The sequence below is a fragment of the Chlamydotis macqueenii genome, chromosome W (genome assembly GCF_036417535.1).
Source record: "Chlamydotis macqueenii isolate bChlMac1 chromosome W, bChlMac1.mat, whole genome shotgun sequence".
NCBI lineage: Eukaryota > Metazoa > Chordata > Aves > Otidiformes > Otididae > Chlamydotis > Chlamydotis macqueenii.
The window spans coordinates 49,903,951-50,048,129 of NC_141592.1; the positions used below are offsets into that span (position 1 = coordinate 49,903,951).

Below are 144,179 nucleotides of genomic sequence, written 5' to 3' on the forward strand. Positions count from 1 at the left end.
CTTTATTACAAATTGATGCTGTTTCTTAGAAGAAATGATAAATGAGATGACGTGGTATATGCTGATATGTTTTTCATTTTAAGAAATCATCTTGAGTGGCAAAAGGAATGCAGTATAGGTTTGGCCCCTCAGGATGCCCCTTGTTTTGGCATTAGAATCCACTGGGAATTGCCAAAAGATTTGAATTAATTATTAAAAATCAGGACCCAGACTGGAAAGATACAGACATAATATTAGGTGCAATGACCGAAACTGAGAAACAGTTAATTCTCAAAACTGCACGAACTTATGTCCAGGCTCAAATTACAGCCGGAACGTTGGCAGGAGGAGTTGATCAGTATGTTCCCCTGACTGACCCAAATTGGGATCCAAATGATAATGCAGACTATCGCATATTAAAGCAATATCAAGATTGGATAAAATTTGGACAGGAGAACGCGATCCCGAAAGCTGTAAATTGGTCAGGACTTTATGCTGTGAAGCAAGGGCAAACTGAAACCCCCATGGATTTCTTAGACAGACTGTGATTGGCAATGCATAAATATACCACTTTAGACCCCTCATCTGATGTAGGGCATCAACAATCGGTATCATTGTTTTTGGGCCAGTCATCAGACGATATTAGAAGAAAGCTCCAAAGACCAAAAGAGCCTGAAGTGTGGGATTTGGAGAAGTTAATTGAGGAAGCCTGGAGGGTGTATAGGAATAGGGAAAATAATGGTAGGAGAAAATTAAGTGGAACAATAGCCACGGCAATAATCGCAGCATTAGGACAAAATGTGGGACCCCAGAGACTCCCTGGAGGCAGAGGTAGAGGAAGGTCTCCTGTGAGAGCTCGAGGGGGTTTCCAAACAACATTGCAATCAAACCAGTGTGCTTACTGTGGAGAACAAGGGCATTGGAAAAGGGAATGCCCTAAACTAAGAAAAATAAAGCCTGAAGAGATTGCTGAAGTCCAGTGATGGGGACCTGGGGAACCTACCCTAACAGATCCACTGGTTAAATTAAAGCTATGGAACCAGAATGAGGAGGTAGAATTTTAAATAGATATGGGTGCCTCATATTCTGTATTAAATCAAGAACTAATATCCATAGGTCATGATTTCATAACTGTAATAGGAGCCACTGGCCACAGAAGGCGGCTTTCTTTCTACAGCCAATTAAATTCAAGATTTGAAAACAAATGGGGATACACAAATTCCTTTATTTACCAGGATCTCAGAAACCTTTACTTGGACGGGATTTATTAGAGCAATTGGAAGCACAAATAATTTTCAAAAAGGGTAAAATAGAATTCAAAGTAAAAGATGATCGATTAATGGAAGTCTTACGTTTGGCTATGATTCAAATTGAAAAACAAACTGAGGGTACTCCGAAAACTGGAGAAATCCTAGATCAAGTGTATCCAGGGGTATGGGCTTCTGGGATTCCTAGTAAAGCAAAAAATGCTGTACTGGTAAAGGTGGAATTAAAACCTGGCTCTAGTACAGTTAAAATAAAACAGTATCCTTTAAGACTGGAAGATCAAAGGGATATAAAAGAAATAACTAAAAAAAAAAATCTTTGACTTTGGGTTACTGTCGTAGTTCAGCCCCGATCAGGACCACACTACTGATCGAATGTGACTCAGAATATGATACCCCAATTTTACTGGTAAAGAAGCCAGATGGGAAATACAGAATAGTACAAGACCTAAGGGCAATAAACAGAATTGTGGAAGATCTATATCCAGTAGTAGCAAACCCATACACCTTATTAACTAGCCTGGAAGAAACATATGAATGGTTCACAGTATTGGACTTCAAAGGTGCATTCTTTTACCTCACCTTGGCCCCTGAGAGTCACAATCTATTTGCCTTTGAATGGGAAAACCCGATTCCGGATGTAAAACTCAGCTCACTTGGACAGTACTACCCCAAGGGTTTACAAAATCCCTGAGTCTATTCAGACAGGTGTTAGAACAAGTGCTAGAGGGATTTGGTTGAGCCCCAGGGACACAATTACTCCAGTACATAGACGATTTGTTAATCTTAGGGGTAAGAGAGAAGGACGTCTGGCAGACAACAATTAATTTGTTAAACTTTTTAGGAGGAAAAGGACTGGGAGTATCCCAGACTAAATTACAGCTTGTGGAGAAGGAGGTAAAATATTTGGGACATTTAATTAGTGAAAGGAAAAGGAAAATAAATCCAGAACAAATTTCTGGAATTGTTGCAGTATCACTTCCCAGGACAAAAAGAGAGATTAGGAAGTTTTTAGGCCTCCTTGGGTACTGCCAATTGTGGATTGAAAATTTTAGCCAGAATGTAAAGTTTTTATATGAGAAACTTCAAGGGGAAAGTGGGAAACCTGAATGGACTGAGGGGGAGCGGGAACAGTTTGTGAACCTAAGAAAATTATTAATTCAGGCACCAGTGTTGGCACTCCCGTCCTTGGAGAAACCTTTTCACCTCTATGTAAATGTGGAAGATGGAGTGGCCTATGGGGCATTGACTCAAATATGGGGAGGACAAAGACAGCCTGTGGCATACATCTCAAAAATGTTAGATCCAGTTTCTCGAGGATGGCTTACATGTGTACAGGCAGTAGCAGCCACAGCTCTTTTGGTGGAGGAAAGCAGAAAACTGACGTTTGGGGGAGCATTGATCGTGTTTACCCCACATGCAATTAGAACTATTTTGAGTCAAAAATCGGGAAGGTGGTTGACTGATTCCAAGATATTAAAATACAAAGCAATCCTGATGGAAAAAGATGATTTAGTGTTAACAGTTGATAAAAGTTTGAACGCCTCCCAGTTCCTGTATGGAAAAACTGAAGAGGGAGCTCCAGAACATAGTTGTTTGGATATTATTGAATATCAGACCAAAGTCCGAGAACCCCACTGTCTGAGGGGAAATGTCTTTTTATAGATGGATCCTCGAAATACATTAATGGAAAACGTCCTAGTGGTTACGCAGTAGTGGATGGTGAACAAAATAGCACAGTAGAAAGGGGAAGGCTACCTAGTAATTGGTTGGCCCAAACATGTGAACTATATGCCTTAAAGCGAGCTCTGGAGTTGCTCTAAAGAGAAGAAGGGGCTGTTTACACTGATTCCAAGTATGCTTTTGGGGTGGTACATACCTTTGGAAAGATTTGGAGAGAGCGGGGACTTATTTCCTCTCGAGGAAAGGAGTTAGTACATGAGCAATTGGTATTAGAAGTATTAGAGGCCCTGGGCCTACCAGAAGAGATTGCTGTAGTCCATATAGCAGGACACCAAAAGGGTGGGACTCTGGAGGCAAGGGGGAGTAGACTCGCTGATGAACAAGCCAAGGAAGCAGCCTTGGATAGGGGAACTAGAATGCTCGCCTTAGTGCCTGGAAATAAGGAAACTCCATTAAAGGTTCCGGTGTTTACCAAAGAGGAGGAAGAACTCCTACAAAGGATGGGATGTGAAAAGACTCAGGAAGGAAAATGGCTCCTACCTGATGGGGGACAAATGCTAAATAAAGCTATAGCTAGAGAAATATTAATCAGGTTACATCAAGAGACACACTGGGGAACCCAGGCCCTGTGGGATCAGTTTTTAAGGACTTATGGCTGGGTAGGAATATACACCATGGCTAAACAAGTAACTGAGCGGTATCTAATTTGTCAAAAGGTAAACAAAAGGGTAATGAGAAAGGTTCCAAGTGGAGGAAGAAATGTAGCCCTTTGACCTTTTCAAAGTATACAGATAGGCTATACTGAACTCCCTAGAATACAACGATGGAAATATTTACTAGTGATAATAGATCATCTCACCCACTGGGTGGAAGCCTTTCCTACTGCAACTGCCACAACCTCAAATGTAGCTAAGATTTTGTTGGAACAAATCATCCCTAGATATGGCATAATAGAAAGAATAGACTCTGACAGAGGAACTCACTTTACTTCAAGGATCTTACAAAGTGTGTGTCAGGCCTTGGGAGTACAATGGGACTTTCATACATCATGGCATCCTCAAAGTTCTGGGCGGGTTGAGAGAATGAATGCTACTCTTAAAATGCATATCACTAAATTAATTGTTGAAACTAGGTTACTATGGACCAAATGTTTACCTCTGGCACTGTTAAGAATTAGAACCACCCCCAGAAAAGACTTGGAAGTATCTCCTTATGAAATGTTTTTTGGCTTACCTTATTTGGGAAGAGAGGAGGGGTTACCAATCCCTGAGATAAATGATCTGTATCCTAAAAATTGTCTGTGTGCAGGAACTCTTTCTCTTATTGACCTAAGGAAAAAAGGGCTATTGTCTCAAACAGCACCCCTGAACTTCTCTATACACCAAGGAGATTGGGTACTGGTGAAGTCCTGCAGAGGTGATGCCTTGACCCTGACATGGGAAGGTGCTTTTCAGGTGTTCCTGACCACAGAAACGGCTGTCAGAACCAAAGAAAGGGGGTGGACACACATAGCCAGAGTCAAAGGACCAGTGGAAACACCTTCCAACAACTGGACTGTGATGCAGGGAACTGACCCTCTTAAGTTAACTTTTAAAAGGTAAAATCCAGAGAATTGTACATTTCACCCCGAGAATGACCGTGAGCCAATTTTATTGTGAAATGTAACGACAAGTAGAGGTTGTTCGGATTCTCTGCAGAAAAAGGGCAAAAACCACAATTCAATAATAGGTGATTTAAGTAAGGAAGGGATATTGAAGATACAAGGAAGATTGTGGGCCACAGTGTCTCTATGTAGTCAATGTAATCAATGTAATCCCATTATCGTGTCCCATTGTAAGGATTGTCGGAAAAATGGGAGACTAGATACACAGAAAGGACATTCCTGGTGTTGCCGGGGGTGTTGGCAGTGGAAGACAGTGGAAAATTTAGATACAGACTTCCACTACCTCCTGTGCGCAGGGCAAAGAATTCCGCAGGCATAAAAGAGGACAGATCAAGGGCAAGACTGGATTAGCCTCTCTATTTGCCACTAAGAAGACACCTATACCCTACTGTTGGCTGCAACCCAACAGGTATGGGAAGTGGAAATATATGCTATACCAGACCTTGGTCTAACATAATTTGGGTCCTTTGCGTATGCCTGAACCTCTCAACAGCCTTGCCCTTCTTTACAGAATGTTATCAAACGGTCCATTGGGGAAGAGGATCTGCTTATGGCTTTACATACCACACCCACATTCACTCAAAATGTTATGATGGCTCGCCTCAAGAGTGTAGTGAGTCAGGACAGACCTATTGGAAAGTTAAAAACAAAGGAACTACTTATGGGAGTCATGGCGGACAAATATGCCCTAAAGGAGAGCCATGGGTTTGTTTTAGTAAAATGGGACAATGGGGCATGTCAGATGGAAGGGGATACCAGCACAAGCCGTGGTTGAGCTAATTACCAATCAGACCGCTTCAGCATTGGAATTATTGGCCAAGGAACAAACCCAAATGAGGGGGGCAATTTATGAAAATCAACTGGCCCTAGATTACAGTGGGCATGCCGTGCTTGATATAGTGAACAACATCAGAAAACTGGCTCATGTTCCAGTGCAAAAATGGAAAACAATATTAGACCAAGATTGGTGGGAAGGATTAATGGGAATATAATGGTGGAAAAAGGTGGGATTCTTTTTGTTATGCATGCTGACTGGTTTAATATTTCACCCCTGTCTTACAAGACTTATTACCATGTAGTAGAAGGAATGCAGATAACCAATATGTTGACAAACCCAAAGATGACAACAGCTCAGAAAATCATGGTTCTGAAGAGAAGAGATTGGAAGCAGGAAGAACGAGACGAGAAGCTGCAATTAATTCTGCATAATTTAGAGCGAGAGTGTGGGCTTCAGCAAAAACAGAAAAGAAAAAGAAAGAGGGGGAACTGTGAGAAAAGGGCCTAAGGTTTTGCTTAAGCCATTTTGGACCCTTATCCCGAGCCATATAGATAACCAGACCCTTATCCTAAGCCATGTAGATAACCAGACTCTTATCCTGAGCCGTATAGATAACCGGGGCGGGGGGCAGTCCGGAAACACGGATGCGGTCAAATAGATTGTGAGCTCCAACAAAGAAAAGAAAAAAGTAAAAGGAGACAGACAAATAGGGTGATCAGGGGAAGGGTATAAATACTGTAACTCTGAACTAAGAGGGGTGCCTCTGCTCTAAGATGCACCTGACTCAGATGACTCGCAAATAAAAGATACTTTGCTCCTGTGACTTTGTCCTCTGCAAATTATTCATGGTGAGCGGTTGTTTCTCACAAATGCTTGTAACAAATGTGCTTACAACACACTATGTTCAAACCTGTCCTTATCTCAATCCTTTGGGCCTGACCAGGGGCTCGAACCTTGGATACTCAGATTAAAGTCTGATGACCTCTTGACTGATCTAGTGAGGCCCCTTTGTGCCCCATGTTGGGTGCCAAAAAGACTGTGGTGGTTTAGCCCGAGTCACCACGCTGTTTCTCGCTCACTCTCCCCTTCCCCAGTGGGATGGGGGAGAGAATTGGGAAGAAAGGAAAACTCGTGGGTTGAGATGAAGACAGTTTACTAAAATAACAAAGGAAAACTACAGTAATAACAATATAAGGATATTAAAATATACAAAATGAACAATGCATGATTTCTCACCATCTGATGTCCGAATGACCGATACAGCCCGTCCCAAGCAGCGATCATGGAAACGAAACCAAGCTGCAAGCAAAGGAGCGAGAGGGAGAGAACCAGAGAGAGCAAGTGATGCCCCCACCACGGGCAACCCCCCTGGTCTAGTGGAAAGTGTCCCTGCCCATAGCAGGCGGGTTGGAACTAGATGGTCTTTAAGGTCCCTTCCAACTCAAACCACTCTATGATTCTATGACTTCTTATGTGTAATTTATAATAGTGATGAAAATTACCCTGACATTTGCCTATTCATTTATTAAACCCTGTGAGACTATTACATTTTCTAGCCATTCAAACAGAAAGCCACGCCATTTCTCACACATTCCAAATGGAGCCAGAAGATGCTGGGAACACATCAACTACAAGCAAGCCTGCAAGCATATTTCCTCCAAAATGTGTTTTCCTTACATTAAGATGGTGTGAAGATTTCTAATTCTTGCAGAGAAACAAAAACAGTCTGTAAAAATCCAGCAACTCAGCAATATTTCAGCATTGTGATCTGAGTCAAAAAGAAAATACAAAAGGCCAGGCACCTTTGCATGGAAATGAGCGCACCAAGTGCGATGTGCAGGGATAGTACACAAGGATCTGAAGGAAGGAAGCTAAGGAATGGCAACAGCATCTGCTGTTTGAGGTATACAGATGTTATACAGTTGGAAGGAATAACCAAGTCCTGTCCCAAGTAATCATTTTCAAAGTAGACCACTGAGAAATTAAACAGAATTGCTGTATACACAAAAGGCACCAGTCTGGCATCAGCAATAAGACTGTAAAAAGGCAATAGGTGAATACTTACTTTTCAGTGAAACACAGGCAAATACAAAATATCAAAATACTATAATCAACTGGTGGGTGAGAGGGAAAGTTACAAAACATAGGAGAAGCCAGAAAACAAGGGCTTCACAACTAGCACACTGATAGGATATAAATCCAGAAATGTGTTTTGACTCTACTGTTACATGACATAAACGTTGAAAATTAAATATCAGTATGAGGTGATTCTTGCTAACTGTAGAACTGTAGTCACATAGGTTAAATCTTCATAAAATTTGTTTGTTCCTAAAGGGAGTGGGACCCTAGAGATATTATAATACGCATTTGTTAGAAGCTAGCCTAGCATATCTTTAATACAATGGTAAGTCCCAAACACCCCAAACACCACCTGTAAAAATAGGCCCTGAGCCATCATTTTGGAGCCAGGAAAACCAAGGAGCAACGTGACCTGTTCTCAAGACCATATATGGAGATTTTGAGGAAGAGTTCGATCAGTGAATTTGAGGAGAGGGCGCTCCAACGACCACCAAAAGACCCTTGACTCAAAAGACTGGGCATGCACAAGTGGGTGGGGAAATGATGTAATGATTTATCGGAAATTGATGTTTATGTATACTATTTCTTGGAAATTTAATGCATATGTATAATTAATGTGTATTTAACCTGTGCTGTTAATCGAACAGGTGCGCACGCTAGGTGGAGCGATCCCCTGTGCGCCCAGCGCTGCAATAAAGGAGTGCCTGCTTCTTAACTTCTCATTGCTGTTAAGGAGTTTTATTCCAGATTTTGGTAACACTACTGTGCGAGATAGCAAGGAATGTGCAAAAGATTTCTTCCAAGCATCACAGATACCTCAAGACTCTGTCAAAAGCTTGGAAGAAACTTTGCCTTTTATCAAAGATTTTTTTCTCTTCACTTTTCCTGCTCAACAATAAGTGCCAGTAAATAAGAGAAAGGGACAAGAATTAGTGGATACAGTATGTCCCTATCCATACAAGGAGACTAATACTGTTCGGCAATCTTGCTGGCAAAACAGCCAAAAATGGAACATGAAAAATAAAAGGTATCATCTTACTCTTAAATATGGCCGTTACACGTCTTGGCTAAAGCACTGGAGCAGGATACTGTGAAAGGTATGCCCTGTGTATTTCTGTACTGCATATTCATTCCTGCCCTTCGTTTTACTACTTATTGGAGACTGGTTTTCTTAGGGTCTTATTGAAGATGTAGCTGGATAGATATCCCACTGAAAAGAAGAATTATCAATGGCTTTTGCCTGCCTGCACCCAAGCTTTCCTTCTTCTTTTGGGTTTGGCTGGAAAGGATCTTGTAGCTTAAGAAGCCACTCTTAAGGTCACATGCAAAGGCCACTTGCACAGAGGGACAGAAACAGTCATAAGCAGAGTTTAAAGCACTTTTCCTACTGGAGGGCTCAGGAGTCTTCAGGTCAGCTGGAACACCAGCACAAGTTTGACCCCGGGAAAGGTGTATTTGAGTGCTAGGACTTGTCTGCATTACCAGCAGTGGTAAGATGATGCTCTTAGCAGGAAATAATAGCACCAAATAATAATAATTTGGAATATGCGTTCTCCAGAAACCCACAATGCTCAGGAACGCTTGCGTTTCCTTTTTGTCAGTCGGTGCAGCCATAGCTGTTATTTTGTTGACCACATCCATTGGAATGTGACAACGTCCATCTTGCCATTTTACTCTTAAAAACTGGATCTCTCATGCAGGTCCTTTAAGCTTACTTCATTTTTATGGCAAACCCAGCTTTCAGGAGGATTTTAATTATTTTCTCCCCTTTTTGAAAAGCTTCTGCTGCTGTATTGCCCCACACAATGATGTAATCAATGTACTGCAAGTGTCCTGGAGCTCCACCCTTTTCTAATACAGTCTGGATCAGTCCATGGCAAATGGTGGGGCTGTGTTTCCACCCCTGGGCAGTCGATTCCAGGTGTACTGGATGCCCCTCCAAGTGAAAGCAAACTGTGCCCTGCATTCTGCTGCCAACAGGATTGAGAAAAACGCGTTGGCAATATCAGTGGTGGCATACCACTTGGCTGCCTTGGATTCCAGTTCATATTGAAGTTCTAACATGTCCGGCACAGCAGCACAGTGGTGGTGTAACCACATTCAGGCCACAAAAGTCCACTGTTAATCTCCACTCTCCACTTGACTTTCTCACTGGCCATATGGGACTGCTGAAAGGTGAGCGGGACTTGCTGATCACTCCCTGGCTCTCCAGTTGTTCTGGTTTTGTTAGTGAGGGGGGGCCTAAGGTGGTTGCTTCTGTAGGAAACTGCTAGAAGTTGCTCCCCTTTGTTCAGTGGACTCGGCTGGGCCTAGGGTGGACCTGCTGCTGGCCAAGGCCAAGCCAATTGGTGGCAGAATGTCCCGTGATAACACCTCTGCGATAACGTATTTAAGTAGGGGAAAACAGGAAAAGAGGAGGAGGAAGATGTGAAGCAGCTGAGCCGGGGGCAGAGAGGGGGAGGCGCGAGCCTTGTGGGCCTTGCAGGCCTCACCCTCTGGCCTCCTGCTGGGCAGCCGACTGGGCCCAACTCGGCCCAGCCTGGCTGCAAGAAGTGGAGAGGAGATGAGAAGTGAATAAGATGCAAAAAGAATCCTGAGAGGCGTCTGCCAGCCTGTTGTGAGGAACGGCTGCAGACGCCAAGGTCAGTGAAGAAGGAGGGGGAGGAGTAATGCGGCTCCTGGCCAAGATTCCCCTGCAGCCTGTGGTGACGACCATGGTGGAGCAGGTTGTCCCCCTGCAGCCCATGGAGGTCCACGGAGGGGCAGAGATCCACCTGCAGCCCGTGGAGGACCCCACGCTGGAGCAGAGGAGGAATGCGAGGAGTTCTTCCCCCGACGATGACACAGCGGCATAAAACATCGCATGATGAACTGACCGTGACCCCCATTCCCTCCCCCCCCCCCCGCCGTGCCGCTCGGGAGGGGAGGTAGTAGAGATAATGTTAAGCCCAGGAAGAGGGAGGGGTGGGGGGAGGTTATCTTGTTCCCTGTCTCATTCTCCTGCTAATTTTAGAAATAAATGAGTGTTTTTCCCCAAGTCGAGTCTATTTTGCCCATAACGGTAACTTTAATGATTTCTCCCTGTCCTTATCTCAAACCGTGAGCCGTTTTACTTATATCATATCCTCCTATTCTCTCGGAGGGTTGGGGGAGTGAGAGAGAGACTGCATAGTCTGGTCCCGATCGGGGCTGAACTACGACACCAGTCAATGTCTCAGCTTCTGAATGGGGATCAGGGAGTCTTGGTTGGTGCAATATTGCTGCCAGTGCACAGTTGTAGTAGCAATTGGCACCTGTTGTTCTTCAACCTTCAACAGCCCAACAACAGAAGGATCCTCTGACAGACCAGGCAAGGTGGACAACTGTACATTTTCCTCCATCTTCAAAGCACCTACGCCAAAAGCCCACCGGTATCCTTTCGGGTCCTTGAAATACCCCCTTCTGAGGTAATCTATACCAAGAATGCATGGAGCATCTGGGCCAGTCACTATGGGGTGCTCTTGTCACTCATTCCCTGTTAGACTCACTTCAGCCTCCAATACAGTCAGCTGTTGGGATCCTCCTGTCACTCCAGAAATACAAATGGGTTCTGCCCCTTTATAGCCTCATGGCATTAGGGTACACTGTGCACCAGTGTCTACTAGAGCTTTAAACTCTTGTGGGTCTGATGTACCAGGCCATCGGATCCACACAGTCCAATATAATCTGTTGTCCCTCTCCTCCACCTGGCTGGAGGCAGGGCCCTGTAATCCTGGCCACAGTATTCATTGTTCTTTTCTTTTAAATATGCACGAGAGGTCCCTTCAAGAGGGTCAGAACTAAAGCTATTCCTTCTACTCTGCCTATTGGTGACTGGTGCAGCAACTTTCCAGGGAGAACTTATTTGCAGTTTTTTTTCCACGCAACTCATGTACCTATGCCTCTAGGGCAGAGGTAGGCTTCCCATCCCACTTATTCATGTCCTCTCCTTGGTCACGCAAGGTAAACCACAGGGTACCCCACTGCATGTACCGTCTCTCTTGAGCAGGGAAACGTTTACTCCTAATAGCTGAAATATTGGATCATACCAGTGGGGAATGGGACATATCCTCTTTGAATTGCTGGAACTCCTGGGACAGTTTCTCCACAGCCAAGACACAGGCCCATAGGGAGGAAGACAGGCTTTCCTCATACTGCCAGAGTCGGCCAGCCAGTTCATCCACTGTTTCTTCCTCTCCATCTTTCCAGGTCATAACTGCCAATGAGTTGGCCCATGAAAGTGATGCACTTTGAACAAACTTCCACCACATTGGTCACGTGCACTTGATCTCATCTGGATCCTTAGATAACTGCTCGTTGTCCAGGTCATCATAAGTCACCTCCAGCACAGCTAACTACCTCAGGTACTGGATGCCCCTCTCCATGGTGGCCCACTTGCCTGGGTGACATCTTACATCCTCCTTGAAAGGATACCTCTCCTTTACACCTGACAGGAGTCACCTCCAGAGGCTGAGGACTTGTGTCCCTTTTCCAACTGCTTTGTCAATGCCCCCTTCTCTAGAAAGGGATCCCAGCTGCCTAGCTTCTCTGCCCTCTAATTCCAGGCTACTGGCCCCATTATCCCAGCACCACAGCAGCCAGCTGACAATGTGGTCCCCAGGATGACAGCTAAAATCTTTTCACATGTCTCACAGCTCACTCGGGGATAGAGATCAGGTGCCTACTGTCTCATTTAGGAGTTCTTCCTCTGAGGAAGAGGAAGGGCCCGCCTGCCGAGTTCTTCTTTGGCATGAAGCAAATAAATCTTCCTCTTTTTCCTCCTGCTCCCTTCTAGAAGGGGCTTCTTCATCCCTCACTAAACGAGCTGACTTCCTCTTCCAAGCCTTCTTGTATGCAGGGGCAACTGATACCAGCACAGGTTCACCCTCTGATTCGGCTGCAATGCCTGTTGCTGGAGTTTGAGTACGTACATTGCAGGTCAGTTTGTTCTCCCTCATACCATGCAACATATTACTATCGTGCCTTAGGGCAAATCTTGGGAGGAGATTCCCAAAAAGTGTTTTTGCAACCCTAGACAAGACTTGGTACACATTCAAAACACATTACAACAACATCACAGTGGCTTGAATATCACCCACATATTCAGAGTTCAGTGAAAGAATTCAGGAAGTCATCCACATAAGAATACCAATTTATCTTATTGATATCACGAAGTTATAGATTGATATTGCGTAGTATAATAAAAGGGTAATTCTCATAGCCGGCTCTCTTGCCAGCAAACCAACCCAGGACGCACCGGAGCCCCGCCCCGGGGAAAGCAGGGCATCACATGGACACCGCCCAGCCAAGCCTTCAATTTAATGCTGCGCAATACAGGGTTAAATACCCGTACAGCCGCTACAAACGCGAACACACCCACCCCCTGCGCCCATGGACGTATCCGCGCTCTCCACGCACGGGAACGCACTTGCCCCTTGCACTCATGGACTTATACGCGCCTAGCACACGAATCGCCGCAGACCACCCCTCCTGCATACATGCAGCCCTGCTAACCTTACCCCACAATTCCCCCCCTCTATGCTAAATCATCCTGGTCTAATGGCTGGTACCCTGGGGCGGATGCCGCCATAACATAGTTGATCATGGATAGTCGCCTAGTGACCCCTTAATCATAGCATGCAAGAAAGGTAACAATAACAGAAACAAACAAAGCATTATCAAAGCAACTGCTAGGATCATCAAACCTATAGACACAATATTTCTTAGCCATCTAGGTAAACCGAACAGGTCTGAAAACTACCCCCAGTCCTTTAGGGCTTTGACGTTGAATACTAACTGGGTAGCATGCACACACGTCTTCTCCAAGGCCGAGGAGGCTTTCTTGCTGAAGTCCAAACAGCAGTAACCCTGGAGACCTAGGACTCCCTCTAGGTCGCTGCAACCGATGCCAGGCCTTGCAAGGGCATAATCTAATGCCAACTTCATTTGTGTCAGTCCTTCGTTGCGTGCTGCTAAGGCAGTCGCCAGTTCAGATATGGCGAGGGCTGTGCGGTTGGCATTCCCAAGAGCCCAACAGGCCACGCGCTATGCAAACCTGAGTAGAGTCGGCGCAGTTCATGAACTGCTCCCAGAAATTAGTCGTTATCACTGCCATTGGAAGACTCACAATCAGGATCAATCCCACTAGGGTGAGCTGGAGAGCGCCGCGCTGCTCGGTCACCCTGCTGATCCTCCAGCCACGGCTGTACCAACCGGGCCGGGATCCATCAGGTCCCCGCACCTGTGGAGATACAAGCATACCCTCATCCCCATGTTAGCAAATCAGTGGGACCTTCCCAACGTGGGTTTTCTGGCAGGTGGTACCAGACCTTTGGGAGTGCCTTGCCCCCAAACAGCGGCTGATGCGAGGAAAAATGGTTTTGGATAGGGGAAATGGATTGGGGGTCAGTGAAGGACATATGATTCAGTACTACAAGCGCTTTATCGACTAAGACCTCTGGCGAACCCCTCTCTCCCCCCTCTCGTAAGCACGTTAGCTCTGCCTTCGGGGTTCCATGCACATGTTCTACAATCGCCTGCCCGGTGCTGTTCAGAGGAATGCCAAACATATGGCGGACTCCCCACATCTGCAGGAAGTGACGAAACGCCTGTGATCGATAATTTGGCCCATTGTCAGTCTTTATCTCCCGAGGTACCCCTAGGTAGGCAAAAACCCAGTTCCTGTGTAGGATCGATTTCTGCGTTGTGGATGTCGTGAATGGACACGCGAAGAGAGCTCGGGAGCAAGTGTCAACCGCAACATGAACGTATTTGAGACGACCAAATGGCACATACTCTGTGATATCCACTCGTCATACCTGGTTCGGAGCATACCCCCGGGGTTAATGCCTGGGTAGTATAAGGGCTGGTTCGGCTTTGCTGCTTGGCATGCTGGACAGGCTGCCACTATAGTCCAAACTTGTGAGGTGGGCAGTCGGAACTGACGTCGTATGGCGTGCACACCCTGATGTAGTATTCTCTGTATCATTTTGCAGGCAGGTGACCAAGCACGGAATGTTCATGATTATACCTAGTATGATGCCTAGTATCACAATTCCGATTTTAACCAAGGACAGCAACCACCCAGTTATGCCACACACAAGCTTAGCCAATAAAATTACTGATCACACATTATACATATTCATGACTGCTAAGCAAAACTAAGTTTCACTACCTTCTAGTAATTTTCCACCACAGCATTCTTCTATTACAGACATAACAACTCCAGTAACTTTCTTATCTACAAGGCCAGTTACTAGTTTTTTGTTTGCAAATTTTTTTCCTTTCCCTTTTTTTTTTTTTTGGTAACTGTTCGTACAACAAAGAATTATTAATTTCCTTTAACATTGCACATTCAGTGCATTGTATTACATTGACCACATAGGCAGATTCAGAGACAATATTGAGGGATTAATCTTTCCACTTATACAAAGCTCGTACCACCACTGCAAGTTCTACAATTTGGGTTGAACCTTCTACCAATTGTACGTCATGATGCCACTTATCATTTTTCTTCCACACAATTACAGATTTGTGTGTTTTTCCTGATCCATCTGTAAATATTGTTAAGGCATTTTTTATGGGAGTGTAACTCATCTGAGTTGCTGGATACAACATTAATTCTCCTAAAAACTGCAACATTGGTTGCTTAGGCACATGTGGGGTAATGTTAGCAGGGCTGCATGTATGCAGGAGGAGCGGTCCGTGGTGATTCACGCGCTAGGCGCGGCTAAGTCCATGAATGCAGGTGGCAGGTGCATCCACGTACGTGGTGGGCACGGATAAGTCCATGAGCGCAGGGGTCGGGTGCGTAGAAAAACATTGAGTATAGTAGAGGGGTCGGCGCGGAAAGCGGAGTGTCGTGGTTTTGTTTAGTGAGGGGGGGCCTAAGGTGATAGGCTGAAAAGGGGATGGGTAGTGGATTAACGGATTGGACATTGATTGCTAAGAATTGCGTATTGGAAGGGGTATTTCTAGGGCCATCAGATGGAGATGGAGGTATAATGGTGTGCCCAGTGACACAGGGGCAGCAGGGTCGGAAGTGGAGCCCGTTGGATTACAAGTTATTCAGGGAATGGCAGAAGGCGGTGAAGGAGGAAGGTGTTAATGGGGTGGCGGCTCGAGCTTTCTTGGATGTGATCTGGGCAGCAAACCCGCTTCCTTTTGATTGTAGGCAGCTGGCTAGAGCGGTTTTTACAACCCCCCAAATGGTGCTGTGGGAGGCTGCGTTAAAGGAGGAAGCGGACAAGGTGGTTTTAGAAGCTTTAGATCCGAATCACCCCTTGCACGGGATTAGTGTGGAAAGGATTCTAGGGTCAGGTAACTTCACTGATCTGGCCGCACAGGCTAATATGCGGGGCAGGGATATCCACGCCGCTGCGCAGGTGGCGTTCGCAAAAATGGGTAAATATGTGGGCAAAAGGCAGCCGTACACTCAGGTGAGGCAGGGCGTAGGGGAGTCGTATACCTCTTTCTTGGAAAGGCTACAGAAGGCGATTGAGAATTCCGATTTGCCAGAGAATGTGAAACCTATAGTCGCGAAAGAGTTAGCTAAACAGAATGCAAATGAGGTAACTCAACAAGTTTTGGCACAATTGCCTGGGGATGCAGGTGTGGCGCAGATGATGAAGCGGGTTATGGAGGCAGAAGCCTTGCAGCAAGCAAAACCACTCATTGCAGCAGTTTCCGCTATGCGATCACCCCCCGCGGGCCCCACCTGCTTTGGTTGTGGGGGTGTAGGACATTTCAAGTGGCAGTGTCCTTCAGGGACTGATCAGGGGGTAGAACCTACAGGTGGCCAGAACAGGAGATGTTTTCGATGTGGGCGGGGCGGACATCTTGCCAAACAGTGTCTGCAGCCACTCTTGGCCAGAGGGCAGTCAGCTGAGCCAGGACCGCCGCCGCCGCCCGAGGCTCGGCGGTGGCTGCCCCTCAGGCGAGCCCGGTGTCAGGAGAAACGGCTGTGGGCGGGCTCGCCCGGTGACTCGGCGGATCCAGGTATATGCTTCCGAGATGTCCAGCAAGCTGAAAAGCCATCCTGCTGAAAATGGAGAGCATCCCAAGAGAAAAACGGAAAACGGAATGGACAGCATGGCTGCCTCAGCCCTTAGCACCTACACCCCAGAAGAAATGGTACAGCAGATGAAGGAGCTCATCACTGAGAGCAATGAGTTAAAAGAAGCCATGAAGTTGCATAACCAAGCTATGAAGGACCGGTACGAGGAACTTTCCATCTGTCGAGAGAAGCAGAAAGAAGAACGAGGATTTTATGAGTTAAAGTTTAAGGAAGTTAAGCAGTGCTTGCTAGACAAGTGCATGGAAAATGAAAAGCTACAACAACACCTTCAGAACTTAAAGGAAAGAGGAGGAGCTGAAATGGAGGGCTGCATGGCTCCTGAGAAGGAAATGAGGCAGCTGATATCCCAGGTGCACCGGCTCCAGGCTGAGAAGGCCAATATGCTAGGCATCATTTCAGAACTGCAGGTCAAGCTGAACATCTCAGCAGAGGATTCCTTTGTGGAGACTGGGATGAAGGAAGGAGAAATAAATAGAGCTGCAAAGGAACATCAAGAGAATAGTGGTGAATTGACCAGTAACATTGATATCTACGGCAGGAGCAAAACTGCCGACGAATGAAAGAATCTGCAGTCTGAGGAGCTAATTGTAAGCCAACTGCTCTACTGCCTTAGAAATGAAACTCAGAAGAGGGAAGAACTTGAGAAGGAGCTGCAGAATCACAAAGAGAGACTGTCAAAACTGGAGAAGAAAACCAGCAACTGCCTGAAGAGTGGGACACAAACTGAAGAGCAAGCAGAGGAGAGTTCAGAGGCTGTTGGCAGTGAAGTAGAAACTCTGAGTTTGGAAGCTTGTGCTCTGTTTAAAGAGCTTCAGGAAGCCCATGAGAAGGTAAAAGAAGCAGAATTGATTCAGAAGCAGCTTCAAGAAAAGTGCCAAGTACTGGAAAGAAAAAGCTCAGCTGCTGCATCAGAACTGGAGGAGAAGCAGCAGCTAATATACACCATCAAGAAGCTGGAACTTCAGGTGGAGAGCATGCAGGCAGAGGTCAAGCTGGAACAAGCCAAGGCACATGAAGAAAAGGCGAGATATAGTAGTTTGCAGGATACAAATAGCAAACTCCTTCCTGAACTCACCAAGGCAATGAAAACCATTGATGAAATGAAACTCAAAGAGCTGCACAGAGAGGATAAAGTTGTGGTGGAACAACTGAATGCAAAGGTGGAGTTGGCAGAACAAGTGCCTGCGGCAAAGCAGCTCCAGATAGATGAAATGAAGCAAATAACTGCTAATTATTTGTTATTGACTGTGCCTTTTGATTTGAAAAACATTTATTTTTTTCGATGATGCTTTTAATTTAATTACTTGGGAAACACACCCATCAGTTTACTCGGGAATACAGCATAAGACTTTTGGCTATGTACTTAATAGAACTATAGATGAGTGGTTTAAGAAAATTTCAAATTTCGTTTTGGAAATTTCAACTTTAGGCTAGAATGATTCAGCATAGAGGGGGGAGGTGGGGAGAGGTTGTCTTGTTCCCTTTCTCACTGTCCTGCTTTGGTTTTGGTAATAGATAGTTTTCCCCAGGTCGAGTCTGTTTTGCCTGTGACGGTGGCTTTAAGGATCTCTTGTCGCGGCCGCCGCCAGGCGCCTCCCCCACCCCGCATCCGGCGGGGCGGGGGCAGCTTACCCAAAACCTGCCCTGGTTACAGATACTCCCGTCTGAGTTGACCAGTTTCAAAAAAAAAAAAAATGTTGGAGTGAAAATAAGAATCTGGAAACAGGTAATTGGGAAGGACCATTCCCTCTTATGATGTGGGGGAAAGGATATGCTTGTGTCTCTACAGGAGCAGTGAACAAGTGGATCCCTGCACGATGGGTACGACCAGCGCTCCAAGCTGCCTTGCGTTCGTCGGATTGTTAACAAGCTGTGTGGCAGCTCCATGGACATCAGTCACGGAAAGAACAAACGTGTGGGTAACTATGGCTGGTGCCACAGGGTGGGGCGCCATTTGTCTGTCTGTGTCATCTTCAAATAAGCCTTTCAGAACATGTTTGGTCAGCCTGCCAGACAACGGTAGGATGGCAACTATGTGTAAAACAACAGCAGCCGCAAGTGCTGAGTGCTAAATTACAAAAGATGGAACTTTTGGGGTCACTAAGGATGGACTTCTGCCTACTATCTTTAACTATTCAGGAGCTAATGTTACTAGAGGGGTAATGATTGTAAATGCTTTAAGACCTATACATTGCAACATATAAAAATCCAGACAGCGTAGAAGACCTAAACGAAGTACACATAGCTTTGAATCTGATTGCCAAGATAATATAGAGTTTTGGAAACCAAGTGAAATTATTGCTGCTTCAGTCCTTGCACCTGGTGTGGCAAGTGCCCAGGCGTTAGCTACGCTAAATAAATTGGGCTGTTGGCTTGCTAAGCAAACGCATACAACTGCATTGGTACTATCAACGCTGTTAACTGATGTAGATTCTATACACTACACTACTTTACAAAACAGAACTGCTGTTAGCCTGCAGAGCACATATTTTACAGGCCTTGTTGTGTGCGCTGGCCACGTGTGCAGCAACGTCTAGTCAGTACTCTTTCACTGAATCTGCTGAGGGTATAAACAGGGGTGGCTCGGAGCGGGGGAAAGGGGAGGGACCCGGAGCACACTTTGTTAACAACAGGGGATGCCCTGAAGGTGCTGCGCCTGCCTCCTTTCTCTGCTCTGACCCAGCTGATCATCATCCTCTGCAGGCTTCTCTTGCCAGCTAACCTACCCCGCACGCACCGGAGCCCCGCTCCGGGGAAAGCAGGGCATCACACGGATACCGTCAAGCCAAGCCTTCAATTTAATGCTGCGCAACACAGGGTTAAATACCCGTACACCCGCTACGCACGCGAACGCACCCGCCCCCCTGCACCCATGGACCCATCCATGCCCGCCACGCACCTACCCCTACACTCCTGGACTTATCCGTGCCCACCACGTACATGGACACACCTAACCCCTGCACTGATGGATTCATCCGCGTTCAGTGCGTGAGTCGCCACGGACCGCCCCTCCAGCGTATGTGCATCCCTTCTAACGTTACCCCACAATTCCCCCCCTCTATGCTAAATCACTCTAGTCTAATGGCTGGTACCCTGAGGCGGATGCCGCTATAACATAGTTGATTACGAATAGTCGCCTAGTAACCCCTCAATCATAGCATGCAAGAAAGGTAACAATAACAGAAACAAACAAAGCCTTATCGAAACAACTACTAGGATCATCAAACCTATGGACACAATATTTCTTAGCCATCTAGGTAAACTGAGGAAGTCCGAAATCTACCCCCAGTCTTTTAGAGCCCTGACGTTGAATACTAACTGAGCAGCATGCGCACGTGTCTTCTCCGAGGCCAAGAAAGCATTTTTGCTGAAGTCCAAACAGCAGTAGCTTAGGAGACCTAGGACTCCCTCCAAGTCACTGCAACCGATGCCAGGCCTCGCAAGGGCATAATCTAATGCCAACTTCATTTGTATCAGTCCTTCGTCGCGTGCTGAGTAAAGTTGATGTAGTTCGTGAACCGCTCCCAGAAATTAGTCGTTATCACTTGCATTGGAAGACTCATAATCAGGATCAATCCCACTAAGATGAGCTGGAGAGTGCCACACTGCTCGGTTACCCTGCTGATCCTCCAGCCACAGCTGTACCAACCAGGCTGGGATCCATCAGGTCCCCGTACCTGTGGAGATACAAGCATACCCTCGTCCCCATGTTAGCAAATCAGCAGGACCTTCCCAACGTGGGTCTTCTGGCAGGCGGTCCCGGACCCCCGGGAGTGCCTTGCCCCCAAACAGCAGCTAACATGAGGAGAAATTATTTTGGATAGGGGAAACGGGCTAAGGGTCAGCAAAGGACATATGATTCAGTACCACAAGTACTTCACTGACCAAGACTCCTGGCGAACCCCTCTTTCCCCCCTCTCTGAAGCAGATTAGCTGTGCTTTCAGGGTCCTGTGTGCGCGTTCTACAATCACTTGCTTGGTGCTGTTCAGAGGAATGCCAAACATATGGCGGACTCCCCACATCTGCAGGAAGTGGTGAGATATCTGTGACGGCCCACGGTCAGTCTTTATTTTCCGAGATATCCTAGGCAAATAAAAGCCCAGCTCTGGTGCAGGATGGATTTTGTGTTATAGACGTCGTGAATGGACACACGAAGAGAGCTCGGGAGCAAGTGTCGATCGCAACATGAATGTATTTGAAACAGCCAAACAGCACATAGTCTGTGATATCTAGTTGTCATACCTGGTTCGGAGCATACCTCCGGGGTTAACGCCTGGGTAATATAAGGCCTGGTTCGGGTTAGGTGCTTGACATGCTGGACAGGCTGGCACTACAGCCCAACCGTGTGAGATGGGCAGTCGGAACTGACGTCGTATGGCGTGTGCGTTCTGATGTATTATTCTCTGTATCACTTTTAGAGACAGGTGACCAAGCACAGAATGTTAATGATTATACCTAGTATGATGCCTAGTATCACAATTTTGTAGCTAAGGATAGCAACCACCTAGCTATGCCCTACACAAGCTAATAAGATTACTAATGACACCTTATATATATATATATAAAAAAAAAACCCTAAATTTCACTATTTTCTACTAATTTTCTATTATGATATTCTCTATTACTACAAACATAATAACTTCAATAACTTTCTTATCTACAAAGCCAGTGACTAATTTTTGCAGGCCTCTGTTGAAACAAGCCATAAATTCCATTAACAATGTCTTGTATTTAAAGTTCCCTTCTCATTCCATGTCTTTCTCCCAACGACTATGATTGTATCCCCCTCCCAAGGTCAGTGTGTTTTCACTGACCTACATCTCCCCTTGTTTGTTTACGAGAAGAGGCTTGTTTCAATGCTTTATCTATTACAATCTGCACACATTTCATTACACATAAAATACAAATTAAAATACATATATAAAAGCATGAATGAGTAAAACATCTTACGTCTATTTGTAATAAGCTTCTATCAATGTAACTTTTTTTTTTTTCATATTCATGCAGCAAAACTCATCAAAATCTTGACAATCATGACTTTGTTATCTACTGTTACCAACCCTACTATGCTAATAACACCACCGCCAAGCAAGAGGATAATTATCAGCTGGGTCAGAGCAGAGAAAGGAGACAGATACAGCACCTTCAGGGCGTCCCCTGCTATTAATAAAGTGTGCTCCGGATCCTCTCCCCGTCCCCGCCCCGAGTCACCCCCGTTTTATCCTCAGCAGATTCAGTGAAAGAGTAGCCACTAGACGTTGCTGCACGCGTGGCCAACGCATACAACAAGGCCTGACCAGACATTGCTGCATGTGTGGCCAGCACATGCAACAAGGTCTGTCAAATATGTGCTCTGCAGGCTAACAGCGGCTCTGTTTTGTAAAATAGTATAGCGTATAGAACCTATATCAATTAACAGTGTTAATAGTACTGATATAATTGCATGTGTTTACTTAGCAAGCCAAAAGCCCAATTTATTTAGCATAGCTAATGCCTAGACACTTGCCACATCAAGTGCAAAGATTGAAGCAGCAATAATTTCACTTGGTTTCCAAAACTCTATATTATCTTGGCAATCAGATTTAAAGCTATGTGTACTTCGTTGAGGTTTTTATGCTGTCAGGATTTTGATATGCGGTCGCATGATTACACCATGCTGTGCCATTGCAATGTATAGGTCTTAAAAAGCATTTACAATCATTACCCCTCTAGTAACATTAGCTCCTGAATAGTTAAAGAAAATAGGCAGAAGTCCATCTTTACTGATCCCAAAAGTTCCATCTTCTGTTATTTAGCACTCAGTACTCACGGCTGCTGTTGTTTTACACAGAATTGTCGTCCTACCGCTATCTGATCTGGCAGATTGACCAAGCATGTTCGGAAAGGCTTATTTAAAGATGATATAGACAAACAAATCATGTCCTGTTCTGTGGCATTAACCATAATTACCCACACATTTGTTCTTTCTGTGACTGATGTCCATGGAGCTGCCACACAGGTTGTTAACAATCCGACGGACGCAAGGCAGCTTGGAGCACTGGTTGTAGCCATCGTGCAGGGATCCATTTGTTTACTGTCCCTGTGTTAGTGATTTGAAAGAGAAACTTAACACATATTTAATGGGATATTATCACGTGGGGAAGATTCACTCAGGCATCAAAACATGCATCTGAACCCTTTACTGCTGGACAAATCCATTTAGCAGGCACCCATCGAGGGCCACTCGCAGTTTGCACACATGCATAACCTCGGCCCACTTGCAGTAGTGGTACTGGCCCGTGCCATTCTAAAGTGACCGGGTCACGGAAGCACACTGGAGCTTCCGCTAAGCGGGAAGACAATGTAGTCGAAAAATGCTGGGAAACTGGGGATATCTCTGTTCCAGTCATTTGATTGATTACTACCAGAGCTCTTGTTAGGAACTCATAATGCCCCCCAGGGGACACTCTCTCCCCACCACTAACCCGATCAAGCTGACGCTTGATTGTTTGACGTGCCCGTTCCTCTATAGCTTGGCCACCACTATTGCCTGGGATGCCAGTACAGTGTTCCACTCCCCAGTTCTGTAAGAAATTGTTATACAAGCTGCTTTTATAGCAAGGCCCATTGTCTGTTTTTATCTGTTGAGGCACCCCCAATGTAGCAAATGCAGCACAACAATGTCGGATAGCAGCACGTGCATTAGTTTTGATTTCTGCGGTAGCATGGATGCAACCGCTACAAGTATCCACACTTACATGAAGATATTTAAACCGTCCGAAGGGGGGATATTCTGTAATATCTTGCTGCCAGATCTGGTTTGCTTGAAGGCCCCGCGGATTAACACCTATTGCTATGGAAGAGGTAGATTTGCAGCTAGGGCAAGCAGCGATAATTGCTCGCGCGTCCGCTAAGGACACTTTGAAAGTTTTGGCCAGAGCTCGAGCCCCTTGATGAAAGAACTGATGAGATAACTGAGCTTGTTTTAGAGCAGGAACCCCCACCGCTGCTATCTGTACCAGAGTACTTGCGGCCTCGTCTGCCTGATGATTACCCTCTGTAATAGCCCCTGGTAACGTGGTATGGCTATTAACATGCGCAAAAAAAAATAGGTGCAGTACGCTGTTCTAGTGCATTTTGAAGCAGTCGTGCTGGGGCTGTAGTTCCGGGCAAACTAAGTGTACAGCGGAGAGCTAATCGGTAGCAATACTCACTGTCAGTCACAATATTTATGGGGATATTGATCCATTTGTGTATGGCATGCGTTATTGCTTGTAATTCCAAGCCCTGAATAGAGCCCTCTGCCTTCCAAACTTGTGTGTGCCAAGTTCCTTGGTTATACCAAGCAATAGCTGCTTGCTGAGTCCGTCCGGAGGCATCTGTGAATACAGTAAGTCCCTGCACTGGGGTCATTACAATTGGGCTAACTGGCAGTACTGTGACTGACTCCAATGCCTTTAGCGCCATGCATGGCCGGGCTGGACGGATGTCACCAGAAAAGTGTGCTAGCGCCCCCTGAATGTTGGTATCCATCATCATTAAATTTTCTAATGTTGCCGCATTGTTGATTGTTGGAATCATCATGGCAAATCGCTTACTGTCATCAGGGTGCAATGGTATGGAGAAAAAGCAGTCCTTAATGTCTATGACCGCTACCGGCCAGCTGTCCGGTAACATGGACGGCCAAGGCATACCTGGCTGCAGTGGTCCCATGTCTTCCAGTACTGCATTCACTGCTCGCAAATCATGCAAAAATCGCCAAGTTCCAGACTTCTTTTTTATCAGAAACACTGGACAATTCCAGGGGCTTATTGAGTGTATCAAATGTCCTGCTGCTACTTCCCTATCTACTAGCAAATTTAATTGATTCAATTTTTCTTCAGTTAGCGGCCACTGATCCACCCATACCGGGTTGTCGGTTAACCATGTCATTCTAATGTAGGGTTTTTCTGGATCAGTGGCCTCCACTAAAAAGGCTTTTCTATGCTGAGCTGAACTTTAAGAGATTGCAAAACGTCCCGACCTAAAAGGGAAACAGGTAGATTATTCAATACGTACGGTCGTATAGTTGTCTCACCTTTTTCTCCTCTTATTGAGAGACGTGCTGGGTATTGGCTCCGTAATGCTCTCTGACTGCCGCCAACACCTTTCAATGGGGTGGCCACTGGGGCTAAAGGAAGCTCCTTTGGCCAATCTGTCAGAGAAATTACCGTAACGTCTGCTCCAGTGTCTAACATGGCTTCAAAGCAGTTTGGTGGCTGTTGGTCTGCTTCCGTGGAAGGGTACCTGTGTGGACGTAGCTCGCACACGACTACCGGGCGTGTTGAAAGATCAAGTAATAAACGGACAAAAGTCGACCCTTTGGGCAAATATACGGGCATCTCGGACACCGGAGTAACACACACTGTGTTTTCCCCGTTTTGTGTCTTCATTTCTGGCACCACCTCCACCCCCAACTGTTGTGCCCCTGCCCCTACTATTATTCCAGGTGGTATTTTTTCGTCAATGCGTACATAAGTAGGGGCTGTAATCCACAAACCTTCCGCACAAGTTAGTTGTACTCCTGAGTGGGACCCGACAGCAGGGCCCGCCCCTCTCTGTTTAGAAAGGTTAGTGGGGGCGTTTCTTTGCCTGGCGTATCCCTCCGCCCCCGTAAGAGACCGCGCCTCCCGTTTCCCTGCCCCTGTGTCACTGGGCACACCATTATACTCCCGTCTCCGTCTGGTGGCCCTAGAGAAACTCCTTCCAATACGCAATTTCTAGCAATCAGTGTCCAATCTGTAAATCCACGAGTCATCCCCTTTTCAGCTGCTGCCTCCGCCTTCCGCGCCGACCCCTCTACTTGATGTAATGTTTTTTCTACATCTGACGCCAACCGCGTGAACCTTCGGATTAAAGCGTGCACTACTCCCACTTCAGTGGCCCCCTCCCTTCCTTTTTCAGTCCATGAATCATTAGGGAGAGATGGTAAATTGGTCTCATCCTTCTGCAAATTTTCTAACGGTGGAGCTGATGGGGCAGAAGGAGAGACAGAGGGCATTTCTGTATCCTCGCATTTGGGGGGTTGTTTTTTCAATTCTGGCTCTTCCGGCAAGGAAGGCATGATACACGGGGGAGTACATCCAAATTCTACCATCCCTTTACTATCCTTGAAGGCTGCCGGCCGAACCGGGCAGACCACGGGAGCGCCACCCCCCTTCCCCTCTGTGCCGTCTCGAGCCCCTTCGTCCCCCTCCCCCTCTGCCTCCGGGGGCCGCTGTTCTCCCTTGATTGCAGCTAAAGTTGTAAGCCACAATTCACGCTCCTCACGAGCCTTAGTCAGCAATCTTTTTACTGAACCTAACGTCTGCAGCCGCGTCACCACACCCCTCGCTCCGACCTCCCCTTCTTTCTGTAACTCTTTTCCCGCCGCCTGTAACCGCGCCACGTCCATCACCTCTCCTGGCTTGTTAATCAAGCCCCTTTTCTGCATCCATAGGATGAACTCCGTCAACGGTGCCCTATGCACCGGACAATGTAAATCTTTACCCAACGCCTTTAATACCTTCACTGTATCAGAGATGGATGCCATCTTAACAGCAGGCAGGCACGACCGCCGCGCGGCCCCAGCTCAAAACCGTCCGGGCCTGTCACACGTCGGGGTCACCACTTGCAGGCTTCTCTTGCCAGCTAACCTACCCCGCACGCACCGGAGCCCCGCTCCGGGGAAAGCAGGGCATCACACGGATACCGTCAAGCCAAGCCTTCAATTTAATGCTGCCCAACACAGGGTTAAATACCCGTACACCCGCTACACACGCGAACGCACCTGCCCCCCTGCACCCATGGACCCATCCATGCCCGCCACGCACCTACCCCTACACTCATGGACTTATCCGTGCCTACCACGTACGTGGACGCACCTGCCCCCTGCACTCCTGGACTTATCCGTGCCCACCACGTACACGGACACACCTAACCCCTGCACTGATGGATTCATCCGCGTCCAGTGCGTGAGTCGCCACGGACCGCCCCTCCAGCGTACGTGCATCCCTTCTAATGTTACCCCACAATCCTCCTGCTCGGCGGTGTCTTTGGCGTAGTCGGGTTGGTAACAGAATAGATCAGTAATAGATTTTATTACCAGCATAAAATCATGGTTGTCAGGATTTTGATGGGCTTTGCTGCATGAATCTGTCTGATCATTCGGAATCTATTCACAAAGTATTCAAAACTTGCAAAAAGGAGTACAAAAAACTGCAACAAAGTAATGATTTTGATATATTCAGAAATCTTTTTGGTGGATTGATAAAAAGCTTATTAAAAATAGCTGTAGGATGCTTATTCATTCCTTTTAGATATGTATTTTGAGCTGTATTCTGTGTGTGTGTGTGTTGAAATATGTGCAGACTTTAATAGATAAAGCGTTGAAACAAGCCTCTTCTCATAAACAAAGAAGAGGGAGATGTGGGTATTTCTTGAGCCAGTACGGTGTCAGTGAAAGCAAACTGACCTTGGGAGAGGGATACAATCATGCTCGCTGGAAGAAAGCCATGGAATGAGAAGGGAAGCTTTAAGATACAAAACATTGTTAGTAGAATTTATGGCTTGTTTCAACAGAGGCTTGCAAAAAACTAGTCACTGGCCTTGTAGATAAGAAAGCTACTGGAGTTGTTATATCTGTAATAGGAGAAAAATGCCATAGTAGAAAATTACTAGAAGGTAGTGAAACTTAGTTTTGCTTAGCAGTCATGAATATGTATAACGTGTGATGAGTAACTTTATTGGCTAAGCTTGTGTGTGGCATAACTGGGTGGTTGCTATCCTTGGCTAAAATCGGAATTGTGATACTAGGCATCATACTAGGTATAATCATGAACATTCCGTGCTTGGTCACCTGCCTACAAAAGCGATACAGAGAATACTACATCAGGGCGTGCACGCCATACGACGTCAGTTCCGACTGCCCATCTCACAGGCTCAGGCTGTAGTGGCCGCCTGTCCAGCATGTCAGGCAGCAAAACCGAACCAGGCCTTATACTACCCAGGCATTAAGCCTGGGGGTATGCTCCGAACCAGGTATGACGAGTGGATGTCACAGAGTATGTGCCATTTGGCCGTCTCAAATACATTCATGTTGCGGTTGACACTTGCTCCTGAGCTCTCTTCGCGTGTCCATTCACGACATCCACAACGCAGAAATCCATCCTACACCGGAACTGGGCTTTTGCCTGCCTAGGGGTACCTCGGGAGATAAAGACTGACAATGGGCCGAATTATCAATCACGGGTATATCACCACTTCCTGCAGACGTGGGGAGTCCGCCATACGTTTGGCATTCCTCTGAACAGCACCGGGCAAGTGATTGTAGAACGCACACACAAAACCCTGAAAGCACAGCTAACGTGCTTACGAGAGGGGGGAGAGAGGGGTTTGCCGAGGGTCTTGGTCGGTGAAGCGCTTGTGGTACTGTGTCCTTCGCTGACCCCCAATCTGTTTCCTCTATCCAGAACCATTTTTCCTCGTGTCAGCCGCTGTTTGGGGGCAAGGCACTCCCAAAGGTCTGGTACCGCCTGCCAGAAAACCCACGTTGGGAAGGTCCCGCTGATTTGCTAACATGGGGATGAGGGTATGCTTGTATCTCCACAGGTGCGGGGACCTGATGGATCCCGGCCCGGTTGGTACAGCTGTGGCTGGAGGATCAGCAGGGTGACCGAGCAGCGCGGTGCTCTCCAGCTCACCCTAGTGGGATTGATCCTGATTGTGAGTCTTCCAATGGCAGTGATAACGACTAACTTCTGGGAGCGGTTCATGAACTGCGCCGACTCTACTCAGGTTTGCATAGCGCGTGGCCTGTTGGGCTCTTGGGAATGCCAACCACACAGCCCTCGCCATATCTGAACTGGCGACTGCTTTAGCAGCGCACGACGAAGGACTGACACAAATGAAGTTGGCATTAGATTATGCCCTTGCGAGGCCTGGCATCGGTTGCAGCGACCTAGAGGGAGTCCTAGGTCTCCAGGGTTACTGCTGTTTGGACTTCAGCAAGAAAGCCTCCTCGGCCTTGGAGAAGACGCGTGCGCATGCTACCCAGTCAGTATTCAATATCAAAGCCCTAAAGGACTGGGGGTAGTTTTCAGACCTCTTCGGTTTACCTAGATGGCTAAGAAATATTGTGTCTATAGGTTTGATGATCCTAGCAGTTGCTTTGATAATGCTTTGTTTGTTTCTGTTATTGTTACCTTTCTTGCATGCTATGATTAAGGGGTCACTAGGCAACTATCCATGATCAACTATGTTATGGCGGCATCCGCCCCAGAGTACCAGCCATTAGACCAGGATGATTTAGCATAGAGGGGGGGAATTGTGGGGTAACTTTAGCAGGGCTGCATGTATGCAGGTGGGGCGATCCGCAGTGATACGCGCGCTAGGCACGGATAAGTCCATGAGTGCAGGGGGCAGGTGCGGTCACGTGCGTGGCGGGCACGGATGGATCCATGGGCGCAGGGGGCGGGTGCGTTCGCGTGCTTAGTGGGTGTACGGGTATTTAACCCTGTGTTGCGCAGCATTAAATTGAAGGCTTGGCTTGGCGGTATCCGTGAGATGCCCTGCTTTCCCCAGAGCGGGGCTCCGGTGCGTGCGGGGTAGGTTAGCTGGCAAGAGAGCCGGCACTTAGACTACAGAAGACTAATGCTGACTAACAATAAAGGTCTCCGAGCACCATCCCTGGAGTCCGTGATTTACTGCCACACATATTTATTTGCCATGTTGGCATACTGGGAGCTTTTCTTCAAGCTCTAACTTTTAAAATCTTTAATTTACCTGAGAAATCAGCTTTTAGTATCAAAAAATACACTTTTATCCCTGTTCTGGTTTTGTTTAGTGAGGGGGGGTCCTAAGGTGGTAGCTTCTGTAGGAAACTGCTAGAAGTTGCTCCCCTTTGTTCAGTGGACTCGGCCGGGCGTAAGGTAGACCCACTGCTGGCCAAGGCCGAGCCAATTGGTAGCAGAATGTCCTGTGATAACGCCTCTGCGATAACATATTTAAGAAGGGGAAAACAGAAAACAAAAAAGAAGAGAAGTTTTGAAGACATTGAGCGGGGGCAGAGAAGGGGAGGCGCAAGCCTTGTGGGCCTTGCATCCCTCACCCTCTGGCCTCTTGTCGGACGGCTAACTGGGCCCAACTCAGCTCGGCTGCAAGAAGTGGAGAGGAGATGAGATGTGAATGAGATGTGAAGAGATCCTGAGAGGCGTCTGCCAGCCTGTTGTGAAGAATTTTTCTTGTGAGAGGAACAGCTGCAGACGCCAAGGTCAGTGAAGAAGGATGGGGAGGAGTAATGCTGCTCCTGGCAGAGATTCCCCTGCAGCCTGTGGTGATGACCATGGTGAAGCAGGTTGTCCCCCTGCAGCCCATGGAGGTCCATGGAGGAGCAGAGATCCACTTGCACCCCGTGGAGGACCCCATGCTGGGGCAGATGGATGCCTGAAGGAGGCTGTGGCCTGTGGAGGGCCCACTGGGGCAGCTGTTCTGGAGGGACTGCACCCCGTGGAAGAGATGACCCATGCCAGAGCAGGGGAGTAATGTGGGGAGTTCTTCCCCTGACCATGAAGCAGCAGCGTAAAACAACGTGTGATGAACTGACCACAACCCCTATTCCCTCTTCACCCCTGTGCCGCTCAGGGTGGGGAAGATAGTAGAATTAAGCCTGGGAATAGGGAGGGGTGGGGGGCTGTTATCTTGGTCTCTATCACATTATACTGCTTTGTTTTTAGTAATAAATGAATAGTTTTCCCCAAGTTTAGTCTGTTTTGCCTGTAACGGTAACTTTAAGGATCTCTCCCTGCCCTTATCTCAAACCTCGAGCCTTTTTTTCTTATATTATCTCTCCCTATTCTCTCGGAGGGTGGGGGGAGTGAGAGAGAGACTACGTAGTCTGGCCCCGACTGAGGCTAAGCTACGACAATCCTTGTTGATAAAAAGAACAACTCAACATATTTGAACTCTGAAGGTCCTGAAAATAGAAGGCAAATAGAAAATATCCAAAATTTATTTATAGTTTCATGATTTTTGAGCCAGTCTCATGACTTCTTAATATTTGGGACTGGCAATTTTGAATTCTACTGGCAGTGAAGAAGGTTACTCTTTCTATGCGTTCAAATCATTTTTTTACTGCATGTAACTTTGCATTGAAGTGGAAATGCCAATATCAGAGAAAAGAAACCAGGGAAAAAGTAGCATAACTTCACAGTTAATTGATCAGGTGAAAATGCAAGATGGGATGCAATTATCCTTTTTCAGTCTGTAAAGGCCAGAGAACTCAGGTGAAATACAATGGTGCAAGTGGGAAGTCAGCAGCTGTGAAGACTCAGTTCCTGCAGTAGTCTGACAATGCTAGATGTCCTTAGAATTCAGGGTACAGCTTGTTGTGATTTAACCTAGCAGGCAGCTAAATACCACAGCCGTTTGCTCACTCCTCCCCTGCAGTGGGATGGACAAGAGAATTGGAAAAAAGGTAAAACTCATTAGTTGAGATAAAGACAGTTTAATATGACAGAAAAGTAAGGGATAATAATGATGATGATAAATGAATATACAAAACAAGTTATGCACGATGCAATTGCTCATCACCTGCTGATCGATGCCCAGCCAGTCCCTGAGCAGTGGCCACCACCCCCCAGTCAACACCCCCAGTATATAAGTTTAGCATGACATCATATGGTATGGAATATCCCTTTGGCCAGTTTGGGTCAACTTTCCTGGCTGTGCTCCCTCCCAGCTTCTTGTACACCCCCAGCCTCCTCGCTGGCAGGGCAGTATGAAAAGCAGAAAAGTCCTTGACTTAGTGTAAGCACTGCTCAGCAATAACTAAAACAACAGTGTGTTACCAACATTGTTCTCATCCTAAATCCAAAACACAACACTATACCACAGATAGTGGAAAGCTTGGCGGATGAAGTTGCCAAGCCACTGGCTATCGTATTTGAGAAATCGTGGCGGTCTGGTGAGGTCCCCGATGACTGGAAGAGAGGAAACATAACCCCCATTTTTAAAAAGGGGAGTAAGGAAGACCCGGGCAACTACAGGCCGGTCAGCCTCACCTCCGTGCCTGGCAAGGTCATGGAGCAGATTCTCCTGGAAACCATGCTAAGGCACATGGAGAGCAAGGAGGTGGTTGGTGACAGCCAACATGGCTTCACCAAGGGCAGATCGTGCCTGACCAATTTGGTGGACTTCTATGACGGGGTAACAGCATCGGTGGACAAGGGACGGGCAACGGATATCATCTACCTGGACTTGTGCAAGGCATTTGACACTGTCCCGCATGACATCCTTCTCTCTAAACTAGAGAGGCATGGGTTCGATGGATGGACCACTCGGTGGATAAGGAGTTGGCTGGATGGCCGCACTCAGAGAGTGGTGGTCAACGGCTCAATGTCCATGTGGAGACCGGTCACCAGTGGCGTCCCTCAGGGGTCCGTGTTGGGCCCGGCCCTGTTCAACATCTTTGTCGGCGACATGGACAGTGGGATAGAGTGCACCCTCAGCAAGTTCGCCGATGACACCAAGCTGTGTGGTGCCGTCGACACGCTGGAAGGGAGGGATGCCATCCAGAGGGACCTGGACAGGCTGGAGAGGTGGGCCCGTGCCAACCTCATGAAGTTCAACCAGGCCAAGTGCAAGGTCCTGCACCTGGGTCGTGGCAATCCCAGGCACAAATACAGGCTGGGCGGGGATTGGATCGAGAGCAGCCCTGAGGAGAAAGACCTGGGAGTGTTGGTAGACGAGAGGTTCAACATGAGCCGGCAATGCGCCCTTGCGGCCCAGAAGGCCAACCGCATCCTGGGCTGCATCAAGAGGAGCGTGGCCAGCAGGTCGAGGGAGGTGATTCTGCCCCTCTACTCTGCCCTGGTGAGACCCCACCTGGAGTACTGCGTCCAGTTCTGGAGTCCCCAACACAAGAAGGACATGGACCAGTTGGAAAGGGTCCAGAGGAGGGCCACAAAGATGATCAGAGGGCTGGAGCACCTCTCGTATGAGGCCAGGCTGAGAGAGTTGGGGCTGTTCAGCCTGGAGAAGAGGAGGCTCCGGGGAGACCTGATAGCGGTCTTCCAATACCTAAAGGGGGCCTACAGGAAAGATGGGGCGAAGCTGTTCAGTAGGGCCTGTTGTGATAGAACAAGGGGTAATGGGTTTAAATTAGAAGGAGGTAGGTTTAGATTAGATATGAGAAAAAAATTTTTTACAATGAGAGTTGTAGAGCACTGGAACAGGTTGCCCAGAGAGGTGGTGGATGCCCCATCCCTGGAATCGTTCAAGGCCAGGCTGGATGGGGCTCTGAGCAACCTGATCTAGTCAGGGATGTCCCTGCTTCTTGCAGGGGGGTTGGACTAGATGACCGTTGAAGGTCCCTTCCAACTCTAACTATTCTATGATTCTATGATTCTATAGTAGGGAGAAAATTAACTCTATCCTAGCCGAAACCAGGACACAGCTCAGGGTGATCAGGAGTCCCTGTTGCTGCTAAATCTGCCTAGCCTGAAGAAAAGACAGAACGATTTAAAGCAAACCTCCTCTTTCTCCCACCAATGTGTTTCCTGCTTGGAGATGGTGACTGGAGTCGGCTATTAGATTTTTGTTAGCCAGCCTCACTCTTTGAAACTGAAGAAGAACAATTTAAAATGTAAAAAAGAAATTTTACTCTCAGTAGCTGATGTGTTTTGGATTTCCTATATGAAGAATGTTGATAAACACACTGATATTGCTAGTTGTTGCTAAAGAGACCAAGGTCACTGTTGGTGCATCGATGTTGGAGCATAGTCCAGTTGTTAGAACATAGTCTCAGACCCTACCACATGCTAGGCAGAGCGCCAGCTGTTGTTATCATTTCCGTGCTTTTATACCCATAGGTCCTCTAACCACCACCAGGTCTCCCTTATCTTTTTCCCACCACCAGGTGTCCTCGATCTTGCTTTCCTTATCTTAGAAAGTCCCTTATTTCTCAATCCCATGGCTTCTGATATTCGTCGCCCCCAACAGGTCACTGTCTGGCTTCCCAAGTTTCACTGATGTGCAGGTGCAGGAAGCCGGGAGGGATATAGCCAGAATAGTTGATCCGAACTGGCCAAACTGCCATAAACGTCATGCTCAGTACTTAAGTGGGGAGGTGAGCTGGTGAGCTCTCTCTTTTTTCCTCTCTCTATGTATTCTCAACCCAGGAGTTTTCTCTCTGGCCCAAGTTATCAATCAGTGCACCACAGTATGGCTGAATTTTGCTCTACCTGGCCCCTGGACTCAGAATTATCAAGCCATTTCTTAGTAAATGCAAACTGCTGCTTAATTCTCGCTTCAGAAAAAACATAAAAAATTATTCTACATCATGTATCTCTGTAACCGGTTCGTAGGATTCCTATGCACAAAGTTCACCCAGGATATGATATTTAAAAGCACAACAGTATTTATTGCTCTGTTATAGCCTTGCATAAGCAGTTACCAGCATAAGCAGTTACAGTTCCTAGCATAAGTAGTTACTAGCACATTGTTTTCCCTTTGTGAGAGTCTTACCAACCCAACTAAGCCAGAGACACTGCCGAGCAGGAGGATGATGATCAGCAGGGTCAGAGCAGAGAAGGGAGGTAGGTGCAGCACCCTCAGGGCGTCCCCTGTTGTTCATAGAGTGTGCTCTGGGTCCTTTCTCTCTCCCTCTGCTCTGAGCCGCCTCTGTTTATGCCCTCAGCAGATTCAGTGGAAGAGTACTGACCAGGTGTTGATGCACGCGTGGCCAGCGCATGCAACAAGGCCTGCCAAGTACATGCCCTGCTGGCTAACAGCGGTTCCCGGATAGCAGTAACATACTGCTCAATAACGACCCTCCTAGTTCCCCTCTCTGAGATACCAACCCTCCCAGCTCCCCTCCCCAAGGTCGCGTTCTCACAGCTGTGTGCAGCTTGTAATATCCCACAGTGGCCCTACATGGACCATCACTGAAATCCCTCACACATGCCACCGCGTGGTCCGTAGTTGGGACACTGTGGTATTCCACAACCCGTACTCTTAAGTGGTGTAAAGCTGTATCAACAATAGTCCACAACAATAACTGTTTTAACCAACCCCACCCCCATGTCCATCCAGCAAACAGGTTCCATCCAGTTGCTTCCATTAATTGCTGGTTCAATTGGCATATCTCTTGCAATTGTGCATGGATGGACTTCGAGTGGTCACTTAAGTCCACGCAACACAAACCATCTAAGTCCTCACATCCACGTCCATGAGCTAGGAGTAAAAAGTCAATAGCAGTGTGATTTTGAAGCGTAGCATGGCGTATACTATCTACATCAAGTAACAAATCAGAAAAAGCTATACTAGTAGCATTACTAGTAGATTTGAAATAGGTACAGTTGTCTGCGTCCAATGTTCCCAGGATTTGAAGTTCTTGTGGGGGTAATGTAGGTGATTTACCCAGATACGGCAGCCAGCTGTCCCACTGGTTTATAAGTTCAGGCAACCCCTGGTGTTTTTACGAGTTCGGGCAACTGTGTAACTGTGTCGGTGAACTCACTTGCGGTGAGGGGTACTCCTACCAAGCTCGTAGTAAATGGGTTCCGGGGAGTCACTGTGCTGAGACAAAGGGTATCTTGTTCCGTTACCTTTGCCAGTGTGTAAGGGTCGGTCAGAAAATCAGTATTGTCTCAACCTTGTCATCGAGGACTTCCAGGTGGACTATGGACTTGATCTGGCCTAAAAGTTAGGCTCACAACTTGACATGAGTTGCTGTGAGCAGCCTGCCTGGGATGCAGTTGTTTTTTTTTCCTCCCGGGAACAGAACGGAACTGTTATGGACAAGGCCGACTCCGGCCTAACAACAAAATGTACAACATCCTTGAAATGGCAGACAGAGTGGCGCAGAGGTGCCACGGCTCATCCCTGTTGTCAAAACTGGCAGAGATAACCCTGCAGCTGCTATCGAGGAGGATGAATCACAACTGCTGTCTCAAAAACAATGGTGAGAAAGTGCCCTTTAACGGAACTTTGCTAATTATAATGTACAAAAACCACACTTCTATCCTAAGGGCCGAGAGCAGGCGGAGATCCCCGGAGTAAGGAGGAGCAAGGTTTGCCACTTGGCATAAAAGGTCGACCCCTAACAACGAGACCCCCGAAGAGCTCTCCCCACCAAGGATCGACATCGACATCGATTGTGAGGACCGGCGGGACGCTGCCTGGACCTGGGACCATAGGGACGCCTTGGACCCACGGTGGTAGCTATTATCTTCTTTTTTCCCTTCCCTATCTTTACTTTTCCTTTTCACTCCCTTTCACCTATTGCACGCCGCTTTACGGGCAAAATAATAAAGTTTGTGCTGTTTGATTGAAACCAACCCCTTTGGCATGTTCGCCATAATTTTGCACTTCGAGATCGCATTAAAAGAACCGTCACGAGTCCCAAGTGGGCCGTGACACAGTGTCACCCATATGTTTTACTCACAGGGGAAATGTGTGTGCATAAACCTGTCAAAAGAAAAAAACAGACAAAACCAAGGTTAACATCCCCCCACTCCCCCCCCCCTTTTTTTTTTTTTTTCATTCTCTGCGTCATAATTGCTGCACAGGTACATGCAACCAGTTTGATTCACCAGTAAGGGCAATGGTGATGGCCTGTGAATCATCAGCAGTCACCACTTCAGCTGCAACTGGTCCTGGCTTCCCAGGGGGGTGATACCAAACACATGCACCTGCAAACATTTGTGATACAGGGTTGGGTTCAATGTGGAGTGGGGGCATCATCCAAAAATACACAGATGCCAAAAGGCCTGCAGGGATACTCCGACTTATTGGTGCAGTGCTGCCCAGGCCTAAGGAGATAGGCCGTCGATTGCTGCTGTGTACTGGATTTATTAGATTAAAACCGCTGACGATATGGTTTGGGTGTAATGTGAAAATGAAAAACACCGTCTGTTCTGCTTGTACAGATATTTTTACGTCCAGAGGGAACCACTGAACTTGTCCGCCAGCAACTGTTAATGTTTGTGCAGAATAAAGAGATAAGCATCCCCGCTCGGTGGTCAATGCAAATTGAGCGCCACTCTCGTATTGCACCAGAGTGAGTGGTACTTTTATTGGCCTGGCTTGGTAATTTTTCATCAATAGGAGGGGCATTTTATCTCCTGCCACTGCGTGGTTATTCAGCACACGCACAGTGGTGGGCAGATGATCTACCCATCGCAGGTATTTTGTACCTCCTAATCTACGCAGTTGCTGTTTCAATAGGCCATTAAGGCATTCCACCAATCCTGCACCCTGTGAGTGGTAAGGTAAATGCCACACCCACTGTCTCTCTCTTTCAGTGGCCCAATTTGCTACTTTATGGTTTCTAAAATGGGAACCGTTGTCTGATTGTATTTCGATTGGTGTTCCATAGTATGTCTCAATCGTATCCAGACAGCGAACAGTAGTATAAGCATTTGCGTATCTACTAGCCACGGCCACTATCACTCCAGAAAAGGTGTCTGCAGCCACACACACATGCCGCTGTCGCCTGTGTTCGGGCAGTGGGCTTATGTAATCAATTTGCCATACTTCCGCCGGACATAGGCCATGCTTTATGTGACCAGTTGGTTGTGTGAAAACCCGTTCCTTCAACTGAGAGCACACCTCACATTGGTGTATAACGCCTGTGACCACATCTTGCAGCAAATGAATGCCACGTCGTCGGGCCCACGCTAGTGTAGCATCCCGGCCCGCGTGCCCCGCTTTGTCATGAGCCCATTGCGCTAGCAGCCTCTGCTCGTCGCCGTTGTGCATAGCTGCTTTTACCATAGGTCGTGCTATCTGATCTACCTCAACATTCCACCGCGTGGTTTCTGATTGTTCTCTGACATGTGCATCCACATGGAAAACTCATACTTCCTGGGTTTGCAACAATTCCCAAATTTTTATCCAGTAATCTTTCCCCCATACTTCTTTGCTACCAATGTACCATCCATCTGCATGCTATTTGCCTAACCAATTTACCAATCCCTGGGCTACTGCCCAGGAATCTGTATATAAATAGCAAATGGTGTTCTCTGGAGTAGCATCTATGGCTTGCCACACAGCGACCAGTTCAGCTAGCTGACTACTGCCTTCACTCCCTTCCGTAACCAATTGAGTTTTAGAACTGGGCTGTAAGGCAACTGCACGCCACATGGGTTTGCCTTGTTTTGTTCCAGCACTACCGTCTGTGAACCAGGCATGCTTCTTTTGACTTTCAGTTAGCTGTTCATAGGGTACTCCCCAGCGTCCAATCTGATAATTGTATAGATCATGTTTTTTCTCTGCTTCTCCCATTAGGCTCTGACCTACTAATTCATGCAATTGGTGTACACCTCGCATCCCAGGTTTTGCTCGTTCTTGGATGTACCACTTCATCTTGACTATAGTAGACTCTTGGGCGTGTCCTATTTTGTGACTCGCCGTGGGTGCCAAGGCCCATGAAACTATAGGTCCTGCTGATCGCACTAATACCTCATGTCCCACTGTCCTGTCTTCTGTATCTAGCAAGGCCCAATAAACCGCTAACAATGCCTTTTCGAAGGCGATATACCTCTCTTCGGCTCCTGTAAGGCATCGTGACCAGAATCCTAGAGGCCGCCTTCGTCCCTCTTGTAACTGCCACAGGCTCGAGGGCCACGTTCTGCTCCAATGTTACTTGCAGTTCTACCGGACCCACCTGGATAGGGTGCAGTTCCATGTGATATTGGATAAGCTCACAAACTTGTTCAAAAGCCTGCTGGTGTATATCGGCCCACTCAAAGTGCGCCTTCTTTTGGGTGATTCTATACAATGGTTTTAACAATACTGCCAGCCCTGGAACATAGGAACGCCAATATCCTACTGCGCCCAGAAACCTTTGCACTCCTTTTTTGTCTTCAGGTCACGGCCAGTTCCTAATGGTATCCAGAGCTTTGTTGGGAATGCGCTGCATCCCGCGATTCCAGACAATGCCTAAATATTTGACTTGCACTGGGCCTTGTATCTTCTGAGGGTTGACAGCCCATCCTTTCTGATGCAACAATTTTAATATCGCATCTAGGTGTTGTTGTACTTGGTCAAAACCAGAGCTTTTATAGGTATGTAGGGGACAAAAGAAAGTCCAGGGAAAATGTAGGCCCCCTCCAGAAGGGAACTGGTGTCCTGGTTACCCAGGACATGGAGAAGGCTGAGGTTCTCAATGACTTTTTTGCCTCAGTCTTCACCGACAAGAGTTCCTGTCCCACCACCCAAGCTGTAGAAGGTGCAAGCAGGGACTGCGAGAATGAAGAACCGCCCACTGTACTGGAAGAGCAGGTTCGGGATCATCTGAGGAACCTAAAGGTGCACAAGAAGTCCATGGGACCTGATAAGATGCATCTGCGGGTCCTGAGGGAACTGGCGGATGAAGTTGCCAAGCCACTGGCTATCGTATTTGAGAAGTCATGGCGGTCTGGTGAGGTCCCCGATGACTGGGAGAGGGGGAACATAACCCCAATTTTTAAAAAGGGGAATAAGGAAGACCCGGGTAACTACAGGCCGGTCAGCCTAACCTCTGTGCCTGGCAAGGTCATGGAGCAGATTCTCCTGGAAACCATGCTAAGGCACATGGAGAGCAAGGAGGTGGTTGGTGACAGCCAACATGGCTTCACCAAGGGCAGATCGTGCCTGACCAATTTGGTGGACTTCTATGACGGGGTGACGGCATCGGTGGACAAGGGACGAGCAACTGACATCATCTACCTGGACTTGTGCAAAGCTTTTGACACTGTCCCGCATGACATCCTTCTCTCTAAACTAGAGAGACATGGGTTTGATGGACGGACCACTCGGTGGATACGGAGTTGGCTGGATGGCCGCACTCAGAGAGTGGTGGTCAACGGCTCAATGTCCATGTGGAGACCAGTCATGAGTGGTGTCCCTCAGGGGTCCGTGCTGGGCCCGGCCCTGTTCAACATCTTTCGGCAACATGGACAGTGGGATAGAGTGCACCCTCAGCAAGTTCGCCGACGACACCAAGTTGTGTGGTGCCGTCGACACGCTGGAAGGGAGGGATGCCATCCAGAGGGACCTGGACAGGCTGGAGAGGTGGGCCCGTGCCAACCTCATGAAGTTCAACCAGGCCAAGTGCAAGGTCCTGCACCTGGGTCATGGCAATCCCAGGCACAAATACAGGCTGGGTGGGGAATGGATTGAGAGCAGCCCTGAGGAGAAGGACTTGGGAGTGCTGGTGGATGAGAAGCTTAACATGAGCCGGCAATGCGCCCTTGTGGCCCAGAAGGCCAACCGCATCCTGGGCTGCATCAAGAGGAGCATGGCCAGCAGGTTGAGGGAGGTGATTCTTCCCCTTTACTCTGCCCTGGTGAGACCCCACCTGGAGTACTGTGTCCAGTTCTGGAGCCCCCAACATAAGAAGGACATGGACCAGTTGGAAAGGGTCCAGAGGAGGGCCATAAAGATGATCAGAGGGCTGGAGCACCTCTCCTATGAAGACAGGCTGAGAGAGTTGGGGCTGTTCAGCCTGGAGAAGAGGAGGCTCCGGGGAGACCTGATAGCAGTCTTCCAGTACCTCAAGGGGGCCTACAAGAAAGATGGGGAAAGGCTGTTTAGTAGGGCCTGTTGCGATAGGACGAGGGGTAATGGTTTTAAAATAGAGGGAAGTAGATTTAGATTAGAAATTAGGAAAAAGTTTTTTACGATGCGAGTTATAGAACACTGGAACAGGTTGCCCAGAGAGGTGGTGGAGGCCCCATCCCTGGAAACGTTCAAGGCCAGGCTGGATGAGGCTCTGAGCAACCTGATCTAGTCAGGGATGTCCCTGCTCCTTGCAGGGGGGTTGGACTCGATGACCTTTGAAGGTCCCTTCCAACCCTAACCATTCTATGATTCTATGAAAACTGCTACCTTGTATTAGTGCATCATCAATATACTGCAGAAGTTGTACACTAGCCTCCATGTGATGTTTTTCTAAAGTCTGGTGTATAGTCTGGTGACAAAAGGTCAGGCTGTGTTAATACCCCTGTGGCAGTCCAGTAAAAGTATACTGATTGCCACCCCATGTAAAAGCAAATTGTTCTTGGGTTTCGAGAGGGATGGGTATGGTAAAGAATGCGTTAGCCACATCTATTACTGCATGCCAGGTGCCCTCATGTGACTGGATCTGGTGTAGCAAAGTAGCTACCTCTGGCACTGCTGATGTTATGGGTGGAGTATGTTTATTGACCGCTCTGTAATCTACTGTCATTCGCCAACTACCATCAGGTTTCTTCACCGGCCAAATCGGGCTATTAAATGGCAAATGAGTATATCGAACAACTCCGGCTAAGAGTAAATCATTAATAGTATCCTGTATTTCTTTCATTCCTCCCGGTATCTTATATTGCTTTATATTTACTATTTGGGAAGCAATAGGAATTGCAGCAGAGGCCTGGATTTTTCCCACAGTAATCGCCCGGGCATGGAGCCACCGAGTTGACCCAAAGGCCCATAACGTCCCTTCTATCATCACGGTTGCCCCCTTCAACACATCCATCCCTATGATATATTCCCCAATCTCAGCTACTAATACCTGATACATATGGGGGTCCCAATCACCAATCTGCAACTTTAGTTTTGTCATTGTTCCCACCACTGGCTGGTCTCCTAGCCCCCATACGGGACTAGTAGTCCCTTGCATCTTGCGTGGATTTCCATGTATGATAGTGACCTCCGCCCCCATATCGACTAATGCTTTGACCCCTTGTGTGTTAGTGGACGACCACCAGATAATACAGCAGGTAAAGGGTCGAGTGTCATAGCGCAATACACGGCAATCCAATGTGGGGGCTTGGTCTAATCCCTAATCCTCTTTAAGGTGCCGCTGCACCTTCCTAACATCGGTCCATGGATACATTGAATTCTCAAACTCTGGGAGGGGGGGAGGGGGTGCAGATGGTTGTGTGCACCCGAATGATGGAATGTCTGGTTGTCCCAAGGACAACTCCTGGGTTTGATGTGTAAGGGGTGCTATGGAACTCATATCTTGCTCATCACAGGCAATCTTTCGTATCCGTTTCTGGTGGATTTCTTGTGCCATGCGCTGCAGCACCTGGAGTGGCTTGCGATCTATCTCCCTCCAATCAATGCCCCCGTCTAAAAGCAAGCGAAACAATTTATTACGCTCCCCTGGCTCCCTCTCTTCTGTCTGGGATCGTGTATTCCACTTATCTCCTTCTAAGTCCCCCGTAGAGGACTCCAAACCAGGCAAATCTCCCAGTTGGCTTATTTTTTCAATAATTTGTTCAATGGGATTCCCTTGCTCTGCTAACAAAATGGGGATTAGATATGGTTTCCAGCCCTTTGGGCAGCCCTCTAGGAGCGTGTTTCGTATTCCCTGGATTAGTGGTTGGCTCAAGTAGAGTTCGGGAGATCCCATCATTACTGCCAGCTTCATGCCTTCTGTTTTTAATAGAGTACAGGCTTGTCATAGGGTTACCCACTCCTGGGGGCCAACTGGCCAGGCCCCATCATTAGTATACCGGTCCGACAAGCCTTCTGCCACCACCGCAACCATATTTATCGTGTTGTCACCTAGGCGTCGCAGGGCAGCTTGGACATAGGGGTCGGGAGTGAGGGTCATAAATTTCTTGGCGTCCATCCCATCTCGAAGCAACAGTGTCTGCCCCTTCTTCCATTAATCGTACTAACCCGTTCTGCGGCCGCTCCCCAGGCTGTTGCCTATACTTGTCCAATAAGGTTTTAACTTCCTCTGGACTATAATCCGTTACTTCATCTGTTCGCACTGCCTGTCCATTTCCATTCAAAACTAGGCGGCGCTTAAACACTGGGGCTGCTTGAGCCCCTTTGTTTATGGGAATCTCAGCTTCTTTCCCTCCATCATCACTAGTCTCCTCTCCCTCGCTCGTGCTCCATATGTCCCCATCCCATGTCTCAGGATCCCAACTGGGGTCTTTCACGATCGCCCTCACTCATGGTCCCATGTCTCGAGTCTTACTGTCTTTTTTGCGCCACCGTCTCGCAGACCGTACAGCGTACCGCTGTGCCAGTGCTGCACATTTTCCTTCCAACTGTTCCTGCCGCTGTTCCCCTTCCTTTACTGCTGTCATGAACGTTTGCCTTTGCAACAGTATTTCAGCCTTTAAGCGCTCATTCTCCTGGGTGACATCCTGTACTCTTTGCTTCAGTTCTCCTACTTGATCCACCATAATCTTATAGGCAAACAACAAGCAACCAGTCATGCGTCCGGCATGGGTGAGCCGGTCTCGGGAAGGCATATGGGAAGTTTGTATAAATTCCCCCAATACTTCAATACCTCCATAGGTTCCACAGCCCCCCATGGTTCGGGTCCCACATGAGCACACGTCTCTTATTTATCCCACAGGGTACACCAGGGCTCTGTAGTCCAGCCAGGTCTATCAACTGGAGGGGTGTTTACACCCCCTGTCTTTTTCCACTTAAACATCTTATGAATTAACGCCGCACCTTGCACAGGAAAAATAGCAGACTGGATGTATCACTTATTCCAATGGGGTCGACCTGCAACACTGCACACACCAGAACACTAAGCTATAGCACAAATATAAATCAGCTGGAATAAACTTACGACTCCACCAACAACGCTGAGCGGTAACAAAAGTATAACTCCGTCGACACAAAGGACACCCACACAAACACGCCACCTCTATCACAGGGAGTCCAAGCTCCAAAGGCTGAGGGCTCCTCGCCCCACCCCGCCACACTCGGGACAGTGCACTCTTGGCACAGCAGGGCACTCTACTGACCAAGCCCCGTCCATTCACTCCTTACTCCCCACTCCCTGGGTCGTTTGTGCTACAGGAATCCCATCCTTGTCGCCAATTTATGTAACCAGTTCATAGGATTCCTATGCACAAAGATCACCCAGCATATGATATTTAAAAGCACAACAGTACTTATTGCTCTGTTATGGCCTTGCATAAGCAGTTCCTAGCATAAGCAGTTACAGCTCCTAGCATAAGCAGTTACCAGCATATTGTTTTCCCTTTATGAGAGTCTTACCAACCCGACTATGCTGGAGACACAGCCGAGCAGGAGGATGATGATCAGCAGGGTCAGAGCAGAGAAGGGAGGTAGGCGCAGCACCTTCAGGGCGTCCCCTGTTGTTCATAGAGTGTGCTCTGGGTCCTTTCTCTCTCCCTCTCTGCTCTGAGCCACCTCTGTTTATACCCTCAGCAGATTCAGTGGCAGAGTACTGACCAGGTGTTGATGCACGCGTGGCCAGCGCATGCAACAAGGCCTGCCAAGTATGTGCCCTGCTGGCTAACAGCGGTTCCCAGATTGCAACAACATCCTGCTCAATAACAACCCTCCTAGCTCCCCTCTCTGAGATAACAACCTTCCTAGCTCCCCTCTCCAAGGTCACATTCTCACAGCTGTGTGCAGCTTGTAATTTCCCACAGTGGTCCTTGTGGTGGTTTAGCCTGGATCACCACACAGTTTCTTACTCACCCTCCCCATACCCAGTGTGACGGGGGAGAGAAATTGGGAAGAAAGGAAAACTCGTGGGTTGAGATAAAAACAGTTTACTAAAAATACTAAAAACTACAAAGCTAACAGGATATAAGGATATTAATATATACAAAATATACAAAATGAACAATGTACAATTTCTCACCACCCGATGTCCGAATGACTGACGCAGCCCGTCCTGAGCAGCGATCACAAGAACGACACCGAGCAGCAAGCAAAGTGGGGGAGAGCAAGCTAGCAAGGTAGAGGGAACGATGCCAGCAAGAAAGAGAGTAGAAAAGGGTGCCAAGGGTGCCCGCAAAGAATGCCCGAGAAGAATGCCAAAAAAGAATGCCCCCTCCCATGGGCAACCCCCACTTATATACTGAGCATGACGTTTATGGCATGGAATACTCTCTTTGGCCAGTTTGGATCAATTATTCTGTCTGTCTTAAGCCCAGCTTCCTGCATCTGCACGTTAACGAGACTTGGAAAGCCAGACAGTGTCCTTGGTCTCACTAACAACAACTTGTATCATCAGAGTGTTTTTATCAACATTCTTCACATACGAAATCCAAAACACACCAGCTACTGAGAAGAAAATTAACTCCATCCCTGCTGAAACCAGGACACCCTACACGGACCATCACTGAGGTCCCTTACACACCTACTTCTGAAAAGCAGCTGAACAACTTTTGTTTAAGTTTCCCAGAAGAATTCAGGCTGGAGCAGATAACCAGCATGAAATATGTTAGACGGAATACTGAAAGTCTGGCAAAATAAGAAGGCACTGCAAACAGGGTCTTGTAACTCTCCAAAAAGATACTTGTGCCTGACCAAATAATGTAGGTATTTTCAGTGTAGGCAGTTCATTAACATTTTCTAAAAACATATCAATTTTCTATTTTTTTTTTCAGATTTTGTTGATGCTTGTCTTGAATGTTTCATCACCACATCATTTTCCTACTGATCTCTCTAAGTTGAGTCTTAGAACACTTCTAAATCAAGTGTACCATGCTATTGGACCCTAAAACTGGTAGAGAGAACCTAGAAAACATGCACAAGTCATAAATAGAGGCAACTGTCTTTTCTGCAAGTATCAGACAACAAAAGGGCTAGGAAACACACTGATCTAATCATTTTAGCAGGTTGTTAATTTCTAAATCTAAAACCTACAATTTAAATAGAAACATCATTCACAGTCCACTTGTTGGTCATTCTAAGTAGGTATATTCCCCTGATGGGTTTATACCACAGTTTTCATTGGATTCATCAGTTTCACAGAAACCAATACCTCAGCAGATCTTCCTGCAGCTTTCAATTCAACCTCTCTAACCCCCAGGAAGTATACCAGATACTTAACTACTGTCAGTGCAAAAGTTGTGATGCATCAAAACCAAATTACAGGAATGGAATAAAACAAAGGCATTTGACATTATTCTATAGAACTAATTTGGTTTCCTCCACATTGTGATGGTTTAGCCCGAATCACCACACAGTTTCTCGCTCACCCTCCCCCTCCCCAGGGGGATGGGGGAGAGAATTGGGAAGGAAGGAGAACTCGTGGGTTGAGATGAAGATAATTTACTAAAATAACAAGGGAAAACTACAATAATAACAGAATATAAGGATATTAAAAATATACAAAGTGAACAATATGTGTTTTCTCACCACCCGATGTCCCAATGACCGATACAGCCCGTCCCGAGCAGCGATCACGGAAACAAAAACCGAGCAGCAAGCAAAGGAGCAAAAGGGAGCCAGCAAGGTAGGGGGAACGATGCCAGCAAAATGAGGGAGAAAGATGGATGCCAGGAAGGCAGATACCCACCCTCGCCTGCCCCCATGAGCATGACGTTTATGGCATGGAATACTCTCTTTGGCCAGTTTGGGTCAATTATTCTGTCTGTCTTTCTCCCAGCTTCCTGCATCTGCAAATTAGCAAGACTTGGAAAGCAGGACAGTGTCCTTGGTCTCATTCACAACAACTGGTATCATCAGGGTGTTTATCAACATTCTTCACACATGAAATCCAAAACATACCAGCTACTGAGAGGAAAGTTAACTCCATCCCTGCCAAAACCAGGACACACATGTATTTATTTAAAAGGATTCTGTTAGATTTCCTTTGATACTTACACAGTCTCACACAATATACATTCACTTTACTGTAGCGTACATTCGGATCTCGGTCCGCACCATGAGTGGTCAATGTGATACTTGTTCCAAATAAAATTAAAACTGTAGGTCTCTCATAGTGCAGTAAGCATTAATGGAGTTTAGGCTCCCTATATCAGTTTAACTCCAACTCTATAATGAGTGAGGAAAAAAGGAAAATGTGAATATGTATGTGGATTTGAACCTTTCCGAACTCTGCAACAATTCAGATCCAGGATTCCAGTCAAGCTTTTTGGTACATCAAGTTTAACCAATTAGCACCTCCACTCTCCCCCTGCCCCAAAAATTCACAAATGAGAAAGTAAGGTGAAGGCCATGACAGTTTATTTGGGAAAACTGTACCTATCTGATAATGTTGTATGTATACATATCACAGCTTAATTTCCCCCTGGACACATACATGTCATTAATACTAACCTCCTAGAATACTTCAACTGGAACAAGATCAATTTCTGAACATGTCTTAATACCTCCACATAGAATTAAATTGATTGTAGTCTGATCTAATCACTGCAAAGACATTTAATAAGACAATATCTGGCTTAACCAAACACAAGCAATGGAACTCAGTTCAAACCTAGCTCATCGCTATCTCATGTAATTAAATGACATATGGGAAGCTGGAGTACTGCTGGGAAGAGCTATTACAGGAAGTGGTGAGTTTTGAATGTAGAACAAGACACCATGAGGAAGATAAAGAGCAATTCAGGCCTATGACTATGGTCCTTATATTATAGTCAACCTTGTTCTTTGCAGCACTCTTAATAGCCTGGAAAAGGAGAATTTCCTCACTGACTGTCCTTTCTTTTACAAATATTGTTTTTTTCCTCTTCGTTATTCTGTATTTTACTTCTTTGGGTACATACTAGCAGCACTGTCAAATGCAACATGCTCAAAATAGCAATCTCCAAGCATCTGAGGGAAGAATCTTAAAACCAAAACTACATTCTTACATTTATTCCTCTAAAACAGAGGTGTGGGGTTAAGCTACAGAAACTCACATGATTGAGCGAAAGAACTGTACATTTCTGCTGCATAGGTGAGGAATGATTTGTACTTAAATGTAACTATTACTTAATTTCCTTTTCCAGGCTTTTATTTGTTTAAGCTATCTTTGATTAATTTAATTAAACCAAAAAAGTAAACATTTTGCTTTCTTTGCTTCCTATTTTTGCTTAGGAGAAAAATGGTAGGATAAATAAAAACCCTCTTTCTTACTGACCTATAAGAAGGAAACCAACAGGTTATAAACACAGACTTCAGACTTAAATCAAGGGAAATAAGCCAGAAAACTCTTTAAAAGATAGTGTTTACATACATATAAATGCACCCTGCTTGTAAAAAACATCTATACAAAAATTAAGACAGTTGTTAATTCTTGAGTGTATAAACATAAAAATTCAACCTATTTTCCAAGTCAGTTCAGCCAAGACTTATTTCAGATCATTTATATTACCGAACATCCCTGAAAATTTGTAACTGAGTAAACAAATGAATCGGTGGAGTCTCAACTCAAACAACTGACAATGTAGATGCAAGTCTGAAGATAAACTGAATCAGCAATTGTTGCAGTAAAGGCACGGACTCCATAGATGGTGTTCTGGAGACCTTTATTGTCTGTCAGCATAAGTCTTTTATATCTTTTCTAAGTTACACGTGAAATGCACGCGTTTAATCATCTAATTCAATTGGTAGCAATATACTGTTCACTCGCCTTAAACTTCATTTGGATTGGTTATAGATTTTTAGTTGTCTTTACTATTTTTGCCTTTGGTATTTACTTATCTTGTTCTAATTGCTGTTTTTTGTTATTGAGCAAGTGGTGTTCAAGGACATAGCTCAAATTCTTTAATATCAGGCAGCTGTGCTGCACTCTCTGTTCCCACAAGCAATAAACAATGAGTAGATAATTTTAAACGTAAAAAATGTTCTAGCCACACAGTTTGCATTCATATCCCCTTGATAAACATCATTTTTATTAGGCTAGCTCTTCAAATTTCCACTCACAGTAATGCTTTATACTAAAAAAAAGCACCCCTCACTGTAATATTCATTTCAGAAAGGGGACTTTGTGGTGTATTTTTGTATATGTGCTTAACATCCTAGTACATGTAACAAGTAGTCTCCATTTTCAGGGCAAGTATGAATAGATTTAAGTTATCCTTTTTGAGACAACATTTGTCTTAAGACAGTACTTGCTGTGCAAACTGGATGGCAGTTAATTTTTTTCCAGTCAATATGAGGTTTCATTATCAGTTCCTGTTATAGGCATCAACCCTTCATTCATTCAATCATAAAAATGTGACTTAGTAGAAAAGGAAAAATAGAGTCTAAAGGCACAGAATTACATGGCTATTCTATTAGGAGTCTGTAAACAGAGAATCATTTGAATCTAGGAAATTAAAATCTAGGAAAGTAAAAAAGCATCTGAAGCAGGTTTTTATCTAGCCAAATTCCTTAAAGATCCAAAAGATGTTGAAGTCTAAAAAGTATGCACTAATATACCATATTTCAAAATGCAATAAGGCAAATAGTATACTCATCATTTCAAAAAAGTTACAATGGCAGTGTAGGCATACATAGCATAACTTAGTTACAATGCATGGTACTGTTTCTACTACATAGCCCTATAACTGTTTCCTTTCTACATAAACAGAGATTAAACCAGGATTCCAGGTCAACACAAAACCATCCTTGTACCACCATCTACACTGGCAACAGTTCTTTAGCAGCAGCAATGTTTGCTCTGCTGCTTGAGTCACATTCATACTGAGGAAAGTCCACAAATCAAAGTTCAGAGATTAAACACTGTCATACTTGTGAAGAGCTGCTTCTAGCTTTTGTGTCACTTTTTGAAAAAAGAATATTTGCTGTTGCAAGAAATGCTGCATCTGTGATTTAAAGTCCCTCACACGAATTTTGTGGAAATGATTAATTTCTGCTAGGGTTGCAAAAGAAATAATGTTACAGCGTTCTTGAATGCCCTCAGCTTTTTGGAGCTGCATCTTCCCCTCTTCCACATGTCGTTTACTCTCCTTTACTTTGGTAAGAGCTCCTGCATAAAGAACAAAACAAAACAGTTGAACTGTGAGGACAATGTAGAGTCAAGTACTGTACTTTAACAAGTGATTTAATAACAGCAAGAATTCACAGAAGGCTCATTCTAAATGTATTTATATATGTGCATATATATATGAATGAAAAGGAATAAAATAAAAGCTTTTTCAGATAAAAAAATCACAGAACAGTGAATCTTGTTTAAAAAAAAACCAATTTTTTTAAGGCTCTAGCTTGCAACAGTTAGTAAAACATGCCTATTTCATAATCTTAAAAAATCAGATCGTGTCCTTCAGAGAATATCTGATAAATATGCCAGCAGTGGAAAAAAATGAAAGCACTAGAAAACTAGTCAGATCAATTTAAGCACCAGAAAAATAGCCTCTTTCAGAAATCAGACTTTGTGAAACACCACAACTTTTTACCATCTTTGTGAAACATCAAAGGGAGATCTGAATACACAAAATCTTGCCAATACACCATCCTGCTTTTACACTACTGATACCCAAAAACTAATTATTGAGTAATAGAGAATCTAAAAGTTTATTTCAAAGTTGTAGACATCCAGGTAGAGCTAACACAATCTTGTATGAGCTAGAAGAAACACAGAGCAAAAGAACTGACAGTTCTCCTCCTCCAAATAGCTAATTAAAGCACACACATCCTACAAAAAATATCACCCAAACCAGACTCACCCAAAACAGACTCATATAGTGACACAGAATACCAAGATGCATCTTCATGTCTCAATTTCCTATGAGCAACTTCTTTGCCTTAAATATTATATACATACTTTATTCATGTAACTAAAACCAGTCAGACCAATAAAGCATTTATCTTCTCACAAAACGTTAGTGATATGACATTTTTCACAATCTTTATGATCACACAAGTTACTTGTTCCTTCAACTATTTGTAATGTCTTAACTAACTCTCTCCTTTCATATTACATTTCTTACCATATGTGGTGGGTTGACCCTGACTGGACGCCAGATGCCCACCAAAGCCACTCTATCACTCCCCCTCCTCAGCTGGACAGAGGAAAGAAAATATAACAAAAGGCTCGTGGGTCGAGATAAGGACAGGGAGATCACTCAGCAATTACCGTCACAGGCAAAAAAAAGACTCGACTTGGGGAAATTAAATTTATTGTCAATCAAAATCAGAGTAGGATAATGAGAAATAAAAACAAATCTTAAAACACCTTTCCCACCCCTCCCTTCTTCCCAGTTTCAACTTCACTCCCAATTTCTCTTCCTCCTCCTCCCAAGCAATGCAGGAGGATGGGGAATGGGGATTGCAGTCAGTTTATCACGTTGTTTCTGCTGCTCCTTCTTTCTCATACTCTGTTATCAGTATTCTGTTATCAGTACTTCTCCACTCTTAAAATAATATTTTTCTCCCCTGCTCCAGCGTGGGATCCCTCCCGCGGGAGACAGTCGTCCACAAACTTCTCCAAAGTGAGTCCTTCCCATGGGCTGTAGTTCTTCATGAACCGCTCCAGTGTGGGCCCTTTCCACGTGTCCTTTCCACGGGATGCAGTCCTTCAGGAAGGGACTTCTCCAGCTTGAGTCCCCCATGAGGTCACAAGTCCTGCCAGCAAACCTGCTCCAGCATGGACTCTTCTCTCCACAGGGTCACAGGTCCTGCCAGGAGCCTGCTCCAGCATGGGCTTCCCACTGGGTCACAGCCTCCTTTGGGTGCATCCATCTGCTCCGGCATGGGTCCTCCACAGGTTGCAGGTAGATATCTGCCTAACCGTTAACCTCTATGGGCTGCAGGGGGACAGCCTGCTTCACCATGGTCTTCACCACAGGCTGCAGGGGAATCTCTGCTCTGGCATCTGGAGCACCTCCTCACCCTCCTTCTTCACTGACCTTGGTGTCTGCAGAGTTGTTTCTTTCACATATTCTCACTCCTCTCTCCTCTGGCTGCTATTGTGCAGCACTTTTTTCCCCCTTCTTAAATATGTTATCACAGAGGTGCTGCCACCATCACTGATTGGCTCAGCTTGGGCCAGCGGCGGGCCTGTCTTGGAGTTGTCTGGCATTGGCTCCATCGGACATAGGGGAAGCTTCTAGCAGATCCTCACAGAAGCCACCCCTGTAGCCCGTGCCCCCCCCCCCCCCAATACCAAAACCTTGCCATGCAAACCCAATACACCATACAAATGACTACAGATCACTGACCAGACTCTTTATACATTGCCTTGAAGAAATGCTTCTCTGTACTCCCTACAGTGACACTAGCCAGCAAGCTAACAGAGAAACCTCCTTCCCTATATCTTTCAGGAGAACAACCTCCACTCTATCTGCTGGGGAAGTAGGCTTGTCTTCTTGTCAGTCTGAATCCACACATGTAGTAAACATCATTAAACAGTAAAAATGAAGTTAATCAGCAGTAATATTATCTTCTATCCTTTCCTTCCTGTGCCTGTTTAATATGCCATTTGGAATACGCCTTCCCCCAGCACCCTGACACATCTCTGCAATTCAGATTTGGAACATGACTTTGTGCACAGCAGTGTTTGGGTTTGCTCTACGGGCAATGAGCTGGGAGGAAACTGGGCAGCACAGCCACTGCTCACTGCATTTCATTCCTGCTTCTCATGTTCCCCTGCCTGCTGCAGCTCATCCCCTGCCCACCTCCAACCCCTCATCGGGCAGTCAGGTAGAATGGAGGGTCAAGGTGTGTTCTTACTATAGGCAAGTTAAAATACCAGATGATTTGGTAGACTTGGGGAAAAAAGAGTTTGTTGTATTTTTTAAATGTAATAGGGGTTGTGCCTTGCATTATAAATTAAATCTGGAATTCCTAAATTCAGAGAAGCATGCGTGATTTTTCTCCATTCAACTTCTAATAACAACTTGTTAACCAGGCCGGGGGATGTTTTTAATAGCAAATACTCAGAAAATATTTCCTCTGTTATCAGTACTTCTCCACTCTTAAAATAATATTTTTCTCCTTAATTTGCATTTAGGTTGCACTCTACGTGGCATCTCCTGTCTGCAGTCCTGATATGAGCTCTGAGTCGTGAGCATAAGAAATTCCCCTCCGGTGTGACATACTTGCAGAAAGACCATACAGAAGATTTTCCTTTTCTTTTTTAAACTGTGGCAGGGAAGTTTTTAACAAGGTAAGTATAGACTGAAGACTGTGTGGTCGAGGACACTGGTATTTGAGTGGCAGAGGTCAGGCTCTGAACTCTGTGCACTGAAGAGCTGCCTGGAGTCCAAGAGCAACAACTCTCCACGGGGGATGCGAAGTGGTGGCTGGGCCTGGCTCCACACCTTCCCGGTCCCCATGGCCCATGGTGTGGTGGCTAAAAGCTTGGCACTGGCTGCTACAGCTGATTGACCTCATCATCTCCAGCCTGGCTCAAAAAAAAACCACCACTGAAAAACCTTTTCCACACACAGTGGTGCCAGCAGCAGGACCATGCCAGAACATCTGTATTTTCTCCTTCAAGGAGAGGAATCTGTGAGGTAGGGCACAATCTGAAAAAGTATTTAATCCTCTCTTCTGCAAAAAGGATGCTTCTTTCAATAAACAAAACTGAGCTTAGCAAAAGTTTTCTCGGTGTTCTGTTGGCATAACAGGAATCCATACAAGGCTGTGAAAAATTGAAATTTGGGACTTACTGGAAGCCAGATGGAGCTGATCAAATACACATGACAACTCTTCAGTTGTGATGTGGGAAACAGCTTTAGATGTTATTTTTAGAATGACCAAACTGGAAGAAAAATACTGACATTTACAGCATCAGCAGCTGAAAGTATAACTAAGTGCTGGAGTATATATAATCTTCAAATTATTTTACATCAATAAAAAGCATACATTACCAAACACTAAACCCCTCCAGACTAGACATATTATGCATTATGTATTTTTTTTGTCATTAAAAAAAAAGAAAAGATTTATAATTAGGGAAAGGAATTCAAGGGGAAAACTTGCAGCCATTAATACTACTCTCTTAATGCCTATAGATTCATACTGGTCCTGTACTGGAATTTCCTTTAAAATCTAGGCAGACTACAACTGGAGGTTGTGGGGTAACGTTAGCAGGGCTGCATGTATGCAGGAGGGGCGGTCCGTGGCGATTCATGCACTGGACGCGGATGAGTCCACAAGTGCAGGGGGCAGGTGCGTCCATGTACGTGGTGGGCACGGATAAGTCCATGAGTGCAGGGGTAGGTGCGTGGCGGGCATAGATGGGTCCATGGGCACAGGGGGGCGGGTGCGTTCGCGTGCGTAGCGGGTGTACGGGTATTTAACCCTGTGTTGCGCAGCATTAAATTGAAGGCTTGGCTAGACGGTATCCGTGTGATGCCCTGCTTTCCCCGAGGCGGGGCTCCGGTGCGTCCTGGGTTGGTTTGCTGGCAAGAGAGCCGGCAAGTGGTGACCCCGACGTGATTCCCCGGGATGGGATCCCGATAGAGGGAGGGTCTGTAAGTTGTCGTGCAGCGACAACCGGTGACCCCCGACGTGTCAGAAGGTAACGCGTGGCCGCGGGGCGGTCGTGGTCCGGACAGGTTTGAGTCGTGGCTGCGGGGCGGTCGTGCCTGCCTGCTGTTAGGATGGCATCCATCCAGGATACAGTGAAGGCGTTGGGAAAAGAGGTAAATTGTCCGGTGCATACGGCACCGTTGACGAAGGGCTTGATTAGCAAGCCGGGAGAGGTGATGAACGTGGCGCGGTTACAGGTGGTGGGGAAAGAGCCGTCGGAAGGGGAGGGGGACGAACGGGGTCGAGACGGCGCGGAGGGGACGGGGGGTGGCGCTCCGGCGGTCTGCCCGGTTCGGCCGAGAGCCTCTGACAGTGATAAGGGGGCGATGGAGTTTGGGTGTGCTTCCCCGTGTGTTGCGCCTTGCTTGCCGGGGGGGCCTGGGCCGAGGGGGCGACCCCCCGGATGCGAGGACGCGGGGGTGCCCTCTGTCTCTCCTTCTGCCCCATCGGCTCCACCGCTTGTGGATTCGCGGAGGAGCGATAGTGAGGCGGGAGCCAGTTTCGAGGTGGCGCCCGAGGAGTCGCGGGACGCGGAGCGGGGTCCTAGTGCTTTCCCGGTGGGGAGAAGAGCCGCGGTCCCCGAGACCAAGGATAAAGCGGCAGGTGATAGAGCCGCGGTCCTCCGGACCAGAACGACGAGAAGCACTGCTTCAAAGGAACATAAATCAGTTTTAACGAGTCTAACAAAAGTGTTAGAAGAACAGGACTGTGCTATTAATAACACTGACCTGAAGAGCTTGTTGACTTGGGTGTCCTCTCACGTATCAAACGCAAACCTCTGTAGTATCTATACGGTGGGCTCCTGGAACACCATAGGTATTAGACTGTGGGACTGTGCAACGCGGGGTGACCCTGCTGTTCAAAAGTTATTACCGGTGTGGCGTGTCATGTTTGAAGCCTTGAAGAATCACATGCAGAAAGGAGATGCAACAGCACCTGTTGCCCCGTCCGCTGCTTCGTCCATGGAAACAAAGACTAACAGCGAGCCGGAAGATCCCTTTGATCCAGGTCCCATAGATCTGGAAAAGGAGCCTTCAGTCTTTGGAGCTTCCTTGTTATAGAGGTGGCGTGTTTGTGTGTGTGTGCATATAAGCATGAAGTAGATGGTATGAAATAAGGGGTGAACACTGTCTTGGTTTCAGCAGGGATGGAGTTAATTTTCCTCTCAGAAGCTTTGGATTTTGTGTGTGAAGAATGTTGATAAAATGCTCTGATGATTAGGGTTGTTGTGAATGAGACCAAGGATGCTGTCTGGCTTTCCAAGTCTCGTTAATGAACAGGTGCAGGGAGCTGGGCCAAAGGCAGACAGAGTTTCGTTCATTTGGACATTTGGTGGTGAGAAATTGTACATTGTTCATTTTGTATATATTAATGTTCTTATATTTTGTTATTATTGCAGATTTCCTCTTAGTAAACTGCAGCATAAGGTAACGTGTGACTGGCCGACCGTGGCCCCCATGCCCTCTTCCCGCCCCCGCCCCCCCCCACGCAGTCCCGCTCAGGGGGCCGGGGAAGGAGGTGGAGATGCTGTTAAGCCCGGGAAGAGGGAGGGGAGGGGAAGGAGTTTGTATTGTTCCCTTTCTCATTGTCCTGCTTTGGTTTTAGTAATATATGAATAATTTTCCCCAGGTCGAGTCTGTTTTGCCTGTGACAGTGGCTTTAAGGATCTCTCGCCGCGGCCGCCGCCAGGCGCCCTCCCCGCCCCCATCCGGCGGGGCGGGGGCAGCTTACCCAAAACCTGCCCTGGTTACAGATACTCCCGTCTGAGTTGACCAGTGACCTTTAGCAAGAGAAAAGCTGCACCCTTTGAATGAGTGAGTTGACGAGCGATTACAACTTGGACATATAAAGCCAACAGACAGTTCCTAGAATACCCCTGTGTTTGTAATATAGACAAATCGGGTAAATGACGACTCTTACAGGATTTAAGGGCAGTAAATTCAGTAATTGAGGATATGGGACCTTTGCAACAGAGGTTACCATCTCCTTCGAGGTACGAACTTTGTGTAAGTGAAAAGATGAATCCCTCAATATTGTCTCCGATTCTGCCTATGTGGTCAACGTAATACAATGCGCTGAATGGACAATGTTAAAGGAAATTAATAATCCTTTGTTGTATGACCAGTTTCAAAAAAAAAAAAAAAAGAAAAAAAATGTTGGAGTGAAAATAAGAATCTGGAAACAGGTAATTGGGAAGGACCATTCCCTCTTATGATGTGGGGGAAAGGATATGCTTGTGTCTCTACAGGAGCAGTGAACAAGTGGATCCCTGCACGATGGGTACGACCAGCGCTCCAAGCTGCCTTGCGTTCGTCAGAGTGTTAACAAGCTGTGTGGCAGCTCCATGGACATCAGTCACGGAAAGAACAAACGTGTGGGTAACTATGGCTGGTGCCACAGGGTGTGGTGCCATTTGTCTGTCTGTATCATCTTCAAATAAGCCTTTCAGAACATGCTTGGTCAATCTGCCAGATCAGATAGTGGTAGGACGGCAACTCTGTGTAAAACAACAGCAGCCGCAAGTGCTGAGTGCTAAATTACAAAAGATGGAACTTTTGGGATCACTAAAGATGGACTTCTGCCTATTTTCTTTAACTATTCAGGAGCTAATGTCACTAGAGGGGTAATGATTGTAAATGCTTTAAGACCTATACATTGCAATGGCACAGCATGGTGTAATCACGCGAGCACATATCAAAATCCAGACAGCATAAAAGACTTACTTAAACGAAGTACACATAGCTTTGAATCTGATTGCCAAGATAATATAGAGTTTTGGAAACCAGGTGAAATTACTGCTGCTTTTCAGAGAAGGGGTTAAAAGAAAACTCCTAAGTAGGTATAAGTATTAATCAATTGCAGCTGTGCATACTAAGACAGATGGTGCTTTATGCTTTACTAACTAGCCATTGTGTAGACTATCTAAAGCGAGAAGTTTTGTATCCCTCCCAAGGACAATTCTTGATAAGAGCTGAGGGGCCTTCTGTATGAACCAGCCAGAACTGACCCTGCGGGTTGGACAAGAACCAAAGCATAACCGAGTCTGCACGAAAACAAAGGGTTACTAGCGGTGACGAAGAGGAGCAGCTCATCTTCATCCCCAGGACCCCCGACGACCACCACCAGGAGGCACTGCGCAAGCGCAGATGGGGGAAGTTTATGAAAATGACCCCTTGGAACTAATTTTAATAGGAAGCGGGGATAGATCATGCATATGTATAGGTGAATTATGAAACTTCATGTATATGTAACACCTGGTTGTATAAATTCAAAGTGAGGTGCCGCGTCAGGCGCACACGATTTTGGCGGGACTACCCCCCGTGCTGCCCGGTGCCAAATAAACATACCTACTTTACAATCTTACAGATTGTGGAGTCCGTTTTCCACACGTCACTTCAATCTTTGCACCTGGTGTGGCAAGTGCCTAGGCATTAGGTGCGCTAAATAAATTGGGCTTTTGGCTTGCTAAGCAAATGCATTGGAACTATCAACGCTGTTAACTGATGTACATTCTATACGCTACGCTACTTTACAAAACAGAACCACTGTTAGCCTGCAGAGCACATATTTGACAGGCCTTGTTGCATGTGCTGGCCACGCGTGCAGCAATGTCTAGTCAGTACTCTTTCACTGAATCTGCTGAGGGGATAAACAAAGGTGGCTCGGATCAAGGGAGAGAGGATGGACCCGGAGCACACTTTTTTAACAACAGGGGATACCCTGAAGGTGCTGCGCCTGCCTCTTTTCTTTGCTCTGACCCGGCTGATCATCATCCTTCTGCTCGGCGGTGTCTTTGGCGTAGTCGGGTTGGTAACAGAATAGATCAGTAGTAGATTTTTCATTATTAGCACAAAATCATGGTTGTCAGGATTTTGATGGGCTTTGCTGCATGAATCTGTCTGATTATTCGGAATCTATTCACAAAGTATTCCAAACTTGCAAAAAGGAGTACAAAAACTGCAACAAAGTGATGATTTTGATATATTCAGAAATCTTTTTGGTGGATTGATATAAGCTTATTACAAATAGCTGTAGGATGCTTATTCATTCTTTTTATATATGTATTTTGATCGGTATTCAACGTCAAAGCCCTAAAAGGACTGGGCGTAGTTTCCAGACCTGTTCGGTTTACCTAGATGGCTAAGAAATATTCTGTCTATAGGTTTCACAATCCTAGCAGTTGCTTTGATAATGCTTTGTTTGTTTCTGTTACTGTTACATTTCTTGCATGCTATGATTAAGGGGTCACTAGGCGACTATCCATGATCAACTATGTTATGGCGGCATCTGCTCCAGAGTACCAGCCATTAGACCAGGATGATTTAGCATAGAGGGGGGGAATTGTGGGGTAAAGTTAGCAGGGTTACATGTATGCAGGAGGGGCGATCCGTGGCAATTCACGCACTGGACGCGGATGAGTCCACAAGTGCAGGGGGCAGGTGCGTCCATGTACATGGCGGACACGGATAAGTCCATGGGCGCAGGGGGCGGGTGCGTTCGCGTGCTTAGTGGGTGTACGGGTATTTAACCCTGTGTTGCGCAGCATTAAATTGAAGGCTTAGCTTGACGGTATCCGTGTGATGCCCTGCTTTCCCCGGGGCGGGGCTCCGGTGCGTCCTGGGTTGGTTTGCTGGCAAGAGAGCTGGCAGAGGTCAGCAATGTATGACGAGCTTATACGTATGCTTAAGCACAAAATTATTTGTTTTTGTGATGTGCCTCCCTTGACAGAGGGAAAATGTTAGCTTATTTTAGGACAAGCAAAGAATATTCCCAAACCACACATTAAAAAAGCCAATGTGCTTTATTTTTAAAAGCAAACAATCATTTGTTCTACAATGTCATTTTTAATTTATACAATTATAGAATCATAGAATGGTTAGGGTTGGAAGGGACCTTTAAAGGTCATCTAGTCCAACCCCCCTGCAAGGAGCAGGGATATCCCCGACTAGATCAGATTGCTCAGAGCCTCATCCAACCTGGCCTTGAATGTTTCCAGGGATGGGGCTTCCACCACCTCTCTGGGCAACCTGTTCCAGTGTTCCACCACCCTCATTGTAAAAAATTTTTCCTTATGTCCAGTCTGAATCTACCTCCTTCTACTTTAAAACCATTGCCCCTCGTCCTATCACAACAGGCCCTGCTAAAGAGTTTCTCCTCATCTTTCTTATAAGCCCTCTTTTTAGATATTTGTTCAATATCTACTGAAGTTTGCAAGACTTAGTTTAGTAAATCTTAGATAAAAGGGGGTTTAGTTTGAATCGGAAAAATGGTAAAACTCGTGGGTTGAGATAACAACAGTTTAATAGGACAGAAAAGGAAGGGAAAATAATAATAATAATAATAAAAAAATATAAAAAACACTTGATACACAATGAAATTTCTCACCATCGACTGTCTAGCCAGTCCTCAAGCTGCAGCTGCTACCCCCTGGCCAACTCCCCCCAGTATTATTGTTCAGCATGATGTCATATGGTATGGAATATCTCTTTGGTCAGTTGGGGTCAGCTGTCCTGGCTGTGTCCCCTCCCAGCTTCTTTTGCACCCCCAGCTTCCTTGCTAGCAGGGCAGTATGAGAAGCCGAAAAGTCCTTGACTTAGTATAAGCACTGCTCAGCAAAAACTAAAACAACAGTGTGTTATCAACACTATTCTCATCCTAAATCCAAAACACAGCACTATACCACCTACTAGGAAGAACATTAACTCTATCCTAGCTGAAACCAGGACAATATCCACACCTTATTCTACACCATCTATGTCACATCCAGGTCCCACAGTTTCCAATACTGTGGGGTAACTTAAGCAGGGCTGCATGTATGCAGGAGGAGCAGTCCGTGGCGATTCATGCACTAGATGTGGATGAGTCCACAAGTACAGGGGGCAGGTGCGTCCACGTACGTGGTGGGCACGGATAAGTCCATGGGCGCAGGGGCAGGTGCGTGGCGGGCACGGATAAGTCCATGGGCACAGGGGGCGGGTGCGTTCGCGTGCGTAGCGGGTGTACGGGTATTTAACCCTGTGTTGCGCAGCATTAAATTGAAGGCTTGGCTTGACGGTATCCGTGTGATGCCCTGCTTTCCCCGGGGCGGGGCTCCGGTGCGTCCTGGGTTGGTTTGCTGGCAAGAGAGCCGGCAAGTGGTGACCCCGACGTGATTCCCCGGGATGGGATCCCGATAGAGGGAGGGTCTGTAAGTTGTCGTGCAGCGACAACCGGTGACCCCCGACGTGTCAGAAGGTAACGCGTGGCCGCGGGGCGGTCGTGGTCCGGACAGGTTTGAGTCGTGGCCGCGGGGCGGTCGTGCCTGCCTGCTGTTAGGATGGCATCCATCCAGGATACAGTGAAGGCGTTGGGAAAAGAGGTAAATTGTCCGGTGCATACGGCACCGTTGACGAAGGGCTTGATTAGCAAGCCGGGAGAGGTGATGGACGTGGCGCGGTTACAGGTGGCGGGGAAAGAGCCGTCGAAAGGGGAGGGGGACGAAGGGGGTCGAGACGGCGCGGAGGGGACGGGGGGTGGCGCTCCGGTGGTCTGCCCGGTTCGGCCGAGAGCCTCTGACAGTGATAAGGGGGCGATGGAGGTTGGGTGTGCTCCCCCGTGTGTTGCGCCTTGCTTGCCGGGGGGGCCTGGGCTGAGGGGGCGACCCCCCGGATGCGAGGACGCGGAGGTGCCCTCTGTCTCCTTCTACCCTGTCGGCTCCACCGCTTGTGGATTCGCGGAGGGGCGATACCGGCTTGCCACCTCTCCCTGAGGGTTCACGGGTTGCGGACAGGGGAGGGGGCAGCGAAGCGGGAGCAGTGGACGCTTTAATCCGAAGGTTCACGCGGTTGGCGGCGGACGTAGAAAAAACACTGAGTAAAGTAGAGGGGTCGGCGCGGAAAGCGGAGGCAGCGGCTGAACAGAAAACAGGTCGTGGATTAACGGATTGGACATTGATTGCTAAGACTTGCGTATTGGAAGGGGTATCTCTAGGGCCATCAGACGGAGATGGGGGTGTAATGGTGTGCCCAGTGACACAGGGGCAGCAGGGTCGGCAGTGGAGCCCGTTGGATTACAAGTTATTCAGGGAATGGCAGAAGGCAGTGAAGGAGGAAGGTGCTGTGGGAGGCGGCGTTAAAGGAGGAAGCGGGCAAGGTGGTTTTAGAAGCTTTAGATCCGAATCACCCCTTGCACGGGATTAGTGTGGAAAGGATTCTAGGGTCAGGTAACTTCACTGATCCGGCCGCACAGGCTAATATGCTGGGCAGGGATATCCATGCCGCCGCGCAGGTGGCGCGAGTGGCGTTCGCAAAAATGGGTAAATATGAGGGCAAAAGGCAGCCGTACACTCAGGTGAGGCAGGGCGTAGGGGAGTCGTATACCTCTTTCTTGGAAAGGCTACAGAAGGCGATTGAGAATTCTGATTTACCAGAGAATGTGAAACCTATAGTGGCGAAAGAGTTAGCTAAACAGAATGCAAATGAGGTAACTCAACAAATTTTGGCACAATTGCCTGGGGATGCAGGTGTGGTGCAGATGATGAAGCAGGTTATGGAGGCAGAAGCCTTGCAGCAAGCAAAACCGCTCATTGCAGCAGTTTCTGCTATGCGATCACCCCCCGTGAGCCCCACCTGCTTTGGCTGTGGGGGTGTAGGACATTTCAAGTGGCAGTGCCCTTCAGGGACTGATCAGGGGGTAGAACCTACAGGTGGCCAGAACAGGAGATGTTTTCGATGTGGGCGGGGCGGACATCTGGCCAAACAGTGTCTGCAGCCACTCTTGGCCAGAGGGCAGTCAGGTGAGCCAGGACCGCTGCCGCCGTGGGTGAGATGTGAGGGGGGCGAGTGGGGAGAGGTTCGGCGGTGGCTGCCCCTCAGGCGAGCCTGGTGCCGGGAGAAACGACGGGCGGAGGCCGGTTTCTGTCACGGTCGCCGTGGGCGGGCTCGCCCGGTGACTCGGCGGATCCAGGTATATGCTTCCGAGATGTCCAGCAAGCTGAAAAGCCATCCTGCTGAAAATGGAGAGCATCCCAAGAGAAAAACGGAAAACGGAACGGACAGCATGGCTGCCTCAGCCCTTAGCACCTACACCCCAGAAGAAATGGTACAGCAGATGAAGGAGCTCATCACTGAGAGCAATGAGTTAAAAGAAGCCATGAAGTTGCATAACCAAGCTATGAAGGACCGGTACGAGGAACTTTCCATCTGTCGAGAGAAGCAGAAAGAAGAACGAGGATTTTATGAGTTAAAGCTTAAGGAAGTTAAGCAGTGCTTGCTAGACAAGTGCATGGAAAATGAAAAGCTACAACAACACCTTCAGAACTTAAAGGAAAGAGGAGGAGCTGAAATGGAGGGCTGCATGGCTCCTGAGAAGGAAATGAGGCAGCTGATATCCCAGGTGCACCGGCTCCAGGCTGAGAAGGCCAATATGCTAGGCATCATTTCAGAACTGCAGGTCAAGCTGAACATCTCAGCAGAGGATTCCTTTGTGGAGATTGGGATGAAGGAAGGAGAAATAAATAGAACTGCAAAGGAACATCAAGAGAATAGTGGTGAAATGACCAGTAACATTGATATCTACAGCAGGAGCAAAACTGCCGACGAATGAAAGAATCTGCAGTCTGAGGAGCTAATTGTAAGCCAACTGCTCTACTGCCTTAGAAATGAAACTCAGAAGAGGGAAGAACTTGAGAAGGAGCTGCAGAATCACAAAGAGAGACTGTCAAAACTGGAGAAGAAAACCAGCAACTGCCTGAAGAGTGGGACACAAACTGAAGAGCAAGCAGAGGAGAGTTCAGAGGCTGTTGGCAGTGAAGTAGAAACTCTGAGTTTGGAAGCTTGTGCTCTGTTTAAAGAGCTTCAGGAAGCCCATGAGAAGGTAAAAGAGGCAGAATTGATTCAGAAGCAGCTTCAAGAAAAGTGCCAAGTACTGGAAAGAAAAAGCTCAGCTGCTGCATCAGAACTGGAGGAGAAGCAGCAGCTAATATACACCATCAAGAAGCTGGAACTTCAGGTGGAGAGCATGCAGGCAGAGGTCAAGCTGGAACAAGCCAAGGCACATGAAGAAAAGGCGAGATATAGTAGTTTGCAGGATACAAATAGCAAACTCCTTCCTGAACTCACCAAGGCAATGAAAACCATTGATGAAATGAAACTCAAAGAGCTGCACAGAGAGGATAAAGTTGTGGTGGAACAACTGAATGCAAAGGTGGAGTTGGCAGAACAAGTGCCTGCGGCAAGGCAGCTCCAGATAGATGAAATGAAGCAGATAATTGCTAAATATTTGTTATTGACTGTGCCTTTTGATTTGAAAAACATTTATTTTTTTCGATGATGCTTTCAGTTTAATTACTTGGGAAACACACCCATCAGTTTACTCGGGAATACAGCATAAGACTTTTGGCTATGTACTTAATAGAACTATAGATGAGTGGTTTAAGAAAATTTTAAATTTTGTTTTGGAAATTTCAACTTTAGGCTAGAATGATTCAGCATAGAGGGGGGAGGTGGGAAGAGGTTGTCTTGTTCCCTTTCTCATTGTCCTGCTTTGGTTTTGGTAATGGATAATTTTCCCCAGGTCGAGTCTGTTTTGCCTGTGACAGTGGCTTTAAGGATCTCTCGCCGCGGCCGCTGCCAGGCGCGCCCCCCCCCCCACCCCCATCCGGCGGGGCGGGGGCAGCTTACCCAAAAACTGCCATGGTTACAGATACTCCCGTCTGAGTTGACCAGTGGCCTTTAGCAAGACAAAAGCTGCACCATTTGAATGAGTGAGTTGACGAGCGATTACAACTTGGACATACAAAGCCAACAGACAGTTCCTAGAATACACCTGTGTTTGTAATACAGACAAATCGGTTAAATGACGACTCTTACAGGACTTAAGGGCAGTAAATTCAGTAATTGAGGATATGGGACCTTTGCAACAGGGGTTACCATCTCCTTTGAGGTATGAACTGTGTATAAGTGAAAAGATGAATCCCTCAATATTGTCTCCGATTCTGCCTTTGTGGTCAATGTAATACAACACGCTGAATGGACAATGTTAAAGGAAATTAATAATCCTTTGTTGTAGGACCAGTTTCAAAAAAAAAAAAAAAGAAAAAAAATGTTGGAGTGAAAATAAGAATCTGGAAACAGGTAATTGGGAAGGACCATTCCCTCTTATGATGTGGGGGAAAGGATATGCTTGTGTCTCTACAGAAGCAGTGAACAAATGGATCCCTGCACGATGGGTATGACCAGCGCTCCAAGCTGCCTTGCGTTCGTCGGATTGCTAACAAGCTGTGTGGCAGCTCCATGGACAAAAGTCATGGAAAGAACAAACGTGTGGGTAACTATGGCTGGTGCCACAGGGTGGGGCGCATCTGTATCATCTTCAAATAAGCCTTTCAGAACATGCTTGGTCAATCTGCCAGATCAGATAGAGGTAGGATGGCAACTCTGTGTAAAACAACAGCAGCCGTGAGTGCTGAGTGCTAAATTACAAAAGATGGAACTTTTGGGGTCAGTAAAGATGGACTTCTGCCTATTTTCTTTAACTATTCAGGAGCTAATGTCACTAGAGGGGTAATGATTGTAAATGCTTTAAGACCTATACATTGCAACGATACAGCATGGTGTAATCATGCGAGCACATATCAAAATCCAGACAGCATAAAAGACTTACTTAAACGAAGTACACATAGCTTTGAATCTGATTGCCAAGATAATATAGAGTTTTGGAAACCAGGTGAAATTATTGCTGCTTTAATCTTTGCACCTGGTGTGGCAAGTGCCCAGGCATTAGCTGTGCTAAATAAATTGGGCCATTGGCTTGCTAAGCAAATGCATACAACTGAATCGGCACTATCAATGCTGTTAACTGATGTAGATTCTATATACTATGCTACTTTACAAAACAGAACCGCTGTTAGCCTGCAGAGCACATATTTTACAGGCCTTGTTGTGTGCGCTCGCCATGCGTGCAGCAACGTCTAGTCAGTACTCTTTCACTGAATCTGCTGAGGGTATAAACAGAGGTGGCTCGGAGCGAAGGGGAGAGAGGATGGACCCAGAGCACACTTTATTAACAACAGGGGATGCCCTGAAGGTGCTGCGCCTGCCTCCTTTCTCTGCTCTGACCCTGCTGATAATCATGCTCCTGCTCAGCGGTGTCTTTGGCGTAATCGGGTTGGTAACAGAATAGATCAGTAGTAGATTTTTATTATTAGCACAAAATCATGGTTGTCAGGATTTTGATGGGCTTTGCTGCATGAATCTGTCTGATTATTTGGAATCTATTCACAAAGTATTCCAAACTTGCAAAAAGGAGTACAAAAACTGCAACAAAGTGATGATTTTGATATATTCAGAAATCTTTTTGGTGGATTGATATAAGCTTATTACAAATAGCTGTAGGATGCTTATTTATTCTTTTTATATATGTATTTTGATCTGTATTCCGTGTGTGTGTTGAAATGTGTGCAGACTTTAATAGATAAAGAGTTGAAACAAGCCTCTTCTCATAAACAAAGAAGAGGGAGATGTGGGTATTTCCTGAGCCAGTACGGTGGCAGTGAAAGCAAACTGACCTTGGGAGAGGGATACAATCATGCTCGCTGGAAGAAAGCCATGGAATGAGAAGGGAAGCTTTAAGATACAAAACATTGTTAGCAGAATTTATGGCTTGTTTCAACAGAGACTTGCAAAAAAGAAACTAGTCACTGGCCTTGTAGATAAGAAAGTTACTGGAGTTGTTATGTCTGTAATAGGAGAAGAATGCCGTAGTAGAAAATTACTAGAAGGTAGTGAAACTTAGTTTTGCTTAGCAGTCATGAATATGTATCACGTGTGATGAGTAACTTTATTGGCTAAGCTTGTGTGTGGCATAACTGGGTGGTTGCTATCCTTGGCTAAAATCGGAATTGTGATACTAGGCATCATACTAGGTATAATCATGAACATTCCGTGCTTGGTCACCTGCCTACAAAAGCAATACAGAGAATACTACATCAGGGCGTGCACGCCATAGTACGTCAGTTCCGACTGCCCATCTCACAGGCTCGGGCTGTAGTGGCAGCCTGTCCAGCATGTCAAGCAGCAAAGTCGAACCAGGTACTACCCAGGCATTAACCCCGGGGGTATGCTCCGAACCAGGTATGACGAGTGGATGTCACAGAGTATGTGCCATTTGGCTGTCTCAAATACATTCACGTTGCGGTCGACACTTGCTCCCGAGCTCTCTTCGCGTGTCCATTCACGACGTCCCCGACGCAGAAATCCATCCTACACCAGAACTGGGCTTTTGCCTGCCTAGGGGTACCTCGGGAGATAAAGACTGACAATGGGCCGAATTATCAATCACGGGCATTTCGCCACTTCCTGCAGATGTGGGGAGTCCGCCATACGTTTGGCATTCCTCTGAACAGCACCGGGCAAGCGATTGTAGAACGCGCACACAAAACCCTGAAAGCACAGCTAACGTGCTTAAGAGAGGGGGGAGAGAGGGTGTCGTGGTTTTGTTTAGTAGGGGGGGGCATAAGGTGGTAGCTTCTGTAGGAAACTGCTAGAAGTCGCTCCCCTTTGTTCAGGGGACTTGGCCAGGCCTAGGGCGGACCCACTGCTGGCCAAGGCCGAGCCGATTGGTAGCAGAATGTCTCGTGATAACGCCTCTGCGATAACGTATTTAAGAATGGGAAAACAGAAAAAACAAAGAGAGAGGAGAGAAGATGTGAAGAAGCTGAGTGGGGGCAGAGGCGCAGAGGGGGAGGTGCAGGCCTCATGGGCCTTGCAGGCCTCACCCTCTGGCCTCTCGCCAGGCAGCCGAATGGGCCCAACTCGGTCCAGCCCAGCTGCAAGAAGTGGAGAGGAGATGAGAAGTTGAATAAGATGTAAAAAAGATCCTGAGAGACATCTACCAGCCTGTTGTGAGGAACGGCTGCAGACGCCAAGGTCAGTTCAGAAGGAGGGGGAGGAGTAATGCGGCTCCTGGCCAAGATTCCCCTGCAGCCTGTGGTGACGACCATGGTGGAGCAGGTTGTCCCCCTGCAGCTCATGGAGGTCCACGGAGGAGCAGAGATCCACTTGGAGCCCGTGAAGGACCCCGTACCGGGGGAGGTGGATGCCTGAAGGCAGCTGTGGCCCGTGGAGGGCCCGCTGGGACAGCTGTTCTGAAGGGACTGCACCCGTGGAAGAGATGACCCACGCTGGAGCAGTTCCACGAAGGACTGTGGCGTAGGGGTGGGACCCCACAACGGAGCAGGGGAGGAATGCGAGGAGTTCTTCCCCCGACCATGAAGCAGCGGCATAAAACAACATGTGATGAACTGACCACAACCCCCATTCCCTCTTCCCCCCTGTGCCGCTCGGGAGGGGAAGGTAGTAGAGATAATGTTAAGCTCGCGAAGAGGGAGGGGTGGATGGAGGTTATCTTGTTCTCTGTCTCATTACCCTGCTATTTGTAGCAATAAATGAATAGTTTTCCCCAAGTCGAGTCTGTTTTGCCCATGATGGTAACTTTAAGGATTTCTCCCTGTCCTTATCTCAAACCTCGAGCCGTTTTTCTTATATCATCTCCTCCTATTCTCTCAGAGGGTGGGGGGAGTGAGAGAGACTGCATAGTCTGGTCCGATCGGGGCTGAACTATGACAGAGGGGTTCGCCAGAGGTCTTAGTCGATAAAGCACTTGTGGTACTGAATCATATATCCTTTGCTAACCCCCAATCTGTTTCCCCTATCCAGAACTGTTTTTCCTCGTGTTAGCCACTGTTTGGGGGCAAGGCATTCCCAAAGGTCTGGTACCGCCTGCCAGAAAACCCAGGTTGGGAAGGTCACTCTGATCTGCTAATAGGGGGATGAGGGTATGCTTGTATCTCCACAGGTGCGGGGACCTGATGGATCCCGGCCTGGTTGGTACAGCCATGGCTGGAGGATCAGCAGGGTAACCGAGCAGCGCGGCGCTCTCCAGCTCACCCTAGTGGGATTGATCCTGATTGTGAGTTTTCCAGTGCCAGTGTTAACGACTAATTTCTGGGAGCAGTTCATGAACTGCGCCGACTCTACTCAGGTTTGCATAGCGTGTGGCCTGTTGGGCTCTTGGGAATGCCAACCACACAGCCCTCACCATATCTGAACTGGCGACTGCTTTAGCAGCGCACGACGAAGGACTGACACAAATGAAGTTGGCATTAGATTATGCCCTTGCGAGGCCTGGCATCGGTTGCAGCGACCTAGAGGGAGTCCTAGGTCTCCAGGGTTACTGCTGTTTGGACTTCAGCAAGAACGCCTCCTCGGCCTTGGAGAAGACGCGTGCGCATGGCTGCCCAGTCAGTATTCAACGTCAAAGCCCTAAAGGACTGGGGGTAGTTTCCAGACTTGTTTGGTTTACCTAGATGGATAAGAAATATTGTGTCTATAGGTTTCACAATCCTAGCAGTTGCTTTGATAATGCTTTGTTTGTTTCTGTTATTGTTACCTTTCTTGCATGCTATGATTGAGGGGTCACTAGGCAACTATCCATGATCAACTATGTTATGGCAGCATCCGCCCCAGAGTACCAGCCATTAGACCAGAATGATTTAGCATAGAGGGGGGTGGAATTGTGGGGTAACGTTAGCAGGGCTGCATGTATGCAGGAGGGGCGGTCCATGGCGATTCATGCACTAGATGTGGATGAGTCCACAAGTGCAGGGGGCAGGTGCATCCACGTACGTGGTGGGCACGGATAAGTCCATGGGCGCAGGGGGCACATGCATCCACGTATGTCGTGGGCACGGATAGATCCATGGGCACAGGGGGGCGGGTGCGTTTGCGTGCATAGCGGGTGTACGGGTATTTAACCCTGTGTTGCGCAGCATTAAATTGAAGGCTTAGCTTGACGGTATCCGTGTGATGCCCTGCTTTCCCCGGGGCGGGGCTCTGGTGCATCCTGGGTTGGTTTGCTGGCAAGAGAGCCGGCACAATACATCCCAGTTAATTACCACCATCTTTCACATCTTTTGATATTGTCCTGGTTCTGGGTAGGATCCAGTTAACATTCACCTGAGCTGGGAGGGGAACTGGAATTGGTGGCCCCCCCTGGCTGAGGGACACAGCTGGGATAGTTTACTAATTAGCTAACAGCTGGGGTAAGTTTACCCAAATTGGCCAAAGGGCTATTCCATCCCATGGGACATCATGCTCAGTATATAAGTGAGGAGGGTGGTAAGGGGAGACTCCTATTATTTAGGAGGAAGCTGGGTATCAGGATCTGCTGTGAGTTACTGTTCTGTAAATTATGTGCTTCAATTTTTTTCTGTTACTGGGCTTTGTTTTGTTTGATTTCTGTATCTGTTTTGTTGTTTTCTGTTGTTCTCCTAAACTTTTTTTTAATTTCAACCCATGATTTTTGTTGCCTTCTCTTTACCAGTTCTCCTCTCCCTCCCACTGGGGGGTGGGGGGAGTGAGCAAGAGACTGTGTAGCTTGGTCCCCAGTGGGGCTAAACTATGATAATATGCTGCCAGTGTTTCTTTTTCAGTTGTAATCTAGTGTGTCTCGGATCTTCTACATCCCCAGCTCCAAAAGCCTGGTGGTCCACCTTGCATCTCCCCTGGTGTTTTCTGCCGGAGACTCCAGGTAGGGCCATTCTCCCCGGCTGTGGTGTAGAGCACGATTTTTGCCTCTTGCCCTGTCGGGACTGGCCCAAGGGCTACTGCATGAACAATCTCCTGTTTAATTTGTTCAAAGGCTTCTCGTTGCTCAGGGCCTTGTTTTAAATTGTTCCTCTTTTGGCTCACTTGATAGACAGGGCTTACAACCATACTATCATTTGGAATATGCATTCTCCAGAAACCCACAATGCCCAAGAAAGCTTGTGTTTCCTTTTTGTTAGTTGATGGAGACGTGGCTCTTATTTTGTTGACCACATCCATTGGATTCTGATGATGTCTATATCTTGCCAATTTATTCCTAAAAACTAGGTCTCTTGTGCAGGCCCCTTGACCTTGCTTTGTTTTATGGCAAAGCCAGCTTTCAGAAGGATTTGGATTATTTTCTCCCCTTTCTCAAAAATTTCTGCTGCTGTGTTGCCCCATACAATGATGTCATCAATGTACTGCAGGTGTTCTGGAGCTCCACCCTTTTCCAGTGCAGTCTGGATCAGCCCATGGCAGATGGTGGGGCTGTGTTTCCACCCCTGGGGCAGTTGATTCCAGGTGCAATGGACTCCCCTCCAAGTGAAAGCAAACTGTGGCCTGCATTCTGCTGCCAAAGGGATGGAGAAGAATGCATTGGTGATATCAGTGGTGGCATACCACTTGGCTGCTTTTGACTCCAGTTCATACTGAAGTTCTACTGTGGGGTAACGTTAACAGGGCTGCATGTATGCAGGAGGGGCAGTCCGCAGTGATTCGTGCGCTAGGCGCGGATAGGTCCATGGGTGCAGGGGGCATATGCGTCCACGTATGTCGTGGGCACGGATAGATTCATGGGTGCAGGGGGCGGGTGCGTTTGCGTGCATAGCGGGTGTACGGGTATTTAACCCTGTATTGCTCAACATTAAATTGAAGGCTTGGCTTGACAGTATCCGTGTGATGCCCTGCTTTCCCCGGGGCGGGGCTCTGGTGTGTGCGGGGTAGGTTTGCTGGCAAGAGAGCCGGCAAGTGGTGACCCCGACGTGTGACAGGTCCGGACGGTTTTGAGCTGGGGCCGCGCGGCGGTCGTGCCTGCCTGCTGTTAGGATGGCATCCATCTCTGATACAGTGAAGGTATTAAAGGCGCTGGGTAAAGATCTGAATTGTCCGGTGCATAGGGCACCGTTGACGGAGTTCATCCTATGGATGCAGAAAAGGGGCTTGATTAACAAGCTGGGAGAGGTGATGGACGTGGCGCGGTTACAGGCGGCGGGGAAAGAGTTACAGGAAGAAGGGGGGGTCGGAACGAAGGGTGTGGCGACGCGGCTGGAGACGTTAGGTTCGATGAAAAGACTGCTGGCTAAGGCTCGAGAGGTGCGTGAAGTGTGGATTGCGGCTTTAACTGCAATCAAAGAAGGGCGGCCCTCGGAAGGGGAGGGGGACGAACGGGGTCGAGACGGCGCGGAGGGGACGGGGGGGTGGCGCTCCCGTGGTCTGCCTGGTTCGGCCGAGAGCCTCTGACAGTGATAAAGGGGCGATGGAGTTTGGGCGTGCTCCCCCGTGTGTTGCGCCTTGCTTGCTGAGGGGGCGACCCCCCGGATGCGAGGACGCGGGGGTGCCCTCTGTCTCTCCTTCTACCCTGTCGGCTCCACCGCTTGTAAATTCGCGGAGGGGCGATAGTGAGGCGGGAGCCAGTTTCGAGGTGGCGCCCGAGGAGTCGCGGGACGCGGAGCGGGGTCCTAGCGCTTTCCCGGTGGGGAGAAGAGCCGCGGTCCCCGAGACCAAGGATAAAGCGGCGGGTGATAGAGCCGCGGTCCTCCGGACCAGAACGACGAGAAGCACTGCTTCAAAGGAACATAAATCAGTTTTAACGAGTCTAACAAAAGTGTTAGAAGAACAGGACTGTGCTATTAATAACACTGACCTGAAGAGCTTGTTGACTTGGGTGTCCTCTCACGTATCAAACGCAAACCTCTGTAGTATCTATACGGTGGGCTCCTGGAACACCATAGGTATTAGACTGTGGGACTGTGTAACGCGGGGTGACCCTGCTGTTCAAAAGTTATTACCGGTGTGGCGTGTAATGTTTGAAGCCTTGAAGAATCACACCCAGAAAGGAGATTCAACAGCACCCGTTACCCCGTCCGCTCCTTTGTCCGTGGAAACAAAGACTAACAGCGAGCCGGAAGATCCCTTTGATCCAGGTCCCATAGATCCGGAAAAGGAGTCTTCAGTCTTTGGAGCTTCCTTGTTATAGAGGTGGCGTGTTTGTGTGTGTGTGTGTGCATGTAAGCATGAAGTAAATGGTATGAAATAAGGGGTGAATATTGTCTTGGTTTCAGCAGGGATGGAGTTAATTTTCCTCTCAGTAGCTTTGGATTTTGTGTGTGAAGAATGTTGATAAAATGCTCTGATGATTAGGGTTGTTGTGAATGAGACCAAGGACACTGTCTGGCTTTCCAAGTCTTGTTAATGAGCAGATGCAGGAAGCTGGGCCAAAAAAAAAAAAACACGCAAAAAAAACCTGCAAAACCCCAAACAGACAGAGTATCGTTCATTTGGACTTCAAGTGGTCTACATCTACATTTTAGAAATTGTACACTGTTCATTTTGTATATATTAATGTTATTCTACATTGTTTTGTTCTTCTGTTGTAGGTTTCCTCTTAGTAAACTGCAGCATAAGGTAACGTGTGATTGGCCGACCCTGGCCCCCATTCCTTCTTCCCTTCCCTTCCTGTCCCCCTCCCCCCCCCCCCCCCCCCCCCCCCGCTCAGGGGGCCAGGGAAGGAGGTGGAGATGGTGTTAAGCCCGGGAAGAGGGGGGGGGAGGAGAGGAGGTTGTCTTGTTCCCTTTCTCATTATTCTGCTTTGGTTTTAGTAATAAATTAATAATTTTCCCCAGGTTGAGTCTGTTTTGCCTGTGACGGTGGCTTTAAGGATTTCTTGCTGCCGCCAGGCGCCACCCCCCAAAATCCGGCGGGGCAGGGGCAGCTTACCCAAAACCTGCCATGGTTACAGATACTCCCGTCTGAGTTGACCAGTGGCCTTTAGCAAGACAAAAGCTGCACCCTTTGAATGAGTTAGTTGACGAGTGATTACAGCTTGGACATATAAAGCCAACAGACAGTTCCTGGAATACACCTGTGTTTGTAATACAGACAAATCGGATGCTCCACGAGTCACATTTTCTGTGCCTTCAATTAATATGGGAGAATCCAATTAGTGATATTACTGGACGGTACTTCCACAGGGTATGAAAAACAGTCCAACCATCTGCCAATGGTACGTCGCACAGGGCATAGCACCAGTAAGGTGCTTGCATAGGAATAGCCTTGTTTATCATTATAGGGATGATTTCTTAATTGCAGCACCCGATGATATCACCAGTGCATTATCCGGATTTAAATTGGTTATTGCTCAAGAAAAAATTCAAAAGGTGTGTCCCTGGCAGTGTCTCGGCTGGCAAATTATGGAAAGAACAATTATGCCACAAAAGTTAAAAATCCCTCAAAGAGTGTTTACCTTAAACGATTTGCAGAAATTGCTGGGGGCTATCAACTGGGTATGCCTGGTATTAGACCTCTACAGAATTGCTTTCTCCGCTATTCCTAATACTTAAGGGAGACTCAGATTTAACCTCTTCTAGGAGACTGACTCCAGAAGCACAAACAGCATTCCAAACAGTTTTGCTGCAGGTCTCCATTCATTTGCCTGAGCAACCAATGCTGCAATTTTTAGGAGAATTAATGTTATATCCAGCAACTCATTTAAGTTGCACTCTGTCGTAGTTCAGCCCTGATCAGGACCAGATGACGCAGTCTGTCTCTCGCTCCCCCCACCCTCCGAGAGAATAGGGGGAGATGATATAAGAAAAAACAGCTCAAGGTTTGAGATAAGGATGGGGAGAAATCCTTAAAGTTACCGTCACGGGCAAAACAGACTCGACTTGGGGAAAACTATTCATTTATTTCTAAAATTAGCAGGAGAATGAGACAGGGAACAAGATAACCTCCCCCCACCCCTCCCTCTTCCCGGGCTTAACATTATCTCTATCTCTACTACCTTCCCCTCCCGAGCGGCATGGGGGGGGAAAGGGAATGGGGGTCGCGGTCAGTTCATCACGCGTTGTTTTACGCCGCTGTATCATCGTCAGGGGAAGAACTCCTCACATTCCTCCTCTGTTCCAGCGTGGGGTCCCTCCCACGGGCCACAGTCCTTCATGAAACTGCTCCGGCGTGGGTCATCTCTTCCACGGGGTGCAGTCCCTCTAGAACAGCTGTCCCAGCGGGCCCTCCACAGGCCACAGCCTCCTTCAGGCCTCCACCTGCTCTGGCGTGGGGTCCTCCATGGGCTGCAGGTGGATCTCTGCCCCTCCGTGGACCTCCATGGGCTGCAGGGGGACAACCCGCTCCACCATGGTCTTCACCACGAGTTGCCGAGGAATCTTGGCCAGGAGCCATATTACTCCTCCCCCTCCTTCTTCACTGACCTTGGCGTCTGCAGCCGTTCCTCACAACAGGCTGGCAGACGCCTCTCAGGATCCTTTTTACATCTTATTCACTTCTCATCTCCTCTCCACTTCTTGCAGCCGGGCCGGGCCGAGTTGGGCCCAGTTGGCTGCCCGGCGGGAGGCCAGAGGGTGAGGCCTGCAAGGCCCATGAGGCCTGCGCCTCCCCCTCTCTGCCCCCTGGTCAGCTGCTTCACATCTTCTCCTACTTTTTTTCCTGTTTTCCCCTACTTAAATACGTTATTGCAGAGGCATTATCACGGGACATTCCGCTACCAATTGGCTTGGCCTTGGCCAGCAGCAGGTCCACCCTAGGCCCGGCCGAGTCCACTGAACAAAGGGGAGCGACTTCTAGCAGTTTCCTACAGAAGCTACCACCTTAGGCCCCCCCTCACTAACAAAACCAGAACACACTCCCATAAAAAATGCCTTAACAATATTTACAGATGGATCAGGAAAAAAGCACACATCTGTAATTGTGTGGAAGAAAAATGGTAAGTGGCATCATGACGTACAATTGGTAGAAGGTTCAACCCAAATTGTGGAACTTGCAGTGGTGGTACAAGCTTTGTATAAGTGGAAAGACTAATCCCTCAGTATTGTCTCCGATTCTGCCTATGTGGTCAATGTAATACAATGTGCTGAATGGACAATGTTAAAGGAAATCAATAATCCTTTGTTATATGATCAGTTTAAAAAAAAAAGGGAAATGAGAGGAAAATCTACAAACGAAAAGTTGGCGAAAGCAATGTATCTGCTTAATTTTCTAAATCACTGGAGTGACAATTCTTCCTCAATAGAGAAACATTTTGGATCAACTACTGTACATGATGCCATCTGAGGGCAAGCTCCAGTGATGGTTAAGAATCTGGAAACAGGTAATTGGGAAGGACCATTCCCTCTTATGATGTGGGGGAAAGGATATGCTTGTGTCTCTACAGGAGCAGTGAACAAGTGGATTCCTGCACGATGGGTATGACCAGTGCTCCAAGCTGCCTTGCGTTCGTCGGATTGTTAACAAGCTGTGTGGCAGCTCCATGGACATCAGTCACGGAAAGAACAAACGTGTGGGTAACTATGGCTGGTGCCACAGGGTGGGGTGCCATTTGTCTGTCTGTATCATCTTAAAATAAGCCTTTCAGAACATGCTTGGTCAATCTGCCAGATCAGATAGCAGTAGGATGGCAACTCTGTGTAAAACAACAGCAGCCGTGAGTGCTGAGCGCTGAATTACAAAAGATGGAACTTTTGGGATCACTAAAGATGGACTTCTGCCTATTTTCTTTAACTGTTCAGGAGCTAATATTACTAGAGGGGTAATGATTGTAAATGCTTTAAGACCTATACATTGTAACGATACAGCATGGTGTAATCACGCGAGCACATATCAAAATCCAGACAGCATAAAAGACTTACTTAAATGAAGTACACATAGCTTTGAATCTGATTGCCAAGATAATACATAGTTTTGGAAACCATTTGAAATTATTGCTGCTGCAATCTTTGCACCTGGTGTGGCAAGTGCCCAGGCATTAGCTACGCTAAATAAATTGGGTTTTTGGCTTGCTAAGTAAACGCATGCAATTGTATCGGTATTATTAACACTGTTAATTGATATAGGTTCTATATGCTATACTATTTTACAAAACAGAACCGCTGTTAGCCTGCAGAGCACATATTTGACAGGCCTTGTTGCATGTGCTGGCCACACAGGCAGCAACGTCTAGTCAGTACTCTTTCACTGAATCTGCTGAGGGTAAAAACAGAGATGGCTCGGAGTGGAGGAGAGGGGAGGGACCCGGAGCACACTTTATTTACAACAGGGGAGACCCTGAAGGTGCTGCGCCTGCCTCCTTTCTCTGCTCTGACCCTGCTGATAAACATCCTCTTGCTTGGCGGTGTCTTTGGCATAGTTGGGTTGGTAACAGAATAGATCAGCAATAGATTTTTTTTTTTTATTATTAGCACAAAATCATGGTTGTCAGGATTTTGATGGGCTTTGCTGCATGAATCTGTCTGATCATTCGGAATCTATTCACAAAAGTATTCAAAACTTGCAAAAAGGAGTACAAAAAAACTGCAACAAAGTGATGATTTTGATATATTCAGAAATCTTTTGGTGACTTGATATAAGCATATTACAAATAGCTGTAGGATGCTTATTTATTCTTTTTATATATGTATTTTGATCTGTATTCCGTGTGTGTGTTGCAATGTGTGCAGACTTCAATAGATAAAGCGTTGAAACAAGCCTCTTCTCATAAACAAAAGGGGGAGATGTGGTATTTCCTGAGCCAGTACGGTGTCAGTGAAAGCAAACTGACCTTGGGAGAGGGATGCAATCATGCTTGCTGGAAGAAAGCCATGGAATGAGAAGGGAAGCTTTAAGATACAAAACATTGTTAGCAGAATTTATGGCTTGTTTCAACAGAGGCTTGCAAAAAAATAGTCACTGGTCTTGTAGATAAGAAAGTTACTGGAGTTGTTATGTCTGTAATAGGAGAAGAATGCTATAGTAGAAAATTACTAGAAGGTAGTGAAACTTAGTTTTGCTTAGCAGTCATGAATATGTATAACGTGTGATCAGTAATTTTATTGGCTAAGCTTGTGTGTGGCATAACTGGGTGGTTGCTATCCTTGGCTAAAATCGGAATTGTGATACTAGGCATCATACTAGGTATAATCATGAACATTCCGTGCTTGGTCACCTGCCTACAAAAGTGATACAGAGAATACTACATCAGGGCGCGCATGCCATATGACGTCAGTTCCGACTGCCCATCTCACAGGCTCGGGCTGTAGTGGCAGCCTGTCCAGCATGCCAAGCAGCAAAGCCGAACCAGCCCTTATACTACCCAGGCATTAACCCCGGGGGTATGCTCCGAACCAGGTATGATGAGTGGATGTCACAGAGTATGTGCCATTTGGCTGTCTCAAATACATTCATGTTTCGGTCGACACTTGCTCCTGAGCTCTCTTCGCATGTCCATTCACGACATCCACAACGCAGAAATCGATCCTACACAGGAACTGGGCTTTTGCCTGCCTAGGGGTACCTTGGGAGATAAAGACTGACAATGGGCCGAATTATCGATCACGGGTATTTCGCCACTTCCTGCAGACGTGGGGAGTCCGCCATACGTTTGGCATTCCTCTGAACAGCACCGGGCAAGCGATTGTAGAACGCGCACAGGAAACCCTGAAAGCACAGCTAGCGTGCTTAAGAGAGGGGGGAGAGAGGGGTTCGCTGGGGGTCTTGGTCAGTGAAGCGCTTGTGGTACTGAATCATATGTCCTTCGCTGACCCCCAATCCGTTTCCCCTATCCAGAACCATTTTTCCTTGTGTCAGCTGCTGTTTGGGGGCAAGGTGCTCCTGGGGGTCTGGTACCACCTGCCAGAAGACCCACGTTGGGAAGGTCCCACTGATCTGCTAATAGGGGGATGAGGGTATGCTTGTATCTCCACAGGTGTGGGGACCTGATGGATCCTGGCCCAGTTGGTACAGCTGTGGCTGGAGGATTGGCAGGGTGACCAAGCGGCGCCGTGCTCTCCAGCTCACCCTAGTGGGATTAATCCTGATTGTGAGTCTTCCAGTGCCAGTGATAATGACTAATTTCTGGGAGCAGTTCATGAACTGTGCCAACTCTACTCAGGTTTGCATAGCGTGTGGCCTGTTGGACTCTTGGGAATGCCAACCGCACAGCCCTCACCATATCTGAACTGGCGACTGCCTTAGCAGCACATGATGAAGGACTGACACAAATGAAGTTGGCATTAGATTATGCCCTTGCGAGGCCTGGCATCGGTTGCAGCGACCTAGAGGGAGTCCTAGGTCTCCAGGGTTACTGCTGTTTGGACTTCAGCAAGAAAGCCTCCTCGGCCGCGGAGAAGACGCGTGTGCATGCTGCCCAGTCAGTATTCAATGTCAAAGCCCTAAAGGACTGGGGGTAGTTTCCAGACTTGTTTGGTTTACCTAGATGGCTAAGAAATATTGTGTTTATAGGTCTGACAATCCTAGCAGTTGCTTTGATAATGCTTTGTTTGTTTCTGTTATTGTTACCTTTCTTGCATGCTATGATTGAGGGGTCACTAGGCGACTATCCATGATCAACTATGTTATGGCGGCATCCGCCCCAGGGTACCAGCCATTAGACCAGGATGATTTAGCATAGAGGGGGGAATTGTGGGGTAACGTTAGCAGGGCTGCATGCATGCAGGAGGGGCAGTCCGTGGTGACTTGCGCGCTAGGTGCTGATAGGTCTATGGGCACAGGGGGCACATGCGTCCATGTATGTCGTGGGCACAGATAAGTCCATGGGTGCAGGGGGCAGGTGCGTTCGCATGCATAGCGGGTGTACAGGTATTTAACCCTGTGTTGCGCAGCATTAAATTGAAGGCTTGGCTTGACGGTATCCGTGTGATGCCCTGCTTTCCCCGGGGCGGGGCTCCGGTGCATGCGGGGTAGGTTAGCTGGCAAGAGAGTCTGCATTCTAGCACGTCTAGCACAGCAGCACTCGGTGGTGGTGTAATATCATTCAGGCCATGATAGTCCACTGTTAGTCTCCACTCTCCGCTAGACTCTTGTACTGCCCATACGAGACTGTTAAAGGGTGAGTGAGTCTTACTGATCGCTCCCTGGCTTTCCAGTTGGCGAATCAGCTTATGGATGGGGATCGGGGCATCTTGGTTGGTGCGATATTGCCGTTGGCGTACCATGGTGGTAGTGATTGGTACCTGTTGTTCCTCAACCTTCAGCAACACCACAGTGGAAGGGTCTTTCAAGAGACCAGGCAAGGTGGACAGCTGTTTATTTTCCTTCATCTCCACAGTGGCTATACCAAAAGCCCACCGGTGCCCTTTTGGGTCTTTGAAATACCCACTCCTGAGGTAATATATATTGAGAATGCATGGAGCATTTGGGCCTTTCACTATGGGGTGCTTTTGCCACTCATTCCCTGTTAGAATCACTTCGGCCTCCAGTACAGTCAGCTGTTAATCCTCCTGTCACTCCAGAAATACAAATGGGTTCTGCCCCTTTATAGCTTGATGGCATTAGGGTACACTGTGCACCAGTGTCTACTAGAGCCTTATACTCTCATGGGTCTGATGTGCCAGGCCATTTAATCCATACAGTCCAATAACCTCTGTTGTCCCTCTCCTCTGCCTGGCTGGAGTCAGGGCCCCTCTAATTCTAGTCGCATTTCCTGTGAATATGAATTAAAATTCCCTTCTATAGGATCAGAGGTGAGATAAGCCCTTTTACTATGTCTGGGGAACTGCCTGCTGGAAACTGGAGCAGCGTTTTTCCTGGGAGAACCCCCTTTTGTGGTTCTTTTTCCTTGCAACTCATGTGCCTCTAAGGTTGAGGTAGGTTTTCTATCCCACTTCCTCATGTCCTCTCTGTGGTCACACAGGTAAAACCACAGGGTGGCCTGTGGTGTGTACCCACTATATCCTCTCTCTTGAGCAGATGAATGCTTACTCCTAATAGCTGTGAGATACAGGTCTGTACAGGTTGGGAGTAGGTTATATCCTCTTTGAATTGCTGGGACTCCTGGGATAGTTTCTCCACAGTCAAGATGCAAGCCTGTAGGGAGGAAGAGAGATTTTGTTCGTATTGCAGGAGTTGGCCAGCCAGTTCATTTACTGTTTGTCCCTCTCTATCTTTCCAGGTTATAACTGCCAATGCGTTGGCATATGATGATGGTGCACTTTGAACAAACTTCTGCCACGTGGGTTGTGTGTACTTGACTTCATCTGGATCCTTAGATAACTGCTCATTGTCCAGGTCATCATAAATCATTTCCAGCACAGCTAATTCCCTCAGGTACTGGATGTCCCTCTCCATGGTGACCCACTTGCCTGGGTGAAATCTTCCTTGAAGGGATATCTTTCCTTCATACTTGACAGGAGTTATTTCCAGAGGCTGAGGGCTTGTGTCCCTTTTCCAATTGCTTTGTCAATGCCCCCTTCCCTAGAAAGGGATCCCAGCTACTTGGCTTCTCTACCCTCTAATTCCAGGCTACTGGCCCCATTATCACAGCATTGGAGCAGACAAATAACAATGTTCTTGCTTGGATGATGGCTGAAATCTTGGAGCTTGCTCAGGGATAGGGATCAGGTGGTTGCCATCTCATCAGATCCGGAGACCTCTTTCCCTTGAGGGTATTGAGTAGTGTTGAACAGGGCTCAGTAGGCATGGGCCAGGCCCCAGCATGTTGCAGTGATTTGTGTCTCTCTGGAATTGCCAGGGTGACAGCATACCTTTTCCAAATATTCTACTAGTTTTTCAGGATTCTGCACTTGTTCAGGGGTGAAGTTCCAAAACAATGGAGGTGCCTACTGTCCTGGGTACTTGCCCATACTATCCCACACACCCTGTCACTCATAACTATCCAGCCTCAGGGCAGATCTCTGGGTGCTATTCTTCAATAGTTGTTTCAACTTAAACGAGAGCTAAAACACATTCATGAGACATAGCAATAGGATTTGTTGGTTTTGTTGGGGGGGGGGGGGCGGGGGCAGGTGGCTACAGTGGCAGCTTTTGCAAGAAGCTGCTAGAAATTTCCCCTTTTTTCCAGTGGACTTGGCCAGGTCTACAGTGGATCTGCCACTGGCCAGGGCTGAGTCAATTGGTGACTGAATGTTCAGTAATAATGTCTGTGATAACATATTTAAGAATGGGGAAAAAAAAATTATAAAGTGAAGCAGGGGCAGAGAGGGGGAGGCATGAGCCTTGTGGCACTCACTGTCTGGACCTGATTTGGCTCAGCCCAGCTGAGAGAAGTAAAGAGAGGAGATGTGAAGAGAACCTGAGAGGCACCTGCCTGAGCTGATTGTGAAGAATTTCTTGTGAGAGGAATGGCTGCAAATGCCAAGGTCAGTGAAGGAGGGGGAGGAGTAATGCTACTCCTGGCCAAGATTCCCCTGCAGCCCCTGGTGAAGACCATGGTGAAGTAGGCTGTCCCCCTGCAGCCCATGGAGGTCTATGGAGGAGCAGAGATCCACCTGCAGCCCATGGAGGACCCCACACTGGGGCAGGTGGATGCCTGAAGGAGGCTGTGGCCTGTGGAGGGCTCACACTGGGGCAGCCTGTTCTGGAGGGGCTGCACCCCGTGGAAGAAATGACCCATGCTGGAGCAGTTCATGAAAGACTGTAACCTGTGGGAGGGACCCCACAATGGATCAGGGGAGGAACGTGAGGAGTTCTTCCCCCAAGGAGGAAGGAGTGGCAGACAGCGACATGTGATGAACTGACCATAACCCCCATTCCCTGTTCCCACCCTCTGTGCCACTTGAGGAGAAGGGGAAAGAGGTAGAGATAATTGAAATGCCGTTAAGACAGGGAAGAGGGAGGGGTGGGGGAAAGTTGTTGTTTTTGTTATCTTTCTCATTGTCCTGCTTTGGTTTTAATAATAGTTTTCCCCAACTCGAGTCTGTTTTGCCCATAACGGTAACTTTTAAAGATCTCTCCCTGTCCTTATCTCAAATCTTGAGCCTTTTTTCTTATGTTATCTCTCCCCTATTCCCTCAGAGGGTGGGGGGAGTGAGTGAGAGACTGTGTAGCTTCATCCTGAGTGGTGTTGAACTATGACAAGGAACATGCTGGTTTGAACATCTCAAGGACATTAAAAATTCTCAAGAGTTATTTGAACTAGCCTGGAGAGGAAGGGGAAGGAGAAAGGGAGGTGGGAGAAAGTGTCCCCCCCCTTGTCTCCTCCATAGATTGGTTCTCTGAGGAGAGAAGGTAAAGATTAATTCATTAAATTATTAATTGTTTCCAAGAGATAGTTCCCAACGTATGGACATCATTGCAAGGCTGAGTACAAATACCAAATTAGTCTCACAACTAGTAATTTTATCATATCATATAAGCCAGTGTTACATAGTACAGCAAAATAACCTTAATCCTGTCTCCAGAGATAATAAACAGTACAACAGGGAGTGTATACAGCAAGTAAGGTATTACATAGAGTCTGAGAACAGGCACAACAGCTCTAAGAGCAAATACATCAACATTGTTACCAGTGGCTGTTTAACTAATATAATGAATGCTTATAATAAATTTGTTTCAACATGTTCTAGTCCAATCTGTCATCTTCAACCCTTCATGCCCCATGTTGGACACCAAAAATTACTGTTGTGGTTTAACTTGGCAGGCAGCTAAATACTACAGAGTCATTCGCTCACTCCCCCTTGCAGTAGGATGGGGGAGAGAATCAGAAAAAAAGTTAAAACTTGTGGGTTGAGATAAAGACAGTTTAATAGGACAGAAAAGGAAGGGAATAATAATAATAGTAATGACAAAAGAATATACAAACCAAGTGATGTGCAGTACAATTGCTCACCACCTGCTGACTGATGCCTAGTCAGTCCCTGAGCTATGACGCCCCCCCAGCTGACTCCCCCCAGTTTACATACTGAGCATGATGTCATATGACATCATCCCAGTCGAAGGGCAGGGGCCTGAAAGGGCCAGGCGTATCTGGCAAGTCAACTCGTGGCTCAGGGAGTGGTGTTACAGCCAGGGCTTTGGGTATCTTGACCATGGGGCGTGCTTTGAGAAGCCCGGGCTGCTAGGGCTGGATGGCGTACACCTAAACGAGAATGGGAAGAGTGTGCTTGGACGTAGGCTTGCCAGACTTGTCCGGAGGGCTTTAAACTAGTGTTGCTGGGGGAGGGGGAGCAGAGTTCAGCCCACGACTATCGGCATGGCGCCAGTGCCAGCACCAAGCGCCCAGAAGTCAGGGAAGGATCGCAGGTAGGTGCAAATAAACCTAATCTGCGATACAAAAGAACACCTGTCACTCCAGCCAGCAAGTCAGTTTTATCGGGGGCCCTGCTGAAGTGTTTCTATGCCAACGCACGCAGCATGGGAAATAAACAGGAAGAACTGGAGATGCGTGCACGCGAGCAGGGCTACGACCTTGTTGGCATCACGGAGACGTGGTGGGATGACTCTTACAACTGGAGCGTCAACATGGAGGGGTACAGGCTTTTTAGAAAAGACAGGCAGGGAAGATGAGGAGGGGGTGTCGCTCTCTATGTCAGCAACCGGCTGGAGTGCGTGGAGCTCTGCCTGGGGATGGGGGAGGAGCTGACAGAGAGCTTATGGGTTAAGATCAGAGGACAGGGACGGACGGGGGATGTTACGGTGGGGGTCTGTTACAGGCCGCCTGGCCAGGAAGACAGAGCGGACGAGGCGCTCTATAGCCAGATAGGAGCAGCCTCACAGCGGTCACGAGCCCTGGTCCTCATGGGGGACTTGAACCACCCTGACATCTGTTGGAGAGACAACACGGCAGGGCACAGGCAGTCCAGGAGGTTCCTGGAATACGTGGATGACAACTTCCTCCTGCAGGCGATAGAGGAGCTGACAAGGAGGGGTGCCATGCTGGACCTTGTGCTCACCAACAGGGAGGGGCTGGTGGGGGACGTGAAACTGATGGACAGCCTTGGCTGCAGTGACCATGACGCGGTGGAGTTCAACACCCACGGGGCGGCAAGGAAACTGCACAGTAAGCTCTCTGCCCTAGATTTCAGGAAGGCGGACTTCGGCCTCTTCAGGGACCTGATGGGCCAAGTGCCATGGGAGGCGGCCCTGGAGGGAAGAGGGGCCCAGGAAAGTTGGTCCACATTCAAGGAGCACCTCCTCCAAGCTCAGCAGAGGTGCATCCCGATGAAGAAAAAGTCGGGCAAAAAGGCCAGGAGGCCTGCGTGGATGAGTAAGGAGCTCCTGGACCAACTGAAAGTGAAGAGGAAAGCCTATAGAGGGTGGAAGCGGAGACAGGTAGCCTGGGAGGACTACCGAGTGACTGTGCGAGCGGCCAGGGATAGGGTGAGGAAGGCTAAAGCCCTGATGGAATCGAATCTGGCCAGGGATATAAAAAGTAACAAGAAAAGCTTTTACAGGTATGTAGGGGAACAAAAGAAAATCCAAGGAGAATGTAGGCCCCCTCCGGAAGGTAACGGGTGTCGTGGTTACCCGGGATGTGGAGAAGGCTGAGGTACTCAATGACTTTTTTGCCTCAGTCTTCACTGATAAGAACTCTTGTCTCCCCACCCAAGCTGTGGAAGGCACAGGCAGGGACTGCAAGGATGAAGAACCGCCCACAGTGCTCGAAGAGCAGGTTTGAGATCATTTAAGGAACCTGAAGGTGCACAAGTCCATGGGGCCTGATGAGATTCATCCGCGGGTCCTGAGGGAACTGGCGGATGAAGTTACCAAGCCACTGGCCATCATCTTTGAGAAGTCGTGGTGGTCTGGTGAGGTCCCCGATGACTGGAAGAGAGGAAACATAACCCCCGTTTTTAAAAAGGGGAGTAAGGAAGACCCGGGCAACTACAGGCCGGTCAGCCTCACCTCTGTGCCTGGCAAGGTCATGGAGCAGATTCTCCTGGAAACCATGCTAAGGCACATGGAGAGCAAGGAGGTGGTTGGTGACAGCCAACATGGCTTCACCAAGGGCAGATCGTGCCTGACCAATTTGGTGGCCTTTTATGACGGGGTAACAGCATCGGTGGACAAGGGACGGGCAACGGATATCATCTACCTGGACTTGTGCAAGGCATTTGACACTGTCCCGCACGACATCCTTCTCTCTAAACTAGAGAGAAATGGGTTTGATGGACGGACCACTCGGTGGTTAAGGAGTTGGCTGGATGGCTGCACTCAGAGAGTGGTGGTCAACGGCTCAATGTCCAAGTGGAGATCGGTCACCAGTGGCGTCCCTCAGGGGTCCGTGCTGGGCACGGCCCTGTTCAACATCTTTGTCGGCGGCATGGACAGTGGGATAGAGTGCACCCTCAGCAAGTTCGCCGATGACACCAAGCTGTGTGGTGCCGTCGACACGCTGGAAGGGAGGGATGCCATCCAGAGGGACCTTGACAGGCTGGAGAGGTGGGCCCGTGCCAACCTCATGAAGTTCAACCAGGCCAAGTGCAAGGTCCTGCACCTGGGTCATGGCAATCCCAGGCACAAATACAGGCTGGGCGGGGATTGGATCGAGAGCAGCCCTGAGGAGAAAGACCTGGGAGTGTTGGTAGACGAGAGGTTCAACATGAGTGGGCAATGCGCCCTTGCGGCCCAGAAGGCCAACCGCATCCTGGGCTGCATCAAGAGGAGCGTGGCCAGCAGGTCGAGGGAGGTGATTCTGCCCCTCTACTCTGCCCTGGTGAGACCCCACCTGGAGTACTGTGTCCAGTTCTGGAGTCCCCAACACAAGAAGGACATGGACCAGTTGAAAAGGGTCCAGAGGAGGGCCACAAAGATGATAAGAGGGCTGGAGCACCTCTCCTATGAGGACAGGCTGAGAGAGTTGGGGCTGTTCAGCCTGGAGAAGAGGAGGCTCTGGGGAGACCTGATAGCGGTCTTCCAATACCTCAAGGGGGCCTACAGGAAAGATGGGGCGAAGCTGTTCAGTAGGGCCTGTTGTGATAGAACAAGGGGTAATGGGTTTAAATTAGAAGGAGGTAGGTTTAGATTAGATATGAGAAAAAAATTTTTTACAATGAGAGTTGTAGAGCACTGGAACAGGTTGCCCAGAGAGGTGGTGGATGCCCCATCCCTGGAATTGTTCAAGGCCAGGCTGGATGAGGCTCTGAGCAACCTGATCTAGTCAGGGATGTCCCTGCTTCTTGCAGGGGGGTTGGACTAGATGACTGTTGAAGGTCCCTTCCAACTCTAACTATTCTATGATTCTATGATTCTATGATGTGGAATATCCCTTTGGCCAGTTTGGATCAGCTGTCCTGGCTGTGCTTCCTCTCAACTTCTTATACACCTCCAGTCTTCTAGCTGGCAGGGCATAAGAAGCCGAAAAGTCCTTGACTTAGTGTAAGCACTGCTCAGCAACAACTAAAACAACAGTGTGTTACCAACACTATTCTCATCCTAAATCCAAAACACAGCACTATACCACCTACTAGGAAGAACATTAACTCTATCCCAGTCAAAACCAGGACATAGTGTCTCTGTGATAACATAATTTAGAAGGGGGAAAAAAACTGTGCAACAGCAGAGAGGAGTGAGAATATGTGAGAGAAACAACTCTGCAGACACCAAGGTCAGTGAAGAAGGAGAGGGAGGAGTAACGTTGCTCCTGGCAGAGATTCCCCTGCAGCCTGTGATGAAAACCATGGTGAGGCAGGCTGTCCCCCTGCAGCCCATGGAGGTCCACAGAGGAGCAGAGATCCACTATGCAGCCCGTGGAGGACCCCACGCTGGGGCAGGTGGATGCATCTGAAGGAGACTGTGACCCTGTGGAGGACCCACATTTGATCAGTTCCTGAAGGATTGCACCCCGGGGGAAGGATTCATGGTGGAGAAGTTCCTGGAGAACTGTCTCCCATGGGAGGGACCCCATGTTGGAGCAGGGGAAGAGTGTGAGGAATTCTCCCCCTGAGGAGGAAGGAGTGGCAGAAAAAATGTGTGATAACCTGACCACAAGCCCCATTCCCCATCTCACTGTGCCACTCAAGGGGAAGAGGTAGAGAAATTAGGAGTTAAGTTGAGCCTGGGAAGAAGGGATGGGTGGGGAAAGGTGTTTTAAGATTTTCTTTTTATTTTTCATTACCCTACTCTGATTTGATTGGCAATAAAAATTTATTAAAAATTAATTTTCCTGAGTTGAGTCTGTTTTGCCCATGACTGTAATTGCTGAGTGATCTCCCAGTCCTTATCTTGACCCACGAGCCTTTTGTTATATTTTCTCTGTCCAGCTGAGGAGGGGGAGTGATAGAGTAGCTTTGGTGGGCATCTGGTGTCCAGTCAGGTTCAACCCACCACAGATGTATTTCAAAACAAAAGCAGAATTATGGCAGCCCTAGAAAAGGCTAACACATTTTAGGGAAAAGAAACAGGAGCCACTTCCTAATGCATATTAGCTCAAGGAAACCCCCTGCTTAATAGACGTCTCGGAAAAGATGATATACTTTCTTGATGGTGGAAAACTATTTTAACAAAGTTCTATTTTCCATAATGAAAATTAGAAATATAAAACTAAAATATATCAAATTTTAATTACTTTAGTATTATGGAGGGGGTGTATAGATATGTAAAAATGACTATAATGCTTTTAGAGTTTCCAGCCTAACAACAGTTAAAAATGGTGAGGTTTATTTTTTATTATTTTGTTGCCTATTGCTCAAAAAACCCCCATAAAATGCTACTATCCTATAAATCTAGGCTCATAAATTACAGCACTCTGCTAACATCTAGGTTAACATTGACTGAATACAGAATTATTCATGTTAGACAGAATTATTTGTTCTTCCGGTGTTCTGGTTTTATTTAGTGAGGGGGGGGTAGCTTCTGTAAGAAGCTTCTAGAAGTTGTTCCCCTTTGTTCAGTGGACTCGGCTGGGCCTAGGGCAGACCCACTGCTGGCCAAGGCCAAGCCAATTGGTAGCAGAATGTTCCCTGATAATGCCTCTGCAATAACGTATTTAAGAAGGGGAAAACAGAAAAAAAAAAGAAGAGAAGATGTGAAGCAGCTGAGCAGGGGAAGAGAGGGGAAGGCACGAGCCTTGTGGGCCTTGCAGGCCTCACCCTCTGGCCTCCTGCCGGGCGGCCCTCTGGGCCCGACTCGGCCCTGCCCAGCTGCAAGAAGTGGAAAGGAGATGAGATGTGAAGAGAACCTGAGAGGTGTCTTCCTGCCTGTTGTGAAGAATTTTTCTTGTGAGAGGAACAGCTGCAGACACCAAGGTCAGTGAAGAAGGAGGGGGAGGAGTAATGCAGCTCCTGGTCAAGATTCCCCTGCAGCCCATGGAGGTCCACAGAGGAGCAGAGATCCACCTGCAGCCCATGGAGGACCCCAGGCTGGGGCAGGTGGATGCCTGAAGGAGGCTGTGGCCCATGGAGGGCCCACTGGGGCAGCTGTTCTGGAGGGACTGCACCCCGTGGAAGAAATGACCCACGCCGGAGCAGTTTCACGAAGGACTGTGGCCCATGGGAGGGACCCCACGATGGAGCAGGGGGAGAATGTGAGGAGTTGTTCCCCCGATGATGAAGCAGCGGCGTAAAACAACGTGTGATGAACTGACCACAACCCCCATTCCCTCTTCCCCCCTGTGCTGCTTGGTGGTGGGGAAGGTGGTAGAGATAATGTTAAGCCTGGGAAGAGGGAGGGGTGGGGGGAGGTTATCTTGTTCCCTGTCTCATTATCCTGCTGTTTTTTTAGTAATAAATGAATAGTTTTCCCCAAGTCGAGTCTGTTTTGCCCGCAACGGTAACTTTAAGGAACTCTCCCTGTCTTTATCTCAAACCTCGAGTCTTTTTTCTTATATTATCTCTCCCTATTCCCTCAGAGGGTGGGGGGAGTGAAGGAGAGACTGCGTAGTCTGGTCTTGATCGGGGCTAAACTATGACATCCGGTTACCCAGTTGCAAAGCTCATTGAAAGCTATCACCCAGAATTGCATTCTTCAGTTCAAAATGAAATCACCTTCTAATCTACACAATTCAGAGAAAACACAAAAATAAAACAGTCTTTGCTAGAGATTTCAGAAACTTGATTAATTTTATTCTCATCTGGTTGTTTTAACATCTACATTGATTTAATTAATATATAATCGATTAATGATGGTGTTAGAATGCACAGTGTCAAATGTTACTCAGTTTTAAAGAGTTACCAGTGTTAATGGACACAATACATGTCTAAATATTTTTTTTTAATAATGCCATGTTTAAGACCTGATTAGACTCATTGTGCATACATCTGCAAGTCAGTGTACACACACATAGGAAGAGCATACACGGCCAATTTATTTATCTAGATCTACAAAGACTGTAATTATACCTGTGCACGTTCAGAGTCTCCGAAATGCTCATGCTACTGAAAAAAATATTTAAATTATCACAGTGGCAATGTGCATTTCAGCTCTAGAGTCTCCCAGAGGAATCTACAAGTTTTGGTGTGCAGCACCTCCAGTATGAATGTTTCACTCAGCCAAGTTACACCACACTGCTATGCAAACAACAAGCCATCGTTTGCCTTTGAAACAGTTGATAATAGGTGAGAGTAAGATGGCAAAATAAATGAAATAAACACTACAGAATTACCTGTCTATTGCACCTACTGCCACGCATAACCCCATTAACAAAACAAAAAAAAAGCCCATACTGCCAGGTAACTGCATGTAAAAAATGTGCAAAATCTGATGGAAGTTTTCCATTCAAATCTTGAATGTAGTGACTTTAAAACTAATTTCTAATTGTACATAGACAATGTTTTCAGCAAACAAACAACCTTATTTCAGCCACTACAGCATGTTTAAACTGTGTTCATGAGTAGTTCTGACTTTACAGGTACCTAGAGTGATGTTTGAAAAGGGGTCCGACAGGAATAATTTGATTTTTAAATCCAGCTACATTGTGTATATTGTTGTCCGTTATCACAAACATAGTGTTTTGCACCACAGTCTGAGAGGCAAACACTAGGTAATGTTGGTTTTGCCCAATTCTAAGACAGTCTGTGCTTTTTAGCACTCATATGTACCATTTAAGGAGTTTTTCTTTGGTATGACTTCAGCTGATGCTGGGGTACAGAAAGGAGTGAAACTTAAACTAGGCTAGTTGCTAGAAATGCAGTACATTAGCTCCTTGAAAAGACAGTCCTGCTTTTCAGGGTGGGCACTTGAAAATTTAAGCAATCACAATTTGCAGAAGTACCAAGATGAAACCTTTCAGTGATTTTAAGTACTTCTTACTAGCTTACATCTAATACTGGCACCAAACAGGCTTTTAAGACAAATCTTGATTTTTACGGAGTTTAAGTTGGTCTATTACAGTGTAAGCATCACTAATTTCTCCTATTTAGGATGTTAAGAACAGGCACTTTTCTGTCAGAATGATGCTATAGACTCTTAATAGCTTTTGTAAATGCCCTATTCATAATGCCGACTCCAAGACAACAATCTAAATCAAAAATTATGCTGTGCATGTGTGATATAAATTAATCTTTAGTAAAACTGACATATGAGCAGAAATGTCTCCTCCGGACCTGTAGAAGACGAATATAAGCCACGACCAAAATGACTGTAAGCATCGTTATGGTAACTTCTTCAAAATTTTCTTGAGATTCATGGGATGTGGGTGGACAGGAGAAGGCAGCTAAGACCGCATATTGATATACATATATCATTATCAAGAGAAGAATTAAAAATGCAGGTTCCACCTATGCATACATACCTACTTTATTGGGGAGCTATGAAAGACCTGCCTTTGGATGTTGTTCTCTGTAAGGCTGAAGGGAAGCAAAGAGCGAGCACAATTTATGGTGTTTACTTGTCCATCATCATCTGCTTAGCTCCACTACTGTCCTAAGATGAGCAAATACAGCTGTGCTGGTTTTGTGTAGCAGGAGAAGCTACAGTGGCAACTTCTGCGAGAAGCTGCTAGAAGTTTCCCCTGTGAGAAACAACCGCTCACCATGAATAATTTGCAGATTTGCAGAGGACAAAGTCACTGGAGCAAAGCATCTTTTATTTGTGAGTCAGCTGAGTCGGGTGTGTCTTAGAGCAGAGGCACACTTCTTAGTTCAGAGTTACAATATTTATACCCTTCCCCAATCACCCTATTTGTCTATCTCTGTTTTTTTCTTTTCCTTTCTTTGTTGGAGCTCACAATCTACTTGATTGAATCCATGTTCTGGACCCCCCCACACTTCCCCAGTTATCTAAACGGCCCAGGATAAGGTCTGGTTATCTATATGGGTCAAGATAAGGTTCCAAAATGGCTTAAGCAAAACCTTAGGCTCTTTTCTCACAGTTCCCCCTCTTTCTTTTTCTTTACTATTTTTGCTGAAGCCCACATTCTTGCTCTAAATTATGCAGAATCAATTGTAGCTTCTTGTCTCGTTCTTCCTGCTTCCAATCTCTTCTCTTCAGAACCATGATTCTCTGGGCTGTTGTTATTTTTGGGTTTGTCGGCATATTGGTTATCTGCATTCCTTCTACTGTATTGGTAATAAGTCTTATAAGACAGGGGATAATACAGGGGAGAAACATTAAACCAGTCAGCGCACATAACAAAAAGCTAGAATTCTTTTACAGAGCATTTCCCCTACCCATTTGTCAAATTTAGCCTCGTTTCGTCTTATGCATTCCTCACCAATGGTTTCTGAAGCTAACACCCATCTGAGAGGTTGTTTATCTTCCACTGAAGTAATGGTGTGATTCCACCTAAGAATTTGGAGGTGACTTAAACTGATCCCTTTCTATGGCCATTCTTCACTCATTAGAAGACCCCCACAAACCCCACAGTTGGTAACATTCAATTATTCTGCTATCCTTTCAGCAAGATCCACAAACAGGTTCTTCCCTATAGAGGGAAGTCCTAAAGGCTTCTGCAGCTCCTTTCTAATTTTCTCATATATTTGGTTTTGGGTCTTTCCCTGAGTTCTCGTTATTGTTGCATTCTTTAGGGCTGTAATAACGTTCTGAACTAACATTTCTTTGGCTTGATCCTGGTATTCCCTTCCATCCGACATGCCCCATTGTCCCATTTTACTAAAACAAACCCATGGCTCTCCGCCATGACTCCCATAAGTAGTTCCTTTGTTTTTAACTTTCCAATAGGTCTGTCCTGACTCACTACACTCTTGAGGCGAGCCATCATAACATTTTGAGTGAATGTGGGTGTGGTATGTAAAGCCATAAGCAGATCCTCTTCCCCAATGGACCGTTTGATAACATTCTGTAAAGAAGGGCAAGGCTGTTGAGAGGTTCAGGCATATGCAGAGGACCCAAATTATGTTAGACCAAGGTCTGGTATAGCGTATATTTCCACTTCCCATACCTGTTGGGTTGCAGCCAACAGTAGGGTATAGGTGTCTTCTTAGTGGCAAATAGAGAGGCTAATCCAGTCTTGCCCTTGATCTGTCCTCTTTTATGCCTGCGGAATTCTTTGCCCTGCGCACAGGAGGTAGTGGAAGTCTGTATCTAAATTTTCCACTGTCTTCCACTGCCAACACCCCTGGCAATACCAGGAATGTCCTTTCTGTGTATCTAGTCTCCCATTTTTCCAACAATCCTTACAATGGGACACGATAATGGGATTACATTGATTACATTGACTACATAGAGACACTGTGGCCCACAATCTTCCTTGTATCTTCAATATCCCTTCCTTACTTAAATCACCTATTATTGAATTGTGGTTTTTGCCCCTTTTCTGCAGAGGATCCGAACAACCTCTACTTGTCGTTACATTTCACAATAAAATTGGCTCACGGTCATTCTCGGGGTGAAATGTACAATTCTCTGGATTTTACCTTTTAAAAGTTAACTTAAGAGGGTCACTTCCCTGCATCACAGTCCAGTTGTTGGGATGTGTTTCCACTGGTCCTTTGACTCTGGCTATGTGTGTCCACCCCCTTTCTTTGGTTCTGACAGCCGTTTCTGTGGTCAGGAGCACCTGTAAAGGACCTTCCCACATCAGGGTCAAGGCATCACCTCTGCAGGACTTCACCAGTACCCAATCTCCTTGGTGTATGGACAAGTTCAGGGGTGCTGTTTGAGACAATAGCCCTTTTTTCCTTAGGTCAATAAGAGAAAGAGTTCCTGCACACAGACAATTTTTAGGATACAGATCATTTATCTCAGGGATTGGTAACCCCTCCTCTCTTCCCAAATAAGGTAAGCCAAAAAACATTTCATAAGGAGATACTTCCAAGTCTTTTCTGGGGGTGGTTCTAATTCTTAACAGTGCCAGAGGTAAACATTTGGTCCATAGTAACCTAGTTTCAACAATTAATTTAGTGATATGCATTTTAAGAGTAGCATTCATTCTCTCAACCCGCCCAGAACTTTGAGGATGCCATGATGTATGAAAGTCCCATTGTACTCCCAAGGCCTGACACACACTTTGTAAGATCCTTGAAGTAAAGTGAGTTCCTCTGTCAGAGTCTATTCTTTCTATTATGCCATATCTAGGGATGATTTGTTCCAACAAAATCTTAGCTACATTTGAGGTTGTGGCAGTTGCAGTAGGAAAGGCTTCCACCCAGTGGGTGAGATGATCTATTATCACTAGTAAATATTTCCATCGTTGTATTCTAGGGAGTTCAGTATAGTCTATCCATATACTTTGAAAAGGTCGAAGGGCTAAATTTCTTCCTCCGCTCGGAGTCTTTCTCATTACCCTTTTGTTTACCTTTTGACAAATTAGACACCACTCAGTTACTTGTTTAGCCACAGTGTATATTCCTACCCAGCCATAAGTCCTTAAAAACTGATCCCACAGGGCCTGGGTTCCCCAGTGTGTCTCTTGATGTAACCTGATTAATATTTCTCTAGCAATAGCTTTATTTAGTATTTGTCTCCCATCAGGTAGGAGCCATTTTCCTTCCTGAGTCTCTTCACATCCCGTCCTTTGTAGGAGTTCTTCCTCCTCTTTGGTAAACACCGGAACCTTTAATGGAGTTTCCTTATTTCCAGGCACTAAGGCGAGCATTCTAGTTCCCCTATCCAAGGCTGCTTCCTTGGCTTGTTCATCAGCGAGTCTACTCCCCCTTGCCTCCAGAGTCCCACCCTTTTGGTGTCCTGCTATATGGACTACAGCAATCTCTTCTGGTAGGCCCAGGGCCTCTAATACTTCTAATACCAATTGCTCATGTACTAACTCCTTTCCTCGAGAGGAAATAAGTCCCCGCTCTCTCCAAATCTTTCCAAAGGTATGTACCACCCCAAAAGCATACTTGGAATCAGTGTAAACAGCCCCTTCTTCTCTTTAGAGCAACTCCAGAGCTCGCTTTAAGGCATATAGTTCACATGTTTGGGCCAACCAATTACTAGGTAGCCTTCCCCTTTCTACTGTGCTATTTTGTTCACCATCCACTACTGCGTAACCACTAGGACGTTTTCCATTAATGTATTTCGAGGATCCATCTATAAAAAGACATTTCCCCTCAGACAGTGGGGTTCTCGGACTTTGGTCTGATATTCAATAATATCCAAACAACTATGTTCTGGAGCTCCCTCTTCAGTTTTTCCATACAGGAACTGGGAGGCGTTCAAACTTTTATCAACTGTTAACACTAAATCATCTTTTTCCATCAGGATTGCTTTGTATTTTAATATCCTGGAATCAGTGAACCACCTTCCCGATTTTTGACTCAAAATAGTTCTAACTGCATGTGGGGTAAACACGATCAATGCTCCCCCAAACGTCAGTTTTCTGCTTTCCTCCACCAAAAGAGCTGTGGCTGCTACTGCCTGTACACATGTAAGCCATCCTCAAGAAAGTGGATCTAACATTTTTGAGATGTATGCCACAGGCTGTCTTTGTCCTCCCCATATTTGAGTCAACGCCCCATAGGCCACTCCGTCTTCCACATTTACATAGAGGTGAAAAAGTTTTTTTCCAAGACGGGAGTGCTCAACACTGGTGCCTGAATTAATAATTTTCTTAGGTTCACAAACTGTTCCCGCTCCCCCTCAGTCCATTCAGGTTTCCCACTTTCCCCTTGAAGTTTCTCATATAAAAACTTTACATTCTGGCTAAAATTTTCAATCCACAATTGGCAGTACCCAAGGAGGCCTAAAAACTTCCTAATCTCTCTTTTTGTCCTGGGAAGTGATACTGCAATGATTCCAGAAATTCGTTCTGGATTTATTTTCCTTTTTCCCTCACTAATTAAATGTCCCAAATATTTTACCTCCTTCTCCACAAGCTGTAATTTAGTCTGGGATACTCGTAGTCCTTTTTCTCTGTCCAAGTGAGCTGAGTTTTACGTCCTGAATCAGGGTTTTCCCATTCAAAGGCAAATAGATTGCGGCTCTCAGGGGCCAAGGTGAGGAAAAAGAATGCATCTTGTAAATCCAATACTGTGAACTATTCATAAATTTCTTTCAGGCTAGTTAATAAGGTGTATGTGTTTGCTACTACCAGATATAGATCTTTCACAATTCTGTTTACTGCCCTTAAGTCTTGTACTATTCTGTATTTCACATCTGGCTTCTTTACCAGTAAAATTGGAGTATCAGCCTCAGTCGGGGCCAGACTACGCAGTCTCTCTCTCACTCCCCCCACCCTCCAAGGGAATAGGGAGAGAGAATATAAGGAAAAAAAGGATCAAGGCTTGAGATAAGGACAGGGAGAAAATCCTTAAAGTTACTGTCATGGGCAAAACAGACTCAACTTGGGGAAAACTATTCATTTATTACTAAAACCACCAGGATAATGAGAGAGAGAACAAGATAAACCTCCCCCCATCCCTCCTTCTTCCCAGGCGTAACATTATCTTTACCTCCTTCCCCCCACCTCGAGCGGCACAGGGGGGAAGGGGGAATGGGGGATGCAGTCAGTTCATCACACGTTGTTTTACGCTGCTGCTTCATGGTCGGGGGAAGAACTCCTCGCATTCCTCCCCTGCTCCAGCGTGGGGTCCCTCCCACGGGCTGCAGTCCTTCGTGAAACTGCTCCGGCGTGGATGACAACTTCCTCCTGCAGGCTATAGAGGAGCCGACGAGGAGGGGTGCCATGCTGGACCTTGTGCTCACCAACAGGGAGGGGCTGGTGGGGGATGTGAAACTGAAGGACAGCCTTGGCTGCAGCGACCACAACACGGTGGAGTTCAAGATCCACGGGGCAGCAAGGAAACTACACAGCAAGCTCTCTGCCCTAGACTTCAAGAGGGCAGACTTCGGCCTCTTCAGGGACCTGATGGGCCAAGTGCCATGGGAGGCGGCCCTGGAGGGAAGAGGGGCCCAGGAAAGTTGGTCTATATTCAAGGAGCACCTCCTCCAAGCTCAGCAGAGGTGCATCCCGATGAAGAACAAGTCGGGCAAAAAGGCCAGGAGGCCGGCGTGGATGAGCAAGGAGCTCCTGGACCAACTGAAAGTGAAGAGGAAAGCCTATAGAGGGTGGAAGCGGAGACAGGTAGCCTGGGAGGACTACAAAGAGGCTGTGCGAGTGGCCAGGGATCAGGTGAGGCAGGCTAAAGCCCTGACAGAACTGAATCTGGCCAGGGATATAAAAAGCAACAAGAAAAGCTTCTATAGGTATGTAGGGGACAAAAGAAAGTCCAGGGAAAATGTAGGCCCCCTCTGGAAGGAAACCGGTGTCCTGGTGACCCAGGACATGGAGAAGGCTGAGGTGCTCAGTGACTTTTTTGCCTCAGTCTTCACTGATAAGGGCTCTTGTCCCACCACCCAAGCTGTGGAAGGCACAAGCAGGGACTGCGAGGATGAAGAACCACCCACTGTAGTGGAAGAGCAGGTTCAGGAACATCTGAGGAACCTGAAGGTGCACAAGTCCATGGGACCTGATGAGATCCATCCGCGGGTCCTGGGGGAAGTGGCGGATGAAGTTGCCAAGCCACTGGCCATCATCTTTGAGAAATCGTGGCGGTCTGGTGAGGTCCCCGATGACTGGAAAAGAGGAAACATAACCCCAATTTTTAAAAAGGGGAATAAGGAAGACCCGGGCAACTACAGGCCGGTCAGCCTCACCTCTGTGCCTGGCAAGGTCATGGAGCAGATTCTCCTGGAAACCATGCTAAGGCACATGGAGAGCAAGGAGGTGGTTCGTGACAGCCAACATGGCTTCACCAAGGGCAGATTGTGCCTGACCAATTTGGTGGACTTCTATGATGGGGTTACAGCATCAGTGGACAAGGGACAAGCAACGGATATCATCTACCTGGACTTGTGCAAAGCATTTGACACTGTCCCGCATGACATCCTTCTCTCTAAACTAGAGAGGCATGAGTTTGATGGACGGACCACTCGGTGGTTAAGGAGTTGGCTGGATGGCCGCACTCAGAGAGTGGTGGTCAACGGCTCAATGTCCATGTGGAGACCGGTCACGAGTAGCATCCCTCAAGGGTCCATGTTGGGCCTGGCCCTGTTCAACATCTTTGTCGGTGACATGGACAGTGGGATAGAGTGCACCCTCAGCAAGTTCACCGATGACACCAAGCTGTGTGGTGCCGTCGACACGCTGGAAGGGAGGGATGCCATCCAGAGGGACCTTGACAGGCTGGAGAGGTGGGCCCATGCCAACCTCATGAAGTTCAACCAGGCCAAGTGCAAGGTCCTGCACCTGGGTCATGGCAATCCCAGGCACAAATACAGGCTGGGCGGGGAATGGATTGAGAGCAGCCCTGAGGAGAAGGACTTGGGAGTGCTGGTGGACGAGAAGCTCAACATGAGCCGGCAATGCACCCTTGCGGCCCAGAAGGCCAACCGCATCCTGGGCTGTATCAAGAGGAGCGTGGCCAGCAGGTCGAGGGAGGTGATTCTGCCCCTCTACTCTGCCCTGGTGAGACCCCACCTGGAGTACTGCGTCCAGTTCTGGAGCCCCCAACACAAGAAGGACATGGACAAGTTGGAGAAGGTCCAGAGGAGGGCCACGAAGATGATAAAAGGGCTGGAGCACCTCTCTTATGAGGACAGGCTGAGAGAGTTGGGGCTGTTCAGCCTGGAGAAGAGAAGGCTCTGGGGAGACCTGATAGCGGTCTTCCAGTACCTCAAGGGGGCCTACAGGAAAGATCGGGAGAGGCTGTTCTGTAGGGCCTGTTGCGATAGGACAAGGAGTAATGGTTTTAAAATAGAGGTGGGTAGATTTAGATTAGATATTAGGATAAAATTTTTTACAATGTCAGTTATAGAACACTGGAACAGGTTGCCCAGAGAGGTGGTGGAAGCCCCATCCCTGGAAACGTTCAAGGCCAGGCTGGATGAGGTTCTGAGCAACCTGATCTAGTTGGGGATGTCCCTGCTCCTTGCAGGGGGGTTGGACTAGATGACCTTTGAAGGTCCCTTCCAACCCTAACCATTCTATGATTCTATGATTTCTTCCACAGGGTGTAGTCCCTCCAGACGGGCTGCCCCAGGGGCCCTCGACGGGCCACAGCATCCTTCAGGCATCCACCTGCCTCGACATGGGGTCCTCCATGGGCTGCAGGTGCATCTCTGCTCCTCCGTGGACCTCCATGGGCTGCAGGGGGACAACCTGCTCCACCATGGTCATCACCACAGGCTGCAGGGGAATCTTGGCCAGGAGCCACATTACTCCTCCCCCTCCTTCATCACTGACTTTGGCATCTGCAGCCGTTCCTCTCACAAGAAAAAATTCTTTACAACAGGCAAGCAGATGCCTCTCAGGATCTCTTCACATGTCATTCACATCTCATCTCCTCTCCACTTCTTGCAGCTGGGCTGGGCCAAGTTGGGCCCAGTCGGCCACCTGGCAAGAGGCCAGAGGGTGAGGCCTGCAAGGCCCACAAGGCTCGCGCCTCCCCCTCTCTGCCTCTGCTCAGCTTCTTCACATCTTCTCTTCTTTTTTTTTCTGTTTTCCCCTTCTTAAATACATTATCGCAGAGTTGTTATCACAGAACATTCTGCTACCAATTGGCTCGGCCTTGGCCAGCAGCAGGTCCGCCCTAGGCCTGGCCGAGTCCACTGAACAAAGAGGAACAACTTCTAGCATTTTCCTACAGAAGCTACCACCTTAGGCTCCCCCTCACTAAACAAAACCAGAACAGTTTGTTTATTTATTTGGGTTTTTTTGTTTAATTAATTCTTTTATATCCCTTTGGTCTTCCAATCTTAAAGGATACTGTTTTATTTTAACTGTACCAGAACCAGGTTTTAATTCCACCTTTACCAGTACAGCATTTTTTGCTTTACCAGGAATCCCAGAAGCCTATACCCCTGGATACATTTGATCTAGCATTTCTCCAATTTTGGAGGTACCCTCAGTTTGTTTTTCAATTTGAATCATAGCCTAACTTAAGACTTCCATTAATCAATCATCTTTTACTTTGGATTCTACTTTACCCTTTTCGAAAATTATTTGTGCCTCCAATTGCTCTAATAAATCGCATGCAAGTAAAGGTTTCAGAGATTGTGGTAAATAAAGGAATTTGTGTATCCCCATTTGTTTTCCAATCTTGAATTTAATGGGCTGTAGAAAGAAAACCTTCCTTCTGCTGGCCAGTGGCTCCTATTACAGTTACAAAATCATGACCTATGGGTATTAGTTCTTGATTTAATACAGAATATGAGGCACCTGTATCTGTTAAAAATTCTACCTCCTCATTCTGGTTCCCGAGCTTTAATTTACCAGTGAATCCACTAGGGTAGATTCCCCAGGTCCCCATCACTGGACTTCAGCAAACTCTTCAGGCTTTATTTTTCTTATTTTAGGGCATTCCCTTTTCCAGTGCCCTTTGTTCTCCACAGTAAGCACACTGGTCTGATCGAAATGTTGCTTGGAAACCCCCTCAAGCTCCCATAGGAGGCCCTCCTCTACCTCTGCCTCCAGGGGGTCTCTGGGATCTTTGTTGTCCTAACACCGCGATGGTTGCCATGACTATTGTTCCACTTAATTTTCTCCTACCATTATTTTCCCTATTCCTATACACCCTCCAGGCTTCCTCAATTAACTTCTCCAAATCCCACACTTCAGGCTCTTTTGGTCTTTGGAGTTTTCTTCTAATATCTTCTGATGACTGGTCCAAAAACAATGATACCAATTGTTGATGCCCTACATCAGATGAGGGATCTAAAGTGGTATATTTACACATTGCCAATCACAATCTGTCTAGGAATTCCTGGGGGTTTCAGTTTGCCCTTGCTTCACAGCATAAAGTTCTGACCAATTTACAGCTTTCGGGATTGCATTCTCCTGTCCAAATTTTATCCAATCTTGATATCACTTTAATATGCGATAGTCTGCACTATCATTTGGATCCCAATTTGGGTCAGTCAGGGGAACATAGTGATCAACTCCCCCTGCCAATATTCCGGCTGTAATTTGAGCCTGGACATGAGTTCAGGGGTTTTTTTTAATTAACTGTTCCTCAGTCTCAGTCATTGCATCTAACATTATGTCTGTATCTTTCCAGTCTGGGTCTTGATTGTTAATTATTAATTCAAATCTTTTGGCAATTCCCAGTGGATTCTAATGCCAAAACAAGGGGTATTCTGAGGGGCCAAATTTATACCACATTCCTTTTGCCACTCAAGATGATTTCTTAAAGTGAAAAACATATCAGCATATACCACCTCATCTCATTTATCATTCTTCTGAGAAACAGCATCAATTTGTAATAAAGTATTATAATTCAAAGTTCCATTATTCAGTCATTTTTCCTTATCATCCAATTTATATAACGGCCACCACTGATTATAATATTTGATTAAAGTTTTCTTATTTACGTTCCCTTCCGGTGGTCTTCCAATATCTTTCCAATGTGCCAGGATACATCCTAACGGGCTCTTTTCAAAATTTCCCCACTCTGTTGACCACCCATTACATTATTCAACCAGGAGTTACTTTACAACAATGCTCCACAAACACACACACACAAAAAAATTATATAAAATAATCATTCACTCTTATCCTCTTGCTTTGTCCTTCTCCAGCTATTTCCCTCACGGAATAACAGAATCACAGATCCAGACTCCACACTCGCTTCGTGCACGTCTTACTCAGTCACACATACATACACATCTTCAACAGTGTTTCATTATCTTTTATATTATTGAAATTGCGAAATCCAAGAGTACAATTTCCAACATCAGAACCGAAGAGGGCTCAAATGAACATCAAAATGTTCCCAAATGAACACCGAAGTATTCCCAAACCGTACACCAAAATGTACCCAGAAGTATACCAGTGAGGTGCTAGCAACCCGGTATACACTGTTCTACGTAAGATCTCATCTTACGATTCATGAACAGCTTCCTAACCTTCCCTCGAGTGCAGGACATTCCCTCCTGCCCCCAATGCCTAAGCATCATCCCCAGGTGCAGGACATTCCCTCCTGCCCCCAATGTCTGAGCACCATCCCCAGAGGACTGTCAGGAGGTATGCTCGGAGAGGACTCCTTGGTCCCTCTCCCCCTTTCTTGTCTGGACTTATTCCCCATATTCCCGCGGGGCACGTTCAAACAAAAATTCTTTTGCTTCGTCCCTTCACCGGACGATCTCCTCGCGGAGGGACGGAAATCCAGTTAGAAGGACTCCACACTCGCTTTGCAGGCAGTTCTGCGTCTCAGTCACACACTCTCAGCCCCGCTTTCTTAGCCGCCGGAGTATTACTCAACAGTCAATTTTCTTACCTGGGTCCCGTGCACAGAAATTGTCGGCTGCTATGCACTAATTAATTCAGTTCCTGTACTCCCCTTTTTTTGCTCTGGGAGTCCTCTGACCAGGTATTGCCTGCCGTTCCCACGAAACGAGGCAAAAGGGCGGAGACTGTCGAAATCAGCAGGGCGCGCCCCTCTGTTCCCATTGCCCCGCTCCGCAGACGTGGAAGCGAAGTTATCCCGGACAAGCCCCCAAATTGTGAGAAACAACCGTTTGCCCTGAATAATTTGCAGAGGACAAAGTCATCGGAGCAAAGCATCTTTAATTTGTGAGTCAGCTGAGTCGGGTGTGTCTTAGAGCAGAGGCACACTTCTTAGTTCAGAGTTACAATATTTATACCCTTCCCTGATCACCCTATTTGTCTATCTCTGTTTTTTTCTTTTCCTTTCTTTGTTGGAGCTCACAATCTACTTGACTGAATCCATGTTCTGGACCCCCCCACACTTCCCCAGTTATCTAAACGGCCCAGGATAAGGTCTGGTTATCTATATGGGTCAAGATAAGGTTCCAAAATGGCTTAAGCAAAACCTTAGAAAAAAATCATAGCATCATAGAATGGTTGGGGTTGGAAGGGACCTTCAAAGGTCATCTAGTCCAACCCCCCTGCAAGGAGCAGGGACATCCCCCACTAGATCAGGTTGCTCACAGCCTCATCCAGCCTGGCCTTGAATGTTTCCAGGGATGGGGCATCTACCAGCTCTCTTGACGACCTGTTCCAGTGTTCTACAACCCTCATTGTAAAAAAATTTTTCCTAATATCTAATCTAAATCTACTTCCCTCTATTTTGAAACCATTACCCCCAGTCCTGTTGCAACAGGCCCTACTGAACAATCTCTCATATTTCCTGTGAGGGAGAAGAGAAGGCTCCAGGGAGACCTTATTGCAGCCCTCCAGTACCTAAAGAGGGCTTATAAGAAAGATGAGGGGAAACTTTTTAGCAGGGCCTGTAGCAATAGGACAAGGGGTAATGGTTTTAAACTAAAAGAGGGTAGATCCAGACTAGATAAGGAAGACATTTTTTACGATGAGGGTGGTGGAACACCGGAACAGGTTGCCCAGACAGGTGGTGGAAGCCCCATCCCTGGAAACATTCAAGGCCAGGTTGGATGAGGCTCTGAGCAACCTGATCTAGTCAGGGATGTCCCTGCTCCTTGCAGGGGGGTTGGACTAGATGACCTTTAAAGGTCCCTTCCAACCCAAACTATTCTATGATTCTATGATTTTCAGGTTGTTTGCAGTTTTATATAAGTCCAAACTCAAAGAGGTAGATGTCTTCCTACTAAAAAGGCAAACAATTCTCTTCTGCCTTTATAATACTATAATATTCCCTTCTCTTGGCCGGGCCAGGCCAGGCCATCTGGACTGAATCGGGCCCAGATAGCCACTCAATGGGAGGCCAGAGGGTGAGGGCCGTGAGGCCCACAAGGCTTGTGCCTCCCCCTCTGCCTGTGCTTCTGCTTCTTCACTCCTTTTTTGAAATGTTCCCCTTCTTAAATACGTTATCATAGAGACATTATCACTATCACCAATTGGCTCGGCCCTGGCCAGTGGCAGGTCCGCCCTAGACCTGGCCGAGTCCACTGAACAAAGGGCTGTGAGAAAAGGGCCTAAGGTCCCTAAGTCCTACCTGGACTTGTGCAAAGCATTTGACACTGTCCCGCACGACATCCTTCTCTCTAAACTAGAGAGGCACGAGTTTGATGGACGGACCACTCGGTGGATAAGGAATTGGCTGGATGGCTGCACTCAGAGAGTGGTGGTCAATGGCTCGATGTCCAAGTGGAGACCGGTGATGAGTGGCATTCCTCAGGGGTCCGTGTTGGGCCCGGCCCTGTTCAACATCTTTGTCAGCCACATGGACAGTGGGAGAGAGCGCACACTCAGCAAGTTCGCCGACGACACCAAGCTGTGTGGTGCCGTCAACACGCTGGAGGGGAGGGATGCCATCCAGAGGGAGCTTGACAGGCTGGAGAGGTGGACCCGTTGTCAGGGACTGAGAGTTAATGTCTCAAACATTGTTGTGGCTGTGGCGCCGGGTGCAGTCTGCAGTCTGCATAGGGGAGGTGGAGGCCGCATGGGAGATATGCAGCTCCCCAGGCCCCTGTTAACAACTTGCCAAATATGGCCAGGGGTCACACAGCGGTCATCTGAGGAAGGGGCTTCTGACCACCCCTCACATTCAGTTCCCGCTTTGCGCCTGTACAGAGGACTCAGAACTCTGGAACCAGACCATACCAGTCTTCAAGGGGCATAACCGGAGGTGGGGATTAGGCTATAAAAGACACTGCCTGAGGGAGCCACGTGGTGAGCCCCCACTGGAAGATCATCATGGCCGCCCACCACCGTGGCCCCCACCACCAGAAGCCGCGCACCCGCCACCCCACCAGAGGATCCGTGTGCCTGCCCGTCATCACTGGATCCAAGGGTGGTGATATCTCTTTCCCTCTTTCTCTTTTCTATTTTCTTCTTCCTTCTTAAAAATATCCCGATAAGAACCCCGGCTATCAACCCCCTTTATGCTTTCCAAGTTTTCAAAGTTAAATCGTTCCTCTAAACGTTAAATAAAATCCTAAATCGATTGTTTGGTGTTGTTTCACCTGAATTTAGTCCAAGGGAATCACAAACCTGCTACGGCTCTGGGTCGTAACACCCGTGCAAACCTCATGAAGTTCAACCAGGCCAAGTGCAAGGTCCTGCATGTACACCGTGGCAATCCCAGGCACAAATACAGGCTGGGTGGAGAATGGATTGAGAGCAACCCTGAGGAGAAGGACCTGGGAGTGCTGGTGGACGAGAAGCTCAACATGAGCAGGCAATGTGCCCTTGCAGCCCAGAAGGCCAACTGCATCCTGGGCTGCATCAAGAGGAGTGTGGCCAGCAGGTCAAGGGAGGTGATTCTCCCCCTCTACTCTGCCCTGGTGAGACCCCACCAGAAGTACTGTGTCCACTTCTGGAGCCCCCGACATAAGAAGGACATGGACCAGTTGGAGAGGGTCCAGAGGTGGGCCACAAAGATGATCAGAGGGCTGGAGCACCTCTCCTATGAGGCCAGGCTGAGAGAGTTGGGGCTGTTCAGCCTGGAGAAGAGAAGACTCCTAGGAGACCTTTATCATGATCTTCCAATACCTCAAGGGGGCCTACAGGAAAGATGGGGAGAAACTCTTCTGTAGGGCCTGTTGTGACAGGACAAGGGGTAATGGTTTCAAAATAGAGGGAGATAGATTTAGATTAGATATTAGGAAAAAATTTTTTACGATGCGAGTTATAGAACACTGGAACAGGTCGTCAAGAGAGCTGGTAGATGCCCCATCCCTGGAAACATTCAAGGCCAGGTTGGATGAGGCTCTGAGCAACCTGATCTAGTGGGGGATGTCCCTGCTCCTTGCAGGGGGGTTGGACTAGATGACCTTTGAAGGTCCCTTCCAACCCTAACCATTCTATGATTCTATATTTAAGATAATAAGCAGTTTGAAAATATTCCCATAGTCCATTGCTCTACGTGTTTTACACAAGTGACCAAAATGGCAATCCCTTTCTGCATACTTAATGTATGATGTCCTCAACACAGGAGGCAGAAAGACCTGGACCCAAAAGCAATTACAAGCACAATGGTTAACACATTTTCCTGCTGATATGCAGACAAAGCAATAGCGGGGCTTACATGGCTTTGGTTCATAATTCTAGGAGAAAAATAAAGCCTAAACAGAGGGAAATTTTTATCTCTGGCTCAGAGATTCTCTGGCTTTCTTTTTGCAGAAGAAAAGTTGCAGAAATTATTCAAAAACCCCAGACATGCAGACTTCTCAGTCCATGCCACAAAACACACTTCTAAATTACATTAAGCAGCTGTTCAACTATCTACAGTAGAGCAAACCCATAACAGGACAAAGCAGTCTAATATTCTACCCACAAATATGGGTATGTTTTGGGCATAACAGTCTTTATTTTTTTGGTCCTTCTTAAGTCTAGGGTAATATCGTAATGGAGTCTAGAAAAGGCTTTGGTTTTTATCTCAGTTAGTAAATTTAAAAGAAAGCTCTTATGTTGTAAGAACACCAAACAGTTCATATTTTCATCTGAAGTTTACAATTTGCAACTGAAAAGTTATACCTTGTTACAAGTAACTCTTAGAAGTAATACAACAGCAATATACTGGGGGTAAAAAACATCTTCCTCTCAGTTTTCTTCCAGTTTGGTTATTTTGTAAAGGGAACGACAACAATAAACACATAATCCAGCTCCAACCCTATTCCTATGATGAACATGGACATGCAAGAGACCAATATCTCAAGTCCATGCCATTTTCTGATGGCAAGTATGTACCAGGGATATATTGTGTTGAAGGCAGTGTCAGTCAAGGGGTGCTGGAGCACTAACACCTGCACACAGACCAACTGTACGTTTCTCCAACCAGTTCCAGGACAGTGTTCTGGCACAAAATCAGCTCTACATACATCATGCTCATGCACTGGTCTAGCGGAAGCTCATTTAGATGAGCTTTCCCTGGTTCAGCACGGTAAACCTAACCAATAAGTGCAAATTTAAACAGAACTATAAAGGAAACAGAGATATGCAAGTTGAAGGAAATATGGGTTGAGTCAAACACGTATCTTATTATTCCAAATCCTCTCCTCAAAGTAAAGTCTCCAGAAACATTACAATTAAGAACTCTATATAGTCTTAAAGCTTGAGGATATAGTATTTAAATAGTATATATAATCTGTTGTTTTATTCCACCTAATAAAAAAATCTCTCTCTTTGTTTTTTTTCCAGAAGTTTACAAATAATCCTATTATTAGTTGACAACTCACTTAAAAATCCTCTACTCCCAAACACAAGACATTGCCAAAGTCATCCTTCTCTCCAAATTTAAAATACTTCAAAGTTGTTATCAGAACACAATACCACAGCAGCTAATAGAACAACTCCTTCAAGGTTAGATTGTACACTTCCCTTTTCTCTTCAAAGTAATATCGATCAGGTTTCCACTCACGACTTTCAAGATTCAATGGGAGAATAGAAATCTGACTTCGATGCATGTAATTTTAATGAAAAGCTTACTTTTTCAAATAGTTGTTGTAAATTGTGCACTTTATATCATCTCTGCCTCCTCAGTTTTTCCCAGCAATAATGCATACCTCCCAAAAGCCTGTATTCTTGATCTGTTGAAAACACTCTTCCAACAACTCTTTTATTGTAAAACTCAAGGTACTGTTCCAAATGCAAAAACCTTGGAAATGTCATGTAAGGGCACAAAAGATTGATTCACTGTGGGTGACAATTCAAGCACTGCCTCTTGTGGTGCAGAACACCACTTATTAATTTCTCAAATAATTTTCAATAAAGAAGCTCACACATTTTCTCTGATAACTGTTACACACACACATTTCTGTACAGCATATGTAATGTTTTCTTGGTCTCTTTTATGGCTCTAATCCCCACACATCCCTGATCAGCAAAAAGAATGAATGATGGGCTAGTCTTCTCACAATGGTGAAGAATATATTAATAGTTTTAACTTCACAGCTGGGAAATCATCTACATATATATAGTGCTACAAACTTCTATTTATCTGAACAAGTGTCACTAGTTATATAGTAGATGATTTTTTCATTTTTGGAGTTTCTTTCTCTCCAATGCATCAAAGTGCCATACAAACAGCAACCTGAACCTCAGAAGCATGTATCAGCTAGAAAGATGCCGAAAGGATAACAGGTGAGCAACATGTTTTTTATTATAATAAGGGCAAAGGATGAACAATTCCAACTAAGAACATTGTGGCAGACCATTATCCTTACAAAGACATCAAGAGAGTTTAATGCATGGCCAAACTGACAAAACCCAGCAGCTTTAAACATCTCATCTGAATGTCCGACACTGCAAAATGCACACACCACCACGCACACCTCAAAGTAGTCAATTGGAGTATCTCCATCTTCAGATTACTTCATATTTATTATCAGAGATTTAAGATGCCTAACATACATCAAAGAATAATGGATGTTTTCATACCACTTGATCTTCAGGGTTTGTAAACAAGCCTATTAATATTTAATGTATCAGCAGTATAGGCAGATGTAGTTTCTTTCAGAGATACACAGCGAAACACAGTAACCTCTGACCAATAAAATTCCCAACAACGTCTAGACCTTTGTCACAGAATGAAAATTGTCACTGATGTGTTTTTTGTATTTTTAGCAACAGTTTATCTGAGTAAACACTGAAAGATTTAACCCAAGGCCAGCAAGTCAGATGCAGAGCAAATTTAGCCCTTTGTCTCTATATCTGTGTGCATATCACTGATACATAAAACTTAATAATTTCAGAAAACACATAAGGGTGTTACCTTTCTGGACGTGGATGATGTCTGGAAAGTTGGCCAAGTGTCCCTGATACAGCGCTAACAAATCTATCACAGCATCTAGGTCTTGCCGGGGCTGATCTGCAAAGAGGTCCCCAATAGCATCATAGGCTTCTGCAGTGAAGGCTATGGCTTGGTTGAGGCTAGCTGAAAAGGCCTGCTGGTCCAGCTCAAATGCCTGACTGAGGCACTTAAAGGAGTGCCCCACCTTCTGGTATTCCTTCTTGAAACCAGTGACTTGTTTGCGGGCAAACTCATTAGCTGTATGATTAAGCTGCAGGGCGCTCTCGTCCATCTTCTTTGTGAAGGCTTTGAAGCCATCCACCTGGCTTTCCACCTCTTGCAAGTCCAGGCCAGCCCCAGGGCCCGTGGGGACACTGATGGTCAGGAAAAAGTTGGCACCCACCATCTCGTCCTTCTCAGCCTTGCGCTTGCCTTGTTTCCAGGCCTTCTCATCTGTGCTGGGACAGGTGAGGAAGTGCTGGAAAGCATCGCACTGAGCCAGAATGGGGTGGCTGCACATGTGATCCATCCACCAGGCCAAGCCTTTGCGACGTTTGGAGATGAAGTCCTCCTCAAAGCGGCCAGTGGCCTGCTTCTCCGGCAAGTGGGGCACAGAGATGACAGGGAACTTCTCAGCGAGGCGCCCATAGAGCCAGTCAAAGTGCTTGTAGCGGCGGTGTACCTGCTGCCTGGTGTGGCTGGGCACCAGCTTGTAGGCGATGTAGCTCTTCATGCCCTTGAACTTGGTCTGCTTGGTGGGGTCCTCAATGGAGCACTGGAAGGGGTAGGGGTTCTCCTGCCACTCGGGGCCCCAGGAGCCTAGCACCACACACAGCTTGTCCCCGTCCTTCACGAAGCCTGATGCCTCACCCAGCACAAAGGCCTCCCCGCCAGACTTGACGAAGGTGGAGAAGCGGTTGAGGTTGCGGCTCACCGTGGCCAAGTTCTTAGCACTGCTGCCAGGCGGGTGCAGGTGGCCTGCCAGGTGACCACTGCGGGAGCTCAAGGACAGCTCGGACCTCGTGGACAAGCGGTAGCGGCCAGAGGCCCACCCGCCCACCACCTCATAGTCAGGGTAGGAGCTTTCCAGGGCGCCCGGCTCATCAGCCACTGTGGAGCTTTCATCCCAGTCATCGTCCCAGTCATCATCGCTGCCCTGGCTGGGCTGGTAGGAGCTGCCATAGGGCACCAGTGGGAAGGCGTACCCGGCGGTGGGGGGCAGCGAGAAGGACTCGGGCGCTGCCACCGGCGGGGCCTGCTGTGTCGTCAGCTTGAAGTTTGCGGAAGGCGGCAGCGGCTCGAAGCCACCAACGGGGAGATTGGTGTAGCGGGCAGGCGGCGGCGGCTCGGCGGCCGGGGCGCGGATCACCTGCACGTAAGAGGCCGGGAAGAGGCCGCGATCACCGCGGCTGTTGACACCCTCCAGCCAGCCCTCGATGTCCTGCTCGCTGCAGAGGCTCAGCACCTCGTGCTCCCGCAGCGAGATCTCCCCCGGGTTCTCCGACCTGAAGTCGTACAGCGCCCGGGCCCGCAGCGCCATGGCCCCACCGCCCAACAGACCCCCGGGGACTTCCCGCCGCCGCCCCGCCCCGCACCGGCGACTGCCCCCTGTCTCCGCGTCCCGCCGGCGGGGACGCTAAGGCGGCTGGCTTCTCCGGCTCCGCTGCGCTACAGCGCGGCCGGCTCCGAATCCTGGCTTCACCCCGGCGGACGAGGAAGGGCGCGGGGGCTGGGCTGGTGACCGTCTCACATCGACAGTTTCGCTAATCCAGAGTCGAGAGGCAGGACGGAAGAGCCGAGCGCAGAGCCGCTGCCCCCATCGATGGGCCCGGCGCGGCCCGGTTCACCCCGCCCCTTCCCCGCCCCTTCTCCGCCCCCAGTCGGCGTCCGACTGACCGCGGGATGGGCGCCAAACCCCGGCCGTGTCCGTGCTCACCCTCCCCTCCGCGGCCTCTGCCCTTACCCGAGAAAGGCACCCCGACCTCGCGCCCAGAACAATAACACGGTTATAATCTGGTACCGTTTCCAAACTGCTGTGTTTTGAGTGTTTCATACCAAGTTTTACAGGTTGTAATACTTACAAGTTCAGCCTCTTTAAAAATGTCGATTAAATTTTCATAAGTCTACAAGATTTCTGTGACTCAAGTGCATGATGATTATTTCCGACCCCCCTCAAAGATGTTTGAGCACTTCTCCAGGTTTGGCAAAGAAGCTTTTGCATCTCAGATGCTTTGTTTTCTTTTCAGAGTTTCCATGTTGTGAGAAGGAAGAATTTATGCCATTGCTTTTTGAACTTTTCTGCAGTAGGTGTATTACACAGATGCTATGGAAAGATTACACTGTTTCTAGTGGTCCTCCTCCAGCTGGTTCTTGCTTACAAAGAAGCAAGAAAAGTAAGGTTAGAATTAGGAAAGCATGCATTTTAGTTGTGGATAATATGTATTTTATCCCTCTTGAAAAATGTGGTCATGCTGCTTATGTTGGTTTTCTGTGGAACAGCCTCAGTCCTGTTGTGGTGCTTTTTTCCCTGCCCTGATAATTTCCCCTTATAACTCCTGTGGCACCTAGTCCTGTGTTGTCTAATCACATGGATCCCATCCCATTAATGATGAGCCATCTTTGCATCCCTGGATACAAGTTTATCTCAAGATTTCTACCTGTTAAAGAACAATTTGAAATAAAGTTTGTGTGGCACGAACTGGCTACAAACTTTTTTCTGCCTGCTGTCTTCCTTCTGGGTGTAAATGCTGCCTTCACCATGTTGTGGTAAGCTTTCTTGCCCCCACTAGGAAAGAAGTTCTCTGGAGGAGATTGTGCCTGTTTGGCCCCCAGTTCTTCATGTTTTCCCATCAACATCCTGCCAGATACTCAGTTCTTGTTTATTTCTCTGACACAGTTCAAAGTGTATGTTGGGAATAAACAGGAAGAGCTGGAGATGCGTGCACACGAGCAGGGCTACGACCTTGTTGGCATCACGGAGACGTGGTGGGATGACACATACGACTGGAGCATCAACATGGAGGGGTATAGGCTTTTTAGGAAGGACAGGCAGGGGAGACGAGGAGGGGGTGTCACTCTCTACCTCAGCAACCCGCTGGAGTGCGTGGAGCTCCACCTGGGGATGGAGGAGGAGCTGACAGAGAGCTTATGGGTCAGGATGAGAGGAAGGGCAGGGACAGGGGACATTATGGTGGGGGTTTGTTACAGGCCGCCTGGCCAGGAGGACAGAACGGACGAGGCCCTCTACAGGCAGATAGGAGCAGCCTCGCGGTCACAAGCCCTGGTCCTCATGGGGGACTTGAACCACCCTGACATCTGTTGGAGAGACAACACGGCAGGGCACAGGTAGTCCAGGAGGTTCCTGGAATTCGTGGACGATAACTTCCTCCTGCAGGCGATAGAGGAGCTGACAAGGAAGGATGCCATGCTCGACCTTGTGCTCACCAACAGAGAGGGACTGGTGGGGGATGTGAAACTGAAGGACAGCCTTGGCTGCAGCGACCACGACACGGTGGAGTTCAACACCCATGGGGCAGCAAGGAAACTACACAGCAAGCTCTCTGCCCTGGACTTCGGGAGGGCAGACTTTGGCCTCTTCAGGGATCTGATGGGCCAAGTGCCATGGGAGGCGGCCCTGGAGGGAAGAGGGGCCCAGGAAAGTTGGTCCACATTCAAGGAGCACCTCCTCCAAGCTCAGCAGAGGTGCATCCCGATGAAGAACAAGTCGGGCAAAAAGGCCAGGAGGCCTGCGTGGATGAGCAAGGAGCTCCTGGACCAACTGAAAGTGAAGAGGAAAGCCTATAGAGGGTGGAAGCGGAGACAGGTAGCCTGGGAGGACTACAAAGAGGCTGTGCGAGTGGCCAGGGATCAGGTGAGGCAGGCTAAAGCCCTGACAGAATTGAATCTGGCCAGGGATATAAAAAGCAACAAGAAAAGCTTCTATAGGTATGTAGGGGACAAAAGAAAGTCCAGGGAAAATGTAGGCCCCCTCTGGAAGGAAACCGGTGTCCTGGTGACCCGGGACATGGAGAAGGCTGAGGTGCTCAGTGACTTTTTTGCCTCAGTCTTCACTGATAAGGGCTCTTGTCCCACCACCCAAGCTGTGGAAGGCACAAGCAGGGACTGCGAGGATGAAGAACCACCCACTGTAGTGGAAGAGCAGGTTCAGGAACATCTGAGGAACCTGAAGGTGCACAAGTCCATGGGACCTGATGAGATCCATCCGCGGGTCCTGGGGGAAGTGGCGGATGAAGTTGCCAAGCCGCTGGCCATTGTATTTGGGAAGTCGTGGCAGTCTGGTGAGGTCCCCGAAGACTGGAAGAGGGGGAACATAACTCCCATTTTTAAAAAGGGGAATAAGGAAGACCCAGGCAACTACAGGCCGGTCAGCCTCACCTCTGTGCCTGGCAAGGTCATGGAGCAGATTCTCCTGGAAACCATGCTAAGGCACATGGAGAGCAAGGAGGTGGTTGGTGACAGCCAACATGGCTTCACCAAGGGCAGATCGTGCCTGACCAATTTGGTGGACTTCTATGACGGGGTAACAGCATCGGTGGACAAGGGACGGGCAACGGATATCATCTACCTGGATTTGTGCAAAGCTTTTGATACTGTCCCGCACGACATCCTTCTCTCTAAACTAGAGAGGCATGGGTTTGATGGACGGACCACTCAGTGGATAAGGAGTTGGCTGGATGGCCGCACTCAGAGAGTGGTGGTCAACGGCTCAATGTCCATGTGGAGACCAGTGATGAGTGGCGTCCCTCAGGGGTCCATGCTGGGCCCGGCCCTGTTCAACATCTTTGTTGGCGACATGGACAGTGGGATAGAGTGCACCCTCAGCAAGTTCGCCAATGACACCAAGCTGTGTGGTGCTGTCAACACGCTGGAAGGGAGGGATGCCATCCAGAGGGACCTTGACAGGCTGGAGAGGTGGGCCTGTGCCAACCTCATGAAGTTCAACCAGGCCAAGTGCAAGGTCCTGCACCTGGGTCATGGCAATCCCAGGCACAAATACAGGCTGGGTGGAGAATGGATTGAGAGCAGCCCTGAGGAGAAGGACCTGGGAGTGCTGGTGGATGAGAAGCTCAACATGAGCAGGCAATGCGCCCTTGCAGCCCAGAAGGCCAACCGCATCCTGGGCTGCATCAAGAGGAGTGTGGCCAGCAGGTCTAGGGAGATGATTCTGCCCCTCTACTCTGCCCTGGTGAGACCCCACCTGGAGTACTGTGTCCAGTTATGGAGCCCCCAACATAAGAAGGACATGGACCAGTTGGAGAGGGTCCAGAGGAAGGCCACAAAGATGATCAGAGGGCTGGAGCACCTCTCCTATGAGGCCAGGCTGAGAGAGTTGGGGCTGTTCAGCCTGGGGAAGAGGAGGCTCCGGGGAGACCTGATAGCGGTCTTCCAGTACCTCAAGGAGACCTACAAGAAAGATGGGGAAAGGCTGTTCAGTAGGGCCTGTTCTGATAGGATGAGGGGTAATGGTTTTAAAACAGAGGGAGGTAGATTTAGATTGGATATTAGGAAAAAAATTTTTACAATAAGGGTTGTAGAACACTGGAACAGGTTGCCCAGAGAGGTGGTGGAAGCCCCATCCCTGGAAACGTTCAAGGCCAGGCTGGATGAGGCTCTGAGCAACCTGATCTAGTGGGGGATGACCCTGCTCCTTGCAGGGGGGTTGGACTACATGACCTTTGAAGGTCCCTTCCAACCCTAACTATTCTATGATTCTGATTCTATGATTCTCAAATGTCTTTGTCAAATAATTTGTCTTCATATGGGGACGATTCACTGGAATAACACAAGACTCCTCGTTTGCTTTCATTTGTGATTTTAGTGTTTGATACCTGGGTTTTGCTTTTTTTCACTTTTTTTTCCTGACCTTCATTTTCCCAACGTTAGTGCATATATTGTCACAGCACTTCCCTATTACTGTTGCTTGGCTTGTGTACTTAACATTTTTTTAATATATCAGCTCACCTCAGCCTGGCATGTTAGCCCCAAATTCCTTCACTGCTTAACTCTTTTAATTAGCCGATACCAATAGTGCCCAAAGAACCACATAGTTAACCACACAAACAGCTCCTTGGCAGCCAGCCAAGTGGAACACATTCATGTTGCATCATCTGTGCCACTATCTCCAAACCCAAACGCTAAATTTGCAGCGGCAAGTTTACAGAGAGCAATACTGAATATCCACATCAGTGATAAAGCAAGAAGCATCAGTCTCCTCCCGAGAGAGACCTGGCAGCTGCCCAGGATGGTACAGCTGAAGACCTTGACTTCAAACAACTCTGTATCAAGGCTTCTGGGTTTCCCCACCAGCTCACTTGGTACTAGTGAAAGCACCCTGACCTGGCCTGGTCACAATTAACCATCCAGCAGACGCTGAGGAGCTCCTCAAGCTCTGCATCAGCATTTGTGAGTACTTCTAGAACTGCCAAAGCTCTTTTTCTGTCAAGGCTAGTGATCATCAGCTTTCTGCCTGTCCTGGTTCTGGCTAGAATAGAGTTAATTTTCACCTGAGCTGGGAGAGGAACTGGAGCTGGTGGCCTCTGTGGCTGGGGGACACAGCTGGGATAGTTAACTAATTAGCCAACAGCTGGAGTAAGTTTACCCAAATTAGCCAAAGGGCCATTCCATCCCATGTGACATCATGCTCAGTATATAATTGAGGAGGGTGATAAGGGGAGTCTTCTGCTACTTGGGAGGGAGCTGGGTATGAAGTTCTATTATGAGCTCTTGTACTGTAAATTTTGTGCTTCAGTGTTTTCTGTTATTGGGTTTATATGATTTCCATTTTTTTTTCTGTTGTTCTTTTAAATTTTTTTTTCTTTTTAAGTCTCAACCCATGAGTTTTGTTTTCTTTTCATTACCAGTTTTCCTTCCTGTCCCACTGGACAGTAGGAGGAGTGACTGAGAGACTGTATAGCTTGGTCCCTAGTGGGGTTAAACTATGATATTGCTGATGCAGTCAGTGCACTGTCAGTGTTTGGTGCAAATGCTGTTTTCTTCTGCCAAATGCAGAGATTTCTATGGTACGTGATCCAAGGTCCAGCATGCTGCCCTCCACCCATGTGGAGTAAGGACTAAAACACCAACAGGAGGTAGATGTGGATAAGTTTAACTTCTGTCTTAGATTTCATCTCAAATTTTGACTACTGCAAATCAAGATTAGGGATAATACAGCAGGGCACAAGCAATCCAGGAGGTTCCTGGAATGTGTGGATGACAACTTCCTCCTACAAGTGACAGAGGAGCCAACGAGGAGAGGTGCTATGTTGGACCTTGTTCTCACAAACAGGGAGAGGCTGGTGGGGAACATAGAGCTCAAGGGCAGCCTTGGCTTCAGTGACCATGAGATGGTGGAGTTCAAGATCCTCAGGACAGCAAGGAGGGAGTGCAGCAAGCTCTCTGCCCTAGACTTCAGGAGAGCAGACTTCGGCATCTTCAGGGATCTGATGGGCAAAGTGCCATGGGAGGCGACCCTGGAGGGAAGAGGAGCCCAGGAAAGTTGGTCTATATTCAAGGAGCACCTTCTCCAAGCTCAGGAGCAATGCATCCTGATGAAGAGCAAGTTGGGCAAAACCACCAGGAGGCCTGTGTGGATGAACAAGGAGCTTCTGAACCAACTTAAAAACAAAAAGGAAACCTGCAGAGGGTGGAAGCAAGGACAGGTAGCTTGGGAGGATTACAGAGAGGTTGTCTGAGCAGCCAGAGATCAGATTAAGAAGGGTAAAGCCCTGACAGAATTAAATCTGGCCAGGGATGTTAATGGCAACAAGAAAAGCTTCTATAGGTGATAGAGTTGGCTACAAGTTAAAGAATAATGTGTTCCAATTGTAACCACTATGGCCTGCATAGCAACGTAATCCTTGTGTGAAAATGTAAACTAACCTTGAGAGAAAGAACAGCAGAGTCGTAAAATCTAACATAACAAAGTACTTTCTGCAGACACTAGCCGAAACCAAGATAAGGGGGGCTTAAGGAATTTACAAGCAGAGCAATGAGCCAAGGCAAGACCCTATATGGAAAAGAGACACGGAGTTCAACTAGCAAACACAGTGAGGAGTATTTAGTTCATCTCTCATCCACAAGAGGCCTCGCAAAGACCACCAGAAAGAATCTTTGCGCATGCAAAGATGAACGTTTGCATGGCTCAATGCCCAAGTGAAGACCGGTGACAAGTGGTGTTCCTTAGGGGTCCGTGTTGGGTCTAGCCCTGTTCAACATCTTTGTCGGCGACATGGACAGTGGGATAGAGTGCACCCTCAGCAAGTTCGCCGATGACATGCTGGAGGGAAGGAATGCCATCCACAGGGATCTTGACAGGCTGGAGAGGTGGGCCAGTGCCAACCTCATGAAGTTCAACCAGGCCAAGTGCAAGGTCCTGCACCTGGGTCATGGCAATCCCAGGCACAAATACAGGCTGGGCAGAGAATGCATCAAGACCAGCCCTGAGGAGAAGGACTTGGGAGTGCTGGTGGACGAGAAGCTCAACATGAGCAGGCAATGCGCCCTTGCGGCCCAGAAGGCCAACTGCATCCTGGGCTGCATCAAGAGGATTGTAGCCAGCAGGTCGAGGGAGGTGATTCTCCCCCTCTACTCTGCCCTGGTGAGACCCCACCTGGAGTACTGTGTCCAGTTCTGGAGCCCCCAACACAAGAAGGACATGGACCAGTTGGAGAAGGTCCAGAGGAGGGCCACGAAGATAAGAGGGCTGGAGCACCTTTCCTATGAGGCCAGGCTGATAGAGTTGGGGCTGTTCAGCCTGGAGAAGAGAAGACTCCTAGGAGACCTTTATCATGATCTTCCAGTACCTAAAGGGGGCTTATAGGAAAGATGGGGAGAAACTCTTCAGCAGAGCCTGTTGTGACAGGACAAGGGGTAATGGTTTTAAATTAAAAGAGGGTAGATTCAGACTGGATATAAGGAAGAATTTTTTTACAGTGAGGCTGGTGGAACACTGGAACAGGTTGCCCAGAGAGGTGGTGGATGCCCCATTCCTGGAAACATTCAAGGCCAGGTTGGAGGGGACTCTGAGCAACCTGATCTGGTTGAAGATGTCCCTGCTCCTTGCAGGGCGTTTGGACTAGATGACCTTTAAAGGTCCCTTCCGACCTAAACTGTTCTATGATTCTGAGATAAGTGATTGGGGTTTTGTTTTCTTTCCGTAGTTACTCTGAACATTGATCATGATTTGATCTGACCTGTCTTGTGCATTCACTTGAATCCTCACAGGTTAAGCTACAGGAAAATTAGTTCCTAATCTGCCTATTCTGTACCATTTATTGTTTGATTTACATTTTATTGCATCTAATTCAACTTTTTCCCCAAACTTTTCAGTCCCTATTCATCTTTTCAATGCCTTTAATCATTATTGGTTTTTTTTCTCTGAAATAGTCTTTTTCACATGGAGGTGGTCAGTACTGGAAATGATGCTGACCTACTTGGTTTGTGTAAGTAGACACATTTAAGATTTGTTGTATTGAACAATCTGGAGTAATGAACAAAAAGCCTTGCACAGCTGTAAAGCTGTTTCAGGAATGTGATTTTGCTGCTCCAAGTGGTGAGAAGTCCTGTGATGCCTGACAGGCTGTGACTGTCATGGCCAGGACAGGAAGAAGGGACAAAGTTGAGCAGGGGGCCTGACTTACTTCCTTGGGTACAGTGATGGAGGTGGCAGCTGTCCTGCTTCCTCCCGCCCCCCCTTAGTGCGTTAGATCTGATGTTTTCTTAGTAAGCCATGTCTCATTATTTTTATCTCAAACGGATACAAGCAAAGACATCAAGTTCAACAGGTACATAAACTGCTACCAGGAGAATTTGAAGGCATAAAATCTGTAAAGCTAATGAAAATAATATTTCTTAAATACATATAAACCAGTGAAGTAGTTATTCTCTAAAATCTTCCAGTTTTATCTTGAGATTTTGACAAATATTAAGTTATGTGAAATCAAGTCATATTTTTTTCAGGCACTAGCACAATCAATAAGGCAAAATTATGAAAGGAAAAAGAGTGTTCTATTATTTCCCTGGTGCACAAAACTAAAAAGAAAACTTGCAACAGTAACTAGCTTGAAATTACATTTTCCATCTCTCACCAGTGAGCCAACTGATTACCATTGTGTGCAGACACTCTTTTGTGAATGTTAAAATTATAATTTTTAAAACCTCTACAATTATTTTTAGGAAAACCAACCTGCAAAATTAGAAATCATCCTGTCATAGTTCAGCCCCATTTCGGACCAGACTACGCAGTCTCTCTCTCACTCCCCACACCCTCCAAGAGAATAGGGAGAGATAATATAAGGAAAAAGGCTTGAGGTTTGAGGTAAGGACAGGGAAAAATCCTTAAAGTTACCAGTACAGGCAAAACAGACTCGAGTGGGGGAAAACTATTCATTTATTAATAAAATCAAAGCAGGATAATGAGACAGAGAACAAGATAACCTCCCTCCACCTCTCCCTCTTCCCAAGCTTAACATTATCTCTACCGCCTTCCCTCCCCCGAGCGGCACAGGGGGGAAGAGGGAATGGGGGTTATGGTCAGTTTATCACATATCGCTTTACACCACTGCTTCCTTGTCAGGGGAAGAACTCCTCACATTCCTTCCCTGCTCCATTGTGGGGTCCCACCCACGGGCTGCGGTCCTTTGTGAAACTGCTCTGGCATGGGTCATTTCTTCCACGGGGTGCAGTCCTGCAAGCGACGGAGGAATGTACGACAAAACACCCAATATGAGTAATAAGTGTAGTTCCATTTATTAGTCCCAGATGCGCATATTTATATTGCTAAGATAAAATATGCCTACTAGTCATTGCGTGATTGGCTTAAGCTCTAATGGTTATATTTGCATATCCCTCCTACTGAAAGTCCCGTACTTTTCATGTTTTCACTTTCTCAAAGTTGTTTGCGATCTTCTTCAAGGTTGCTTCATTTACTTTCTCACAGGAAGCTTCATTACTTTCTCACAGGCGGCCTCATTATTTTCTCACAGGTGGCTTCAGTACTTTCTTACAGGCAGCTTCATTACTTTCTCACAAGCATCTTCAGTGATGTCCTTGAGGCCTGCTGCTCACAAACATAACAATTCCATTTGGTCTGGATTGTTCACTAAGTGTCCCTGATACTCCAGGTATCCAACAAATCCCCCTTTTTGTTTTGAACAATCCAGACCCACTTATGTGCTAATAACAAAAAATCAATGGCTGCTAGATTCTGCAAAAATATCATGACGCGTGCTATCCATGTCTTCTAATAATCCTGATAACATGCTAGAGGTTAAATTCATTTGCTTTTGTGCCCAACAAGCTAATTTATTTAAGTTAGCTAAAGCTTTTTGCAGTTGCTGCCCAAGGAACAAATAAAGATAATGCTGTCTGCTCAGCTGTACTCAACAGGGTTAATTTGCTGTCACAATGGGGAGTCAATACTTTTAGCAGTCTTCTTGCTCGAGTATGATTCCATAATGTTCTCATAGGTGGAGCAAACATTATCAATTTTCCAAAATAACATGGTCCTCCTATGGCCCTTTTTGATACTCCTGACCTTATTTTCCTACAATATCAACTAGGTTCATGTAGGCCTCTACTAAATCTCCCTTTTTTTTTTTTTTTTTTTTTTTTTATGAGCCAGATTGTCTGTATTGAGTTGTCAATCATTTTTTGCAAGCATGGTATGTTATGCCTAATATGATGCCTAGTATCACAATTCCAATTTTAACCAAGGACAGCAACCACCCAATTATGCCACACACAAGCTTAGTTAATAAAATTACTGATCACACGTTATACATATTCATGATTACGAAGCAAAGCTAAGTTTCACTACCTTCTAGTAATTTTCTACTATAACATTTTTCTACTATTATAGATATAACAACTCCAGTAACTTTCTTATCTATAAGAGCAATGACTAGTTTTCTGCAGGCCTCTGTTGAAACAAGCCATAAATTCTGCTAACAATGTTTTGGATCTTAAAGCTTCCCTTCTCATTCCATGGCTTTCTTCCTGAGAGCATGATTGCATTCCTCCCCCAAGGTCGGTGTGCTTTCACTGATACCGTACTGGCTCAGCGAAATACCACATCTCCCCCTTCTTTGTTTATGAGAAGAGGCTTGTTTCAACGCTTTATCTATTAAAGTCTGCACACATTTTAAGACACAGAATTATAGATCAAGATACACATATAAAAGGAATGAATAAGCATCCTATAGCTATTAGTAACAAGCTTATATCAAGTCACCAAAAGATTTCTGAATATATCAAAACCATCACTTTGTTGCTGTTTTTGTACTCCTTTTTGCAAGTTTTGAATACTTTTGTGAATAGATTCCGAATGATCAGACAGATTCATGCAGCAAAGCCCATCAAAATCCTGACAATCATGATTTTGTGCTAATAATAAAAAAAAAAAAATCTATTGCTGATCTATTCTGTTACTAACCCAACTATGCCAAAGACACCGCTGAGCAAGAGGATGATTATCAGCCGGGTCAGAGCAGAGAAGGGAGGCAGGCGCAGCACCTTCAGGGCGTCCCCTGTTGTAAATAAAGTGTGCTCTGGGTCCGTCCTCTCCCCTCCGCTCCGAGCCACCTCTGTTTATCCCCTCAGCAGATTCAGTGAAAGAGTACTGACTAGGTGTTGCTGCATGCCTGGCCAGCGCATACAACAAGGCCTGACTAGACGTTGCTGCATGTGTGGCCAGCACATGCAACAAGGCCTGTCAAAATATGTGCTCTGCAGGCTAACAGCGGTTCTGTTTTGTAAAGTAGCATAGTATATAGAATCTACATCAGTTAACAGCGTTGATAGTGCCGATGCAGTTGTATTTATTTGCTTAGTAAGCCAACAGTCCAATTTATTTAGCATAGCTAACACCTGGGCACTTGCCACACCAGGTGTAAAGATTGCAGCAGCAATAATTTTACTTAGTTTCCAAAACTCTGTATTATCTTGGCAATCAGATTCAATGCTATGTATGCTTCGTTTAGGTCTTTTATGCTGTCTGGATTTTGATATGTGCTCGCATGATTACGTCACACTGTGTCGTTGCAATGTATAGATCTTAAAGCATTTACAATCATTACCCCTCTAGAAACATTAGCTCTTGAATGGTTAAAAAGAAAAAATAGACAGAAGTCCATCTTTACTGATCCCAAAAAGTTCCATCTTTTGTAGTTTTAGCACTCAGCACTCGTGGTTGCTGCTGTTTTACACAGAGTTGCCGTCCTACCGGTATCTGGCAGGTCAACCAAACATGTTCTGAAATACCCGCAGATGATACAGACAGGGATCCACTTGTTTACTGCTCCTGTAAAGACATAAGCGTATCCCTTCCCCCATGTTATAAGAGGGAACGGTCCTTCCACTTATACAAAGCTCGACTCAGACAGGAGTATCTGTTAACCATGTCAGGGGCGGGGGGGTGGGGGCGCCTGGCGGCGGCCGTGGCCCCAGGCATATAAGAGGAAAGAAAACTAAAACCCGAGATTTAAGACAAGAATAGGGAGGGATCCTTAAAGCCACTGCTACAAGCAAAACAGACCATCACTAAAACCAAAGCAGGATAAGGAAAAAGGGAACAAGACAACCTCCCCCCACCCCTCCCTCTTCCCGGGCTTAACACCATCTCCACCTCCCTCCCCTGCCCCCTGAGCGGGACAGGGATGGGGGGCGGGGGGGCAGGAAGAGGGAATGGGGGTTACAGACAGTTAATCACGTGCCACTTTATTGATATCAACGGTTTAACGGCTGCACCTACAGCAGCAGCCATGACTGTAGCCTTTTCTTGTTCTAACATTCGCTCGGCAGCTTCCAGCAGTTGCCCTGTACTAGATCCTTTTGGCAGCACACTAAGGGCTCTCTTAGTTTTTTTGTTGTTTTTTTGTTTTGTTTTGTTGTTTTTTTTTTTCATTAGCATTATTAAAGGCAAGCATATCTAAGAACTTTGCTTTCATGTCATCATCCAGATCAGGGTGAGCCATAATTGCAGTGTGCAACCAATCAATAAATTTCCCATATGGTTCTGTGGGACCTTGTCTTATTGATGTAAAGGCAGGTCTGGACTTTTCATCGTGCACCCTAGCAAGCGCTCTATAAGCCAAATCTTGGCCCAGTTGTAACACTTCGGTAGCAAATTGCGCTTGCCAATCAGATCGTGTGTAGGGTCCCGCTCCCATCAGCATTTGAGTTTGCACCCCGAATAACGGATCACCCTGTTGTCGAGGCGTTGCAGCTGCCCTATCACAAGCAGTCTGCCAGTACTGAAAGAACTACAGCTGCTGCGACGGTAGCAAAAGCATCTGGACAATCATTCTAATATCATAAGGAGGTAACAACTGTGACAAAAAAAAAATATGCTGCAACACAAATTGAGTATATGATGATTTTAGCACTGCACTGCACTTTTTAGCTTCCTTCAATATTTTCCAGTCTAATGCTTGCCACACACTTTTCCCAGTATTATCAGTCACAACTGGAAATGCCATGGGAAAAGGCTCTCCTTCTATCACGGCATCTCGAATCACCCCATTCCACCGCGCTGTTGGATTCGGATCCCCGGCCCCTCCCGCCGGCGTCCCTTGCAAAGGTGCAAAAAGACTGATCTCACCCGATGCTCCGTTCGGAACGAATAGGTTGGACGCTGGCAGGTCTCGATGTGGCACAGGCGAAGGAGTTGACGAATTTTCCAGTGACCCTTCTAGGCGAACCTCTAGAGCTTCCAGCCTTTTTAGCGTCTCTTGCAGCTGTGCGTCCTTCAAGCCGGATGAATGTTCATCCCCCTCTTCCTCACGCCATGGTGGTAGGGAAGAAGGTGGTAATGGGGGATAAACCGGAGCTGTTGGCGCCAGCGAAAAGGCTCGTGACTCTGAGCCTGCACTGGCGCAGCGTGGCAGGGTGCCTGGCAGTGGTACATCTGATGGTAGTGAAAAGTCTTTGGCAGTTTTTCCCTCTGGTGCCCACATATCTATAGTTATAGGAGCTGTGGCTGCATTTCCTGGAGTCCTTGCTGGGGCTCTGTCGTAGTTCAGCCCTGATCAGGACCAGACTACGCAGTCTCTCTCTTGCTCCCCCCACCCTCCCAGAGAACAGGGGGAGATGATATAAGAAAAACGGCTCAAGGTTTGAGATAAGGACGGGGAGAAATCCTTAAAGTTACCGTCACGGGCAAAACAGACTCGACTTGGGGAAAACTATTCATTTATTTTCTAAAATTAGCAGGAGAATGAGACAGGGAACAAGATAACCTCCCCCCACCCCTCCCTCTTCCCGGGCTTAACATTATCTCTACTACCTTCCCCTCCCGAGCGGCACGGGGGGGGGAAAAGGGAATGGGGGTCGCGGTCAGTTCATCACGCGTTGTTTTACGCCGCTGTATCATCGTCGGGGGAAGAACTCCTCGCATTCCTCCTCTGCTCCAGCGTGGGGTCCCTCCCACGGGCCACAGTCCTCCGTGAAACTGCTCCGGCGTGGGTCATCTCTTCCACGGGGTGCAGTCCCTCCAGAACAGCTGCCCCAGCGGGCCCTCCACGGGCCACAGCCTCCTTCAGGCCTCCACCTGCTCTGGCGTGGGGTCCTCCACGGGCTGCAGGTGGATCTCTGCCCCTCCGTGGACCTCCATGGGCTGCAGGGGGACAACCCGCTCCACCATGGTCTTCACCACGAGTTGCAGAGGAATCTTGGCCAGGAGCCACATTACTCCTCCCCCTCCTTCTGAACTGACCTTGGCGTCTGCAGCCGTTCCTCACAACAGGCTGGCAGACGCCTCTCAGGATCCTTTTTACATCTTATTCACTTCTCATCTCCTCTCCACTTCTTGCAGCCGGGCCGGGCCGAGTTGGGCCCAGTCGGCTGCCCGGCGGGAGGCCAGAGGGTGAGGCCTGCAAGGCCCATGAGGCTCGCGCCTCCCCCTCTCTGCCCCCCGCTCAGCTGCTTCACATCTTCTCCTCTCTCTTTTTCCTGTTTTCCCCTACTTAAATATGTTATCGCAGAGGCGTTATCATGAGACATTCTGCTACCAATCGGCTCAGCCTTGGCCAGCAGCGGGTCCGCCCTAGGCCCGGCCGAGTCCACTGAACAAAGGGGAGCAACTTCTAGCAGTTTCCTACAGAAGATACCACCTTAGGCCCCCCCTCACTAACAAAACCAGAACAGGCTCGAACCCCCCCCACCCTCAGCACGAGCCGGGGCAGCGGCAGGGCTCATTAAACCCAAGAACGGCATGCTGGTAGCGGAGGTGGACCCGTCGGCTGGAGTTAAGGCCGCAAAAGCAGATGCAGCAACTGAACGCTTGGCTTTCATGCTTATCAATGTTTCGTTAATTAGCTTCCACATGGTGGAGATCCCTTACTTATTTCATCCCACAGCTTTTTTCTTATCTTTTCCCATGTCGGGAGTTCAAAAGGATCATCAGCTGTGGGGATTAATTCCCTTTTCTTTGCCCACTGCAGCAAAGCTTCTAGGATGGCCAAGTCATAACTCAGTCCTCTCATAGAGAGCATAATAATTCTAGGGCTACCTCCTTTTCCATTATTGCCGGCAGTTTCACAATTGGTGCTCCCTGATTAAGGCATCCCTTTTATTCCCTGATTAAGTATTCACAATTGGTGCTCCCTGATTAAGGCACCCCTTTTTCCCTGATTACGTGCTCACAATTGGTGCTCCCTGATTAAGGCACCCCTTTTTCCCTGATTACGTGCTCACAATTGGTGCTCCCTGATTAAGGCACCCCTTTTTCCCTGATTACGTGCTCACAATTGGTGCTCCCTGATTAAGGCACTCCTTTTTCCCTGATTAAGTACTCACGATTGGTGCTCCCTGATTAAGGCACCCCCTTTTTGCAGCTTGTCCTGTAGCCCTGGCAGACGGCGAACCCCTGTTTCAACGGTTCAGGCTCCAGATCGTCGCATCTGAAGGACAAATGCGTAGTCGATCTTGCCCCCCGGTCACTGCTCCCGGTGCTTCTCTGCCTCCGCCGCTCCGATAGCATTGTCTTCTAGTTGTCCCTGTTCGGGCGCCATTTGCGAGTGACGGAGGAACGTACGACAAAACACCCAATATGAGTAATAAGCGTAGTTCCATTTATTAGTCCCGGATGCGCATATTTATATTGCTAAGATAAAATATGCCTACTAGTCATTGCGTGATTGGCTTAAGCTCTAATGGTTACATTTGCATATCCCTCCTACTGAAAGTCCCGTACTTTTCATGTTTTCACTTTCTCAAAGTTGTTTGCGATCTTCTTCAAGGTTGCTTCATTTACTTTCTCACAGGAAGCTTCATTACTTTCTCACAGGCGGCCTCATTATTTTCTCACAGGTGGCTTCAGTACTTTCTTACAGGCGGCTTCATTACTTTCTCACAAGCGTCTTCAGTGATGTCCTTGAGGCCTGCTGCTCACAAACATAACAATTCCATTCGGTCTGGATTGTTCACTAAGTGTCCCTGATACTCCAGGTATCCAACACAGTCCCTCCAGAACAGCTGCTCCAACGCAGGCCCTCCACAGGCCACAGCCTCCTTCAGGCATCCACCTGCCCCAGCGTGGGGTCCTCCATGGGATGCAGGTGGATCTCTGCTCCTCCATAGACCTCCATGGGCTGCAGGGGGACAACCTGCTCCACCATGGTCTTCACCACAGGCTGCAGGGGAAACTCTGCCAGGAGCGGCATTACTCCTCCCCTTCCTTCTTCACTGACCTTGGCATCTGCAGCCATTCCTTTCACCAGAAGTTCTTCACAACAGCCAGGCAGATGCCTCTCAGGTTCTCTTCACATCTCATCTCCTCTCCACTTCCTGCAGCCGGGCTGGGCCAAGTCGGACCCAGACAGCCGCCCAGCGGAAGGCCAGAAGGTGAGTCCTGCAAGACCCACAAGACTTGCACCTCCCCCTCTCTGCCCCCACTCCAGCTTCTTCATGTCATCTCCCTTCTTTTTCTGTTTCCCCTTAAATACGTTATTGCAGAGGTGTTATCAGGGAACATTCTGCTACCAATCGGCTCGGCCTTGGCTAGCAGTGGTTCCGCCCTAGGCCTGGCCGAGTCCACTGAACAAAGGGGAGCAACTTCTAGCAGCTTCTTGCAGAAGCTACCACCATAGCCCCTCTACTAAATAAAACAGAACAATCCTGAAAAAGATTTTTCAGAGGTTTGAAGACGCCAAGTTATTAGGCCCTCAGTAACCATCTACAGTGACAAGTAGAAGAGCTGGCCTGATTGAGCTTTGTTTCTTGTTCAGACTAGCAATGGCAAGGATTTCAAAATAAGAATAGCACATATTGACTTGTGGCATTTTAGCTGCATAAAACATATATCTGGATGCTTTACTTGGGCAGGAATTTCTACCATCTTCATTGGGAATTAAATTTTTAGAGTCAAAGTGAATGTTTTTCTGATCCTATTGAGACTGGTAACCTTTAGTTCAGTGAAAATGTTTATTAGTTAATGTGTTCCTAGGGGGTGAAACTGAAAGCTAAACTAAAGCCAAATGGCTACAGATGTCTGTGTATGGGAGATATTATTTTCATTTGGAGTTAGGCATCTCAAGACCCCTGAGAATCTATGTTGAAAGAGGTGTTTGAAAACATTGTGACTTATTTTTCTGCTTAGATGCAGAAGTTTTATTATAATAAAAAATTGGGAACCTTTTGGGGAAAAGGTAAAGAGTTCAGGTTATCTTGAAATAAGAAAAAGTGAATGAGTAAAGACTCTGAAACAAAAAAAAAAAAACCCACAAAACTGTGTGTCATCCCCTGGGCAACTTGTCCTTGAAGCCCGCAAATGTTTCCTTCTTTATTTTGTTAATTTTCCTCTATGATATCATTTTGTTGCTTCAGTAAGAAAATCAAAGTGATTTTCCATGAGAGAAGATGAAGGTCTGCTGGCATTTCATCTTTTCACTGTCACCATTATGATGATACCCCTTTGTGGACCCTGGAAAAACTGTGCATCTTCATATTGGACAATTTTCTAGTTGGAAACACACTGAATAGTGCTTTGTGCAAGGAAATAACTACAAATAGGCCAGTTTTCATCTATATAATTTTTAAGACCAAACTCAGTCAAATGCTTACTCAATCTGTGATTTTTTAATTGTTGCAGTTCATGTTGTATCTCTAGATGATTATCTTTTACTGGTGGTGCTATCGCATCTGTCGTAGTTTAGCCCTAGCCACCACACAGTTGCTCACTCTCCCTCCCCAGTGGGATGGGGGAGCATAACCGGTTCATAGGATTCCTATGCACAAAGTTCACCCAACATATGATATTCAAAAGCACAACAGTATTTATTGCTCTGTTATAGCCTTGCATAAGCAGTTACCAGCATAAGCAGTTACAGTTACTAGTGTATTGTTTTTCCTTTATGAGAGTCTTACCAACCCAACTAAGCCGGAGACACAGCCGAGCAGGAGGATGATGATCAGTGGGGTCAGAGCAGAGAAGGGAGGTAGGCGCAGCACCTTCAGGGCGTCCCCTATTGTTCATAGAGTGTGCTCTGGGTCCTTTCTCTCTCCCTCTGCTCCGAGTCGCCTCTGTTTATACCCTCAGCAGATTCAGTGGAAGAGTACTGACCAGGTGTTGATGCACGCGTGGCCAGCGCATGCAACAAGGCCTGCCAAGTACGTGCCCTGCTGGCTAACAGTGGTTCCTGGATAGCAGCAACATACTGCTCAATAACAACCCTCCTAGTTTCCCTCTCTGAGATAACAACCCTCCTAGCTCCCCTCTCCAAGGTCGCATTCTCACAGCTGTGTGCAGCTTGTAATCTCCCACAGTGGCCCTACAGGGACCATCACTGAGATCCCTCACACAGGGAGAGAAATGGGGAAGAAAGGAAAACTGGTGCGTTGAGATGAAGACAGTTTACGAGAACAGCAAAGGAAAACTGCAATAATGACAAAATATAAGGATATTAAAATATACAAAATGAATAACGCACAATTTCTCACCACCCGATGTCCCAATGACCGATACAGCCCGTCTCGAGCTGTGATCACAGAAACAAAAACCCAGCAGCAAGCAAAGGAGCAAGACGGAGAGAGCAAGGGAAGCCAGAGATGCCCCCTTCCTGGAGCAACCCCCACTTATCTACTGAGCATGACATTTATGGCATGGAATACTCTCTTTGGCCAGTTTGGGTCAATTATTCTGTCTTTCTCCCAGCTTCCTGCATCTGCACGTTAACGAGACTTTAACGAGACTTAGAAAGCCAGACAGTGTCCTTGGTCTCATTAACAACAACTCATATAATCAGGGTGTTTATCAACACTCTTCAGGTAGGAAATCCAAAACACACTGGCTACGGAGAGGAAAGTTAACTCCATCCCTGCTGAAACCAGGACAGTATCCACTCCATATTCCACACCATCTAAGTCATGTTTTATATATATATAGACACAGATATCATTCCCTTAGTCTACGGGTCATCCCTCCAAAATGTCTGTTGAGTTCATTTAGCCCATGACTTTGGGCTCCATCTGTCATACCAGTCTTTCAGGGCAGGACAGATGGAATGTAGTGTGGGGTTGTTGCCTGCTGCATCTGGAGCTTGCAGCTGGTACATCTGGCACAGCTGGTGTATCATGGCCATGGTCTACGAATTGAAGATGTTGATCTCAAGGAAATTGTTGGGTGCCAGTCCTGGTTCCATCACTGCTGTATTTTGCTGGGTTTCATTGAAGTTGGTTCTTCACTGATCTGGGTGATTCTTGGTGCAATACCTTTGATATGACATAGAATATCTACAGAAATGATGACAGGCAGTTCAAATTATTGGCTATTTTCACCTAAAATCAGATCTCCTTGAGGTAAACATCAGACTTCTCCATCCTTCTGCATCACCCACCAAGTACATCCAGGTCCTGGAGCAAAAGCAATCCCACAGATGGGTTTGCCTTTGCCCGGAGGAGGAATAACGCAGACTGCCTTCCCCAACATATTCCTTACATGCACCACAGGGACTTTACCCCTTCTACAGTACATAAAAGTTCTGATTGGACAGGGGCAGCACAGCTGGTGGATCCCCAAGTGTTGATTAACCAGGTGGCTTTTGCTAAATGTTTGTCCCAATTTTTGAAGGTCTCACCACCCATTGCTTTCAGTGTAGTTTTCAGCAGTCCATTGTACCGTTCAGTCTTTCCAGAGGCTGATGCGTGATGAGGGATGTGATATACTCACTCAATGCCATGCTCTTTGTCCCAGGTATCTATGAAGTTGTTTTGGAAATGAGTCTCATTGTCTGACTCAATTAAGTCTGGAATGCCATGTCTCCAGACAACTTGCTTCTCAAGGCCCAGGACAGTGTTTCGAGAAGTGGCATGAGGCATGGGATATGTCTTTAGCCACCCAGTGGTTGCTTCCACCATTGTAAGCCCTAAACAACAGCGAGCCTTTGAACAAATAAAACAAAAGATTGTTCATGCAGTAGCCCTTGGGCCAGTCCAGACAGGACAAGATGTGAAAAACATCCTCTACACCGCAGCCGGGGAGAATGACCTCACCTGCAGTCTTTGGCAGAGAACATCAGGGGAGAGTTGAGGTCGACCTCTAGGGTTTTGGAGCTGGGAATATAGAGGTTCTGAGGCCTGCTATACTCCAACTGAAAAAGAAATACTGGCAGCATATGAAGGAGTCTGAGCTGCTTCAGAAGTGATTGGTACTGAAGCACAGCTCCTCCTGGCACCCCGACTGCCAGTGCTGGGCTGGATGTTCAAAGGGAGAGTCCCTTCTACGCACCATGCAACTGATGCTACGTGGAGTAAATGGGTTGTACTGATCACACAGTGAGCTCGAATAGGAAACCCCAATCGTCCAGGAATCTGATCACAGACTGGCCAGAAGGCAAAGATTTTGGAATGTCATCAGAGGAGAAGGTGACACCTGGTGAAGAGGCCCCACCGTATAATAATCTACCAGAAAATGAGAGGCGATATACTTTGTTCACTGCTCTGCAGACTGAAGAAGTAAGACCCAGCACCTCGGGGGAGGCACGGGAGCCGTGCGAGGTAGCCCGACCGGCTTGTGTAATAACTAGCACTACCAAGAAAAAGAGATGAGTGGTAGTAGTGGGTGACTCCCTCCTGAGAGGTACAGAGGCACCCATCTGACGCCCCGATGCGCTCTCTCGGGAGGTATGCTGTCTCCCGGGGGCTCGTATCGGGGACGTCACCGAGAGACTACCTAGCCTCATAAGGCCCACAGACTATTATCTGCTACTGGTGTTTCATGTGGGTGCCAGTGACACAGCTGGCAGCAGTCTGAAAAACATCAAGAGGGATTTCAGGGCTCTGGGTTCAACAGTCAAAGATTCTGGGGCACAGGTGATATTCTTGTCAATCCTCCCAGTCAAAGGGCAGGGACCTGAAAGGGCCAGACATATCTGGCAGGTTAACTCGTGGCTCAGGGAGTGGTGCTACTGCCAGGGTTTTGGGTATCTAGATCACGGGGCGTGCTTTGAGAAGCCCAGGCTGCTAGGGGCGGATGGCGTGCACCTAACCGAGAAGGGGAAGAGTGTGCTTGGACAAAGACTTGCCAGGCTCGCCCGGAGGGCTTTAAACTAGTGTTGCAGGGGGAGCACAGTTCAGCCCACTGCTGTCAGCATGGTGCCAGTGCCAGCACCAAGTGTCCAGAAGCTGAGGAAGGATCGCAGGTACGTACAAATGAACTTAAACTGCGGTCCAACAGAACCCCTGTCGCTCCAGCCAGCAAGTCGGCTTTGTTGGGGGCCCAGCTGAAGTGTCTTCATACCAATGCATGCAGCATGGGGAATAAACAGGAAGAGCTGGAGATGCGTGCACATGAGCAGGGCTACGACCTCGTTGGCATCACAGAGACGTGGTGGGATGACACATACGACTGGAGCGTCAACATGGAGGGGTATAGGCTTTTTAGAAAGGACAGGAAGGGGAGACGAGGAGGGGGTGTCGCTCTCTACCTCAGCAACCCGCTGGCGTGCGTGGAGCTCCGCCTGGGGATGGAGGAGGAGCTGACAGAGAGCTTATGGGTCAAGATTAGAGGATGGGACGGACAGGGGACATTACAGTGGGGGTCTGTTACAGGCCACCTGGCCAGGAGGACAGAGCAGATGAAGCGCTCTATAGGCAGATAGGAGCAGCCTCACAGTCACAGGCCCTCATCCTCATGGGGGACTTCAACCACCCTGACATCTGTTGGAGGGACAACACGGCAGGGCACAGGCAGTCCAGGAGGTTCCTGGAATGTGTGGACGATAACTTCCTCCTGCAGGCGATAGAGGAGCCGACAAGGAGGGGTGCCATGCTCGACCTTGTCCTCACCAACAGGGAGGGACTGGTGGGGGATGTGAAACTTGTGGGGTAACATTAACAGGGCTGCATGTATGCAGGAGGGGCAGTCCGCGGTGATAGGCGCGGTGATAGGCGCGGATAGGCCCATGAGTGCAGGGGGCAGGTGCGGTCGTGTGCACAGCTAGATCCATAGGTGCAGGGGGCGGGTGCGTGCGCGGTGTACGGGTATTTAACCCTGTGTTGCGCAGCATTAAATTGAAGGCTTGGCTTGACGGTATCTGTGTGATGCCCTGCTTTCCCCGGGGTGGGGCTCCGGTGCGTCCTGGGTTGGTTTGCTGGCAACAGAGCCGGCAAGTGGTGACCCCGAAGTGTCTCCCCGGGATGGGATCCCGATAGAGGGAGGGTCTGTAAGTTGTCGTGCAGCAACAACCAGTGACCCCCGATGTGTCAGAAGGTAATGCGTGGCCGCGGGGCGGTTGTGGTCTGGACGAGTTTTAGCTGTAGGGGCTGTCGTGACTGCGGGGCGGTCGTGGTCCGGACAGGTTTGAGTCGTGGCCGCGGGGCGGTCGTGCCTGCCTGCTGTTAGGATGGCATCCATCCAGGATACAGTAAAGGCGTTGGGAAAAGAGGTAAATTGTCCGGTGCATACGGCACCGTTGACGAAGAGCTTGATTAGCAAGCCGGGAGAGGTGATGGACGTGGCGCGGTTACAGGCGGCGGGGAACGAGCCGTCGGAAGGGGAGGGGGACGAATGGGGTCGAGACAGGGGCGATGGAGTTTGGGTGTGCTCCCCCGTGTGTTGCACCTTGAGGTAACTCCACAAGTTTTGGCGCAATTGCCTGGGGATGCAGGTGTGGCGCAGATGATGAAGCGGGTTATGGAGGCAGAAGCGTTGCAGCAAGCAAAACTGCTCATTGCAGCGGTTTCCGCTATGCGATCACCCCCTGCGGGCCCCACCTGCTTTGGTTGTGGGGGTGTAGGACACTTTAAGCAACAGTGTCCTTCAGGGATGTCCTGGTTCTGGCCAGGATAGAGTTAATATTTACCTGAGCTGGGTGGAGAACTGAAGCTGGTAGCCCCTATGGCTGGGATAGTTAACTAATTAGCTAACAGCTGGGGTTCATTTACCCAAATTAGCCAAAGGGCTATTCCATCCCATGTGACATCATGCTCAGTATATAAGTGAGGAGGGTGCTGAAGGGAGGCTCCCTGCTAGTTGGAAGAGACTGGCTGTGGAGATCTGTTGTGAGCTATTGTACTGTTTTTGTGTTCCATCACTGTCTTGTTTTCTTCTGTCGTTACTGTTAAATTTACTTTTTGTTCAATCTCAACCCATGTGTTTTTTTTTTTTCCTTCTGGTTTTCTTTTGTTTGCTAAATCTCCTCCTATTCTTTCGGAGAGTGGGGGGAGTGAGAGAGAGACTGTGTAGTCTGGTCCCCGTTGGGGCTGAACTACGACAGTTATTTTGGCGCCCAACGTGGGGCTCGAAGGGTTGAGATAATAACAGATATGACTTTTTTTTGCTTGAAACAAATTTGTTTATACGTGCTTGTTGTATTGGTTGTCAGTTATTAGTCATGATGTTGCATGATGGTTATGTTGTTGTATTGTTTATGCTCTTATATGTACTATGTGTTCCCAGTGGTGGTGTTTATCACCTCAGGGAAAATGATGAGAATTATCCTTCTGTTATACTATGCCATATACATCTATGACATGGTGACATCAATGGCCTTAGAGATAAATTGGTATTCCTATGTGGACAGCTTCCCGAATTCTTTCACTTCCAGAGTAGTTAAACCACTTTTTGAGAACTCTGAAGATCTGGGGGATATTCAAGCCACTATGATGTTGTTGTTATGTATCTTGAATGTGGGCCAAGTCTTGTCTAGAGCTGCAAACCCACTTTTTGGGAATCTCCTCCTGAGATTTACCCTAAGGCAAGATACTAATACGTGGCATGGTATGAGGGAGAACAAACTGACCTGCAATGTAGGGACTCAAACCCTAGCAACAGGCATTGCAGCTGAATCAGAGGGTGAACCTGTGCTGGTATCAGTTGCCCCCGTATGCAAGAAGAAAACTTGGAAGTGGAAGTCAGCTCGTTTAGTGAGGGATGAAGAAGCCCCTTCTAGGACGGAGCAGGAGGAAGAAGAGGAAGGTTCATTTGCTTCATGTCCAGGAAGAACTCGGAAGGCAGGCTCTTCCTCAGAGGAAGAACTCCTAAAGGAGACAGTGAGCACCAGATTTCTATCCCTGAGCGAGCTGCGAGACATGCGAAAAGACTTTAGCCGTCATCCTGGGGAGCACATTATCAGCTGGCTGCTGTGGTGCTGGGATAATGGGGCCAATAGCTTGGAATTAGAAGGCAGAGAAGCTAGGCAACTGGGATCCATTTCTAGAGAAGCAAGCATTGACAAAGCAGTTGGAAAAGGGACACAAGCCCTCAGCCTCTGGAGGCGACTCCTGTCAGGTGTGAAGGAGAGGTATCCTTTCAAGGAGGATATAATGTGTCATCCAGGCAAGTGGGCCACCATGGAGAAGGGTATCCAGTACCTGAGGGAATTAGCTGTGCTGGAGATTATTTATGATGATCTGACCAGTGAGCAGTTACCTAAGGATCCAGATGAAGTCAGGTGCACACGACAAATGCGTCAGAAGTTTGTTCGAAGTGCACCATCATCATATGCCAACTCATTGGCAGTTATGACCTGGAAAGATGGAGAGGAAGAAACAGTGGATGAACTGGCTGGCCGACTCCGGCAGTATGAGGAAAGCCTGTCTTCCTCCCTAAGGGCCTGTGTCTCGGCTGTGGAGAAACTATCCCAGGAGTTCCAGCAATTCAAAGCAGATATGTCCCATTCCCCACTGGTACGGGCCAATATTTCAGCTATTAGGAGTAAACGTTTCCCTGCTCAAGAGAGATGGTTTACGCGGCGAGGTACCCTGTGGTTTACCTTGCGTGACCAAGGAGAGGACATGAGGGAATGGGATGGGAAGCCTGCCTCTGCCCTAGAGGCGCAGGTAAGTGAGTTGCGTGGAAAAACCATTGCAAATAGAAGTTCTCCCTGGAAAATTGTTGCACCAGTCTCCAATAGGGAGCGTAGAAGGAATAGCTTTAGTTCTGACCCTCTTGAAGGGACCTCTCGTGCATATTTAAAAGAAATGAATGATGAATACTGTGGCCAGGATTAGAGAGGCCCTGCCTCCAGCCAGGTGGAGGAGAGGGATAACAGAGTTTATTGGACTGTGTGGATCTGATGGCCTGGCATGTCAGACCCACAAGAGTACAAAGCTCTAGTGGATACTGGTGCACAATGTACCTTGATGCCATCAAGATATAATGGGGCAGAACCCATTTGTATTTCTGGAGTGACAGGAGGATCCCAACAGCTGTCTGTATTGGAGGCTGAAGTGAGCCTAACAGGGAATGAGTGGCAGAAGCACCCCATAGTGACTGGCCCAGATGCTCCATGCATTCTTGGTATAGATTACCTCAGAAGGGGATATTTCAAGGACCCAAAAGGGTATCGGTGGGCTTTTGGTGTAGGTGCTTTAGAGATGGAGGAAATGGTACAGTTGTCCACCTTGCCTGGTCTGTCAGAGGATCCTTCTGTTGTGGGGTTGCTGAAGGTTGAAGAAAAACAGGTGCCAATTGCTACCACAACTGTGCACCGGCGGCAGTATTGCACCAACCGAGACTCCCTGATCCCCATCCATAAGCTGATTCGTTGGCTGGAGAGCCAGGGAGTGATCAGCAAGTCCCACTCACCTTTTAACAGTCCCATATGGCCAGTGAGAAAATCAAGTGGAGAGTGGAGGTTAACAGTGGACTATCGTGGCCTGAATTAGGTAACACCACCACTGAGTGCTGCTGTGCTAGACATGTTAGAACTTCAGTATGAACTAGAATCCAAGGCAGCCAAGTGGTATGCCACCACTGATATTGCCAACGCGTTCTTTTCAATCCCATTGGCACCAGAATGCAGGCCAGTTTGCTTTCACTTGGAGGGGGGTCCAGTACACTTGGAATCGACTGCCCCAGGGGTGGAAACACAGCCCCACCATCTGCCATGGGCTGATCCAGACTGCACTGGAAAAGGGTGGAGCTCCAGAGCACCTGCAGTACATTGATGACATCATTGTATGGGGCAACACAGCAGCAGAAGCTTTTCAAAAAGGGGAGAAAATTATTTAAATCCTCCTGAAAGCTGGGTTTGCCATAAAACGATGTAAGGTGAAAGGACCTGCAAGAGAGAGACAGTTTTTGGGGATAAAATGGCAAGACGGGCGTCGTCAGATTCCAATAGATATAGTCAACAAAATAACAGCTATGGCTGCACCGACTGACAAAAAGGAAACGCAAGCTTTCCTGGGCGTTGTGGGTTTCTGGAGGATGCATATTCCAAATTATAGTATGATTGTAAGCCCTCTGTATAAAGTCACCCAAAAGAAGAATGATTTTAAATGGGGCCCTGAGCAACAGCAGGCTTTTGAACAGATTAAACAAGAAATTGTTCACGCGGTGGCTCTCGGGCCAGTCCAGACAGGGCAAGAGGTAAGAAATGTGCTCTACACCGCAGCTGGGGAGAATGGCCCTACCTGGAGTCTCTGGCAGAAAGCACCAGGGGAAACTTGAGGTCGACCCCTAGGTTTTTGGAGCCGGGGATAAAAAGGATTTGAGGCCTGCTATACTCCAACCGAAAAAGAAATCCTGTCGGCATACGAAGGAGTTCGAGCTGCTTCAGAAGTGATTGGTACTGAAGCACAGCTCCTCCTGGCACCCTGACTGCCAGTGCTGGGCTGGATGTTCAAAGGAAGGGTCCCCTCTGTGCATCATGAAACGGATGCTACATGGAGCAAGTGGGTTGCACTACTTACACAGCGGGCCGGAATAGGAAACCCCAATCGCCCAGGCATATTAGAAGTAATTACAGACTGGCCAGAAGGCAAAGATTTTGGAAAGCCACCAGAGGAAGAGGTGACGCGTGCTGAAGAAGCCCCACCATATAATAATCTACCAGAAAATGAGAAGCGGTATGCCCTATTTACTGATGGGTCCTGTATTGTAGCAAAACATCGGAAGTGGAAAGCTGCTGTGTGGAGTCCTACATGACAAGTTGCAGAAGCTGCTGAAGGCCAAGGTGACTCGAGTCAGTTTGCGGAGGTGAAGGCCATCCAGCTGGCTTTAAACATCACTGAACGGGAAAAATGGCCTGTGCTCTATCTCTACACCAACTCATGGATGGTGGCAAATGCTCTGTGGGGATGGTTAAAGCAATGGAAGCAGAGCAACTGGCAGCGTAGGGGCAAACCTATCTGGGCTGCCACTTTGTGGCAAGATATTACTGCCCGGTTAGAGCATCTGGTTGTAAACTACGTCACGTAGATGCCCATGTACCCAAGAGTTGAGCCACTGAAGACCATCAAAACAACCAGCAAGTGGATCAAGCTGCTGAAATTGAAGTGGCTCAGGTGGATCTGGACTGGCAGCATAAGGGTGAACTATTTTTAGCTCGGTGGGCCCATGATACCTCAGGCCATCAGGGAAGAGATGCAACATACAAATGGGCTCGTGATCGAGGGGTGGATTTAAACATGGACACTATTGTGCAGGTTATCCTTTAATGTCAAATATGTGCTGCAATCAAACAAGCCAAGCGGTTAAAGCCTCTGTGGTCTGGAGGACGATGGCTGAAGTATAAATATGGAGAGGCCTGGCAAATTTATTACATCACGCTCCCACAAACTCGCCAAGGCAAGCGCTATGTGCTTACAATGGTGGAAGCAACCACTGGATGGCTGGAAACATATCCTGTACCCCATGCCACTGCCCGAAACACCATCCTGGGCCTTGAGAAACAAGTCTTATGGCGACATGGCACTCCAGAAAGAATTGAATCAGACAATGGTACCCACTTCCGAAACAATCTCATAGACACCTGGGCCAAAGAGCATGGCATTGAGTGGGTATACCACATCCCCTATCACACACCAGCCTCTGGAAAAATTGAAAGGTATAATGGGTTGCTGAAAACTACACTGAAAGCAATGGGTGGTGGAACCTTCAAACATTGGGATAAACGTTTAGCAAAAGCCACTTGGCTAGTCAACACTCGGGGGTCCACCAATCGAGCTGGCCCTGCCCAATCTGAACTTCTACATACTGTAGAAGGGGATAAAGTCCCTGTGGTGCATGTAAGGAATATACTGGGGAAGACAGTCTGGGTCTTTTCTCCCTTGGGCAAAGGCAAACCCATGCATGGGATTGCTTTTGCTCAAGGACCTGGGTGTACTTGGTGGGTAATGCAGGAGGATGGGAAAGTCCGATGTGTACCTCAAGGAGATCTAATTTTAGTTGAAAAGAGCCAATAATTTGAAGTGCTTGATGTCAGTTACTATACAGTACTGTATGTCATTATCTAGCTATTATATGTCCCTCCTTGCTTCTTCCTGTTCCACGCCCTGAGATACTTATGTTGTGTCAAAAGTATTATAGTAAAATCATTTATACCAACAAAGAATGAACTTTATTAAAATAGGAAAAATTGCAGCAGTGATGCAACCAGAACTGGCTCTTGCTACTAGCACCTACCAACAGATCTTCAGTCTGCAGATTATGAACTTGCTAAGTCACTTGCACCAGACAGACTACCTGAGGAAGCACTGCGTCATCTGTCCTATGCTGAGAGACTGATGACAGATGGAGCCCAAAGTTATGGACTGGATAAACTCAACAGACCTTTTGGAGGGATGGGCCATAGACTAAGGGAGTTACATCTGTGTGTCTGCATACAAGTAGATAAAAGGAAGAAAAAGTTGATGATTAATTGGAAAGTGTAGGATCTGGGCATGATGTAGATGGTATGGAATAAGGGGTGGATAATGTCCTGGTTCTGGCCAGGATAGAGTTAATATTTACCTGAGCTGGGTGGAGAACTGAAGCTGGTAGCCCCTATGGCTGGGGTAGTTAACTAATTAGCTAACAGCTGGGGTTAATTTACCCAAATTAGCCAATGGGCTATTCCATCCCATGTGACATCATGCTCAGTATATAAGTGAGGAGGGTGCTGAAGGGAGGCCCCCTGCTAGTTGGAAGAGACTGGATGTGGAGTTCTGTTGTGAGCTATTGTACTGTATTTGTGTTCCATCACTGTCTTGTTTTCTTCTGTCGTTACTGTTAAATTTACTTTTTGTTCAATCTTTTTTTTTTTTTCCTTCTGGTTTTCTTTTGTTTGCTAAATCTCCTCCTATTCTCTCGGAGAGTGGGAGGAGTGAGAGAGAGACTGTGTAGTCTGGTCCCTGTTGGGGCTGAACTATGACAAGGGACCAATCAGGAGACGGAACCCACAAATGACCAAAAAAGATGATGTTTTCGATGTGGGCGGGGCAGACATCTTGCCAAACAGCGTCTGCAGCCACGCTTGGCCAGAGGGCAGTCAGCTGAGCCGGGACCGTCGCCACTGCCGCCGTGGGTGAGCTGTGAGGGGGGCGAGCGGGGAGAGGCTCGACGGTGGCTGCCCCTCAGGTGAGCCCGGTGCCGGGAGAAACGGCGGGCGGAGGCTGGTTTCTGTCACGGCCGCCGTGAGTGGGCTCGCCCGGTGACTCGGTGGATCCAGGTATATGCTTCCGAGATGTCCAGCAAGCTGAAAAGCTATCCTGCTGAAAATGGAGAACATCCCAAGAGAAAACCGGAAAACGGAACGGACAGCATGGCTGCCTCAGCCCTTAGCACCTACACCCCAGAAGAAATGGTACAGCAGATGAAGGAGCTCATCACTGAGAGCAATGGGTTAAAAGAAGCCATGAAGTTGCTGTCCTGGTTTTGGCAGGGATGGAGTTAATTTTTCCTCTCATTCCCAGTCAAACTTACTTCAGCCTCCAATACAGTCAGTTCTTGGGATCCTCCTGTCACTCCAGAAATACAAATGGGTTCTGCCCCTTTATAGCTTGATGGCATTAGGGTACACTGTGCACCAGTGTCTACTAGAGCCTTATACTCTCATGGGTCTGATGTGCCAGGCCATTTAATCCATACAGTCCAATAAACTCTGTTGTCCCTCTCCTCTGCCTGGCTGGAGGCATGGCCTCTCTAATCCTGTTCATAATATTCATCGCTCACTTCCTGTGAATATGAATCAGAATTCCCTTCCATAGGATCATAGGTAAGATCAGCCCTTCTATTCCGTCTGGGGAACTGTCCACTGGAGACCGGAGCAGCAGTTTTCCGGGGAGAACCTCTATTTGCAAATGTTTTTCCCCGCAGCTCATGTACCCGTGCCTCTAGGTCTGAGGTAGGTTTCCCATCCCACTTTTCATGTCCTCTCCTTGGTCACGCAAGGTAAACCACAGGATACCTCGCCGTGTGTACCGTCTCTCTTGAGCAGGGAAACGTTTACTCCTAATAGCTGAAATACTGCTCTGTATGGGCGGGGAGTAGGACCTATCCTCTTTTAACTGCTGGACCTCCCGAGACAGTTTCTCCACAGCTGAGATGAGGGAAGAAGAGAGAGTGTCTTCATATTGCCGGAGCTGAGTAGCCAATTCATCTATTGTTGGTCCCTCTCCCTCTTTCCAGAGCATAATTGCCAATGAATTGGCATACGATGATGGTACACTCCGTAGAAACTTCCGCCACATGAGCCGTGTGCACCGGACTTCATCTGGATCTTGGGGTGACTCCTCGCTGTCTAGGTCACTATAAATGGCTTCCAGCACAGCTAATTCCCTTAGGTACTGGATACCTCTCTCTATAGTGGTCCACTTGCCTGGATGATAAGTAATATCTTCCTTGAAGGGATATCTTTCCTTCATACTTGACAGGAGCCGCCTCCAGAGGCTGAGAGCTTGTGCACCTCTTCCAATCACTTTGTCAATGCCTGCTTCCCTAGAAAGGGATCCCAGCTGTTTAGCTTCCTTACCTTCTAATTCCAGGCTACTGGCCCCATTATCCCAGCATCGAAGCAACCAGGTGAGAAAGTGCTCGCCTGGACGGCGGCCAAAATCTTTTCGTATGTCTCGCAACTCATTCAGGGATAAGGATCGGGTGGTTTCAGTCTCATTTATGAGTTCCTCTCTCATGAGTTCCTCTTCTTCTTCCTCTGTTCGTGATGGTCCTGGTTTTCCCTCATCCCTTACTAAACAAGCTGACTTTCGCTTCCAAGATTTCTTCTTCTGTACAGGGGCGACTGATACTGACACAGGTTGGTTCTCTGATTCGGCTGCAGTGCCAGTAGCTAGAGTTGGAGTAGCCGCAGTGCCTGTCATTGGGGCTGGAGTAGCCGCAGGGCCGGTAGCCAGGGCTGGAGTAGCCGCAGGGCCGGTAGCTGGTGCTGGAGTAGCTGCAGTGCCGGTAGCCGGGGCTGGAGTAGCCGCAGGGCCAGTAGCCGGGGCTGGAGTAGCCAGGGTATCGGTCGGTTGATTTTTTCTCCCTTCTTCCTGAGGGTGCTGCACGTTAAGCAGTGTTTGGTAGATACTAGCCAGTGCCCAGCACAAAGCGGTAAGCTTTGCCTCTTTAGAATAGCTATGGCATTTTTCTTTCAAATATTCAATCACTTCATCTGGATTCTGTAGTTGTTCGGGAGTGAAGTTCCAGACCATTGGAGGTGAGAAGTTTTCTAGGTACCTGCCTGTCTTCTCCCACATACCATGCCACCCCTGCCCCTCCAACCTCAAGGTAGATCTCCGGGTGAATTTTGTAAATAATTGTTTAATCCTAAACAACATCTGAAACCCATTTAGGACACAGAGCAATAGGAGTATGCTGGCTTGCACATCCCAAGGATATTCAAAATTCTCGAGAGCTGATGTGACTCGCTCAAAAGAAAAAGGGAAGGTAAAGGAGTATGGGAAGGTACCCTCCTCTGACTTCCCCATAGATTGGTTCTCCGGGGAGAAAAAGAAAAATGTGTGATTATTAATAATTCTTACCAAATGGCATCCAAAGTACGGAGTTGCCAGCAATGCCGAAAACAAGGACCAGATTAATTTAATGACCAGTGATGATACCATATCATAAGCCAGTAGTGCCCAGTAAATCAAAATGAGAATTCTCATCCATTTCCGAGAAGTGATAAACAGCACCAAAGGAAATATGTGATGCAACTTAGGAGAGACATAACACAACCATGTGAACACGTAGTACAACATTGTGACCAGGGATTCAAATAAAATAATGAGCACTTGTAACAACTTTAACACACTCTAGTCAGATCTGTCCTTACCTCAACCCTTCGAGCCCCACGTTGGGCGCCAAAATGACTGTGATGGTTTAGCCCAAATCACCACACAGCTTCTCGCTCACTCTCCCCCTCCCCAGGGGGATAGGGGAGAGAATTGGGAAGGAAGGAGAACTCGTGGGTTGAGATGAAGACAATTTACTAAAATAAAAGGGAAAACTACAATAATAACAGAATATAAGGATATTAAAAAATATACAAAGTGAACAATATGTGTTTTCTCACCACCCGATGTCCCAATGACCGATACAGCCCGTCCCGAGCAGCGATCACGGAAACAAACCCGAGCAGCAAGCAAAGGAGCAAAAGGGAGCCAGCAAGGTAGGGGGAACGATGCCAGCAAAAACAAGCAGGAAGGATGGATGCCAGGAAGGCAGATACCCACCCTCGCCTGCCCCCACTTATATACTGAGCATGACGTTTATGGCATGGAATACTCTCTTTGGCCAGTTTGGATCAATTATTCTGTCTGTCTTTCTCCCAGCTTCCTGCATCTGCAAATTAGCGAGACTTGGAAAGCAGGACGGTGTCCTTGGTCTCATTCACAACAACTGGTATCATCAGGGTGTTTATGAACATTCTTCACACACAAAATCCAAAACATACCAGCTACTGAGAGGAAAAATTAACTCCATCCCTGCCAAAACCAGGACAGTTGCATAACCAAGCTGTGAAGGACCGGTACGAGGAACTTTCCATCTGTCGAGAGAAGCAGAAAGAAGAACGAGAATTTTATGAGTTAAAGCTTAAGGAAGTTAAGCAGTGCTTGCTAGACAAGTGCATGGAAAATGAAAAGCTACAACAACACCTTCAGAACTTAAAGGAAAGAGGAGGAGCTGAAATGGAGGGCTGCATGGCTCCTGAGAAGGAAATGAGGCAGCTGATATCCCAGGTGCACCGGCTCCAGGCTGAGAAGGCCAATATGCTAGGCATCATTTCAGATCTGCAGGTCAAGCTGAACATCTCAGCAGAGGATTCCTTTGTGGAGATTGGGATGAAGGAAGGAGAAATAAATAGAGCTGCAAAGGAACATCAAGAGAATAGTGGTGAAATGACCAGTAACATTGATATCTACAGCAGGAGCAAAACTGCCGACGAATGAAAGAATCTGCAGTCTGAGGAGCTAATTGTAAGCCAACTGCTCTACTGCCTTAGAAATGAAACTCAGAAGAGGGAAGAACTTGAGAAGGAGCTGCAGAATCACAAAGAGAGACTGTCAAAACTGGAGAAGAAAACCAGCAACTGCCTGAAGAGTGGGACACAAACTGAAGAGCAAGCAGAGGAGAGTTCAGAGGCTGTTGGCAGTGAAGTAGAAACTCTGAGTTTGCAAGTTTGTGCTCTGTTTAAAGAGCTTCAGGAAGCCCATGAGAAGGTAAAAGAAGCAGAATTGATTCAGAAGCAGCTTCAAGAAAAGTGCCAAGTACTGGGAAGAAAAAGCTCAGCTGCTGCATCAGAACTGGAGGAGAAGCAGCAGCTAATATACACCATCAAGAAGCTGGAACTTCAGGTGGAGAGCATGCAGGCAGAGGTCAAGCTGGAACAAGCCAAGGCACATGAAGAAAAGGCGAGATATAGTAGCTTGCAGGATACAAATAGCAAACTCCTTCCTGAACTCACCAAGGCAATGAAAACCATTGATGAAATGAAACTCAAAGAGCTGCACAGAGTGGATAAAGTTGTGGTGGAACAACTGAATGCAAAGGTGGAGTTGGCAGAACAAGCGCCTGTGGCAAAGCAGCTCCAGATAGATGAAATGAAGCAAATAACTGCTAATTATTTGTTATTGACTGTGCCTTTTGATTTGAAAAACATTTATTTTTTTCTATGATGCTTTCAATTTAATTGGGAAACACACCCATCAGTTTACTCGGGAATACAGCATAAGACTTTTGGCTATGTACTTAATAGAACTATAGATGAGTGGTTTAAGAAAATTTTAAATTTTGTTTTGGAAATTTCAACTTTAGGCTAGAATGATTCAGCATAGAGGGGGGAGGTGGGGAGAGGTTGTCTTGTTCCCTTTCTCATTGTCCTGCTTTGGTTTTGGTAATAGTTTTCCCCAGGTCGTGTTTGTTTTGCCTGTGACGGTGGCTTTAAGGATCTCTTGCTGCGGCCGCCGCCAGGAGTGACCCCCCCCCCCCCCCCCCCCCCGCCCCATCCGGCGGGGCGGGGGCAGCTTACCCAAAACCTGCCCTGGTTACAGATACTCCCGTCTGAGTTGACCAGTGGCCTTTAGCAAGAGAAAAGCTGCACCATTTGAATGAGTGAGTTGACGAGCGATTACAGCTTGGACATACAAAGCCAACAGACAGTTCCTAGAATACACCTGTGTTTGTAATACAGACAAATCAGGTAAATGACGACTCTTACAGGATTTAAGGGCAGTAAATTCAGTAATTGAGGCTATGGGATCTTTGCAACAGGGGTTACCATCTCCTTCGAGGTATGAACTGTGTATAACTGAAAAGATGAATCCCTCAATATTGTCTCCGATTCTGCCTATGTGGTCAACGTAATACAATGCACTGAATGGACAATGTTAAAGGAAATTAATAATCTTTTGTTGTATGACCAGTTTCAAAAGAAAAAAAAATGTTGGAGTGAAAATAAGAATCTGGAAACAGGTGATTGGGTAGGACCATTCCCTCTTATGATGTGGGGGAAAGGATATGCTTGTGTCTCTACAGGAGCAGTGAACAAGTGGATCCCTGCACGATGGGTACGACCAGTGCACCAAGCTGACTTGCGTTCGTTGGATTGCTAACAAGCTGTGTGGCAGCTCCATGGACATCAGTCACAGAAAGAACAAACGTGTGGGTAACTATGGCTGGTGCCACAGGGTGTGGTGCCATTTGTCTGTCTGTATCATCTTCAAATAAGCCTTTCAGAACATGCTTGGTCAATCTGCCAGATCAGGTAGCGGTAGGACGGCAACTATGTGTAAAACAACAGCAGCCGTGAGTGCTGAGTGCTAAATTACAAAAGATGGAACTTTTGGGGTCAGTAAAGATGGACTTCTGTCTATTTTCTTTAACTATTTAGGAGCTAACGTTACTAGAGGGGTAATGATTGTAAATGCTTTAAGACCTATACATTGCAATGGCACAGCATGGTGTAATCACGCGAGCACATATAAAAATCCAGACAGCATAAAAGACCTAAACGAAGTACACATAGTTTTGAATCTGATTGCCAAGATAATACAGAGTTTTGGAAACCAAGTGAACTTATTGCTGCTTCAATCTTTGCACCTGGTGTGGCAAGTGCCTAGGCATTAGCTACGCTAAATAAATTGGGCCATTGGCTTGCTAAGCAAATGCATACACTGCATTGGTGCTATCAATGCTGTTAACTGATGTAGATTCTATACGCTATGCTACTTTACAAAACAGAACCGCTGTTAGCCT

General features: G+C 47.3%; 1 protein-coding gene across 2 annotated transcripts; it reads right to left on the bottom strand.

Annotated features, from left to right (window-relative positions):
* Nucleotides 1-48,686: 48,686 nt before the first annotated feature.
* On the bottom strand, nt 48,687-108,806 carry LOC104478347 (sorting nexin-18). 2 transcript variants are annotated; one of them, XM_086769539.1, is made up of 3 exons: nt 108,499-108,806; nt 107,249-108,441; nt 48,687-49,225 (listed from the first exon to the last, which is right to left on the bottom strand). In XM_086769539.1, exons 1-3 carry the CDS (start codon nt 108,804-108,806, stop codon nt 48,972-48,974), a joined length of 1,755 nt encoding a protein of 584 aa, XP_086625665.1. In that variant the 3' UTR covers nt 48,687-48,971. The 2 variants fall into 2 exon arrangements, with proteins under 2 accessions (XP_086625665.1, XP_086625663.1); XM_086769537.1 differs by having other exon boundaries at nt 107,249-108,806.
* Between the last annotated feature and the right edge of the window lie 35,373 nt (nt 108,807-144,179).

Excerpts from the sequence above, each read along its gene's own strand:
- LOC104478347 (XM_086769537.1), bottom strand. The coding sequence starts at position 108,806 with ATGGCGCTGCGGGCCCGGGCGCTGTACGACTTCAGGTCGGAGAACCCG. Across the intron at positions 49,226-107,248 it reads CATCATCCACGTCCAGAAAG|GAGCTCTTACCAAAGTAAAG; the intron begins GTAACACCCTTA and ends TTCTTTATGCAG.